General features: G+C 46.8%; 1 protein-coding gene across 5 annotated transcripts; it reads left to right on the forward strand.

The window, feature by feature from the left end:
* The first annotated feature begins 26530 nt into the window (after positions 1–26530).
* TP63 (tumor protein p63) lies at positions 26531–113752 on the forward strand. Of its 5 annotated transcripts, none has more exons than XM_056358839.1 (12): positions 26531–26657; positions 60756–61010; positions 90542–90728; positions 92474–92589; positions 92916–93025; positions 93307–93443; positions 94482–94564; positions 95537–95673; positions 107216–107373; positions 108303–108447; positions 109341–109434; positions 110685–113752. In XM_056358839.1, exons 1-12 carry the CDS (start codon positions 26610–26612, stop codon positions 110979–110981), a joined length of 1767 nt encoding a protein of 588 aa, XP_056214814.1. In that variant the 5' UTR covers positions 26531–26609; the 3' UTR covers positions 110982–113752. The 5 variants fall into 5 exon arrangements, with proteins under 5 accessions (XP_056214814.1, XP_056214818.1, XP_056214815.1 ...); XM_056358840.1 differs by having other exon boundaries at positions 26532–26657; positions 93307–93431; XM_056358841.1 differs by lacking the exon at positions 26531–26657 and adding an exon at positions 30083–30389.
* The last annotated feature ends 12287 nt before the right edge of the window (positions 113753–126039 follow it).

Genomic DNA, 126039 nt, shown 5'->3' on the forward strand with positions numbered 1-126039 from the left:
CCCTTCATGCCCCTACCAGCAACACTGGGTTCCTCGCGCAGGGCAGTGCCAGCATGGAGGGGCTGGGGTATGAGTACCCATTTTTACTGGTTTATGCTTGCACTAGGCACAAAAGGTGCTGGGGGAACAGGGAAGATTGTATGTTGAATTGTAGTATTTTTATTATTAATTTATTTATTGAAGTTTGCTGTTTTCCCTGTCCCTTGTCTCACAGTAATGAGGGTGGGGGAAAAGGGTTGTGTGAGCCACAAGCCAGAAATCTGACACTTCGGGAGCAGTGGGATGAAGAGGTGGGCTGGAGGCAAAATGTGAATTGTTATGGAAGCTTTTCCCATCATTGTAGTGTTCAAGTAGACCCTCCAAAGCCTGTGAGGGTTATAGTCCTGTTGCCTCTTTCCTTTCACAGGAGTTGCTGAAAAGTTATCTTTCCTCTGCTTGCTTTTGTTCATGAAACTCCTAAAACCTGAAAGTCTTTGTGACCTTTAAACATCTGCAATATTTAGTTGAAGTTGGAAAATATGCTCGCAAGGGACACTGCCATTGTGTATTTCTGTTCCCTTGGACAGCCAAGCTAAAGATGTTTTATTGTTGGTGGGGGGAATTATTTCCCTCTTCAACTTTTTCTAACAAAAAATCCCCAAATATCCCACAGACTCCTTGCTCTTAAAAGAAATTAATTTTAACTTAAAAAAAACCCAAACTAAAAACAGCCAAACAAAATAAAAAACAATAACCAAAAAAAACCCACCCACCACCAAAAACCCCAAACAAAACGACCACAACCACTCCCCTAGAAACCCCAAGCTGTGAATGAAACGTTTCATCCCCTGGCATAAAGGGTGGAGCTGATTCCAAGCAAATCCTGAAGCCAGCAGTTGCAAAGGTGGCTCAGAGCAAAGCTGGCTTCTCCCCTTCCCTACCTGAGCTCACAGCCATTCAGAGGTCCTCCGACCTAGATCAGGACTGGAGCCACAGAGATGTCAGGAAACCATCTCTCCCTTTCACCCTTGTTTAGGACGGGAGCTGCCATGCCGGCATCCTGGCACCGAGTTTGGGTGGCGGTGGAGAAACCATTGTAAATCCCCAGCAGTCTCCTCCTGAGGATATAAATGTTTTCCTCTGCTAAAACATAATCTCGTGGTCATTTCAACGGCAGCTTAAATTGAAGCTGTAGAGAGGGTACGCGGAGGGGTAATGGGAGAGTAGTCCACAGCTGTTTCTCTGGCTGTTTTTCTCTCCCAGACATGAAAGCAGCAGTGGCGGAGCGATGCCCTGCATTCTTGCCCACCTACACACATGCTTCCTCCGCATATCCCCGTGCTGTCTGCTTACCGCAAGCACTAGAGGCTCGGCTGTAAATCCGCTAGCCAGACAGATCCCTGACACCCTGGCTTCCACCCTGCTTCTGCAGGACACGTGCCTGCTGCTGTGAGATTGGCATCACCCTCACTACCAGCAACACACCCTCCTAGGAAGGGCAGTGAACACTGAGGATATCACAAGCCCCTTTTCCTTTTGAGTTGACTCCCTTTGAGGTCTGCTGCTGCAAGAAGTCCCCCTTGTCTGCACTCCCAGGCTGCCATGGTGAAGTTTGCTAGTCCTCATGTTACCCGCTCAGGCCCCTTCTGAAATCTTCAGCTCTTGAGTGTCTTGGGCTCCATCTCCCAGCTTTTCTTCAAGGCAGTGCCGATAAGGTTGCCCAAATACCATTAAGCCTTGGGAGCCCCCCAGCTATGCATGGGGTACCGGCACTTCACAGGCGCGCACACCCCGTGGCTTGTGTTTCCACTGCAGGCTGTGCTATGAGCGCCTTACACCCAGGAGGAGTTCGACACGGGTTAGCTGCAATGGTAGATATCTCTGCCTAACTCCACGGTGTATGAACCCACAGCTAAATGCTGGCTGTGAGTAGGGGAGGAGGAAGGAAGCTGAGGTCGGGAGAGAGAAATCCGGGAGACTTGCTGGCTTTTGCGGGTGTTTTCTGTGCACTGTCACCAGTGGGTTTCCATGGCTTTGTTCTCCAGCTGGAAAAAGTGAAAGATAGACCTTCAGAGTTACTTCAGCACACGTCCAGATCTCTGTGGAAGGCTGAAAATGTCCAGCTCTCTGGGAAAAGCACCACGTGCTGTGTGTGCTGCCAAAACGAGCCAAAATGTGAGTGATTTGCATTTGCCCAGCTCCAGGCATGAGGGATGGTAAGGACCTTGGGCAGTTGGTGGCCCCTTTTGAAGTTTTTATGGAAATGTCCTTGCTAGACACCCATCAGTGCCTTGTGAGTGAGAAGAGAGCCCTGTTCCAAGCAAGTACTTCACATTACAATTATGTGGTGGTGCTTCTTTTTTAAATTAATATGTTTTTTCAGAAGTTATTCTTTTGGTGTGAACTGCAAACTAGAGACTGTCTCCCTCTTCTTGACTGTAATGCTGCTAGATGTGTTCAGCACTAAAAGCAAGAATCACAGGACTGGTAGTTTGGGCCGTAACAGACTTGTATTTCATGTGCCTGAGGTACCACGGGGTACTCGGCTGTGCAGAGTTAAGGTTAAGTAGCCAGAGGTCAGGTTCACCCTTAGAAGCAGAGACCAGCCCGACAGCATCAGTTCCAAGAGCTGCCTGTAGTACTTCACCAAAGCCCTTGGGATGTGTGATCTGGCCACGCAGCAGTATCTGGGTGCGTGCCAGGTGAGGAGACTGGCCAAAACCAGGAGAGCAGGTCTGAGTCTCCGGGTGAGAATTGTTCAGCCTTCCCTTGTTCCCAATGCGTTGGCCCTGGCACCTAGGCTGTGCTGGGAAAGACTCTTCTCCGGCTCCTAGGGAGCAGCAAGATTTCACAGGAACAGCCATTTTCACAAGGTCTTTCTTTTGCATGAGGTTCATGCCTTTTAGGTTGAAATCTATCAGGAAAGACAAACTCTTCCAGGCTGTTGGGAGAGCACACAATGCATGACCACTCTTCTGTGAAGCCAGACCTGCAGAGGGAACAGCTAGTCCCACCCCGCGGGCTGGGCAGGAGAAATCCAACAAGCTTCTGGAGTGTCTCGAGGAGCAAGCACAAGGTCTCAGCAGCGTAGCCGCAGCTCCGCCTGGTGCCTGCGACACCTCCCCAGCCAGGCTGGTTATCCGTACGCACGCCTACAGGTGCAGGCTGAAGAGCATGAACCTAAGCTCTTGCTCGAACGGTTTCTGCAGGGAGAGGACTTGCCTGCCATGTCTTTGGTTAAAGGTGGATGTTCAGAGCCTGGCCAGCAGTGTGGGCCGCAAGTTTGAGCTGGCTGCTGGACCCCGTTGCCCATTCCCTGGAGGTATCTGCCGCATCAGGAGAGGAGGCTACACAGGGGTAAGCACAGCCCTGATCTCAGCAGCAGAAAGGGATGCAACCGCTCTGCAGCCATGGCTGCATCATGGGTACACATGCCCTGGTGCGATTTTCCCCTCTTCCCTCCCCAGCAAAGCCTGGTTTGGATATTTCCATGCTTCTTTCCCAATGATGCAGGCAAAACCACAAGTTTTGGTGTTTCTCCATGGCTTACACTAAGAGAAGAAAGTTGTTCTGTATTCCTACTCCTCCACAGGCCAGGCAGGGGAAGCAGTGTCCAGCAGTGAGGGAGCCCTTAAGTGCAGTTAATAAATACATCCTTTGCTTCCAGCCTCTCTTCCTTGGCAAATGCCACTTATCGTAGCGAAAGCTGCTTGAACTTGGCCAGGGATCAGCCCTGCGAGTTTACAGGATTCACAATTCACAGATGTTAGGAACTATCAGGCTGAGTGTGGGTGGAGAATGTCAAGTCTGAAATAGCTCCCCTGCCACCCTGGCACAGGCAGCAAAGAAAATGTTTCCACATGACATTCTTAGAACCAAAATTTCCTACAAGGAAAACACAGAGGGGAAAAATAAGAGGCAATCACTGCCATCTCAGAGGGCTCCTGGCTTTTGCTGGGGAGGTAGGTGTTGTGCTGACATCAGCACAAAAGATGCACTGTAGGTGAGCTATAGGGCAGCCCCTTCCCCTCTCTTCCTACACACAAACATATACATCTACTTGAAGATGCAATCCCACTGGTGCATAGATACATGGATGCTATTTTTTCCTGCTGGAATCCATTTTAATTTAGCTCCTGATTCATATTTCATTCATTCTCTAAAACCACAAAACCAGGATAGGTTTACAGCCTGTACTATTTGGATGAGCCATGGAGGGGGAAAAACAGGGGACCAAACAGGTTGCTTTCCTGAATGATTGTCTGTATGTCAAACAAAAAAAAAATTAAAAAAATTTAAAAAAAAAGGAAAGAAAAAAAAAAGGAAAAAAAACCCCAAGGGGGGTGGGAATTGAATCCTTTGTTCCTGGCTTTTATTTTCCTTCAGGAAAATTCAATCTGCTTTTCATCTTTGGTAGTTTGTTTTGGTGAACTTTACTTTGCTTTTGTTCCTTTAGGCTATAGTGGCCTAAAAAAGATATCATTTCTGTTTTCTTCTTTTCTTACCCTTCATTTCTCCTCAAGATGTCTGGAAATATTGTTGTTTTTCATGTGGAAAAGGTATATTATTTACAGAACACCAAAACAGTGAAAGATTTCTATATCATCTCAATTCCTTTTGAAAAAAAGGTCAAAAGATATAGAGGGAAACTTTAACAATTGCGTATGATATTTTTCTTGGGGGGAGGAGGGCAGGAAGGGGAAGAAAAGGAGCAAAAGTTCAGAGTTAATTTTAATTGAGGAATTTCCCCATGTTTTGTCATTCAGCTTTTGAAACTGTGACCACAACAGACTGTTTGAACTGTGGCATGAGAAAGACTGAAAATTTCCCCAGGCAGCTTTACACAGGTACTAGCCACAGAGCTGACAAGGAAAGCTTTTAAAGTACGATGAAATTCAGCACGGGAGCTGCACCCAGCAGAGGAAACTCCGGCCATCTGGAGACGAAGATGACCAGCAGCCACAGCAGTTTGCAAAATTGCAAGAGCTGCCAAAATTAAACTGTGAAGTCAGGCAGGAAGGCAACCAATGACAGGCGAGATCAGAAGTTCAGAGATGCCCCAGATGAGCTCCCAACAACAAGTGTGGCCGGTGTACACCAACGTTTATTAAGGATGTTGAGAGGAGGGGAAAATATCCATGCAGAAGATGCCCAGCTGGCGAGGAGGGACTGGTGGTGATGCTCAGGTCACTTGATGAATCCCATTGGCCAAGCCCCTGGGAGATCCCACCCATTTGCAAGTGTAAAATAAATCTCTAAAGTTGTACCTCATGTAACACTTGACCTTATTGCTTTTAGCCTGCTGGCTTTATATCTATTTATTTATTTGATTTTGGTTGGCGCCCAAAGAGGGGCTCGAAGGAAATGAATTTTGAACCAGCACCTTTCACCACCTTGCAGTACTACCCTGATCCCTGCATCCAGCGGTGAGTCTTGGCGTGTGACGTAACTCTCTCCTATCGCAGGTTTGATCTGAGCGACTTGTGTAATTGTTAACTTTTCTGTTATCGTCCAGTGGCAGCTGGGCTGCACGTGGAAAAAATGTGCCGCTCTCTTCATGCTCGGTGGAGCTTATTATTGTTTTTGGCTTTCTAACAGGTACTGTTTAATTATAGGCATCCGTTTAAGATATCTCCCTTTTCCTCTTTGGCATTAGAGGGGAAAAAAAATGTGATAAATAACATGAAAGCTGATAGTATCTTTTCCCTGTGTTTTGGAGCAGAAGGTTACTCTGTGCTTTGGGTAGTGCAGCTTTCTATAGTGTGTTTATTTGTTCCTTTAAATGAAAAAGCTCCTGGAAAAAAATATGAGCTTAACTATTAAGTTCTGAGATTTTAGAATTTAAAGGATAGCATTTAATCATTGAAAAGATTCAGAGAAGAAAAACCTGCCTTCTGAGAGACAGTACTTCTTCAAGAATATTTTTTCGCTCTGTCTAACAGCCAGCCTCAGAGCCTGACAACCACTCTTATTTTAGCTTTGTTGTTACGCTGAGTTTTGTAACTTCCCAGCAGATAAAAGAGCATGTCCGCATGAGGTATCACAGTATCACATTGTCAGTTTGTTTGTTTCTCCCAATAGAAGATACTATATTTAAGCATGTAAATGAATGTAGGTGGTATTTTTCCAGTCATAAAGTTCGGAGAGGTGAAATCCTCTGAGCATAGTCGCTTGTCGAGCTACTTTAAGGCTTGTTTCTGGCTGGGGTTTGAAAAAGCTCTGGCTGGTGTCTCCCAAAGGCATTGGATCCCTAGAAGGGTTAACTATTAACTGCATCCTCTGCAGGGTGCTGGGGAAGGCTGCTTGTGTGGCATAGCTCTCTGTTGAAGAAAGGGCTTGGCCACTGTCACCCAGCCCACAGCATTACAGGCAGTCTTGTGATCTCTTCTTGCCCCCCAATCCTAATTTGTTGCAATGTTTTGGGGGGGGGGGTTTATCCCTCCTTAATCCGCTGGGTGCTGGGTGCCACTGCTGTATGGAGACCTGGCAGCGAGGAGGGGCTGCATTTGGGGCCAGCGGAGGGGAGGGCGAGGAGGGGAGCTGGGAAATAGCGTGCGGTCCTTGGCCGTGCTGCCGTGGCAGAGGAACATGGAATGAAGCCAGGGGTATTGGTTTCCCTGGCGAGACCCTCCACAACACGAGCCCCAGGGCTGGCCAGGCACATGCAGCCACGCTCTGATCTCCTGCAAATCCACCCAGTCCCGCTGACCCCGGCAGGGATGTGTGTGTCCAGGAGAGCAGTACGAGAGTGGTGCCCGTGCGGGAAGGCAGGGTCAGGCTGGCAGCAGGGAGGTCTTTAGTAGGTGAATCAAATTCCCAAACAGAAAATTAAAAAAAAAAAAAAAAAAAAATACAAAAATATTGGAAAGTGTAAAGATGCACTGGGAAGCGTACCTAAGCTCTGAGACAGCTTCCCAGCCCCAGTGAAATCCCACCAGTCGCATCCCACCCTGTGTCAAAGAACAGGTTCATAAAAGGCGTGCTGTGGCTCAGGCAAAAAAACCCTGATGGAGCAGGAATTGGGGGGGGGGGGGGGGGGGGGGGGAGGGGAGGATAAAAAGTCCTTGGCTATATTCTGTAAGTTTTGAAATGGGCCTTTCTCCCCTTCAAATCTGCATCCTCCAGCAAGTTACTAGCAGTGCTGCTCCTTGCCACATGCCTTAGCATCGTGATGAGTTTTTAAGTGACCATTGCGGTGTGGGAAGCTTGAGACAGAATTGTGATAGTCCTCAGTCATAAAACCTGATCGAGATGTAGCTTAGAGTAATAATGTGTCTCAGCTGTTGTGTGTGTCTGTTTACATGAGCTGAGAGTGGCATTTGGTCTAGTGGAAGGTGTCCCTGCCCATGTCAGGGTGGTTGGAACCAGATGATCTTTAAGGTCCCTTCTAACCCGAACTGTTCTATGATTCTGTGATTTGTCTGGTCATTAGTGGCTGTGTTCTGCCACAGGTCAAAATCAGCTGAAAGCTTGCCCCAGAGGTATTTTTCTAAGTCTGAGAATATAGATGGTCTCCAGCTTTAAGCTCCGTTGGTTAGATAGTCATGATGTGCTGGGTGACATTCATCTGACTGATTTAACAAAATTGAATAGTTTCAGAATTGCATTTATTTTACACAGTTTGAAACACTTTTGCTTTGATGTGGTCAGAGTACTTTATTTAGCTAATATCAGTGTGCTTCTTTGAAACTTTAAAATTACATCTAGTAGGAATCTAAATAGCAAACTAATAATGTTCAGCTGAGGCATGCTGACAAAATAACAAGAGTGAAAAGTATTTGAAAACCTGTTAAAATGGAGAGGTGGGGGGTGGGTACCACACAGATTTCCCTGTAGGTCACTGTAGAGGGGGAAAGCAGTTATAAATCCCAGTTAGCTCTAAGATTTGTAGCTTGGATTTACCCTCTGCCGGTGCTTCATCTGTTAGTCTTTTCACTTTGTGGGTGCCCAGCAGGCAGACAATGTGGGAGCCAGCTAAAACACTTCCTCTGTCAAGGTGAACACAGATCACGCTTAGGAGCATTAACTAATGTGCCGTTATAATGCTTGTGTACTCACTGCCTGTCATCTCACAGCAGTGAAACTATCTGCTGCTGCTGTGGTATATCCAAACAGTGCAGTAATTCAGCGCCACAGATGAGGAAATATAACTGGGTGACCAGACTCTTAGTGCTGTGTGTTATTGTTCACGCCACTCCAGCCTCTGTCTCAAACAGCCCAGCTCTCTTGTTTAGGCTATTTATTTCTTTGTAAATGTGGGTATCAAAGAAAAACACCCTCTGCATCATGCAAAAGTGCAGATGACTCAACTGGGGTACAGGATAGGCAGCTGCCTCCTTCACAACCCCACTTATTGCTGTGGGCACTGGAGTTCAGTGCTGGAGTTGCAGCCCAGCCGTGAGGGGCACTGGGCACGGACAGGGACATACATCCCTGTACGTAAGTGAGGGATGCAAATGTAGAATGTGAATGTCTAAGTTGAGGTTGAAAAGGTATGTCCCGAGTGTAGCTGTTTTCTCCTTCTTAAACAGAAAGATCTAAGAGATGTTAAAATTCTGCAATAACAGACTTGAGCAAAAAACAAAGTTTTTCTACTTCTGCTTCCCTTATAAAGGGATTTGCATGAAACGCTTGAAATCAGTGATAGAGCAGGCTCAATGCTCTGGCTCCCGGGCCTGGGAAGGTTGGAAGGATAGAGGCATCTGCAATGAAGTGCCAGGTCACTGACCCCCTGAGTTACTTATTTGAGTGGTACTGTGGGACCTTGTCCTGTGCTGCAGAAAACCCAAGCTAGCTCTGAGTCATAAAATGAGCTAACGTTCTGAAATGGACAGGATTTCCACCTTCCAAGAAGTGCCCACCTAGCTGCAGTTGAAAGCCACTAATGTGAGATGAAGAAGGCACTGTAATTATGATCAAAGTCCAGCTGTTGGGAGCTATGTAATTAGTCTCTCTCCCCAAAGCCCCTTTTCTTTTCTTTTCTTTTTTTTTTTTTTTTTTTTCCTTTTCCCCAGTTAATGCCTGGTTGGGGGAGTGATGTTTACAGATAAGTTACTTGTGTTCTTGGAAATAATGGTCATTAGGCTGTTTCACCCAGAAGCTCTCTTCTTCTAGGGCTGTTGGGAATGCACCTGCTGGTGCACTGGAATACAGTCCTGCCTGCTCGCCCCTCTCCCCATGCCCAGGCTAATTGGTGGCCTCAGGATTTCGCATCGTTGATGTGTTGGAGGCGTTCACTGTGGCCCACTCCTCCCTTTTGGATGAAAGGCCTCTCACACAGGCTGCTCTTTCCTCTTTCATTTCTGGCTTTGTATTCTCAGGACAACGTGATACGGCACAGCCTTCCAAATCTCACTAATAACAGAGGCTTGAGGAACAACCCTGAAATCCTCTGGTCTCTGTAGCATCTGTGCTGGAAACCTGGTTTCTGAGGGGGGTTGCTAAAAAAAAAAAAGTCATCAAACAAAAAACTCCCAACAAGTTATGTAGGAAAAATTCTGGTTTTGGAAGAGGATGAGGGGAAACTGTCAGAAATGAGTCGGGGCATGGAAGGGAGGGGAGGGCATGGGGCATGGTAGTATCTATTGGGTACTATATCTGGGTAGATTTTAGTGAGCAGCGTCTGCTTCCAGCCAGCCAGAGGTCCTGGGTTCATAGGGATCTTTTGTCAGGAGCATTGCATGTGCCCCTTCACCTTTTTTCATTGATTCCCACACATATCAAACAGGGCTGCTAAACAGATTGCGATTATCAGATAGGAGTCTCGCCAATGATGATGCTTGCAGTGCAGCACAAAGGTGAAAAACTCGCTGTACCCAGTGCTCATCATCACTAATAGGCAGTAATGAAATGGCAGGTTTCCTCCCTTTGGGTTGGAAGGGGGCACATTCAAGCAAAACGTGCTGGCTACCCCTCCTCATCACAGGCAGCAGTGTGTTGTGCCCCTTCGTGGTCATGGGTTGGTGCTGGTGTAAGCAATTCTCCTTCTGCTTGGGTATTAGCTGGGTGACATTGTGACAGAGCTTTGCTTAAGCTGTTACAGGGTAATGTCTTACAGGAGTGTTTTATCCCACGTGCAGGCTCTGCAGAATCCCTGCATTTGGGCAACTGCATGCTTTTTCTCTTTCCTCATACTACCCTTTGCTGAAGAATAACTGAACTGCTAGGACAGGGTGAACAAATCTTGTCTGCCTTCGCCTTTGAGATGGGAGCCCAAATCTGCCATGTTGGCAGAAAGACCTGAAGCCGAGTAAGGAAAGCCACATGACTTGGTATAGATCTATTTGCAGAAACAGCCAGTGATACAGCAGGTACTTTCCAAAGACTCAGAGAGGGGCCAGAAACTGTTCTGAGAAGCTTGTGGTGTGGTGCAGTTGAGAAGAGCTGGTGACTTCTGGAGGAGCAGAATTGGCTCCATGCAGCAAGGAAAGGTGGAGAGCAGCCAGAGAGGTTCGCGCTTTTTTTTTTTTTTTTTTTTCCCTCAGTGAGCTCTCCTGTAAGGTGGTGACCACCTTTATGGCTGTGCTGTCACCCCTGGTAGAAATCCCAGAGGGGAGGGTCCCCAGCTGGAGCCAGATGCACGCAAGGGGACAGCATGCAGTGTGCCAAACCCCACTGTAGCGGGGTGGCCTCATGGGCAAGAGGGCTTTGCAGAGCAGCTGTGCAGGGAGGACATACTGCTAGTGTGGGACCTCTCAGCTGCCCCCCAGCACCTTGCTAAGGCCATGCAGTGGTGGTGGTGCAGAAGGGAGAGTATTTCTCTCCTCTCTGAGGTCTGTTCTTTAGTAGCTCTCCTGTTCTTACACTGCAGTCTCATCAGAAGATGGGATTAGAAGATAGGATCTTTGCAAAATACTGCTCAAGAGCGTGTCAAATCCTCTCCAGTTCTTTCTTCCTGGTAAAGTCCTTGCAGTCTGCTCGTTCCTGCTGCCACCCTCTGTTTTGTCCCTGCTTTTTGCTCTGTGTCAAGAGAGGCATCGTTGTGCTGAGGATGTTGCAACCCCTTCACAGTCATTCCCAAAGACAGCACTTTTTCTCTCTTCAAAACTGTATAGGCCCCTCAAGTGTCACAGGAAAATATTAGTCTGCTTAGAGGTCCTTCTAGTGCTGCTTAAAGGGTTAAAGTGGAACCAAATTGACTGTTTTCTGTTTTTTTCCCAGATCTCAAAGGACTGTAAGGGGGATATGAGAAGTCTTTCATGTGGCCCTTCTTACTATGAGGAGACAATACCTAATTCTTGTTCAACTTCAAAAAATATGGAAGAAATAAAAGAAACATGTTCTCAATAGCTCATCTATTGATCATAATAGAGATGTTTAGGGTGTTTATGGTACATGTTGCAAATTATAATCCCCAGCTGATTTGTGTGGTACCTTGTGCTCCAAGCTAATTTACAGTGGCTCCTCTCAACAACCACAAGGGTTTCTAGCCTGATACAGATTAGAAGGGCTCAACTTCAATTTTTGGAAAAATAAAACCTTCAGACATCTAACAAGTAGCCAAAGGAGTACTGAACCCTTAAAAAAAAAAAAAAAAAAAAAGGGTCTATAGGTGTCTCAAAGCATGGGGGAGGAAGGAGAAGTCTTGGTTGAAGAAGAAATCAAGGAAACTTAGCTTTTAATTTGGTTCCTGGGTTTATGCTAGTTTTGCACTTATGTGAAAACCTTGATGGGAACATGGGGATTGTGGTGCAAGCCAATGGTTATACTGCTGTACAAATTTTGACTTCTATTTAAAATGTTGCAACCCATGATCAAAACTGAAATAATCAGAAGGAAAATGTTTTGCTATGATAGATTTCTGAGGTCTGTTTGACTAGGTCTGCTGGTAATAGATAGATAATATCCTTCCATCTGTTTACTTTCATGAAAACATCTGTATGTGTTCCTGGGCTCGCTTGGGAGGTTTTGGTGCCTGTGTGTAATCACTTCCTACTGTGTAGCAGAGCATTTCGCAGCAGGATTTGCTGCTGAGTCATCTCTAATCAGGTGTTTGAATACTGCAGGTGGCCTGATGTGATAAATACTGATGCACATAAGCAAGGGGAATTTGGTTAGTGTATGGAGGTATAAAGAGAACAACCACCTCCAAGAGTGAGAAGGGGGAAACCCTGCAGTAAGTGTTCAGGGGTTCGTTAGGCTCTTTACAACATAAAAATAAGTCCACTTACAAAATCTTGCCCTGGGAGGTTCCACACCCATCTAGTTCAGTAATGCTGATATACACCTAAGCCAATGCATGTGGGAAAGAAGCTTGTAGTGTGCTGGTGAGCCGGGCACTGCGAGCAGCAGCTGCTCAGCTGCGTGTTGCCAGCAGCATCTGCCTCTGCACACAGAAGTAGGAGCCAGAGCTGGTGAGGCAAAACGGTGGGATTGATGTGCTTGTTGTCAATGGGGTCTGTGAGGTGTGAAACTGTAGTTCAGCCGTCTCTGAGAGTTAAACATGAGCATTAGGTAGTCAAATATTGCAGAATGAAAAATCTTAATGTTGAACAACAAAATTCCTTTTCACTGTCTTCCAAGTTCTGTTGTTCATATTTGTGAATTTTCCTCTTAGAATATACAGGCTTGGAAACAACATTCCTGGTTTTGACAGAACAGGAGACTGATGTATTCATAGCACTCTAGGAGCTACTGCTTTAAGATAATCACAAGCAAAAATCATAAATCACATTAGATGCGGCAATGTATTGATGAAATTATAGGGGGGGCAACCCTGTAATTTCTTAGCACCAGGCATAGTTGCAAAAGCGAAGATCCTGTGAGCACTCCAGGTAACGTTCCCTTACACACCAGCAGTGCTTCTGATAAACAGTTCATTTGTTCCTGTCTTCCAGGATTAGTAACTGCCCTTAAGTCTTTGTCCTTCATCTGCCTTTTCTTCCAGCTATTTTGTGACAGAGAAAGATTTTTGCAAGTGCTCTTACTTTTGAGAGAATTCTTCTCTGCCCTTAGGCTTAGCAATAGCTGGCCTGCCACAGAGTTGTGCTGTAAAATGCTGCCAGCACAGTATTTAGCAGGAGACTTTATTTTCCTATATGAGTATCACTGGGGTGGAGAACAGAAGTTATTGCTTGTCATCCCAAAAACATCCGATTTAGCAGGTTGGCTGTAACTTTAACCAAATTCATATGACGGGAATCTGCACCTAACATCTGCTTTGCTGGCATTTCTGTTTTGCATGTTAATTATTTACTGAAACACCGGATGCTGGTGTTTACAGTTTCATGCTTCTAAAGAGTTCTGGGGACTTTCTGTATTATCATGATGATTTATTTTATATTTTTGTGAAATTCTACCTACTTGAAAGAGTTTGAGAGGGACTTTAGATCTCCTGAGCCGTTCACAGAGAAAAGAATTTGTGTAACTGAAGACTGAAGCAGCTTTCGTAAGAGTAGGTGCCTTAGGGGAGCCAAGAGTCTTACCTGGCTCAACTCAAAATGTCATGCAGTAGACAGTCTCAGACCTTTATGTCCTAAAAAAGTATCACGTATTTCATGGTCTCTGTCCCTCTCCTCTCTGGCTGTATTTATATGACTACATGCCCTGCTACGCATAATATCCCAGGGCTGAAAATCGGTGTGGGCTGCATGATTTCTCTTGCTTTGCTTCTTCCCGGTGGAGGGCCATGTTGAGACCCATGTGGCATGTCCCCTCACCAGCTTCACCTCATCACCTCCTCATGATGGCCAAATTTGGGGAACGCCTGTCCTGTATGAACAGGGACAGCCAGCAACTCTGTGCCTGCAGCTTGGTGTACAGGGGTGCCCAGCACCTTCCCTCAGGGTTGCAGCTACAGCTCACCCAGCACTTGGGCAAACAAACCTCAGGAGCTGTTGGGGTGACCCTGGCAGAGAAAGCGTCTGATTCCTCCACACACCAAAAAGGTTCAAATCTCCGCAAGTTTAAAAGAAACTATTCTTGGCAAGAGTGCGTGCCCTTAATGCTACTGATAGTGAAATGGCACAAGTGGGAAAGAGGCTGCCAGCAGGAAACCTAGGCCAGGCTTTAAACAGAGCTCACAGCATGTTGCAGGGCTGCAAACCCAGCATGAGCAACTGGGGCTGCAAGCACAGCCAGAAAAGCCCATGCTATGTGTGCTTCTACTGTGCCACAGGATCTGGGTATTCCTGTTGGCTGGGGTCAAAAAGCGCACTCGGTTCAGTGGATGCAGTTCTGGTAGAGGGAGGGAGGGAGCTGCATCCTGCATCTCATTTTGTTTGTCTTTGGAGGGTTTTGATAGCATCAGTGCTTGGGAAAGTTTTAGAGGGGACTGAAGCTTCCTTACAACACAGAAGAGAGGGAGAAGCTCCTTTCTCTCCTGCTGGCTGGAAACACCCCAGAAATGGTGTTTGGTGCAGGAGTGTGAGGACAAGCATTCAATTTACCAGACACCTGGAAATTTGAGCTGGGCTTATTGGTTTTCTGAATTCCACGGTGACATGCTGTGAAATTCTCCTCTTTTTCCACTACGCCTTGCAGCATCAGGCGGAACAAGGCACGCACATCTTGTGGTCAGGAGTGGCTGCATGCTGCGCCGACTCTTCACAGCTTTCATGGAGCCACCTTGGAAGGATTCCACATAAATGCACCATATCTAATAGTAGAGTCACTCCGTCAGTTCCCATACACTATACTTCTGTGTTTATCTGTCGCTATATAGAGAATACTGTGTTTGAAATGACCTATTATCTGCTTAGCTGGGTGCTTCCTGTATGTATGCCATGGTCTGGAAAATGTAATCAGCCTTGTGAGAGTTCCACAGATGATGCTTCATCCTTGCACTCCCTGGGAGAAGCACTGAGCCTGATTTCATCTCTGCAGGCATGTGTTGCATATGCAATGATGTTGGGTTCTGACCGTATCTTTTAAAAGAGGTACAAATTAACATGAGATGATTTTTTTCTGATTTAACCTTGTTGCTCTTTGGGAGAAATACTGCTCTTGCCTTGCTCCTTAAGACTGTAACAGTTGCTCTTTGCATCACATAATAAAAATGCAATTATGTGAATAAGCAAGCCAGTCAGGAACCCAGGGAAATCTCCCTGGCAGCTGCCCAGCACAGTACATGTCCCTTGTTTGGGGGACCACCCGTGCTCATGGCAAACCCTTGATCCGGGGGTTTCTCTTAGGTTTGCTTGGTGATGTGCTGCCATTGGCACTTGCTCTGGTGGAGCACAATCCTTAGGAAAAGATGAGCTCAGGACTTTTTGGTGATGGAGTGGACTGTAGGAAGCTCAGTCTAGACCATGCCTAACTTGTTCATGCTACATAAAATGGAAGGCTGAGCTCAACAGTGCTCACAGTCATTTCCTCTCCAGACAGCCCAGAGCTCAGGCCAGGGCCACATCTGAAAAACATGCTTGCATGTAGGCAAGGGATAACAGGCAAACCAGACCATGAACACGGGCCAGACCAGTGGTGTGGATATAACAGAGGTCTTTCCTTACTGCCGTACCCTAGCTGCAAGTGGAACTCCTCTGTTGGGTTTGGTTGGTTTTGGTTCCCCCCACCCTCATCTCTGGCCTCTTTCGGAGCCTTGTAGTACCTAATGAGAGCCAGTTCCTGACACCCCAACGGCCTTTCTGAAGCTCTGATGCGCTTGGCTGAATTATTTTACTATCTGTATGAATAAAGTAATTTCTCTGTTCTGTGTTGTGGTCTCTGTATTGGTGTGGTGGAGGTAGAAGAGTGAAACTTGAGAGATGCTGGCTGCATTCAACGCTGCAAAATTTCAGCAGACAATACTTAAAAGCACCCTGTTTCCTGTGGGAAATACTAAAATCAAGCTCCTTGTAAAAGATAATAATAATGAACTGCCGTTGATATTGTTACTGGGTAAATGCTGTGCTTACAGGAAAAATACTGATGAGCAAAGCTGGAAAGGGGGAATTTGATTCAGGAAGCCTCAGGAAGGTTGGATTTCTGGCCATCACTTTTCAGAACTTTTCAGTTTTCCTTATTATGTACCTAAAGTCACTACAGAAGAATAGTGAAGGCCTGTAATAGCTGTATTTTGTCATGGCTGTCATCTCTCAAAAATGACCTCACATGCTTTTATTCCTGGGGTTGTTGCTTTCTTTTCTTTTAATATTTCTTGATGCAGGACATGGTTAGCTGTTTTAGGCTGCTTTGGACATTTAACACCGGCTTCCCGCCTGAAGATGAATAGATGAAGGGTCTCCCCATACTGTGCAGCAGAACCCAACAGCCGATATCAGAGTCTCCTTCTCCCCTGGTAGCTCACGGATGTGCCCCCAGGCGCCTGCTGCAGACCACTACCAATGGTGGATGGGTGGGTCATGGGCTGATTTGGGGTTAGGCAGACCCCTCAGAGGCACAAAAGATGGTCTCTGTTGTCTTTAATTGTAGCTGCAGCTGGGCAGCAGAGGTTGGCATGTGTCAGCAGGGCTGGAGGCAGCACTGACCTAGCAGGAGACTTCTCAGCAGAGATCTGCGCTCACACTCTCCTGCATGAAGGGAGGAGGCATCGCTGTTTGTCCTGCTGTAAAACTATCGGGGCTGGCTGGCTGCGAGAAGTCTTGTGTAAACTTTGAAAGGCAGACCCAAATGCATGTTCTCAGCTGGGTATCTAAAACTGAGCAAACGATGTCTATTGTTTAGACCAAAGGGATTTTTTTATTTTTTTTAAATGGACTTGAAAATGTTTTGTGGCTTCTGAACGGTTTGCCTGTAAAGTTTATCTTACAATATTTATTTTTGGACTCGGCTCAAAAATACCTCAGAATTTTGAGGGCTGGGCCTGGATTTTCCGCTCCTGTTGCTTTTGAGAAGACTTTCTCACTTTCTGCAGTAAAAGCTCTCACCTCTGCCCAGCAGCTCTGACTCCTTCCTCTCCAGATGGGCACTGCTCTTAACCATCACTGCAAATAGGTTTGGGGAAGGGATTAAAAAGTGAGTTACAAAATAATACAATTGCATCTGCTTTTTAATTGGGTTTGGTGTTAACACTTTTTAAAAATGGATGGAGATTTAAATTTTCTTTTATTCTTTAAATTTGGAAAGTCTTGGGACTACATGTCTGTACTGATGGTCTCTGTATGCTTTACAAAGTCTGTGGTACTCCTGTGCCTCAGGAATGGAAGGGCACAGATGGACAGGCCACCCAGGGGCCAGGGGATGAGCTGGTTGTCCTGAGCTCCAGGCTTGCACTCTAACTCTGGGATTTCCAACAGGGTTCCTCAGGCTCCTGGAAGTTTCGAGGGCTCTGCACCCCAGAGAATTGCAGTGGGCAGGTGGAGGAGCTGCTGTGGCAGTGCTTTCACCTTGGCCAGAGCTCCGTCTCTCTCTCTAGCGTCTCACCCCCCTGCTGAGAACGGGAGTGGGTGCCAGGGCTGAGCAGGAGGGGAGGGGATGTCCGCACCTGGGTGGGGAGGTAATTTCCAAGGATGGGTGAGAAAGGGAGGGTGGAGAAGGGGGTGTCCAAGGTAGGGTGGGAGATAAGAGAGGTCTGTGAAAGTTTACAGGATGCTGAAGGAATCCTTAGAGGAAAAAAACTTACCTGCTCCAACAATTAGGGGATGGTTCCTTTAGCACTGGTGAAGTGGTTTGCTGCCTGAAACCCTGAGGACAGAGAAATGCCTCTGTAATGTAGACATGGTCACTGTTGTCAGGCTGATAACGATGACATGTAGATAGCAGATGTGACAAGATGTAGATAGGAGATGCAGTGGGTTCCCGGGCTGTAGGGGTTACTGATAGCACTTTGAACTCGTTCTGCTTCCAGAAGCCATTCCCATCAGTTTGCAGAGAGCAGGCTATGCAGTGCCCAGGCTGGGAGCCCCTCAGCACAGTAGCAATGGGAACACAGAGGGAGCCTTTTTCTCCCGAAGGAGCTCTGCTGCCAGCGTGGGCCCGAGGCTGCTGTGGTACAATGTGTTTTGATGGGCCACTGCAAACGCTGCACCTGCTGCAGGCATAGTCTTACTCAAGATGACTCTAACTGAAAGAAGATGATGAATGGGAAAAAAATCCCCCTTGTGTTTTGCGGCATGGTGTATTAGGAAGATCGTTCTGTGCAGCCGGTTTCGCTTTCTCTGATATAGGTCAGTCTTGCCCGTGCACTGAAGGCTCTAGTAAAGAGCAGCCAGAAAGCTGAACCATCCCTTCCTACCCCTTTCCATTCAGCTCACACATATATGCTTCCAAAAGAGGAATCAAAAGAGATCAGGATGTGCTGTTACAGCAGACTCCAGCAGACCACGGAGTTTTTATAAGCAGCGCAATCATCATTGCTCTGAGACAGAATTGCTTTAATTCCTCTAAAATATCATGTATCTCACAGCTGAAACAGGGCGTGCACAATACAAGTGTTGTTTGCCTAGAGAATAGGAAGAAGCTAAGTCTGTCCTCCTTAGGCTGTCCTCAGCAGATGTGGTAGGACACCAGCAGTGCCACAGAGCCCCTTGCCACTGTCACTCCTGGTTCCTTCTTGCTTTCCCCATATATTCTTGGTTGGCGGCTCCTTTTGAGATCAGGATTCACCCTTTGGGCAGTTAGCCGCTTTCATTTTCTAATGCATGTCTTCTGTGCCACTGGACCACTTTTCTCTCAGCTGCCCCTCCCCATAACCCATGCTGCTGGCCACATGTTTTTTAGTGAGATACCAGATATGGGAAATAGCTGAAAAACGTGGGATCTGGGAAAAAAGAATGGGCACTTAAACCATAGATGAAAGTTATATTCTGTCTCAAAGAAATCCTGCGTGTCGGTGTTAGTTCTTTCTTACATTCACCCTTCCAAACTCACACATCTGTCATTCTTCTTTCAGAGATATTTTCTAGGACCAACACATAGGAGCAGTGCTAAACAGAAGGAAAGTAAATGATTTAAAGAAGTTGCTGGAAGTTTAGATTTTATAAAGCTGAATCTGGAAGCTGGGCTGGAAGTCTAAAGGAGAATAAGTACTTGTGAGTGCAGTTCAGCAGGACCTGCCCCTGCTGGGATGGGACAGTCTCTTTTGGGCCAAGCCCTCAGAATACGGCATCAGGCAGAGAAAGGAAAAGGAAATTGCACAGTACAGTGTGGTTCGTAGTGGGAAGGGGGGCTGCTTGTTGGTGAAGCAGACACAGAAAGCGGCAAAGGCAGAGGGGCAATACAGGTCCCTGAAGTTCAGCAGCAGTCTCCTCTGAGGGGGCTGAGAGCCAGCCTGCCTACCGCTTGGCTTTCACTTTGCCCCCACCCTGTTATGACTACCAGAGGTCTCTAATGGGTGCTCCCAGGCTGTGCTTTGCCACGGAGGGTGGCTGTTGCGGCCGTGGGGGACAAGCGTGCTCCGTGCTTCGGGGAATTCCAGCTGACACTGCCTGCCAGGCACACGCTTGTCCCGTGCTGCCAGACCCCGCTTCCTTCTCCTCTTGCACAGCTGTGAGCTTCATTAGGTAGCGAGGTCTACAAATCACTGCAGTGTTAAAATGCGGAGTGGGGGGAATTCCAGCAGGATGAGGGCTGCCAAGTTCCTAGAGTTTTTAACAGTGCAGCCCGAAAAGGAGCCCCCTCCCCGCTCAAGAACTAAAAATACAACTAACACCAAGATTCAGGTAATTAACCATAGTGCTCGTGAACTTTAAATCATTTGTTTACCGTTGCTTTTGATGCACTTCAAGGTGTAACCAGAGAAGGCAGGGACCAGCATGTGGGCTGGAGTTGCTGGAGCTGCCAGCTTCTCTGCTCTGTGACTTACTTCTCTATCTGGCCCACATCCCGTGATAGTTGAGGGCTAATATATATTAATCTATGCATGAATTAAGGGCTGTTAAGTGGTTAACTACTGTAAGCACTCAGGAAGAAAGATTAGTTTTTAGTCTGGGCATCTGGGTTTGAATTCCACTTCCACCCTGAACTCCAAATGTGATTTAAAGCTGGTCATAGCATTTCTGTAGCCTTGATTTTCATTCCTGGGCCATCGGCATTTTGGTGCCTGAAAATAAATGAAGTTTGGGGGTTTCTTGCTCTAGGAAGTGCAGTGTACACTCTACATGGAGAAATTAAGGCCTCTTTGAATTTCTCTATCTATACACCCAAGATCACTAGTTCCTTTTTGAGCAGCACCAGACTGGGACTTAGGTGACCAAGGTTGTATTTCTGGCTGCACAACTGGCTTGCTGAGTAATGATGAGTAGTCCTATGACCTCCTGGTGCCTTAGTTTTCCCACAGGTAGAATGGGAGTAATTACACTGTCTTCCTTTGTAGAGTACTTTGAGAGCTATGAATAAAATGAGCCATATTAGATATCATTATTTAGGCATTATTAATTATTCTTTGGGTGCATTTGTATAATGTGGAAGTGCTTTCTTTAGAAGAGTAGATGTTCTTCTCTTTGCATCAAGGTTGCTTCTCTAGCAGGCCCTTTAGAGGAACATATCTTGTGGGAAAAAAAAACCAGCAAAATCTGCAGCTTACAAAGAAGGACTTCTTTGGCCCATCTGCTTGTCCACCAGCTGAGGATTACAGACCCAGCAACAGAAAATCATACACTACTGATAGACATTTAGTGGGGAAAGCAGAAAGCATCATCCTGTAACTTTGGCAGCAAACAGAAAAAAGCTCCAAATCATTTTGCTTATCCCTACTGTGAAAGATTTCTTCTCACAAGATTTTACACTGTGGCTTTACACCATTATCAAGCCACAAAGTTGAGAATCTACGGACCACACTAATAGTTTCCAGGGCTTTGCATACTATACCATACCAGAGCTCCAGCTTATGAGGGAAGCTAAGGAGAACTGAAGGTGCTTGGATCTCTTGAAACCCAACACAGCAGCTTCACTGAGATATGTTATTAATTTCTGGTTTCCCCATAAACTTCAGTATTAACCCAGGGGTATTTCAGAGTGAAGCTCTAAACCTTTTTGGATGAAAAAAACAAAGCCGTGCTGTCTCTTGGTTGAAACAGTCTGTCTTATTTTTGGGAGGAGGTTACTAGCCCTCCTTACAACATGTACCCTAGCAGTGCTTGAGCTGCACCCTGCATCAGATCCAACCCTATAGCAGTGAAAGCAGGTGGCATCTGCCTTTAAGGTTAAAGCTACAGAGGAGGGGCAGGGCATACTCCATATCAAACCTAGGTCTTGTTTTCCTCAGGAGCTTGTGCCTTCTCCCTAGCAGTAAGTCAAGCCTTGGTGTACTGGGTTTAGACCTTTCTAAGAAAGGTTGTCTGCAGTGAAAGGTGGCTTTTTGGGTGAGAAGTGTTGTCATGTGGCAACAGTTGATTTTAATAGCTGTCATTGTTTTCTCGTGTGGAAAGTGGCTTGGGTTGTTTTGGGGTTTTCTGTTGCTTTTCTTTAATGTCTTTGATGTGAAAGTAGGAAGGGGGAAATGTGGTGAAGAGTGGAAGCATGTGCTTAGAGTGAGCCGGTGGGAGCAGAAATGTCTTGTTTTCTTTCTGGTTTGCCACCAGTTTATGTCGTGCTGGGCCAAGCAGGCAGGGCTTTGTTTCTGCCAGTGTTGGGATCATTGGCTCCATGGAAAGGTAATAGCAGTGCAGATGGGCTAAAGGCTTATGAAAGGCGAATGCTGTGCTTGCCAGGGGTTCTTTTTGTTTGGTTGCTGGGTTTTGGTGGGGTGAGGTTTGTGTTTGGTTTGTTGTTTTTTGTTTTGGGTTTTGGTGTTGTTGTTTTTGGTTTTTTTTTTTTTAAGTTTAACATTCCCAGTCTTCTGGGAGACTCTGAAATTGAGTGCTGTGTGGGCACAGCTACAAGGGCACGTTGCTCTCCTTGCCATGTTTTGCAGAGATCTCACTTATCAGCATGATGGTAAACTGAATCAGCTGGGATGCAGTCCCACTCCAGTGGGCTGTAACACAGCACTTCTGGGGCAATGATCAGGAGGCAGCAAAACAACCAGTGTGCCCAGGACTTCAGCCCACTAAGTGAATATGGAAAAGTGCTTTCACCTGGGGTCTGAGCCACTCTTGCTTCAGCAAAATAAATAGGATGGAGCTGAGCTAGATATCAGTGCAAGTGCATTGCTGGCTGGAACTTGTCCTGGGATTCAGTGGTTCAGGAGCAGTGTCCTAGCACTGTACCAGGAAACCCTGTGCTCTTGGTGAGGTGCTGCTTCTTAGAGATTTAAACCTGTTATTTCTGTTGATTAATAATCCCCTGGTGGTTTTTAAAGGAGGGGCTTGTGGATGCAATGTCTTATTCAGCTTGCAGTTTGATGGGGGCTGTAAATGCCTCTGTAGTTCCAGCGTGGTGCAGTTAGTACTCTCTGCATGTGGCAAGCTGCCTGCCAACTATTTCAGCAGGTAATGCAGGGAATTAGCTTGTAGACATAAAGCAGAGGGCAAGCTAGACAAGACTTTCTACTATGCTTTGTCCTGTCATAGTCAGTAGCTTAGTGTAACAGACTGTGTTTGGTAGTGTTATATCCTAGATGCACTTTGGGATGAGTGGTTGTGGGTAAAAGGGATGTTGTTTAAATGTCTGCTAATAAAAAAAGCAGCTGGTAAGAGTAATTTGAACAATGCAAACTCCTGTTACCTTGTGATTAACTTTAGGCACTTGGGGGTTATTTTACTTAAACTAAAGTGTTTGCTGATGTGGTAAAACATAATTGACTAAAGTAGTGAAACTTATGCATAGATCTTGCTTAGGCTTTAGCTGTTCTTTTCTTGTGAAAGAGCAAATTTGGGCGCTTGCGTATGCTGTTTAGTAGATTGAGGCTGCTCCTTTATGTTGAAGGCCATTTGTTAAGGAAAATGGCTTAGATCTTGCTAAGAACACAGGGAAGGAGGCAGTTCAGCTTGCATGGAGTTTTGTGCTGAACTGAAGTTGGTTTTCTTGCTGCTTGACAGCTCTTTCCCACCTGAGAGCAGAATGCACCGAATGTAATAAAAAGCCACGCTCACTCCCTCTGTAATGCTGTAGCCTTCTCACAGGTGCCGTGCCAAGGCTGGCCACTTATTCCTGCGCCACCATTTGGAAATAGAGCTCTACAGGCAGCAAAAGTGTTACAGAGAGCGTTGAAGGAGTCTGTCAAATTTAGTTTCTGTGAAAGCATTAACAAGGGAGCTTCTTTTGCTTGGTGTAGGGATATGTGCATTTTTTAGCCACCAGGTGAAATCCGATAATGCTTTTCTTTGAAACAGTAAGCCAGGAGCTTGGTTGGGTACAAGAGGTAAAGATGAGAGCTGGAGAAATTTGGAGTTGTGTTTAGCACAGAGATGCACCAGCTGTGTCCTTAAACTGATCTGACTCTTTCCAACAGCTCTGTTAGCTTCAGAGGCGCAGAATAACAAACCTGGCTTTATCAGTCTGTGCAGCTCATGTGTCCTTCCTCTCCTGCGCTGCAGGTTGTGGACATTGTAAATAGTGCTTGCTTATGATGAGCAACTTCTACTTTCCTCCTGAATGGGACCACAAGGGCCAGAGCAGGCAGGGCTCAGCTGGGTTGCTTTGCCTCCTTGAGACCTAGGACTTTGTTCAGCTGTGAACCAGAGCTTGGGCATGTCATGGCATGTAGGAACCTCATTGCACTGAGACTTTCTGAAGGAAAGAAGGTCCCTGAGAAAGGTCTGTTTTGTAACAGCTCTTTTTGGTGAAGTTGTTCCCTGTGTCCGTAGTAAAGAGTTCATGTCAATGGTTGTTGTTGCTGCCTTGGTAATGAATTCCTAAAAAGTGGTTTTCAGTGTTCAAGTCAAGGGCAGTTGTGAGAAGCGGTAAGTAATTGTTAAAAGTGAGCACTTCAGTGGCTTTGGAGAGCATGTTGTAGGGTTTGTCTGCATGTTCCTTAGAGGTCAGGAGCGGGTGTGTGGTATCAAGCAGTGCCTGGGGTCTGCGGGTTTAGAGGCAGTGCAGGTTAGGGACCGTGCATGCCCCATTGCTCTCCTCCAAAGCTCGTGGTAGTGTTGATTTGCAGCTTATATAGCAGGCTTGAGGCCAGATCTGTTCTTCTGGGTTTCGGTATGGCACTCCTGAAAGTGCCTTACCAGACTGAAAGCTTGAAAGGAGTAATTTCTGGTACTTTGTGGGATAACTGCTGTTCTCTGAGGATTTGTGATTATTTATTCACATGTAGCGTGGGCATGTGCTCACATCTGAGGCAGAGTTATTAGCTACGACACTTCTGAATTTTATTTTTGTCTCTGGCTATTCATGAACTTTTAAAGGATGTTGGGGTTTTTTTGTTCATCACAAAAAGGATGAGCAACAGAAGTGATACTTTCACCTGTTTTGAGGCAAGCTGAGCTATGGTTCTGGGGGCTGAAACTGCTTTAATTTCTGTTAGCTTAGGAAGACTGTCCGCTCTTCTCAAAGAGTGTGCAGTTCTTTGGGCAGCAGAGGTGAGGAAAGTCCTGACTTTTGCATCCTTAAAACATAAGAGGCCATACAAATTCAGTAAAGAGAACCAGATCCCTCTCTGGCAGCAGTCAGATGCTTCAGGGAAAAGTAGAGCAGAAGAACAACTGTAGTGTGATCCTCCTTCAGAAACACTTTCTTAATTTTGACAGTTTAATAAATTGGTGTCTTCCGTACAATTTGTTTAGACCATTGTGTCAAACAGCACCAAAATGTGCCAAGCTAAATGTTAGTCCAATTCTCTTTGGAATCCGTTTATAGCCCTGGCTCCTGCCACAGCCGTTTCCCTGGCAGGGAGCACAGCCTTTCACTTGCGTCGTGCCGAAACAGCTCTTCTATATGAGAATTTTGCAGGGTGCCCTGTCCTTGTAGCAGGAAAGGCGGTCACCTGCCTCATACTCTAATTAAAGTTGAACCGAGACTTTTTGCCAACTAAATATACTTGAGAAAGTTTTTCTGCACCCCCACCCCCCGCCTTACATCCCTGCAGCCGTTGAGTATTTTGACACTGGTGTAAAAGCTGCTGCGTTTGAATTTAGAAATTGGCCAGTGGGATGAGAATGTGCAGCTGTGGAAGGCGCGAGTGCTCCAGCTTCGTCACTGCTCCTCTTGGGCCCACCTATTTCTGTGAGGCTTGTGAGAGCTTAAGGGGATAAAAATGGCCAAGGTAATTAGCAAATCTGGTGGAAATCAGCCAGTCAGGCTCAGAAATTATTGGAGTTGAGAAGGCAGTAGACAAGTAGATATAACCTGATGTGATGGAACTTACTTTTGAAGAAAATAAAGCAAAATGATTTTTTTATTATTGTTAATGTTCAATTGTATTTTTTTTCTCCAAAATGCTTATTTCAGTCTAAGACCTCAGCTGCAGTGGCTAGGTATAGGAGAAGTCACCTAAATCATCCAAGGGGATGCAATCTAGAGAGGCAACCAGCTGGGAGCAGTGGAATAGCACACTGCTGAGGTGTTTCACCTGCTGCAAAGACTACCCGCTTTATGCAGAAAGTTGGTTATTTGGGGGTAAAATGGAAGGTGGTTATCTTCTTTCTTCTGGGATTCTTATGATGCAGCATCCCAGTGGACTCTGAGAGGTATTTAACTTATTGGAAGGGTGGCCAAATTCTCTCCCGTCTAAATACAGCATCTGCAGCAGTGTGGAATGTCTGTTATACAGCTGTGAATGTTCCAGGCATTCAGTGTCGTGTCTCCTTTTTCACACAATAGCTTCTATTTCTGGGTTTTCTTCAACTCGGCCTCATGCATTCAACGTATCTCTCTGTGTTTTTCTTTTGTTTGTTTTTTTTTTTCTTGCTGTCTCTTTTTTTTTTTTTTTTTTTTTGCGTTTGTTTTTTAAGGTTTGTAGAAACTCCGAGCCACTTCTCCTGGAAGGAGAGTTACTACCGATCAGCCATGTCCCAGAGTTCACAGCCCAGGGAATTCCTCAGCCCAGAGGTGCTCCAACATATCTGGGACTTCCTGGAACAGTAAGTAGCCTTTACATGGAACCTGTGGAAGGAGGTGTTTTGGGGCAGGAGGCCTCTGTAATTAGGCTGCTCAGGGGACTGGTGCTGGGGGTATTGGAGCCTTCTGCACATCTCGATTAGAAGAGGCGAGTGTGAGTCTATGATGACTGACAGCTGTTGAGCTCTCAAGAGGTTCTGCATCCAGGCTACGGGGAACAGATACAGAGATCATCAGTGACACTGACTCTCCTCAAGATCTTTGGATGCTGAGCTGACTGATTTCCAGCATGCGGTCACTTAAGGTGGAGGACTGTCATTTTCCTCTAAGAAAGTGAGGTCATTACTCTGTGTCCAGGCTGCACGTTTTCCCCTTTTGCTGATGCCAGGGAAGGAGAGGAGGTGGAGATAGTGCAGAGTTCACCCTGTCAGGTCCACTGAAGGAAATAAGACTCTGTTCCCATTCCTGACTTGCCATGACTGATGTTGAGACAGTTACTGCTATAAATCCTCCAAGAGTTCTGTCTTTCGGTGATTTAACTCTTACCTCATTTTTCTGGTCAAGCAAGTGAAACGCCCCTCCAGGCCCTGTCCTGTTCAGGGGCTGTTAGCATAGCGGGTAATGAGGTAGTTGTTCATTAGTAATTATTGCAACTGGTTTGTGGTCATGCCTAAGTCCTGGATGACACCCTAGCTGGGGAGTGGAGGGGTGAGCAAAGAACAGATTTTGGCCAATTTTAACTGTATTACTCTGTTCTTCTCAGGCCAATATGCTCGGTTCAGCCGATCGATTTAAACTTCGTTGACAGCCCATCTGAAAATGGCCCTACAAACAAAATTGAAATTAGCATGGACTGTGTCCGGGTGCAGGACACGGAGCTGAATGACCCAATGTGGGTGAGTATAGAGAAGAATTTCCTTCACTTTTGGGGACAGATGGGTTCATTAGGTCTCTTCTCCCAGATAACTAGTGAGAGGACAAGAGGAAATGACCTCAAATTACAAGGGGAGGCTTAGACTGGGTATTAGGAAAACTTCTTCACTGAAAGGGTGGTCAAGCATTGAAACAGGCTGCCCACAGAGGTGGCAGAATCACCATCCCTGGAAGGCATTTAAGAAACACATAGATGTGGTGCTTAATGACGTGGTTTAGTGGTGGATTTGGCAGTTCTGGGTTGATGGTTGGACATGATGATCTCAAAGGTCTTTTCCAACCTAAATGATTCTATGATTTCTTTCTGCATTGCCCTGGGGCCATCTTCCCCCTCTTGGTGGAGGAGCTGTGGCAGCTGTCTGTGACTGAGGAAGTTCCTCCTCCCTTGGCCTGTTGTGCCCACCCACAGAGGCTGGCTGGGAGCATGGCTCTGCTGAGTGACCCTGGTGGTGAACAGCAGTTCTGTACGTGTGGCTAAACTGGATGGTGTGTTACCCGCAGTGAGGCATCGCTCCTCTGTGCTTCTCCGGGGCTGCAAGGGTGAGCAGGCTGGCTCCTTACCTGCTGCTTGCTCCTCTCCTGCAGCAGCAATGGCAGGAGAGGGATGAAGCATCTGAACGGACAGAAGAGCTGAGGAGTCTTTTGCACTTGCCTGGCTGCTCAGCTGTCTCTGGTCTCTCCCTGCTTAGAGCTAGTTTGTGTAGCCTTAGGGTTGAAATAGTTGGTATTCTAGGCACAGCTGCAATTTTGCTGACCAAGGGCAGGGGTTCTTCGCCAGTTTTTCTTCTCTTGAAGGTCAGATGTGAATGAAAGCTTGGTTTCAAACCGTGGTTGGGTTTTTTGCCTCTTGTGTCTCCAGACAGGCAAAGCTAGAGAGTGTTTGTAACAGGTCTTGGCCATCAGTGTCTTACCAGTATGGCTCAAGACAGGAATGCAGATGAGGCACTGGTGGTTGCTGGTTCATCGCCTTTGGCACAAACTGACCAGCTCTTAACAACAGTTCTGATGAAGAAGCCAGGTACTGCACTCTCCTGAAATCCCTCCTGCTCCAGCCTGCAAGAGTGTGAGCTGTTTGTGTCCTGTTTCTGTTCTTCCTGGGTTTTATATACCTAGGGGTAAAAATCACACGTAGTTTTAAGTCTGTGTTGGTATCTGCAAATTTTCTTGTTCCTCTGTATTTTCATCCTGAGAAACTGTGTCAATTAATTCCCTGGCTAATTAATCACCATTTTTAACGTGCCCAATGATGGTGTGTTAGCAGCCTACATCCTGGCAGTGTTTGTAACCTGAAGGATTGCATCTGCAAGGACAGAGCTTCCAGGTCACACTGATTGCAGTCCCCAGTGACAGAAGGCTTGACCTGTTACTGCTGCTCTGGTGTGACTGCTGAGGAGACTGCTGTGCTCTTCTATTTCCTTGCAAGATTGCAAAAGGTAAAAAAAGCCTCTTTGAAGTTGGGTATGCGCTTGGCTAACGTGGTGAAGTTAATCCACGCACACAAAGAGAAGTGACTGACATCAAGTCTGGTTATCTCTTTGATTCTGCATTTGGGTTGGGCACAGAGGCGTGGTGTGCAAGCCTTCAGTCAGCATCTGGATCTCGGCTTTTTCCAACACCATAGCACAGCTCCAGTCTGTGTTTAGAGGGGCTCCTAGTTTTCAAAGTGAGTGGTAATGTTCTGTTTGAACTAACTATGTCCTCTTAAAGAAAACAATCCCCAACAGTTTAAAGGTCATCAGCAGAAACTTTGTCTTTTCCATGCTCAAAACTGAACTCGCTGCACTGAGTGCTAGCAAAGCTTCCCCGTCTCCAGATCCTCCGTGAACTCTCTGCAGAGCACTGTGGTAGCTGGCAGGCTTACTTGAAACCCTTGTTCTGAGTGTCCCTCTCCTGCCTGTGGTGCAGTGAAATATGAATGGAAAATGCCCTCCTCTTGTCCTCTCTGAGCACTGCTCAGGTGAGCGCTGGGGCCAGGAGAGGAGGGCAGGCAGCTTTTGCTACGCAGTTACCTCTTGCTTATAATGGGTTTGATCCCAGCCTTGCAGGAGGCATTTCTGGAGAGGCTGAGCTGCACGGTGACTTCTTTTAAGAAGTGTTTTCCACTGACATGACAAGCCAAAGGGGGAGTGGGGAAATTCCATCCCATCCTCACCCTTACTGTAAGGCAGCGGCTCAGAGTACACTAATGTATGTACATTAATAAATGTTCCAGTTTGTCTTCAGTGGAAGACAGCACCTTCTCTCAGTTGAATGCCGGACAAAAGACTTTACAAAGCAAAATATGCATCGCAAACCTGTGCAAACAGCCCGTCTTTTTAAATGAGGAAAGCTCTTTTTACTCCCCTTACCACCACCACCACCTCCCTATAAATTTGCAAACGTCCCTGACAGGTGACAACTCCCCCTTGCAGAGGAGTCCGTGTTTGCTTTGCTGTTTCTGGGGCTCGTAGCCGCTGCAGCTTGCATTGGCGGAGAATGTGTAGCCTGGGGCAAGGTGTTTGCTGTTTGTCGGCTTTAATCTGAAATACCTTACAACCCTCTTCCCCTCCAGCTTCTTTTTTCCTCTGGATAGCTTCGGGGCAAGAGCTCCCCTTGCACCTGTCTCTTCTGTAACCTCAGCCATGTCACTTCCAGACACGAGGTGCTGCACGCAGCTGATTGCAGCAAAGAGTTGAAGAGGGCAGATAAACACAAAGGAATGCAGCAGAAACAGAGGGGCCCTGGGAGATGAACAGTGAGATGAAGGCAGAGTGCTTTTTATTATTAGATTTGTCTTAGGAAAAGAGCGAGGCCACCTTTTATCCAAAATGTACCACCACGTGAGATTTAAATAAGTGCAAAGCAATTAAGACTGGTTTATTTAAAGCAATTGTCCTTATGTGGACTTTAAGGCAATCCCAGGCAGCCTCTAAAATAAGCTCTGTACCTTCTTGCAACTTATGGCTGAAAAATGAAACTTTCAGCCTTAAAAAGATGTCTGGCCTTGATCCCAAGAGTTGTGTTGGCAAGAGCTGTGGGGTTTTTTCTTTTAATTATTATTATTATTTAATTTGGGGGGGATACAGTTGCTTGTTCACAACAGAGCTGGCAGGGGGGAAGGAGCTACAGTGGAGCAGTGGCCACAGGTGGGCTGGAAAATGAGCCTGAGTCCTGCCCTGCTGAACACCCATCAGTGGCTGCATTTCAAAGTAACGAACGCTTTTTGGGGAGAGAGCTGGAGAAGAAGGTCGGGTGACAAAGAAATCTCTATTGTCTGAGCTACAGCTGTGTCTCTTGCTGAGCCAAGACTTTTCAGTTCTTGCACTCTTGTTTTTGAGGAAGGAATGTTCTTCCTGTGTCCCATATAAGAAAGGGGCAAGAGAAACTGGTCATCACCACTACCTTGGCATTAAAAGAGCTGGAGGGGACAGGAAGAGGGTTTGTGGGTCTGGTGTAACATTAGACAGTCAGCAGCCTTTCCAGGCTGTGTGCCTTGTGACCAGCTCTTTCACAATGTCCTGGGTGGCCCATCTGTGAGGCTGCTGCTGTGCCCCTTGCTCTCCCATGGCTTTAACCACAGGCAGGCTGGGAAATCCCAGCAGAGATCTGCCTTTTTGCATAACTGGAGTGAGGGGCTGGTGGTCCCTGTGGGTGTGGAGAACATTCAGTCTCTGCCATGGCCCTGGCACAGGAAGGAGCTGCAGATGGCCAGGAAGGTAAGTTGATTGTGCGTCCCTGTGGGCTACGTACCGTTTGTTAGGCCTGCCAATGAAGGTGGTCCCCAGCCCCTCCCCTGAGCAAGGATGCGGCTACCAGCTGTGGGGTCTGTGATGGGGTGGTGGCCAGCTCTCTGCATTCAAGAGGAACACTGGTCTCAAAAGCTGTATCCTCCAGTGCTAGAAACCAGCTAAACTTATAGGAATATTTTTTATTTTTTTTTCCCCTTGGCTGACTAAATGCCCTGGAGCTACAGGCAGGAGGGGTCTGGAGACCGCTCGAAGAACTTGTGTGGCAGCGCAATAACCCCTGCGTTGCCTTGGAGCCCTCCTGGTGTGCTGTCAGCCTGCCGTACCAGGTGTAAAACTGCTTTTCTTACCATCCCTCAGAAGTCCTTTAAACTGCTCGCCAATGCTAAGAGATGCTGGTCTGGGCCCAAGCAAAGCTGGTTTGGGCTAAGGACTTCAGTGGGCAATATCCAGGTAAAATTGTTTTTTTAAGGGCTTGCAGAGTCTGAAATTTTTCTGCCACCATCCCAGCAGCATGTCCAGGGCTTCAGGGACCTCTCTGGCAGGAGCAGGAGTGCTGTCCCCAGTGATGGAGCAGCTCATCCCCCTCCCCCTGTACATACTTTCCTTTCATGCCCCTGAGCAAGCCGTCGTCCCACAGCCCCTTGCCTAACCAGTTCAGTGGAATGCCTTTTCCCCAGACAGTCGCTGTGGTCAGAGTTTTCTTAACCTGGATCTGTCCCTCCCCATAAAAGGGAGAGAGAATTCCTTGCCATTTTTTTTTTTTTTTTTGCTTTGTTTTATTTGTCCTTCCTCATCTTCTGCAAATAATGGTGGGGATTTGCTGTATGTGGCTTGTAGGCACTCTGTGGGGTGGGTTTGTGCCCTGGGGATGCTGCTGTGGGTGCTTCAGACAGGGCTGTGTCCTTTTGGGTTTGGGTCCTCAGCTTCACAGGCTGTGGGTGTCCCAAGTCTGGTGGCTACAGAAATTTTGAAGTTGCATCATGTATTTTATAGTTCTAAAAATGAAAGCTCCAGCTCTGTAACTTTGCTGTTCTGCTTTATACACAGAGGTGGAGATGAAAGTAGGTTGTAGGGGAGACTGGATGAGGCCCATACAGAGGTGTTGAGGGCCTCAGCTCTTGCACCAATGACAAATCTCAGAGTTGGTATTTGATGCTTCCCAATGGAAACAAGAAACCTCTCCCAGTCTTAACCAGCTGTAGGCTCATGGAGGTGCCACCTTATGCACCTCCATGTGCTGAAGCAGCCCAGCAAGCTGGGGAGGAGTGAGGTTGAGGCCCCTGCAGAGCTACTCTTGCCCCAGGTGGCTGCTGGCTCTCTTCTGCATGCTCTCAGCCTTAGCACAGTGTAAATCGGTTCAATAATTCATTTCTGGTGACCATACAACGAATTCCTGGGCCCCCAGGAGCCCCTCACCTGGGAACTGTGGTCAGGATCAGGTGTGCAACAATATGATGGACAGACATAAAAAAACCCAACCCACTGTCCAGAAGGATGTCCGTTGCATCCTATCCAATGACTCAATATTAAAGCACAGGCTCTGATCTTTAACTTTTAATTGCTTGCTTTAAAAGTGTCTTTCTGTGTCAGGAGAAGAGAACTTTTCTTGTTGCAAGGTAATGGCTGAGGAAGCAAATGAAAACTGGTTAAAGGGTAGTGGGACTGCAGGACAGGGAGGACATCCCTGTGTACTGACAGCGAGGCAGGGAGTTGGTGTGGCAGGTGCAGTGTGGTTGGGTAGTGCAGGGCGAGTGTCTTGGTGCAGGGACTGACTAACGCATGGTGCATGCTTCCCAGGGCTCTGGCAGGTGCTGCAGCCCTGCATTTTGTTGGGAAATGGCTTTGCACCTGGAGGATAAGGCCAATTTGATAAGGAGATGCAGCAAAGTGGGTTGTGTGGCCATCGGTTTCCATGCCTAAGTGTTCCCAGATTGATCGTGGAAAGGAAGGAAGGTCTTTGTACAGCACAGGGATGTGATCAAAGCTTTTATTACTGTCTGGTTTGTGCTTGAGAGAGTTTGAGGCTTGCCAAGTTTCTCTTCTTTGTGGGTATTTGTTCGTTCCATAGCTGTGCAAAGAAAGTTGAAATTATGCAAAAGCATTTCCATAATGAGCAAATGCATTATTCTGTTGGAAGTTCCCCTCCAGCACCTCTTGTTTGCAGTTGAACTCATAAGCTCTCCTAATTTAGGCTTGGCTTTAAACATTCAGCAGAATTACCATCTGCAGCGTAGGTCCCTCCAAACAATCTAATCATCACACTTAAAGCTGTAGGTCCGAATCCAGAACTGGTCAGTCCTTTCAGATAAAGGATGCACATAGAGAATGCATTTGTACATTCAGTTTGGCCAAAGCCTGAAGACTTCTCTCGTTCTGCCTGTAGTAAAGACATATTCATGTTTCTTTAAAATAATTTTTCACCAGCTCCTTTTCCTGCGCTTTTTCGCCCTGGTTCTGGCTGCAGACCAGGGCTGGCTGCATTTCTTTTTGTAGGAGTGCAGGCGGTTGATGAGTGTTGTTACATCAAGTGTTTTAATGCCAATTCCCTGAATTTTCAATGGTATTGAAGAAAACCAATGGGTGATCCGTCTGCTGTGCTATAAATCACTTTAGTACTGTATTTAAAATTCCTTTAACACTTTTGCCCTTTCAGTATCTTGCTTTAGATTCATCTTGGGAAGGAATAAACTAATTCTAAGCTGAAAAGAGCAAACTTGCTGGAAGAGAGCAGTCTGTGAGACAGGGCGTTTTGCATTGGTTCTGGGCTGGCCTCTGTGGAGGGCTGGCTTTAACTCCCCAGCTCCTACAAGCACCTGAGGTGGAAGTGTTGCAAGTCCTGTCATCTGCCTACATGCAAATATCTCTGAACAAAAGCAGCAGTCAATTCAGAAAACACCATCCCCAAGCAGCTAGGCCTGCCTCCAAAGGTTTCCATGGTGCTGCACATGCTGCTTGCTTAAATATGGAGCAATAATGTGTTGGAACTTCTTTTACGTCTTTAAAAGGTCTGCACAAGCTTAATCAAAACACATCTTGATCTTGGAGCAACAGATCGTAGGCACTTTTGCCTCCCAAGCAAGTTTAAGATTTATGATGTCTTGGTGTGAATTTCACTGTATGTTTCTACCTAGTTGATAGGATTTTCCACCCCACCCCCTTTTTTTTTCTTCGCTTTCTGTAAACTATAAACATAATTCTCATATTTGTTGGGAGCACTTTGGTTGGGTTAGAGCCCATACTTGGTAAAACCTTTGGGCAGCTGGAGTTTCAGCAAGCTACGGAGAGCAGCTTGAACACCAACAGGAGTGGAGCGGCCATCCCCAAAGTTCACCTTCCTCTGGACTTTGTTTGTTTTGGTTTTTTGTTGTTTGATTTTGTGTGGTTTGGTTTTTTTTTTTTTTTAAACAAATTGCTGAAAGGAGGGAAATGAGGTTTTTTTCTTCTTGTTAGCTGGAGACGGAGTGATGAATTGAGCTTTCCACATCCAGCCAAATGATAACTTTGCCAAGCTTTGTAGCACCCCCTTTGTAGGGTGAGAGCGATGGAGAGGACATCACAGTGCAGTTGCAAGCTGCAGTGCTGGCCGTGCCTGGGAGGGGTGGCCAGGCTCACAAGGTGGTCCTTTCATGCTAAGACAAACCTGGAGCGCAGCCCTGGGAGCGTCCCACTCCTCTTCCTTGTCCAACACAGCCAAAGCGTTTGTGCTGCAGTGAGCTGTGGGGTGTAGCTTTTGTTTTTAAAGTCCTCTCTTGCATTAATTGGGATTCTTGCTTTGAAGAGTCTTATGCATCCAAAGTCTCACTACATATGTTGCTTTGTGGTTCTGCAGATCCTGCCCACAGTCCTGTTAATGACTATTATTTTTTCCTCCAACATTTCACGAGGAGACTTTTGGGCTAGGTAATGCTTTATTCTGAATGTCTCTACCATCTACTTTCTACCTCACTGTCACTGATTTGATAGCATTGAAATTAATGAGGGAGTGAATTGTCAAGCAGTCACAGAAAATTAAATCTATCTCTGTGAAGCATAGATTAAGGAGTGGTTTGTGGCCTGGGTTAGTTTGTTCACTACTGAATGAACTCTGCTAATCAGCATTTGAATTTGCAGAGATTAATGAAAAATCAAAGGAGTTTTCAGTAATGAGTGTAAATGTCACTCCAAAAGCACGGGGTTTTATCTTCAGCCTGCTTAAATAGAAGGAAAAGATACCCTGAAGCACTCCTCTTTGAGGGCATGGATGGGTACAGTGGGTCTGATGGTGATGTCCATACTGGATTAAAATTAAAGTCAGGAACTAAAGCAATTAATCTTTTTGGGAAGGTCTCTGCCCAGATAACTGAACCTGTTCACCCTATGGCTGTTGCCATAGTGGTGGTGGACATGGCACGTGAGAGCGGACAGAGGGCACCCAGACAAAGACCAGCACTGCAAAATACACTTCTGCATAGGAAATGAGGAACAGCTGGGCTCCCTGGCTGCCCCTGGGTGTATGTTGTGGCCCAACCCACCAGGGCAATACAGGGTGGTGATGTGCTCACATGAGAAGCAGGAATGGCCATTGATTGCAGGGTTAGGGTTTAACCAGAGATTTGGGAGACTGTTCTTGAAGTATTGCGAAGCGATAACTTTTTTTTTAATACTGGGTTATGGTACAAGGGCTTGGGTAGGAAGGAGCTGGCAGCATAGCAGAGGGCAGCTGGAAAGAGCTGCTGTGGCTGTGTTTATGAACACTGGTGTGTTTCCCGAGAGCAATCTGTAGTTTATATAAGATAAGGGAAGAATAACACTTTCCCCTCAGCTGCTTGTGCAACAACCCTGGTCTGTCAACAGTTGCTCCTCTCTGGTAATTAAAAACAAAGACTCTAATCTGTCGCTATCTCCTGTTTTTTCCCTTTCCCTGGCCAGAGCACTCTGTCTCTGGGATGCGGGCTTGTGCCATGACCCAGTCCCACCTCCAGCTGGAGGGATGGGGCTGTTCATGCTGCTCAGGAGCAATTCTCATTAATTTTCTTGTGTCGCTTTCTCCCTCTTGCTTTTGCAAAATATTTTATAAATATGGGGGGAGGGTTGTCAATCATGCTGTGCTGAGCATCTGAAGATCTTCCTCAGGCAAAAATGCAGTTTGAATGTTGATTTTTAATATGACAAAAGGTCTGCTGATAGCGGAGGCTTGAACCCCCGAAGTCCCCTTGTCATGTCTCCATCCGTGAGTGTCCACCGACCCGTGTTTTTGCACCCATCTGTGCAAAAGTGCCTGCTCAAGTGTCTGCTGGCCAGCGGTTTTGCAGGCTTATCAGCTGCCTTGCAAAGATCTCTGTGTCCAGGTGGTTGTTTCCTTTTATCTCTAAGCATTTTTAGTGAAAGCAAATCTTTTTAAAGAAGACAGTTACCAGGGTACAAAAAGAAGTAGGAAAATGATACTAAAGGAGAACCAGGAATAAACACACCTTTTGATAAATCATCTGTATGCTTGGTGCCCTGCATTGTATACCAACTGTGGGAAGCGTGTCCCTGCTGGCACTTTGGTGGGAATGACCTGCCTTTGATGGGGTTAGAGGGATTTTTGGCTGTGCAGACGGTGGGGAAGGCGTAGGGACCTTGCATCATCTTGGCTGGAGGGCTGAATCTCTCCAAAGGAGTGTCTTGCTCTTATTAGGTGGAGCTCAGCAGCTGGAGGGCAGAGTCCCTGGGGGCTGCGTGCACCCTTCCTAAACCAATATTGCACAGCGGTTGTGAAGGGAACTGGTTTTGTTTCACAACTCCTTTCCACCTTCCCTCTCCCTGCTTCCCCCCATGTAGCGTTATCTCCTGACATGATGCCATTAACTCTCTAATTAGCCCTAGGGGTGTTCTGGGGGAGATAACGAGGCTATAGGAGCTCAAATAGCAGCGTGCAGATGTTTACCCAGGGTCGGAGGGCAGGGCTGTTGTGACAGGCAATTGCCTTGGGGAGGGCTCGCTCCTGGGGGAAGGAGAAGCCAACCTGTGCATGGGCAGAGCCAGGAGCTGGGCTTTCCTCCTGCCCACAGCCAGTCCATCTCTTTACCTTGCAGTTTTAAAAACTGGGGAGGGTGTGATGGAGGAAAGTGCAATTGGAAGTTCTTGGAAGAAAGGATTGATTCTCAGCACCAAGGACTTGCAGCCAGGGCGTATTTCTAGCTTGAAGGCTCGTACGCTTGAGTGCTTTCTAAAGGAAGTTCTGGGCATCAGACCTGTCCCTGGGTCAGTGATGGGGAAGCCAGGAGGGCATCAGATCTTCTTGTGGGTGCAGCAGAGCAGTTAAACCTACAGGAGCTGGGGGTGCTCATCCCTCTCCTGCCTATGGGTGCACCTCACATGCAGTGCTGGGAGCAGCCAGCCGGGAATGTGCACAAGGCTGTAACCAGTCAACAGCAGGCAGGATGCTGCCTTTCAGCAACATATTTTTCTTTTATTTTTATTGGGTTTATTTATTTTGTCTTCCCATAGATTACTTTTTTTTTTTAAACAAAAAAAAGGGGGAAGTCCCTGTTTCAGTATGTGCTGGGTTCTTTTTCTTCTCTTTGTGGTTTGAGCAATGAAGCTCTGCGTGAGTTTTCAAAGGCAGAGGGTGACTTTTACTTTCAAAAATGTATTTTCTTTTTGCTCTGGCTGCCTGCTATTGCAGTCTATCACATCTGTCCCTGTAAAGTCTTCACAGAAAGATTTCCAAAGCCAAGTGACAGAGCCTTGGTTTTTGAGCATTCAGCAGTTATTCAGATGTAACAAACAGCAAAAAAACCCAAATCCTACATTCTATTTTTTTCTCTCCTCCTGTTATCTCAGTCCTAATTTGTAAACACTTCTGAGCTGAGCGAATGTCACAGTCTGTGGTGATGCAGTTGATCCAGATGCTATTTTTATAAGAGTGGAGAGGACTGAGCAGGTTATTTTTTTTTCTTTGATCTGCAGGAAATTCTGCATGAACCGCCTAACATGCAGGCAGGTGTGCACACACACACCCCTTGTACAAGAAATTTCAGTCTCCAATTAACGCTACAGTTGTGGCAATGCTATTTTAGTCATTGTGATTTAGGGCACTTATGTTGCATCCAGGAAGGGTTATTAAGAACTTGTGAGTGGTACCAGTGAGAGAGGCTGAGACAAACCATATAACAGCATGGGGAAAGTGCATTCAAAGAAAGCATTTGAATCAGCAGTTTGACTTGGCTGATGCCTCATTTTGGAAACTTAGGGGTCTTGTTTGCATATTATTTTGTTCTTCGACATACCTGCAGTAGCCACAAAGCATTTCCAGAAGTTTTCTAAAACATCTGAGTCACACCTGGGAGGGACACAGCTGAAACTTTCAAATCTAACTAGCAATTACTGCTTTTAGTTTCCTATAGTATTGGAGGTAAATTGTTTTAAAAAGACTTCCTTTCCCAAGGATGAGCAGCTCTGTGGGTTTTTTTTTTGTTTTTTGTTTGTTTGTTTTTTTTAAGTTAAATCCAACTAAGCATTCAACCCCTGATGCTTTGGGTTGATTTCTTTATTTTCTAGTTTGTTATTTTTCTCTTTGGCATAGGGGGGAGCTTTTTGGACAAGAAGAATAAAGTTAAACCTTGTTCATCTGGCCTCAGTATGAAGTAATTCTTTTCAAAATGTGAAAGGAGGGCCTTTACCCAGATCTGTTTGCTTTTTCTGACTAGGCTAATCGGTATCATAAGGTATAATCGCTACCTGCAAAGATTGTCTTGCCATGGCTTTTCGACCATCACAGTTGCAAAAGGACTGATGTTGGTTTCCCTTGGAGGTCTGTCCAGAAGGCTCAGATAAATGATAACTATCGCTGTCCCATTGCTAGGAAGCGAGTGTGCAGGCTGAGGAGGTGGGAGGTGTCCCTTTGGTTTTGTGACTCAGCCGTTGGAGCACAAGCTATTTTGGGCTGTCAGGTTTCCCTCTGAGAGCCTCGAAGAGATGCTGCCTTGCTGCTTTTAGGTTGTTGGAGACTCATCTGTGGGAAATCTTTGCATTTGCAAAAGGAGGGAATCAAACGAGACCCTAGGAGCTTCCTTTACTCATAATATAAGGCAGACAGGCAAGTGATCAAGCCTTTACTCTTCCCTTGTGCCATTGGTGTTGGTATGAATAGTTAAGGCATGACAGCAGCCTGTGGGCTGGGGGAAGCATCTTATGAGGAGGGTGCATTTAGGTCTGAATCCAGTGAAATAAGGTTTGGAGCCCTGGGGTGATGAGAGCGGTGCACTTGTGCCTGGGTTGCAGCAGTGCTGGTGGCCGTAGTGTCTGGTACATGCTCTGTTACCTCCTGCTGCCCCTGTCACGGTGGTTGTGGCCTCCTTTGTGTTGCTTGTGTATGACTGATTTGCAAAAAAAACACTTGTCCAGCATCCACTTCAAGGTGACTGCACAGGCTAATGCCTCTGAAACCCTGAGCCAGGTTGGGGCTGTGTGTACAGAGGGCAGGGATTTGTGCTGACATGTCAATTTATTCATGCTATATACCCTTCTCCTCATGTTTGACATGCAGATCTCTTTGGATAAACTTCCACATATCTCTCTGTAGTGCATCTGGGTGTTGCTTCACCCACAGCCACCTCCAGCCACCTGTGGGACAGAAGATAGCAGATACCTAACACAACAGTGCTGCATTAATGACTTGGAAAAGGAGGATCTTCTGGGTTTCATAGCACAGCTAGTAAAAGAGGTTTTTTGCAATGACTCACTGAGGTTGGGAGATCTATGTATGTACCTTCTGCTCCTCTTTCCTTCCCTTCAATATCTTTTGGACTTATGGGCTGGTACCAAAACCTTGACAGCGTTCAGGGGTCAAAATGGTCCTCTGAGCAGAGCAGAACTTTTCCTTGCTATTAGACAGAAGAAAATCCACAGGTGACTTCTACCTTGATGTCCAGCTCTGTGCAAGCTTTGCAGTGGTGCTATGAAGTGACCTGTTTGGCAAATGGTGCTGTGGCTGCTCCCTGCAAACCTTGCCTGTATCTCCAGATTAGTGCTTGTGCGGCTTTTTTGGCTTGTACCCATCTCGGGTGAGATCAGGAAAGTGCACAAGCTGTAGCCCCTGGTGTCAGGCGGTGCTGGGGTGGATGGAGAGGAGGGGAAGGGGCTGTGGCAGTGGTCTGTTGAGTTATTCCTGTGATGTAGGAAACCTGCCGTGTGCTCAGCAGGCTCTTGTTGGCAGTTCAGGAGTGCTGAAGGTGCGTGCGGCCCCAGCTGAAGCTGGGATGTTGCTGGTGGTGGTAGGTAGGGACCTCCCTTGGCTGGGGAGTGCTCAGTGCTCCTCTCTGCAGCCCATTCTTGAAAGCACCTCCTTGCATAGTCCTCGGTGAAGGAGAAATTGGGAAGGTGTGCGGGACGTACTCGAAACCTTTTGCTTTTGGGCCCAGCAGTCCTCCACTGAGCTGTGCTCACAGGGTTAGAGCTAAAGGAGGTACCTACCCTGCTTCTCGTGGCAAGGAGCTTTTGCAGAGTGGGGAGGCACTGCAGTTCTCTGTGTTTGCTCTTATGTTGGTTCCTACCTGAAGATGGTTTTGGCCCGTTTTATTAGCAGCAGCAGTCTTATGAACATGCTGTCCATCTCTAGCCTGGTAAGAGGCTGGCGCGAGCTTGCAGTGACCTTTAATTTGCAGATTGGCAGGAACTGGTGGCTCCTGCTGCTGCCGTATGCTGGGGAAGGCAGAGTAGAGAGCCATTAGCACCTTGAGCAGCACAGCTGGCTTACTCGCATCTCCTGTGAATGTGGACTCCCCTCCCTGTGTGCCCAGAGAAGCTGGGGTTAAACAGTGCCTGGAGGTGAGGGAGCTGGCATGGCAGGGAGCAGCAGCTCCTAGGCAGAGGCTGCACAGAGGCGCTGGGTCCGTGGGTGGGTTCCAGCCCTGCTGGGACCCCTCTCCCCGCTGCAAAGCCCCCGTGGGCGGGTCGCTCACCACCCGCAGCGGGAGGTTTGGTGTTCGATGCAGCGCTGTTCGTGCGGGTACTCGGCAATTAGGCACCAGTCTGCTTGACAACAGGTCCTCAAATAAGAGCTCTGTCATTAGGCTGGGAGGGCAGGCCAAGCTCTGATCTGGATGTTTGGTTTCCTCTCTTTCCCCCTCCCCACTCCTTTAAAGAGGTGTTTTGTTTCCCTTTTCTTGATGGCACTTTACCCTGCTCTTCGGGAGCAGGCAAAGCGAGCCGCCTTTTGTTCTCACTGTGCACCCCGCTGGCTCGGTGGGACGGCAGCAGCGGACCCCTGGACCCCTTCCAGAGGGACAAGCCAACCCCGCTCCGGGAGGGCAGCTGGTGCTGCCCCTGGCACAGCCCAGACCTCGCACCACTGGCATGCTTGGGCATCTCCGCTCAGGACACTGGGACAGGATGGGGGACTCTGCTTGTTCAGAGTGAAATCACTGGGGCTGTTCTGATCTGCCTGTCCGCTCGCTCTGTTCTCCCAGAGGCTGTCTCAGCTAAGTGCTTTTCCCATCTTTCTTTCCAAAATCTTTAGTTTGCTGTGGGCACGGTGTCCAGGTGGTTTTTCCTGAGCAGTACTCAAACAACTTCTCCCATATATTAATTCAAAATTGCAAGTCCCTTTGGATGAGTTACCTTTTTTACTACTTTATTATTTTTTTTTTAACATTTCCTGGTTTAAGAGAGATTATTTTAAGATTTATTACTGTGGCGTGAGTTAGAAGTAATTGCAAAGGAGGGGAAAAAAATGTAGCTGGAGTGATGTCCTGCAAACACAGGACCTGTTGGCTGTGAGCATGGGCGAGAGCACACAGATGACTGAGAACGTAGCTGGATCACGGCGCATGTAACAGCGATTGCTTCTCGGAGAGCTCCCTGTGGGTTTTGTCCCAGACCTGCGTGCTGCAGCAGCCAGAGCTCGGCTGTGTTACTGCACCACCCGTCTTGAGTGCTGCATCTCAGTCTCTTCCCGAACATTTTGGGCTTTGGCAAAGGCAAAGCCTGTGCCTGAAAAAACACCCTGGAGTATTCTCAGAAAACAAATAAACACGATAAGTTTCTTGGAGCAGCTCCTTTGGAGCAACTCTGTGCCTCTCTTTTGAGTTCCCAAAATTGTAGGAAAGTGACAAGGGAAAGTTATAATTTCCTTTCTTCTTTCTTCTGCTCTCTCTCCTTTTCTTTCTCCCTCCCTCTCTCTCTTCTGGTGTGTCATTTCCCCCCCTTCCCTTCGCTTGCTTTTTAGAGATTGGTGATAAGGAATTCTAACTACTTAATGAGCTGGGAGAGGCCTCTCTCCATTGGAGTGGAGGACTCCAGGTGGCACTTTGACAGATTGGACAGGTAAGGTAGGAGAGCCCCACCTCCTCCTCCTTGCCTATAGTTAGGTATATAAGGGAAACTTCAATTATGCAGAAAGGCACACTCCGAGTCCTGTTATCTTCCAAGTAGCATCACATATTTTTAGGGTCTTCTAGGGGGTGGGAGGTGTTTGTCAAAATCCTGGAGCCAGAAGAAAGAACAGCAGCACTGATCAATTTGACGGCTAACATGTTGTACCTGGAAAACAATGCCCAGTCCCAGTATAGCGAGGTAAGGACTCTAGGTTTGAGCTATAATATCTTCAGTATATTTTTAGTGAATGCATGCGATTTCTTCACCCTTGTAGTCCTGAAATTACGTGTAGAATATACACTTCTTTTCTGAAACTTTTGCACTTTACAATGGGCAGTGGAGTTTGCTGGGCTAAATACCTGAAGGAGGGTGAACTTTGAGTCTTTGAATTTGGGACCGTGAATTTGTTTGGGGAACCTTGATCAGTCAAACATAGCTTCCTTCCATTGGAGAAGCAAGGCAAAGCAGTCGCTTACTGCAGGCAATGTGTACAGGTTGTGTTCCTGTAGCAGTCCGAACAGTATCGGTGTTGACTGCATTATAACTCATTTACTAGTCTTTTATTGCCAAAATTGCTGCTCATTGTTAGAAGAGGATAGTATCTAGGAAATAACTAGAAATGCATTATAAATGCCTTCTTAGGTTACCTTTTAAAGTAAAATAATATAAAGACAAAGCTTCTCTGCTGCAAGTGTTGCATTAGCGTCCACACCAATAACTCTTTTACTCAGTGCTGTTAATACCTTTCCTTATGACTTGCAGCAGCAAGATATTTTATACAAGGTGTTTGTCTAAACATACGAGCATGAATGTGTGTACAATGGATGCATTTTGCTTTCTACAGCCCTTTCTACCGCGTGGATGTGAGTGGAATGCAAACTTCAGATGAAGCTTTATTTTTTTTAATTATTATTATTATTTTTTAAAATGTATTTAATCACTTTTAACCAACTGGGCCAATGTTTTGTGAGGTGGTAGTGGAGAGAATTGCCACACACTGTTGAAATCTTTGAGGAAGTTACCTGGGGTTGAGGGAGATCTAGCGACGATATTGGTTTACATTCCAGCAAAGACAGCAGCTGTGTTGACACTCGTCAGAATGGCAATGCAGCAAAAGCTCCTCTGTGCGTGTGTGTGAGTGTGCGCGCGCATGTGTGTGTGTGTTCCTGGTGAAAATGCTTGAAGTGGAGGGCATGGGGTACGAGACTTGAAGCAGACGGAAGCTCAGCCACTTGGAAAAGAAAACAAAATAGGAATTGCAAGGCCGGCAGCACAGCTAGAAGATGCAATAGCTGGCGAGGAAAAACCAGTTAAAAGTAGACTTGGGGCTTGCACACCTGGGATGGCAGGTTTGCGACTCGGGGGGAGCAAGGGGTAAATTGAAACCGGTGTGCTTTCCCCATCCCCTCTCCTGCGGGGAGTGCAGACGCCCAGTGTGCATGTGGGTTTTACCTGCTGCCGCCAGGCAGAAGACCCGAATTGGTGACTCTTTTCCACCCTCCCCAGGTTAATTATAAACTCTTAAATGTGGAGAGAGCACTTCTCACAGTGTTTGCTTGGCATTATTTGTCTGCTGCTATCTGATCAACTTTCGCTGAATAGCAGCAGTGGGGCTGTGGAGTCCCTATGGTTGACTTGCTGGGCTCATCTGTCAGAAGCTATGCGCTCAGGAGCGTTCTCGCTCCGCTTAAATGCTGCTAATCACCGTTGCTGTCAGGGGAAGTTTTTTAAAAGGCTTTAGCTCTGATTTTTTTTTTTTTTTTTCTCTCCCCATCACCAACCCCTCCCACCCCTCCTCCTTTCCCCTTCTTGGATTTGAACATGGTGCACTGACTTTGTTCAGCCAGTGAAGCATTGCACGCTGGGGAAGGCAAACCTAATTAGCATTGACTTGGCTGTATTTCTGAGGAAGAGCAGCCTTTCCAATGACTCCTCTCAAAAGAGAGGGAGACTCGTTAATGCTCAATTAAAACCTATTGGTGATGATGAACCTTGCTCAGCCTAAGCTTGAAAACCAGGTGTAGGCTTTGGCATGGTTTCCTTAAAAAAGAAAAAAATGATAATAGTTCTCAGCGTAGAAATAGAAGTAATGATTTGTTGCAATTGGTGCTTGCTAGAGTTTAGATTTTAGAGCTGTTGCTGGATTGTGCAGAAGGCGGCCATACCAACTCATTAAAAACTTGCTGTAGACTATAGTTTGGGTTTAAAAACAGACAAAAGAATTCATTTGAAGGGGAGGAGTAATTTTTTTTCCCCTCCAATTTATGTCAAATTTTAAAATGGAAAGCAGGGAGTCCCCTCCTCCCCAAAGCTCGTTTCTTGGGGTGCTTGGCCCAGCTGCCCCAGGACGCTCGCTGCCTGCTTGCAGATGCCGAGCTCTGCTCTCTGTGCCAGCACACAGCCTGGGAACTGGCCCTTGCACAAGCCCCAGCGCAAGCTGCGTGGCCAGGGCGGTGAGCTTGCACCATCGCCCACAGCCCTATAGCACCCATGCCCGCAAGCGTAGTGCCGAATGCTGCGGTGGGATGAGGAATTCTTCCCAAATAGGAAAATTCTGGTTGTGAAAAGCTGAAAGAGGGGAGAAGGGTGTTGAAGTGAATCACAGCCCTGAAAGGCTGGAGATGGAACCTGCCCCAACCACTTTTGCAGCTTAACCTAACCCAGCATTTGATCTGGGTTGACTATAAGAACAATTAAGCCCTTTGTTGGCAGAGCACCGGACTTGATGACCCTGGAGATCTGTTTCTGTGTGTTTATGAGTAGGAGATGTGAAGAGGAGAGAGACGTTGGGGCGGTTATAATGGGATGATGAGGTGCTGATGTGCAGGAACCTTTTGGATCTCACTGTGTCTTCCTACCGCATCTCCGCATCTGAAATTTTAGGTGTTGTGCACAAATGTTTGCAGAGGAACGTGCCCAAAATTGGGTGTGAAGAGTGTATCTGCAAGTTTGTCCATTCTTGTCCAAGTTTCCTGAGTACTGGGAAGCGAGGATGAGAGCACTAGAGATTCCCTTTGGAGACTCTGGATTCTTCTGCCGTTTGGCTGAGACAATGATGCAGAATTTGGAGTGTTTGCTGAAATCAAATTAAGGCATTGCCAAAAGGATAAACACCTCTTGTTCAAACACTGATAAGAAATGCGTGCTGTGATTTTTATTATATCCCTCAGCCTTCCCAAGCACCTTCCTGCTCTTTGTGGGAGAGACACAAATTAAAGAATCTCTTTCCGTTAAGATTTTTATCATAGTTTTGGGAGGGGAGTGGGGAAAACTGGTTTTATGCTAAAAAGTCTTATGCTCTGCTTTATGGCTTTTTGGCAGCATTCCTTCACACTGCAGATTAAGAAAAATTGTATACAGATTGCTGTGAATACCTTTGAGGGTTAGGATAGCCTGTTCAGAAGGGTGCTTTTTTTGTTTTACTTTTCTTTTCCCTCTTAGCTTTTTAAAATAACTGTTCAGATGCATGTGCTTGACCTCTAGTGCCCGAGATGCGAGTCCTTCCTTTTTGCAGGAGCAGACATGTGGGTCTCTGGGGTGGTCTGGAAGGATGTCCTGAGGGAGATGGATCTCCTCAGTGAAAGGAACATTTCTTGCACCTGTCTTGGGATGTTGGTTCAGCTAACATTAGTTTAAGGTTAAGGGAACCGAGCTGCAATTCATTTTTGAGCATCAGCTTCATTGGTGTGCAGTAAAAGCATGACTGGGGTTTATTATCCTTGCTGTCAGCCTTGATTTGGCTGTGAACTACCAAAGAGAACAAAGCCATGGCCCCTTTGGTGCTCCTTTCTTTGGCTGGTTTCGCCACGTGGCAGAGGTCACCCTGACTGCATTTGGCAAAGGGTCTTTCCCTCCTGCTGCGTCTTCTCTGTGGCTCTCAGCCAAACCTGGGGCGAAGGAAGCGGTCTCTGAAGGACACTGCCCGGTCGCTGCCCAGGAGAGCAGCTCACCTGCTGCCTTCCTCCAGCCTGGAGAGGCGAGGGAGAAAGACCCATCTGTGCAGTACCCTCTGCACCCCACAGCTTGTCCTACTGCAAGATGAAAGCACTTGGATAGACACTATGTGAAACCTAACGAGTTTCTCAAGGAAGGTTTTGGCTAAACCTGAACCTCTGTCCTGGTCCTTCCTCCTATTAATTGTGATGATGTCTCAGAGTTCCGCTGGCTCAGAGTAGGCAGGCAACTTTCAGTCCCTGGGAGGAAATCTCTCCCTGAGCTGTGCAGGACTCAGGTACGAGGGCTTTGCCTTTCAGTGGCCTCTGTTTATTGAAATGGTATCAAGGCCCTACAGGTTCGGACACAGTCTCTCATTAAGAGCAAGAAATAGGGAGGTGCATTGGGGGTTGTAGTCCTTGATGGTGTCCAGCTGCAATTCCAGCTACGCTTTTTGTGTATTCATCCTTCATTTTTGCTGTAATTGCACTCAAGGGGCTAAAGTTTTTGTCATGTATCTTCTGTGCAGGTTTGTGAGGCATGTGTCTTATCCTTGGGCTACAAAGGTCTTCTGCGAGGATGTAGAGGCTCTCTGAGGGGTTTTTAAACCTTTACAACTGGACTGCAATTTTTCCTGAGATAGAAAAGTCTAAGGTTAGGTATGCCCAAATCTTTTGTTTGGAGAGACTGAGCGGATGCTGCTGCCCTGTTTGTGTGCGCCAATGAAGAGACTGAAGTAGTCTAGAGAGATGGGCAGCGGTAAGCTGGGACCTGCCTCTTGCCATGTGCTCCCATCTCTCTCCCACCTGAAACGAGAGGACTACTCTGGGGGAGAAATGCAGACAAGGGCAAGAGTTGAGTGTGTTTCTGATGAGGGTCCAACCAGTTGCTGGAGCAGGTTTGTCGTGCCGTGGATGGCCTTCTGTTGTTTCATAATAGCGTACTAAAAATTTTTGGTGATATCAGTCTTGATAGTAGAGGTAACGTGACCCCCAGGTTGAGCAGTGAATTGGGGATGTTACCTGGAGAAATCCTCTCCTTGCTTTAGATGGAGGGACTGGACCTCAGCAGTCTGAGGCTGTGGGTGTAGCCCAGAAATAAGTGATTGTAACCTGCATGTGGGTGGAAAGAATGAATATATCCCTTAATAGACAAAAATGAAACCTGATGATATTCCGTCCGTCTGCACTACTTTACCTTCTCTGTGTGTGTGCAATACTTCTGCAGCAATCAGGATAGTTCTTCTGTGTGTAAAGTGTCATTACTGCTCAGTAACACGTTTTGTGGTTTGCACAGTAATTTAATTACACTGGACATCAGATTGGAAATTACATCTGTTTTACAATTTTCCGTGCTCAAAACTAGTCTTAATAAGCAGTACGAAATCAGGGACGAGGATCTTCTTAGTTGTTGGCAAATTTTTAGCATGCTTCCTTTGTCAAGAAACTAATACTAGATATTTTCTACAGTGAAAAGGTTTTTACTGTGAGAGATGGAAAAGAGCTGCCATTGCAGTGCAGTGAGGGCATTTTACATGTTGAGCTGTTGGTTGTAACTGATGATCCATTTTTGTTTGCTGTAAATTAATTTCATCCTGTCTCAACTGAGGCTATCTGTATACTTTCTGTTCAGGATTATTTCTTGGGGAATACATGAACTGCTGTTTTGACTGGTTTATTCATATCAGTCTGATTATTTGAATCTTCCACAATGTCACCAACACCTGAATTCTCTGACTTTATTTTTTTTTTTTCCCCAACACAGGCTCACTTATGCTACTGCCTAGCTCCCTCAGGAGCTGTTGTTTTTTCTTTTTACTTTGTCTTTTTCTAATAATGAAGTAATGGTTTTAAATCAAGTGGAATCGTTTTTCTTCTCTCCCTGTCCCTGAGCATACAGAAACAACAGAAGGAAGCTTTGTCTGCCTTGTGTGTTTCAACCCATCTGGTGGTGACCTTTCGGGCTGCATCTGCCAAGTTCTGCCCAGTAGAAGGGTTTATTTCCAATTGCAGCTGTTCTCTGTGAGACAGAAGCTTCACTAGTTCAATGAGGAAGACATGGCATCTGCAACAGGAAAGCTGTGGATGTGGGATGTGAGAGGGTGTAAACCATGTGCTTTGCTCTTTCTTTCCTCTGGAAGACGTTGGCTATAACCGGTGGAGAAACTACTTATTCCATTATCGTGAAGGGCTGAATAAAAGCGGGTGTTGCCTGGCTCAAGGCAAATTTTAAATTCTATTTACAAAATGTTCCCACTGAGGGGAAAAAAAAAATCTGGAAATGCTTCAGAAAGGAGCTCTTGCACCCATGGATTTGTGCTAGACACTGTTAAACCCTGTTATTTTTCTGGCACTGCCTCCAACGCCTCTTGAGAATGTGCAGAGTAGGCAATAAAATGAATGCAACTCTTTTAAAGTGAGGTTGCATAAATCATCAGAAAGGAGAGGAGCTTCTCATATACCAACAGAAACACTCCACTCCATCCTCTCCAGCAGAGAAGTGAGCTCAAGCTCTTTGTGCCACTTGGCCTGGATTAGTGTCAAGTCAATTTTGGTATCAAGTGGAATTAAGAGGAAAATAATTTCTCTCCAAGGGTGTTGAGGTTCAACTTTTTTTTTTCACTTGTACACGTTTTCTAGATTCTCTGCTGTCTCGGCGCCATGCAAAGCCACTTTGCAATCCTGTGACAACTAACCAAGGCTGTGATCTTTAGAGAGATACATGAGCTCAGCCATGGTTGGGCATGCGAGTGGGTCTTTCCAAGTGAATAAAACTTCCTGGGGTTTTTTTTTTTTATTATTTCTTTAGTTATAGTATTAAATTCTTTCTGAGGAATCTTCCAATCTGTAGTCTCCCAAATGGAGCTTCTCACCAGACGTTTGATATGCTGGGAGAAGATGCTGTAACCATTGTGGGGATTTGGAGCTGCTTTTCAGTAGGGGCAAACCATGGGCTAAAGCCTTAGCAGCCAAGCCCAGGAGAAACAGGAGTCTGCATGTTGTGATTTGACTGTAAGCTACTGAGAAGGAAGAGCAGTGAAATGCAGGGGTGAACCTATTTCCTGTAAGCAGACTGGCTCCTGCGGAGAGTCCCAGCTCTCTTCTAATGAAAAGCCTGAGAGGCTTTCCAGGTTTACCTTAGTTGCTTGCCATTACCTTGAGCAAAGAACAAATAGAGCAGGATGAGATTTAAGATGACTGGGCTTTTATTTCTGTAAGATTTCTAATATAAGGTGTAAAATCAGTAAGAAATGACTGTTCAGGAAGTCTCAGAAAGAAGCGTGGAAGTTTTAGTTCCTTGGCATTGGCAAAGTAAACTTGAATCCTCTTTGGGAACTTGAATCTAAACTTGATGATTTTGTTTGAAATTACTGACTATTGTTATAAGCTCCATGCACAAGGAAGCAACAAAGACATTAAATATGTGTTCATGGTGGTGTTTTGGGGGCGGTGTTGGTGGGTTTTTTAGGGGGTGGTGAAGTGGTGTTGTTGGGGTTTTATTCGTATGTTTTTCTTTTAGTTTGTGCTATGTTTGACTGATTTGGAGTTGATCCAGGAAGACTCAATGATATCTTGTATTTTTGCAAATCCCCTGCCACTGCTGTTTCACCCGGAGTCTTAATGGTACAACTAAAGCAGCAGTGTTTTCACCAGGATGTGCCTGTTAATAACTAGAATAGATGGCTAGAGGTGTGATGTATTTCTGGGCTTGGGCTCAGCCGTCCGCTCTGGTTGGAAGTGGACCCAAGCGGCAAGGCTGAGCATGCTTGAAAATTAATGCATTGATTGGATCCCAGCAGCCTCTTGGGATTGATTCCAGAGTTTGGATCCGGATTAAACTTCCCCCCAAGGACTTTGGGAAGTGGTATACAAGGGGACCTGGTGAAATTTGAGACGAATCCAACTTCCTCAAGATGGCAAGAAGATGAATGTTTTTACCAAGGGCAAGAGAGTGGGAGGAAACGCCCAGTTTAGGGAGGGAAGGGGAAATATTTTATGGTGGGGTAGTGTCTGGGAATGAAAGGGATAGATTGTGTCTGGGCAGATATGAATCTTTCAGTTTTAATCCAGATCTAGGAAGTAAATACAAAGAAACTTGCCGACTTCTGGGAACGGGGAGAGGGGAGGAGGAGCAGTGCTGGGCTTTTTGGCTGTGCGCTGAGGCAAAGATCCCCATGCCACAGAGCCGCAGTCTAGGGGCGTACGGGGGCTGGTGTGCGGGGCTGGTGCGCGGCGTCTGGGGAGCAGGGGTGAACAGAACACTAGGAATAGGTGGATGTGCCCTCTCAGCCTGCAGCTGCAGAGGACTGAAGCATGCTGCCAGCAAAAGTGTCAAGTCAGCAAAGTGGATCTCTCTGCTGCATGGGAAATGACTTCAAGTATTTAGTCATTTTGCTTGGGTTTGGTTTTTTGCCTTTTTTAGGTAACGTTATGACATCTTTATGCATCATGAAATACTTTTTTGGGGTGTGATTGCTCAAAGAAAAGAATAAAATTCTGCCTGACTGCTCTGTAAAATCTGGATTCTTCAGATTTATGTTGTGTCTCTGAGAGACCCTCAATAGCCTCTGCGAGCCTTTACTGTGATTTATCACTGCTGCCGTTTTAGTCTGCATTTGATCTGTAGCATAAGAATTTACTCTCTCAGGAGTGCTGGTGGTGACTGACCAGCGCTAAGTAGATGAGTGAATTTCCCTCCACCCTCTTTCAGCAGCAGATAAGTGTGCAAGTTCTTAAAAAGGAAACTAGAACATACACTGGCTAGGTGTGTTCTAATATTTTGCAAACAGGGAACTACTACTTGAATACTGAGGTGGGAAAGCTGTAGAGATGAGCCTTTGTCAGTCCACTGTGCTGTGTGTCTGAAAGCAACTGTGAATGTTTCAGTTGGAGGGGTAAGGAGTTTAATGTGGTATTGGATGGAAATTGGTAGGTACATTGTTTCTCAAAAGATCTGGAAGACCCCCTCTCTGTCTTTGGCTATTGAAATCACATGCATTGGGGGGCAAGCAACTAGAAATTCCTTGCAGTTAGCTTAGCTAACTTGCTTATTGCAAGCAGCCACTAAAATTAGGAAAATCTAAGCAGAAAATGTTCCTGTCTTTCTGTTAATGTGAGCGATTCCATTCTGAATAAATCTATTAACATCTCAGTTTGGACAGTGAAAGGTCTGTCCAGGTGAGCACATCAAATGTAGATCTCTGAAGCCATGACTTGTGTAAGTGACCCTGGCACCAGGTGTCTCGGTGTTTGCCGAAGTCAGCAGGATTGGACAGAGAGGGAAGTACTGAGAAGTGGGTTTGATTGTGCTGTTAGACATCGGGGGGCACATACCAGAGAGCCCTGTGGAAATCCTGGGTGTGCAGAATATGTGTTAACATGATTTAAATCATTGGGGAAAATATTCTTCATGGTTGTAAAGCCGATAGGGTGAAGTCACTGTGGAAGAAGCACTGAGTTGGCATGCATGTTGTGTCTGCCTAAACACACACACCCCGCAAAGACCAGCTTGTGGGTCTGGTGCATGCACAGCTGGCATCTTTGGAAAACACCATGTAAAGCTCCTGCTGGTGTCTTAGGAGTAGGTTGCAGCAGTGATGTGAAGCGGTGTTCCTGACATGTACCGCAGAGGGAGGGGCGGTTAGGGTTGTCCCCCAGCTTTGTGTGTGCTGCTGTACTGAACCCCAACAGACCCAACCTTGGGTGCAGGCAATGCCAGCTTGGTGCAGGTCAGGAGCTGCTTTAATATACAAAATAAAGTGTTGGAAGGCAAAGCCCTACCTCCTTTTGTTCTCTGTAGTTGGGGCATAATCAGAATTTGGCAGCCAGTCCTTTCGACTCCCTGCTCAACCTTGAAAGCCTCTCAGTCTGCTGTTTGGTGTCTCAGGCTTTTGAGAACATCATCCAGGAGTGTTCTCATCTCATTTGGATGGATGAAATGGCCAAATACAATAGAAAATCCAGTAGATCTTCCTTTTAATCTATAGGGACTCTCGTGCTGCAGTGTAACCTTTTTCCTTTGCTTGCTCTAACTTGTTTTAATTTGCCCTTTGCCCTCCTATAACTCTTCTTGCGAATTCTTATATTCTGTAGTAGCACCACGCTTCAAAGAGTGGGTGTGGGGGATTTATGTGTGGCTGCTTTTTTTTTTTTTCTTTCTCCTTTTTTTGTGTATGTTTAACTGCTTGGCTTATTTTAACTTGCAGATGATCTGAATTTCTTGTTCTGACTAAAATGTTACCTAACTGGAGTATTTTACCTTGGTGTCTGAAATCTGGCATAGTCAGATCTTATTGAGCATAATGATGAATTTTGGAGTTAACCTCAGGCCCTGGTGCTATTCTGACCTGATTATTCATTGTCCTTGTGCCCTATGGCCATACTTTGGTGGTTACAGTGTCTGCAGCCTTTCACTGTGGATGACACACAGATATCATGTCCAGCCTAATGCTGCCCTCTCAACACAATAAAATGCTGCATGTCTGAAATGACTGATAACCATCAATGGTTACCGTCCAGTAAAAGCTCAAGAAACAAAGCAGCTTTAATCAGCTACTGGAGTTTTCCTCTTCAGCCCCTGCTTCACCTCCCCCTTTGTATTTTAATTGGTTCCTCTTATATTTAAAAATTCTTATTTTTTATCCAACTTTTCAACGTTGCTGTACAAACTCAGCACATAGGATCACAGCTCAGCCAGGTGCCCAGAAATCCTACAGTTCTTCTCAGCCACTGAAATCAGGCGAAAAAAAAGCCTTGCTGAAATCTTGCAGTCTTTCTCTGGTTTTCCTGATGTAGGTCTTTGTCTTCAGTTATGTTTACATCTCTTGGGAGTGTGAGAGGGTGCCTTTGTAAATCATCCATACTTCATGGCTCTTCAGATCCTTGTTGACATTATGTTGTCCAGCTGGTAATAGGAGAACATAAGAAACTCTTGGTCTCTGTTTTAATTCTAGGAAGCTGAGTGTTTGGGTTATTAATCAATTTGATTTAAGATTATGGAGTTCTGATGTCTCATGATTTGTTGCATGTCATGGAGGTAATATTGTATGATTTTTTTTTCACCACCTCTTTTTTTTGTTTATATATTTTCCTATTACATGTCAAATTGCTGTGCACAAGCTCAGAGTAAAGAAACGACTGTGTGCAGGGGGGGTGGATCTTGGACTTTTTCCTGGTTTAAACTGTCTGAATTTTCAAAATAACTAAGCATAGCCTAGATACTCTAATGAAAGCTTACATAAAGTGGTCTGACTTTTGGAAATGAAGTTGTTTTCTATGTAAGAAGAACTTTTTTTCAAGAGTGCAATTCAGAAACTTTTTTCCTGTTTTTTTTTTTTTCTTGATTAAAACCTAAATTACAGCTCTAGGGAAGTCAGTGATACTATTTTTATGTGCATTGGAAAATACTTAGAAATATTTACAAAATGTAGGATATCCAGACTTAATATTTGTGTGAAGTGGGATGTGCTGTCATTCTGATAATCACCAAATTAGACAAGCTCTTTTAGGTGAACCTGTGGCAGGTGGTAGGAGTCAGGAATTGCAGGCATTCCTGCTTTGGGCTGTGCTTGTTTAAAAGGCACCCTGCTTCTGGCTGAAAAATACTTCTTGCTGAGTTAAATGAATTAACCAAGGGGCAAAACTCAAAGTTTAGGTAAAAAGGAAAACAATTACAGCTGGGGGGAGTAAAACAACTCCAAAGCTTACAGCCTTTATGGGTGAGTAGAAACTTGCCCTCACATTGCTTTTTCATGGATTTATCTTATTCTCCAAGCCTGTGAATACCTGCATATGTGGACTTTAACTTGAACAAGAAGTTCTGCTGAGTTCCACAGAACTGTGTCTAGGTGGAAACAAGTAGGCTGCAGCCTTACAGGGTATGGCTCTTAAAATTGTGCTGTCTATGTAAACCTAAAGGATGTAGATGTGGCATGATATGCAGAGTGGAATAGCTAATCCCAGCAAAAATCACCCAGACTTTCCTCCCTCCCCCAGCAAACAGAACATAGCATTTTTCAAGCGTGATGGTGTGTGTTTGCAAATTATTGATGTACACCAATTTCTCCTGTTTAGTGTATGTAGGGTGTTGGCTACCAAGCTGGCTGTGGCCGAGGGGCTGATTGGTGGTTTCTGGAAGGGAAGGCATGCTGCAGTTTAGTTGGGTTTTTTGGTTTTGTTTGGTTTTGGCAGGGGGAGTTGTTGATTTTTGTTTCTTTCTTGCCCCCTGCCCCGTGAAATGAAGGACTCTGTTTTCTTTAGGTTGTGCATTACCTGTCTAGTTGGTGTTGGAAGCTACCCAGGCAACCTGCTGGGGTTATCTTCCTACTTAACATGAAATAACTGTGCAGGACGTTTGCATGGGGTGGAGAAGAGAATCAGTCTCTCTGCCTTTCTTACAGGAGGCTCGTCCCTTTTGGAAGAAGAATATTTTCTTCTTTATTGTTCTTGCATTTAGTTTCTTAAAATTAATGTGGTGGTGCTTATTGCACAGCCCTATGGATCTCAGATAGATCCCCTTCTAAATAGTGCAGGAGATAGTGTGCTTACAGGTGGGATTGAGTTGAGGAGTCGTTGGTTATGCTGTAGCAGGTCTGGTAGCCAGGACAAGAGTTACTGACTCCAGGACCTCTTCTAGTCCAATGCACTCCATCAAACTGGGAACCTGTAATGCTACTGGGATGTGAAATAGTCTCCTCTTTTCCTGGAAAAAGCAATGACCCAACAGTAAGATTACTCACACAGATTTGTTACAGCGCTAAAAGCCATGACACATGGTAATTAGGACTTAAGAGCTATAGTGCCTGGGAACCTATCTTGGTAACTGTTGATGTCTTTGGTTCAACCAAAGCTATTTGGTCCTTCGCTCTACACATTGAGTATATGGTGCACATTATCATTCTGTCTGTGGGCTTTCGAGTGTTTGATGTATTTAGCTGCACAGTAGCTCTGAGGGAAAAGCTCTTCAAACTAGATTTATGGGGTTTGTTTCCATTTTAGAAATAGAGCTGGAGGGAGTGCAGAGTCTGTGAGACCTGCCGCTAGCACCCTGGCATTCTGTGGGGATTTGGGTCTGAGCTGGTGTGGAAAAGACTGTATGCATCTTCCCCTCGTGGCTTGGAGGGGACCAGAGCAATGTCCAAACTTGAGCTTGTTCCTCCTGAAAGGATGGAACATCTTCCTGAAGGATGTATGTGACCTGAGTGGAAAGTCTGATGCATAAGTAAGTTTTTCAGTCTTTTTTTTTTTTTTTTTTTTTGATTTAATGACAAAAGAGGCTAAAGATGCAAACCAAATCATTGCGATGAGTGAGTTAGATATCTCTTTCAGTTCCAGCCCTGATCTTAGCTGAAGGGGTGGGTGGAGCCTTTTATTTCTTGGCACTTCTTTGTAATGGCACAGGCAGTGTGCCTGCATCGGGTATCAGCTGCCTTCAGAGCAACTGGCAAAGCTGTACAGTCTTGCAGTCAGCAATAACTTGATAATAATTATGGTAGGAGCACTTCTGTTGGGCTTAAGTGCTTTACTTCCACCTACCAAAATCCTTTGCTAGGAAGGTGTGAAAAACTAGGCTGATTTAAATCTTTCCTGATACATTTGAGGTGTCTGTCTGCTGATTTGGATAGGCATTGAGCACTCTGGAAAACATTTATCCTGCTGCTCTTGAGAACTGTTTTCCAACAGGAATCTGAGTCTTTACCTGGCCCAGTGCTGAAGTATTGCTGTAAGGTGCTTCCTACCAGCCCTGCAACTGTTTAGCCCTAGTGCATCAGCTGTGGTGCAGTTAAGGACAAAGTACAGAATTAGCAAAGTGCCTTGCAAAATCTTGTTGCTGGCAACCCACGGTAGTGTATTAGTTTCATAATCTCTTATCTTGGGAGAATAAGCACCGGTGGTGATGTTTTGCAAGGCCTTCTGAGTAGCTGGACAATGCTCTTGAGCTGCATAGATTCAGCAATGAAAATTAAGATTTTGTTGGTATGTGTGCATGACACATGCATATTCTTTTGGAGATACAGGGAAGGGTTTTGATGGGGGTGGAAGGCGTCTGTGTGTTCTACACCTGGAGATGGTAACTCTTCCTTCATTTTCCCAAGCGGAGAAACTCTCAGAGCTTTCTCTGAAAGGTCGATAACTGGGGAGTTAATAGCTCAATCCGTGTATTTTAGGGGATTTTTGGTGTGGAAGTCCCCTTGAGAACTTTATTTGCATTACTTCCCTCCTACTTTCATTCTGGGGGTCTCTTTGCAGATCTGTCTCATAACCTTAGCAATTAACACGATGAGCTTAGAAGCAGGCTGTGGCAGCAGAACGGGGGTGGGGGGGGTGGGGGTGGGGGGCGTTTCTTGCTGCAGGGTAGGGTGAGAAGGGCCCCTCTTTGAGTGGGTTGGGGGCTCTGCCCTAGCAATCGGCTCTGGAGCATTTGCATTGCCCCCTTGTGGCACATGCCCCGGAGCCACTGGGGTCAGGAGGATTCGGTGGGGAGATCTGTCCTCCCGGCAGCAGAACCGTGATGAAACAATTCTGCAGCTTTCAGGCAGGTTTTTAATTCAGCAGCCTCTCCAGTGAAATCATGGCTCTTCTAATCTGGAAGCGTGAGTTAGCATGAAAACCTGAAAGTGAAGCTGATGGGGTGTAGGAAGCGAAACCGATCATTCAAAATACATTATTGAAACGATGTGCCAAAATACATAGCCTAAGATTTAATTGTAGCACTCTATTTGCAGTTAAACTCATTGGAAGGTTTTTACAATGCCTCAGTGATATTAATAATTTCAGAAGCTTGGTGGAGGGAGCAAAATAGAGAACAAAGGCACTGAAAATTAGATAATCCTTTCTCCCAGCTTTGCATGCATTTCTCTTCTTGCCACCGAATAGCATTCTTCCGCCAGGAATTGGCGGTGGGACTACGTCCTGCAGTTGTTTAGAACAGCGCCGCAGCAAAACATAAGCATGTGCTGCATTCTGGGCTACCACCCTGGCAAGAGCTCATTGCCGAGTGAAACGCTGTTTTTCTCTTGGTAAGTGGTGAAAGGAGGCTCTGTGTGTGCAAGCACACACCCTGCGGACCCCTCCTGGAGGGCGATGCCTTGCAGACGTGTCCACAGCCCCTTGCTTCCTTTGTTCTCTCCATCCACAGCGTGGCTGAGGCCAAGGGGTTTTATTGCGGTGGAGGGTGAATTCCTGCGCCCGACTTCCCCGGGCCTGCTGCCCCTCTAATTGTTGTGTTGTCAGAAGGCGTGTGCCTCGGAAAGCCTTATCTGATTCCTCCAAAAGCCTTGCAAGCAATTCAGATGTTGACCCCTTGAGCACAAACAGCTCTCCGCCTGCCTTGGGGCATAGCTGCGAGACCAGCTTTAGTGCAGGGGGTGTGTGTGTGCAAACCCTGCGCTGGCTTTGTCCCTGTGGATGGAGCACCTGCCTGGGGAGGGGAGCAAGGGGCCAGGGAAGGTGAAAGGCTGGTGGGACTCAGAGGGGGAGAAGGGGAGTCCAACAGCTGCTTGTGTCAGCACGAGGGTAAGTGCAAGGAGATTAATAGTTATTTAAAGAGCAAATGGGGACATGGCATTCGGCTGTGGCATGTGAGTGTATAAATGTGGTGGAATGGCTGCTCCACTAGTAACATTTAGACAGATGGTCCCTGGACTGAAAGGAATGAAAAGGATCTTTGATTCTCTTAAGGATATCTTAAATTTTAATGGGGCACTTATTATTTTTCTTTTTTTCTTCCCCCCCCCTGCCCCCCCCCCCCCCCCCCAGTTGACTCTCAGGCAGCACCTTCAGCACTTCCAGACTGTGCTGTCTTGTTAACATCAACTGACTGCTTGGCCATCTTTCTCCGTCATCTTTAAGTAGCCCAGGATTAGAGGGAATAGTTTTTAAGTGAAAGCTGAAACACTATTGTTTTGCTGTCTGTATGTCTGAGCTGGTTTAGGAGACTGTTTTCATCACAGCCGTCTTTTCATCATTTGTTGGTTAGGGAGTGTGTCTGATGGTAATCTCCATGAGAAATTAAACAACTGAATGATACTCCTACATTTTTGAGACATCTTCAGGACTTAGTTTTGGGGCAGGAGGGCAGGGAGGTTTGTTCTTTGATTAAATACAAAAGTATTGAACAGGAAAAAGACTGTCCCTGGGTGCAGTACATCAGCATTCTGGCTCTTGCCATACAGAATGAGCCTTAAGGGAAAACATGTACCAAAAGTCCGTTAAATAGGTCTTGACTGGCTGAATAGCCCGCAGGAGATGAGACATAACTGTCATCTGTATTGCCAAAGCTGCAATCTCCTTTTGGAGAAGAAGAACCAGTCTGGATTGCTTTCTCCTGCGTCAACTATTTAGCGAGCTTTGAGTCCAATTGCAGATACTTGCTTGCCCATCTAACAGGGGTGCTGGGCATCTATAACGTTCCCTGCTGCTGTAGATGGGGAAACTGAGGCAGGGAGGGCAAATGCCTAACCTGAGGCAATGAGGAGAGTCACTGGTTCACCCAGGATTAGGACTCAATATGTAATTGCTTTTATTACTCTGCTGCCTGAAGGCCTCAGACAAAACAGCGGCCCATTAAGCAGAGTGCTTTTTACAGTGAGGGCAATCCTTGCCCTGCAGACCTTGCTGCCTGAAGTAGGCTGAGGCTGGGAGGGGGATGCGAGGTGGCTTGCCCACGGATGCAGCACCTTTCTGACAGTGCAAGGGAGGGAAACAGCTCTCCCTTCTCCCTGCAGACCATCCCAGCTCCCACAATGAAGTCCCTGTGCTGTTCTCCACCGGACCTTCTTCTTCCCAGCGCAGCTCGCAGTAGCAACCTGATCCATCTCTGGGAGGTCCCATGTGCGTCACTGAAGACCCCAGAGCACCAGCCTCACCTGGAGTTTTTAATTAAACCCCCATAAAATATCGGCCTCTTCCAGTGAAACAGAAACCTAAGGAAGAGCTCTAATTGATGGTTTAAATCTCTCTACTTCCTCCCCTCCTGGAAGGACAGCTGAGAGCATAAAGTGTTTGGGTATAGGGAGGGCACTTTATCTTTGCAAAGGGACCAGCCATTTTCCTCCATAGCTGAAATGACTGGCAAAGCTGGGTGTTAAATGGCTTGTCCAAAGTCCCTGGGAAGCTCAGCAGATAGCTTGTGCCATTCCCTTTCAGGTCCTTTGAGGAGTGACAATGTGCTGCTCCAAACTTCAGTAGGACTGGTGGGATTCCCAGTATTGGGAAAGCTTTTTGTTATGGGTCTTGCCATTGGTGCTCTGACTCAGGGAATCTTTGCTGTTTGGCCGATAACACCAAGTTGTCTCTGGAAAAGGGAGCAGCTGTTGGAAAGAAGAGGGAAGCTGGGAGCAGACTGGCTGAAATACTGAGAGATATGTGAGCTTGATGGTTCTGGGTGGGATTGAAGCTATAGGATGTGCAGGGATGTGAGGTGCTCGGACCCTTGGACAAGGAGAAGAGCCTGAGGGCATTCTGCCATAACAGTAAAACCAGGTGCACGTATTGCTGCGTGTTCATTGTTGTTCCCAGAGCTGCTGGGGGTGGGTACCACAAACCTGTTGGATGCTGCTCTGCCTAAGCTGGGCACAAACAATGCCCTTTGGACATACACAAGGATCAGGCTACGTGTGCCTGGCTGAACCCCGTGTACCGCTCACCTGCTGCCCTGTCTCTGTGGCCAGTGCTGGGTCCTTTGGAGGTTTAAAAGAGTGGGGTAGTTGTGCAATTGTCTTTCCCCAGAGTACTTTCCCAGCTTACAACTATTTGTGGTTCAGAATTTTAAAATCAGATACGCTTGCCTTGATGGATTTTTCTCCAGCAGAACTTGTCTGATGCCTTTTGGAACATATGTAAACTTTTAGTATCCGCACCATTTTGTGGCAGAAAAATCCATGATTATTTGTGGGCTTTGTGAAGAACCACTCTGTGTGTGTTAAACCAAAATTCTGCTCGAGATGTTTTGTTGTTCCCCAGCTTCTCTATTAAGAGATCATGAAAATTAATGTCCTGTTTCTTTTTTTTTTTTTTCCATGTAACTTAGGAATTTATCCACTTCTGTCATACTGAGTTCCATCTCTCTCCTCATTGTCTTTTTGTCCAGGCTGAAAAGTAGTCAGCTACTGCTGTATTACAGGAAGACACTGAAAGGGTTTGCTCGCTCTTGTCACCTTTCTCTGAACTTTGTTCCCCTCTCATCTCTTTGAGGCAGGGGACCAGGGCTACACATAGAATTCAGGACATTAGATTAGGGAGAGGTTAGCAGAAAAAACCATATGCCTAATCCTAGCCTTTCTGTGCTCCATTCCTTAGCCTTCATTTTTGATATCTTCAATTTTTTCACATTGTTTGTACCTGGAGGCTACTTTTGGGGCACAGTGACATCTGCTAATTTAAGTGCTGCACACTGTGGCAATTGCTGCTTTCTAAAGTATGTGGAGAAGCCTTCCATGCTACTTGAGGAGACCTTTAATTCCTCTCTGTTACTGCCTGTGACTGGTCACTGGGAATTGAGTGCATGGTGCAACCTGTTCAGTGCTATGAACCTTTTCTCCAGTGAATCACACACTTCAGTGCAGTTACTACTTGAGTTAGAGGTCCTAAATGGCACTGTGCATAGCAGGGTCAGATCCACAAAAAGAGGAGCAGTCTTTGTGTAGAACAGGAGACCGTCAGAGACGATGCAGCCTTGGGCAAGTTAGAGCCAGTTGCACTGTTGTGAACCTGGTGATTTTTATCGGGTTATAGCAGCCCTTCTAAAAAGGTCTAGGTCTGGGTGTTCTAGACATAGGCAGCCTGTCTCTTCGAGACAGCTTGCCACCCTGTGAATCACATCCTTGTTATGTGTAAGGTCTTCTTCCCAGCTCGGCTGTTGATCTACTATATGACTGAGAAGCTTCTTTCGGTTTCAGTCACCAATGTGAAGGGGTCTATTCTTCACAAATCTCTTTCCTTCTGGTGTGACACGTGTGCTGAGGTCATGCTGTGCATCCCCAATCATGAAGGCTATGCTGTGGCTAGCCAGCCTGTGCTAATGTTGCTTCTGTAACATTCCTGTGCATCTCTTTGCCTCTAGCCGCAGTACACGAACCTGGGGCTCCTGAACAGCATGGACCAGCAGATCCAGAATGGCTCTTCCTCCACCAGCCCCTACAACACGGAGCACGCGCAGAACAGCGTCACAGCCCCCTCGCCTTATGCCCAGCCCAGCTCAACTTTTGACGCCCTCTCGCCCTCCCCAGCCATCCCTTCCAACACAGACTACCCAGGACCTCACAGCTTTGATGTATCATTTCAGCAGTCCAGCACAGCAAAGTCAGCAACGTGGACGGTAAGGACGCAGCATCGCTTTGCTCCTCTGGCTTCTGTCCCAATGCCAGTAGTAACATTATTCATATGATACATACCCAGGCTTGTGCAAGAGCAGTGTGACCTGTGTCCTCTTCAGTGCATGACATGTCACACAAGAGGGAGAAATTTATCTTGGCTGCTCTGGGAGGGTGTGGTGGGAATTTAACCCTCAATAATATCACTAAATCCCAAATGAATAAAATGCCTTGCAAAAAACCCAGTCGCCTAAAGACCACGTGTGATAAAACAGTGGCTCTCCACTTGGGTCGAGCAGGTACACTGGTGTAAAGCATGGGGTGGGCATAAGTATGTCTTCAGCACTTCCCTGGGCTGGCTTCAGCATCCATGGGTTCATGTGAGGTTTGGCATGCAGGGCCATGCCAGCAGCACAGAGATGGTTCTGCTTGCTCCGACCCATGGAGTGCAGGGCTTTCTTCTTGTCTATGTCCTTCCCTTCTTGGAGCTGATGTGGGAACCCCAGCGTCACCAGCTCAGGTCAGCCCTGAAGTACTTGGCTTGTTTGTGTGTATATTATTTTAATTTTTTTACTTAACGTTTTTATTCTTGCTGTCAGAATAGTACCTTTCTTCTTATAAAAGGAAAAAAACAAAAACAAACAAACAAACCCAAAACACTCCAAACCCAAACAAAACCCAAACCTGATGGATGGAGCTTGAAACCAAACTTGATTTTTGGTGGAGCTGGCTTGATTGTTCAAGCTCTGGAATCTTTGTAGCCCAGGACACAGAACTGCTGGAGATGTACATCTGCTGTGGTTCAGGGCTCTGGAGCAGAGATGTTTGCCGTGGAGAATATTGCTGTCTTAAAGTTGTTCTATATTTGCCTTCCTCTCCTTCAAGCACTTGGAGTAGGTGCACTGAATAATGTCCTATTCCATGATACCTGAATAGAAGCAGGGACTCAATTTTCGTTGGGATGTTTTGGGGTTTTTTTTAAGCAAAACAGATACACTTTTTACCTAAAGCTAAGACCATTAAAATAGTGTGGGGTTTTTTTCCTTTTTAATCCTTTTTAATCTGATTAACTACTTCAATCTCAAATTTAAATACAATCTAGCTGGAATTGCAACTAACAAACTCCTGCCAGCAAAGCAGTAGAGCCAGTGTGCTCCACTCTAGAAAAAGATGCCATGTAACAATAAATCACAGTAACTTCACATACTTATATTTTAAAAGCCTTTCCCAGTAAAATTTCTCTAAAACTCATAAGAAAAACTTTGTTCAGAGTATTATGATAAAGGGAGTTAAAATGTGATATCTCTGCTCAAAACTGCACTTTTCATTTGTTTATGTATAAAAGAGTGAAGGGTTTTTAAGTGAGGTCGAAATCGCACCTTTCCTTATCTGCACTGGGAGTGATGCCCTGCTGTAGTTTACACTTGTGTTCGTGTCCAGGTTTCTCCTCTTACACTACACACACTATTTATTTTCACTTCCCTTCAGGTAAGGAAACCATTGGTTAGCTCTACTTTCTGTTTCTCAGAGCAAGCAAATTCTACCCTTGGATTTTTGCAGGCTGTTCTGGAGAGGGTCCTTTGAAGGAGCTATGAAAAGACATTCTGTTTTGTTACCTATGGTACAAAGAATCATCTAGTGCAGCTGGAGGGAAGCAAAGTGTTTGATGCTGTCCTTTCCACTACTAAAAGCGGTCTTTTGAAATGCGGTTTGAATGTGTGGAGTAGGCTGTTGGCAGAGCTGAAGACGAGCGAACTACTCACGAGCTTAAAGTTAAGCCAGCACTTGAGATGTTTCCCTGCAGTGATAGTGGCTTTCTAGGGTAGAAGTGGAAGCTGGGTTTTGAAGTGGATCTGGGTAGCAGTTAAAGGTCAGATTACATGCTGGCTTTAAAAGATAAATAAAATTACTCCTTGGTGACTACAGTCACCAAACATGTGCAGCCTGGGAGAAGGCATGTTTAGCCTCCCCTCCTTTTCTTTTGCCCTTTTGTGGACCACACTATCAACAGATGAAGGTGTGCTCCCCGTAACTGTTGCAGTCTGTCTAGGTGTAAGTCCTTATATTTTCCTAGAGGAATGGGCATCCAAACAGCTCTCTGATCAGGGAAGACTGAGTGTGGTCCAGGTGTCCCTGTGCTGAGCCAAGTGACCTAGTTTTAGCTGCTTGTGCAGGAGCTGGCAGTGTACTGTATGTTCACAGTGGATGATGACGGTCTTGCGGTGGTGGCTGGGGACCTTCAATCAATACGCCTTTTACAGTAGAGCATCTTTCCATCTTCGGAGCTCTGCCCTTCTGCTAATTAATCCACCAACTCATTTCACATGGGCTCTTGAGTGGTTGGTAATATGCGTTCGACAGCTTTATCAGTGGGGTGGGTGGGGAAGGACGTGAAGGCTCTCTTTCCCGCTGCCATCCTGAGAAATGTGGAAACATGCATGAAATGTTGATGAAAGGAGGAGTGATTGCCCCATCCTCTTAGCAAGAGCAAGTTCTTGGAGTTGCTCATCCCCCCCATGTGACTTCATGTGCTTTGATTAATGCCTGTCGTCTTTTTTTTTTTAATGATGGATTAGGAACTTACCCAACTGGAAGAGTTTCTTCCACTGCAGTGACCTATTAAAAGTTTAATTACTTGGTGGCCCCACCCTTATTAAGAGTCCAAAACTTGAAAGCCTTGTTTCTTAGTTCTTTTTTTCCCCTCTTGCTGTTCCCCAGGGTAACAGTATTAAGTAAAGAAATCCATTGTATCGCACTTTCCCCTGTTTGGGGGAGGATGAGCCAGGCTGACCCACCTTGCCCTGCTGGGAAAGCTTGGTGGTGACAGCAGGGGACCTGCTGTCCTGGCTGACAGTGCATTTCACTGGAGCTCCTCTGAGCTTCTGGGTTGAGTCATGTCAGATTAGGTCATGGGAGTGAAGGCTGTGGGCTTGGTAAGAGGACTGGGTTATTTCTTTAAAAAGCTAGAGCTGCTTTCATGGGAGGACGAGAGACCTGTGAAGATGCTCCTCCAGGTTTCTCAGCCACTTTGTGCATTTAGCTCCCAATCTGAGTGGTTTGGAGGCAATAATCTGGAACCATGTGTGAATCCAAAGGTTACTTCTGTTGGAAGTGGGGGAAAGGAGAGAGGGTACTCGCAGCGTACGTAAATGCCACGTCTCTGAAAACAGCCCTGGAATCATATTTTTTCCTAAAACTATCTCTGCTCCTCCCTTCAAGTTCTGCAGACTCTTCTATGGGGCAGGTTTATTGTCCTAGGACAGTGCCAAATCATCAGGATTTGTATAGGGTAGGCTGGGAGGGAGATGAGTCTAACATCAGGACTACTTCTTTGCTTAGGTTCACGATGGGCTCCTGATTAAAGGGGGGGTGGGGAGAGAAAAGTAAATGCCCAAAAATTTCAGAGAGAAACACTAGCTGCTGCTAGGTGAGAGGACGATTTCATATGTATGAGCAGTTCACTTTGAAAATATTACAGATTTTTCTCTCTGAAGTCTTTCATGACCTTAAGTAGGAATTCCAGTAAAACATGCTGTCTAATCAGGTTAGGTCTTCATTTGTATGCAATGTTGAACTAATTAATGATGACAAATTGAGATTGGATTGCAGAGGACTTTATAAGCATCCTTGATTATTTTTTTTAATTAATGACCTGAGAACACAAGAAAGAATATAAGCAGGTTAATCAGTCTTTTCAGAAGGAAAATCTTTAACAATGGAAATTCTACTGAAGTGTTTAAAAACAAAAGCCATAGTAGTCTAAATTGAACAAAGTTTCTCACATGCATACTCATAGTATGATAAAACCTTGAAAACCATGCTACAAAGGAACAAGCAGTTATCGTTTGTAATGCTGAGACAGAGAGTAGGTTGTTGAGGATGAGCGAGAAGCCCTATGAATTGGGTGCAGTAAGACCTTATGCACAACTGTGTCTCATTTATTGCGGGATATTTCCCCTGCAAGAATTCCCATATTCCCATGCCTGCAATATCTCCTCCTGTTTCTGCAGCAGAAGAAAACAAGGCATTTCAAAAGTGTGCCACCTCCGATTTTTTTTTTTTTTTTTTTTTTTTTTTTTTGTGGAAGTAAGTTGTGTGCCAATCTTCCCCACCCACTCTGAGCACAAATAAATAAACAAACAACTGCACTGGCTTCCCCCCCAAAAAAAGATTTGGCAATCACCTGTCACTAGCAGAACCTGTTACATGGGGAAGAACATGATTGCAGTAGGAAAGTAAAAATTAAAATTGTATGTCAAGGTAAGTAAAAGTTAACAGTACTGCCAAATGCAAGCTATCAAAAAATGAATCAGATCCACCCATCCCCATAAGCAAGATACCACCTTATAAGTCATGAGACTTTTAAAAAGACAAACAGGTTCTTCTTATTCTCCCCCAGGTTTTTGAACCTTTAGGGTGCATCTACTAAATCTTTTCCAAGCTTTTCTTGGTAGTCACGAGGGTTAAGGAAAAAGGAGGTAGAAATTGCTTTAAGTTTTTAAATGAAAACTGAAATTTATTTGCAAATTTTTGATTCTGCTGAAGACAGACACCCAGCCCTGCAAGACTTGCATAATTCAGGTGTTGGCAATACCAGAGTTTTCCAGTTTATTCTCATGCCCTGCAGTAGGCTGAAGCTAAGCTGGGTTGGTCCTTTCAGGGCTTTGTTATGAAACACAGAGCTCTGCAAAGCTGCAACCTGTGCTCCAGCCAGGCTCCTTGTTCTCAATAAACTCTACTGTACCTACAGCTATAAGAAAATGCTCAAATTTTGGACTCTTTTTGCTAGCAAAGCTGGATAACAGCCTGTGCAACATGCATGAAAGCAAGTAAAGGATTGTGCTGGCTGGGGTTAGTTTATTTGGAAAAGCTGCATTTTAAGGAAGGTGAAAGGAATGCACTTAAATTAGTCCACGCGAGCAATAACAGGTTTCTGTGGTTGAGAGTACAGATTCCTTGGCTGGGCTATCTCAGCCTTTTTATTTCAGATTGATTTATTCCATTTTATATATATATTCTGTGTCCTGAACCACCTGGTAAAATTGGGAATTTTTTTCCTAATCTCTATAAAATGAATTAGAGGACCATGCACAAGCATAGTGAAGTAGTGAGAGGGTAATTAGATGTGCGCATCGCCTTGACTCAACAGCCCTTAATTAGGTGTTCAGTGTTCTCTTAAATAATCTGTTCAAACAGTGCATTGCTTCAATAGAACTGGTAATGTCCACCATTGTCCTGGCTGTTGATTATCTTTCTGCATCATACATGAGAACTTTTTATTTGAAGGCTGGTGACTCTCCCAGTGAACACGCTTGTGGGGCTGTGCTAAGTGTTCATGTGAAATCTTTGCTTTCTTACTCCATGGTGATGTGTTGGTCAGTGCAATCAGAGCTTTCCAGTTTCACCCTTCAATGTTATGTTTAAAGCTGTCAGGAGAAAGGGAGTGGAAGTGGTCTTGTTACAGGATTTTGAATTTCCCTGCCCTCAGAGGCTCCCAGTCAGCAATGATGTAGGCTTTAGCGGTATTCACTGGGCAGCTGAGAAGGGTCCTTCTAAGAAACTCATTTGTGCAGAGGGTCTGGAGTCTTCACCGAGCACTGAAATTGGGAGCCTGCCGGCCACTCTGCTAACCTTCTCATGCCTCTAAACGTAGGCTTTCTCTTCAGCCCAGCATTGCCCAGCAAAACTGATTGTGCTGGTGATGACACCACTTGTTACAGCAGGAGTGAGGAAGGGAAAGCCAAAGGGGTAATCCAAAGGGAGAGAAGCGATCTGGAAGGAGAAGGCAGTGGAGGAGGAGATGGGGTTGCAGTCGGTGGATGTGCACACTGGGGGCTGGGGGAGCTGATGCAATGGTGTGAGCTCAGAGCCTGGCTGGTGGCTGCTGGTGGCAAAGCAGGAGGCTTCTGTATTTGGGCATTTGTCTCGGGTGAGAAGGGTTAAGGTTTGGCTTCCTCAAGCTTCCTGCAGCCTGCCTGCCTGGAGAGGCTGTTTCCATCGTGTGCTGCCTCCTGGCCCAGAGCAGCCAGGGAGGCAGGGAGGGTGTTGATTGCCACCATTGTTCTCCTGCACAGGGAGGTTGTGATCACGCTTCCCTGCTTGAACAGCTTGTGAATTGTGTTTCCCTCTCTGACATTACAAAGCCTAACGCTAAGGTTGCTGAGGCATATGTAACTTGTCCTAGGTGTCATCTACCTGGAAACAGAGGAGTCGGGCTTGTCTTTGAAGGAGGTTCCTTTCTCACGGCAGGGAGGTGTTTTCAAGCTAGCGAAGCTGGGAAGAACCAGTTCACCTGTGAGAACCAGCCAGGAGGGGCCTGCTGGCTTCTGTTTGGGTTTTTATGCTTGAGTAAAAGGAGATCTGAGTGCATTAGGTTCCCATTAGAATGTAATTGTGCTTTTTCCCCTTAATATCATTGTCATGTATATTTGTTTTTATGAGCAGTTATCTTCTTCTGTTACTCTTTACAAGCAGCCATAGAGATCTGTATAATAGTTTCCAGAAAATGTCTTACGATATGAGCTGTCTTGGTTCGTTTTTTCATTTTCCTTTTTGTATCCGGTATTGTTTTGTAAATCCTACCAAGGGAATATAGCCTCCCTACATGAACTGGGTATTTGCCATATGCTCCCTATTAGACCAGTGCCTTCCATGATGACAGAGCTGCGCTGTGGTGTAAGACCGCGCAGTGGGGGGCAGCCTGTACCCCATGCAGCTAGCGATGCCCAGGAGGGATGAGAAGGGAAGTTATTTACTTATTGTATGAATTGCTATCTGCCAGCACTGGGAATGGAAAACTTGGGTCTCCTGCCTTGCAGTGGCATGTGCTTTGCTCTTCACATAGTTGGTGTTGGGCACCCAGCAGGCTTCAGATGGTATGGATGTCCCTCTCTTTCAACTAAGATTTAGCCTCTTGGTTGCTGTTAGCAGCTGATTCTCTCCCAGTGTAACAGGAAACCAGTTAGAGCTTGCTACAGGTGCCCCAGGATCTGTAAGTGAAAAACACTGAGACATTAGGATCAGACACAGGAGGATGGAGAGGAAAGTCATTGGGAGGGGTCGTGTCCTCCACAGGGGCAGAAGATCCCTCAGCTGTTTCACACAAGCAATTTCTAGTTGTATGTGCATCACACTTCCCCCCCCCCCCCCCCCTTTAGAAAATGTGCTTTAAGGTTTTAGTTATTTTTGAAGAAAAATTCAGAGGAGAATTAAGTGCAAGAAACTTTCTTTGGTTTTTAATGAGAATTTTTTTTTTTGTCTATGTGGAGAGAAAAAAGTGTTAATTAAACATAATTTTCATCAATGCAACTTGCACAAAAAAGCCCCACCTACTTTCATGAGAAAGGAATAAAGAGAATCATAATCCTGGATTAGGTATCTTTCACTACACATATATAAAAACAACACCGTATGAAAAGGGGGAAAATATATATGTGTATATACACACACCAAACATACCAATGCGCCTCCAGCAATATTACCAAAGGAATTAACTTTACAAGAAACAGCCACAGCCTGGAAAGAAGCCATTTTTCAAATAAAAGCTGAATGAGACTTGTGGTTTCTGAGAACTATGAGAAGGAAGGGTTAAAAAAACATTTACAGATAAGAATAGCTGATGTTGGGAGATGAGTGAACATCTTGAAGTAGGGGAGGGTCACTATTTAAATTACCCTTCCCCCCCTTTCCTCTTAGTTAAAAATTGGCTTCTACTAAGAACAACATGTAGGATTAATGTAGTACTTTAAATCTTCAAAGTGCTGCACAAACATTACTTTCCTCATCGGCAAACACCTTTGCTTGCTAGGCAAATCAGGAGTGTAGTCGCCATTTTAGAGAAGGGAAACCAAAGCACCAGAAGTGCCAGAGTTTTCCAACTAGTAGGTTTTTTTTGGAGTGAGGTGTTTGCCTTTCTGAGGTTTTTTGCGTGGTGGTTGGGTTTTTGTTGGGGGGGGTTTTTTTAGATGCTTTGGGTTTTTTGTAGTGTTCAGCATGGGGACTGCCTCTAGGCTGCCTTGTGAAAGCTGCTGTGCTCTCCTGGGTTTCACAAGTGCTAAGCATACAAAGCCGCCCGGCAGAGCTTGAATGAGGCATCAGCGGAGTCACCTCCTTACCTCTCCAAGGGTCATGGCAAGCTGGGCCAGAAGGAAGGCAGCCTGCTCTGGGGCAAGGAGGGTTTCCTACAAAGGTTGCCAGTTTCCCCCATACCATTAAGCCGCGTAACTTTAAACTGTATCAACTGAGCACTGTTAAAAGATATTTCAATAGTACAAAAATTTGTGCAGAAAATATACCAATAACTGGTTTAAGTTACTTTTGGGTAAAGGTTTTCAGGTAGGCTGGTGCAAGAGATATTGCTCACCTTGCAGACAGACTGACCTTGGAGCTGATCATTCCTTTTCCCCAGGTCGGCTGAAGTACGGCAATTGTCATAAATACTCTTTCCCTGCCAAATTGATACAGAACAAGCAGCAGTTTGGCAGCGTGCTGAAGCAAGCAGAATATTGTGTGTGTTGTGTGTGTGGTGCTCTGTATGCTGAGGGTTCAGCTCCAGTGCTTGGCAGATCATACGCTGTGAAGAAATTCCTACTTTGTTTAAAAAAGTAGTGTGCTGGGTAGGGATGGCTTCTGTATAGACAGAGCATGAACTTTATTATGCAATGGAAATCTTTTCATGAGGTTTTACTATGTGCAGGTGTGTCAGATTTGATATTGTAAACACGGTAGGATAGTTACCCAAATAAGAGCTTAGATCCTCTTGCAAACATAACCGAGTATTGATACAAACTTTATCATTTCCAGTTGTTAAAGATAACACTTAAACATCGGAGCAAAACTCGGTGGAGCCACTGGAGGAGAGTGCTACTTCTCCCTGTATTTTAGAAGAGCGTTTTCTTTGAGGAGAGCAAAATATTACTTGTCTGATAAAAAGGAGTGGTTTACTATCTGCTGATATATGTTACCTGCTGAAATTAATCTAAATTCAGCTTTACAGAAAGCTGAAAAATGCAGGAAAGCAGCACTCGAGGCTGACCTGTATTTCCTGAACAAATGAGGTGGGACTTGGGTTTAAACTTTGTGGCTCTGCTGTTTTCCCCATTGGCCACGATGGCTGTACTGCCTTGGGGCTCTCCCCCCTGCCTGCTGTGTGCCCCGGGGTGCCCCACGCTCCCCTCCTGGGCAGAGAAGCCGTGCCGCCTGCAGATGCCGTGCTTAGGGAGCAGCATGGACGAGCAGCAGATTTGGCTCGAGCCCAGCCTGAGAGCTGCTCCTGCTCTGTGATTTAGATGTAATCAGGGTGATGTTGTGCAAGTCATCCCTCTGCCTCTGTTCCCTTCTCTTCCCCCTTTCCACATACCCATCCTCAACTTTGGGACTGTGTCACCATGATGCTGTGTTGTAAAGCGCTTAGACCCCTGATGCGAAATGCCCGGGGGGACAGCGGGGGACTGCTGCTTGCTGTGTGTCTGGTATCACTAGACTTAGCTTTCAAGCCTCTTATTTTGACTTGTTTACAGGACATCAGCCTTTTTACAAACTAAATTTTGAAGGAACCAAAGCATATCTCCAGGCTAAAGCTTGAAACTACCTGGGTGTTAGTTGGCTTATTGCTTCCCCTGCTTGAGATCTCCAGCTTTACCAGCATCAGGCCTGCCAGGTGTGAAAATTACTGCTGCAGAGGCCATTTGAGGGCTACAGCACGAGGGAAAGCCTCTTCCTGTTATGTAGCCAGAGCATGATGCTATAGCAGCACTGCTGTGTTAGCTGTGGTGCAGAGCCTTGGCAAACTCACCCTGCCACTTGTCAGGGCTTATTAGTTCATCCACGTGAGCCGTGGCTGGGAGCTGACTTGCTCCTGACCTTGCAATGGAACCAGAGAGAGCCCAGGTTTGCAATGAAACCTGCACCCACAGTTCCTTGGACACGGTTTAAAATGTGGGGCTGGAGGGGGTGCCCACAGGGAAGGGACAGGAGCAGTGCTGCTGGCCTCGGTGCCCAGCCTGGAGGGTGTTTGCAGGGCAGGCAGCCCACCTGCTCCGCTTGCATTTGAGTGTCAGCATCACCATGGGTGGGAGAGAAAAAGTCTTCCTGTGAGATGTTTGTCAGGTGGCTGAGCACTGAATGACACCTGTTCATTAATCAGCGAGGTGGTGGCTGGTTTTCTGATGAGTTCCTTGTCTCCTGTCTCTTTGGCTGCAGACCGCTCATATTACTCATTCTTAGTCACTTTTTTTTTTTTATTTGACCCATCCTTGGTTGTGTTCTTGTAGGCGTATGCGGAAAGGGGACTCCAACAAAAAACAGTCTGTGCATTTCTAGATATCCTACTAAAATTTCATACAGTACTGGCAGTCACAAAGCAAGAGACCCCTAGGAAAAGCTTCAGAAGAGTCCCAATTTAGTTCTGTAAGATTTAACAAAGACAAAGCATGTGGACCACTTGTTTTGCCATACAGTTTCTATACAGAATTAATGAATTTGGCCTTTATTTGGCATCCCCTTTGTGTGTGACTTCTCTGAGTCATTTTTGCCTGCCTTTGTCAAGCCTCTCCAAAAAGCTACAGAGGTTGGAGTCTTTCTGGGTTTGTTTTTTGGCAGACTGATCCATGCAAGATAAAGATGGGGAGAACTGGGTTGCACTGGTGCGGCTGGTGTTCAGAGGGAGCACCACAGCACGGTCCCTGGCCGGCGGGAAGAGCAGCTCTGTGGGCAAACCAGGTTCCAGGTTGAATTTGTAGGGACACACGTTGCAAGAAAACAGTTTCTATGCTGCACATCTGACTTCATGAGCACAAAAACGCTCTGACGCTGTTAGTCACCCTGCTGATCGCTATCTGTTTAATGGGGCTGTTTTGTTTCAGTACACTGATATTCTGATGCATGTTTTGCAGCTTATTTCAGGGAAGCTTCCTAAACGCAGAACTCGCAGGGTCTTTCTCTTAAGTGGGGTGGCTTGGTAGCATTCTAAAGGTTGATAATGCACATGGCCAAGATTGACTCTGTTGGTTATGGATTGGGAATGATCACTTCCCTCTCCACCACGCAGGTCTGAGCTGTTGCCAACTGTCCCCTTGCCTCTGAAACTTGAACTCCTGGGGTGCACCTTACCCTGGACCCCCCAGATCATGCAGAGTCCACAGTATGACCCCAGCATAACCTGCTCACTGGGGAAGTCAGCATTTCTCTACTCCAGGAGAAGCAGGGCTGAGCACGCAAGCAGGCGCTGCCTGCCAGGGAGTGGTGCAGGATGGTCAGGTATTCCCGTGTGCTGGGGGCTCTCCAACTCTCTGCAGCGTGCTGCCTTCAGCCTGCCTGGCATGGCTCAGCAAGGGTGTAACAGTTCACTCAGCTTTTTTTTGCTTTTTTTTTTTCTTTCTTCTTTTTCCACTGGCCATACCAATCTGATTACACCTTCCAGGGATCATCTACCCCTAAAGCTTAATTAAGAGGCTCTTGTCTGACTCGTCACTGACTCACCTGCCACTGTATGAGCTCATGTCTGACTTGTCCTAGGAAGATAGTGAAATATGTCAGGCTTCTCTGAAATATATCAGGTTTTTGTTTTATTGCACCCCTGACATTGCTGTTGGCTGCTGCAGAGGTGAACAGAAAGATGACTGCCCCAACTTTGTTACATTTATCTAAACTTAGTCGCTTGCCTCTTTGTGCCTTGAAAAACCAGATGGGGTTTTGCTTGCACAGCTGTAGGTATGTTAGAGTTAATAAAAAAAAAATATTAAAAATTAAATAACCTTTGAGTTTTGGCTTCAGGCAAAGTAGGTGAAATGATGTGTTTTGGAGATGAATGCTCTTGCAGGAGACAAGATGTAGCTTGCAGGAGAACATCTGCAACCAATCCATTCTGTATGAGATGGGGCCAAGACTTGTTTGTATCTCAGTACCTGTTCAAACATGTTTTAGCACAGCAAAAAGAGGTTTTGAATGCATTGAGGAAGGGTGGGTAAGAAGGGAAAGAGACATCAAGCTGAATGTTTGCTTAATAGCTTTGATTTCTTCATTAAACTTTTAAGCACTTTAATGATTTGATTAGCTGTTTTCAGAGCACTGTAGAATCCCCCCTTTTTTTCTTTCTTTCTTAAAAGAAAAGAGGAAAAAACACTACTCATCTTAGTGCTGCAAAATGAGCTTGCTTTCTGGCCTGGAGCAAATCTGGTAAGCGTTCGCTACCTTTGTGTACCCACCCTGAGGACTGTCGGTGGAAGGATGTTCTTTAATACATCGATCAAAGAGTGTGCAGAGATCCAGTTACCAGGCTGACTGCCTGGACACCAGAATACAGCTTCCCAGTCAAGTGCTCCTTGCCAGCTACTCCCATCCTCTTTGTTCTGTAAGAGCCGAATGTGGAATGAACATCTACCAACTGCAGTTTGCAGAGCTCGTTTGCCTGCCTTTAATTGTACCTTGAAATGCCTCTTTCTCTAGGCCTGTGGCAGTGTAGAACAGTTATATGACTCAGGAGCAGCTGAAGTGGTGAGGCTGGTAATAGAGGTTCTCATATCATCACACTGATGGGTTCTCATTATCATACTGAGATTTGCAGTTTTATTTATTATTTTTTAAGCTGACCCCCGAGATGCACGTGCAGCTATATTTCTGGTTTGCACATAAAATTAATGTGAGTTTTGAATGTGCAAACTGTGTGACTAGAATCTATTACCGGTGGAGTATAGCTACTGTTGCTCAGATCTTTTTTTTCCTTGTCTTGTGGGCTAGATTCCTTTCTGGAAAGCTGGGGGTAACTAATTTGGGCTGAATAAGGTGAAGAATGTGAACACACTGCCTCTAAAATCCTACCAGAGGAAAGGGGCGTGCATTCAAAGTGCTTTGTTCTACATAGATGGAGTTGTAATACTACTTGGGTAGTATTTTGCCAGTGCTTAAGATCAGCAGGCTATAATTTTTTTTTTCTTGGGTTTGTTTTTTTCTTTTTTTCTCCCTTTGCCACGCACCAGATTCTGCTGTGACTTTACCAAAAGTGCTTGCCGAAGTGAGGCAGCCCTGGTCATGTGCTAACATTCTTCAAGGCCCCAACACACAAGTGAATTATGGAAGTGCAAGATGCAGAAATGCCTGTCCTCTGCCTTTGATGTAGACAGGGCTCTTCCATTGCGCACTTGCTCATCAGAGTGAGGTTACTCTTCTTACTCTTGTGTTTTTATGCATTTGTCAAGTCCCTAGTGACTGTGTTCCCTGGCCAGCTACCAGGAAGGCCTCCTACAGCTTGTCCGTTCTCAGCAGGTAGACACCCATGCTAGGGATAGCCTTAGGCTCCATGCCATGCTGCATGGACTCGTCATGCTGTGCCTAGAAAGAGAGCTGCTGTGTCTGTGTGGTGCTGCAGAAATGGGTCAGGTTCATTACCTCTGGCACGTTGCAACTTGGGTGTGACATTCTGGGGGCTCTGCCGAGATGACTTGGCCATGGCTGAACTCCTCCTGCCTGTCACACACTGAGTTAGCATGTGGCAAGCCAGCAGTCCCCGCAGCTGCACTATGGGCATGCCTTTAGCAGGCATTGAGCAAGAACACTGGTTGCTTTTGTCTTGCCCTGCAGGAGGCATCCTGACCTAGAGAGGTAGTCAGAGCTGTGTTCAGGTGCAGGTTGTACCTCACTCCCTCTGCTTAGGGCTTTCAGTCAAGAGGGCTTTAGGTGGCTCTCTCATCCTTCCTTGAGTTTGCTCTGCTGGACTGCATGAAAAGCCTGATGCGTAATTCAAGCTACCCGAATGGATGTCTGTCCCGATGCGCTGGTGACTCATGCAGTCTTTCTTTTCTGCCTTCAGAGCTGGGTTGCTGTGAAGTTCTTGAGCAATAGCAGAGCTCATCTCTGGAGAAATCTTTTTTTTTGGAGAGAGCTTCCAGAATGGTTGGCTATTCAGGGGTTTGTTTCCTTGTTTTAGAGCTCCCACCCCAAAATCATTGAGGAAGGTGGCCAGAGCCACATGGTGGGAATGACACTCTCTTCCTCAAGTGCTGGCTTAACTTTCAGGTTTTATGTCTCTCCTGTACAAACTTTGCCTTGTCCCCAGATCCCTCCAGCCACTCTGGTACCACACATCAAAACCTCTTCTCACTCTTTCTCTGAATTTTGTGATGTAATTAAGCCTCTCAGCCCACTACTGCAATGTGAAAATGGGTCCCTCTTGCAAGGACTTTTCAGGACCTTGCTCTTTGGAGAGGCAGCACATGGAGAAGCATACATCAGCCTGTGTGGGAATGGGGGGGGGGGGGGGGGGGGGAGGGCGGCAGTGTTTTGTTTTGTTTTTTCCCCTTGGCTATATGAGCAGCTAAAACCTGTAACCTACAGGAGTTGGAAGCTCCATGCAGAAAATTAGCTTAGGCTGGTGGAAGAGTTGAGATCACATTTTTCTTGGCTAATTAAAGGATTAAAGGTGCAGAGATTTAGAGTGAACTGTCAGTGTGCTACAGAAGAGAGCCTTTGATGGTTGAATCCAACTTGAGATTAAACAAATTGCATTTAAATAAGAAATATGTGGCAACAGTTACAGTCTAGCTAGGCCTCTATCGTTTGCTGTCCTCCAGGACCAGGTAGCTGGTGTGTTGTGACGAGGGTTTCTTCTCCCTCACCAGTTTGCTTCTTCCAAAGTGCCTCCCTCTGGGTTGTGTCAATCTGTTGCCTCCATGCTTTGTAAAACCCAGTTTATTTCTTCTCACCTGGTGTTTTGTGCAAAGGAGCCTTGCGAGCCACCTTAAATAATAATGATCTTGCTGTCCATCATAGCAGTAGCATAGTTGTATCCTTGTAGTGTGTTTTGTCATATCTCTGATCCTATTTAGAGGGGGGGTTGCATCCTGGCACTTTGCTGTCTGCAACTGGAGAGATGAATACTTGTTTTCCTATGGGGCCTTTTCTGTTATTCAGTTGTGATGCTGGTCAATGGAAAGAGGTTTTTGGGGTTATACTGATAGTTTAATGGTGTCTTTCTCTGCATAGTGGTGGCTGATAAAATTCTGGAGGGGTAGTTAGCTTCTGCAGTTTTGAAGTCCTTGCTTTCTTTGGTGCCAGCTGATTGTCTTCAATAGGCTACGCTTGCAAATGGCTTGCCAGCGTTAGTCCCAGCCCTCTCTCTGTCTTCTCATTTTGGATAGCGTTTGATTCAGAGCTGCTAAGGGGCTGGTTTTAAGTCTTAAGTCGTGGTAGCTGTCTCGGGATGAAGCTTGCTTGTTGCAAGGGCAGGAATTCACCTGCAGAGCATCGCACAGGGTAACAGCACATTCTGTCCATAGAGGTTTTGCGCCTTTCTCTGATGCATCGTGTATGAGCTGTAAGGAAAACGGGAGTGCCGGACAGTGTGAGCCAATAACTTCTGATGTTGCAACGCTGTCTTGTTTTGATCCTTTTTGTTTTATTTCTTTTTAGGGAGAAAGGAGCTTGCCTTTAATTACCTCCTATCTATATGAGGGGGTGGGTGGGTGTTGTCTTTGCCTTTTTTGTTGGGAAGATGGAGGAAATCGCAAACTTGCAACTAGTGAAAAATCTGCAGGGATTCCATAATTGCTCAGAAACATGGCATTACTTACTAATTGGGTGTGGTTAGTTAGGAAATCTGACTTTAAAATTATGTTTCCCAGGGAACTATTCCTGTTCTCATTGTTATTCAGTAACAAAGACTGCTTTTTGTTTGGGAAAGCAGTCTTGCTTTGAATGGGGTAGGTCTTCTCACAAAGCATCCATGGCTTGGGGTCTTCAGAAGTTGCAGTTTGCAAATGGAGCAGTACAGAGGTAGGAGGTCTGCAGGGACAAAGAGCTGTTTGGTGTTTTTCTTGGAAAGCCATCTTCAAATTGTGGTCATGAGGATTTGCATCTAAATCCACATTCGTTCCTGTTAAGTTTCCAGTTAGGTCATGCAGATGACATTATTACCTTTCATTTACACAGTGAAATAAATTGCTGGGTATTGAGAGATTTGCTGTAATCTGTTTCCAATAATTTATAGATCTGTAACTATGTCATAGAGCATTTGGACAATTATTCCTGATGAGTTTACCTAGCAGGCTTCTAGATTTGCGTGTAAAGTGCATCCAGGTCTATGCAAGCTTGCTTTATGCACTTGCACATTCTTGCTGAGATTATCAAGCAACGAGATATTGGCTAAATCAGGTGTGAACTATGCTGTGTTCAAGCCTTCCATTTCTCATGTGACGTATTACTGCACATCTTCCTTTGGCCTGCATACCAACTGGGATGTGGTTTTTCATTCTTCTCTTGGAGGGCAGGAGATGCAAAACTGAAGATTTTGATTTCTTTAAGAGGGATAGGAAGGACTGCTGCTAACATTCCCCATTGCAAGCCCTTTCTAAATCCTGCCCTGCAGAATGGCTGTCTTCCCTTAGCTGCTGCAGTTGCATAGCTTCGGGGCTGCTGGAGAGCATAACGAAAAGCTGGAGGAATACCCCTAGCCTGGGATGGGCTTGTTGCACTTCCTAGCAAAGAAGATGCCACAGGATTGACTTCGCTATCTGCCTGGGGGTGAGGTGCTGCGTTCTGGACTTGGGGATGTCTCAATGGCCTGATGGCTGCAGCAGCAATGCTGCTGCATTCCTCAGTGTAGTTCTTGACAAGCTGTTTCCCACGGTATGTAGGAAAATCAAGGTCTCTGTTCAGTAAGGCGCTTGAGTGAGTGCATAACCTCTAGCACGTGAATATTCCCTGTGAAATCTATTGGTTCTGTTGGAGTCAGCAAGGCTGCTCCCATCCTTAAAGGTAGGCATCTGCTTAAACACCTTGCTGAATCATGTCTTGACTTTGAAAGTAGGCTCAGGAGAAACCACATGAGTTGACTCAAGGACTGTGCTTAGCTAAGTCATTGAGGATGGAAGGAGAGCGCTGAGAAAGGGGAAGATCTGGGTAAAATACAGACCCAAGAACCTTGCAAATGCTGGTAATAGCTAGTGATGATGTTCTTGTCTGACTTTCTTGCTATTCATCCCCAAAGCTTAATTGTATGAATAAAAGGTTTAAAGGTTTGACTTAGTCACCATTCATCCTAAGTATGCTGGAGCTGCTGTCATGCTTTATTGATCTAGCTTAGCGCTGAGTTACTACATCTTTATGTCCTCAGTAAAACTACTACTTGCTCAGTTAGGTGTGATTTTTGTCTTTCCTAATCCTTACGTTCTCTCTGTGACTCAGAACTAGAGAATGGCCTCGTTGGGTCAGTAAATCCAGAAGACAGAGGGACTTTTATAGAAATGGTTTGGTCCTTTAGGAGTAGGAGAGGGCCTTTATCAGGTGGTCTTCATACAGAGGAAGAATATTTGCCCGTGGGTTAGTTTGTTGCCTCACTTGGCATCCTGGCCAGAAGAGCTTTGCTGGCTTTTCACTTTAATTATCAATGAAATGCTCTGCAAGCAGGGGAACAATATTTGCATAGATGTAATTCTGGAAATTGAGCGTAATGTGATCAGGAAATGGGACAGGCCCTGGCTGTTATCATGGAAGAGACTTGCTGGTACCTGCACTTTGTTTCAAATGTAATAAGATCTGACTCAGGAAAGTTTCCTGGATGTTAATAGAGAAAACTCAGTGCCCTTTTGGCAAGGGACTGGTGCTCACCTTCTGCACAGGAACAAAAGAGATTTTTTGCAGATTCAGAAATCTGTTCTGAAAGGGCTGCTCACAGTATGCTGAAGATTTAGAGGGAAATGGTCTCCCTCAGAGCAGAAAGGCAGGGGCGTGTGTGTGTGTGTGTTCAGGACTTTCTTTTTCTGAGATAGAAGCCAAGGAACAAGGCACTTGTGTGCACTGCCAGTGAAATCTCAGCGGGAAGACATGATGCTACTTGCAAGGTATGCACAAGACAAGACCAGAGGCGCCGCAATGCTTGATTACTGTCAAGGGCTCAGTTGGAACTTGCCTTTGCTCTTTGGCCTGCAGCATTTATGTAGAAATTGGGGACGCTGCTGCTTGCTTCCAAAGCTTTGCCTTGATGGGTCCTGCCCACATCTTAGGTGGAGAGGAAGGAGGGGGGGGGGCTTAGAGCCTATGAAGTAAACAGGAAAATTACTCACCTTAATGATGCATTTCACTGGCACTGCCGCTTTGAGAGCCTGTCAGATTTAATACTTTCTGTCTTTCCTTCCATCGCCTCCCATAGGTGCGATTATTACTTTATTAGAAGGATGAAGTGGAGAGGTATCTGTACTTCCCCTCAGGTGGAACAAACGGAGAGGGGGGGAAGGAAGGCAAGTAGGAGAGAAAGGGGGTTGCCTTTCTCCATTGGAGCCATTCAGTCTTTGTTGAGAGCACACATATGGAAGAGTGCTCACTGACTGACTTGGCTGGTGGCCCCTGGTTCTGTTGCAGCACTCTGGTTCAGAGCTGAGATCCTTGGACTCCCAGTTAGCTACCAGCCCTGCTCCGTGGGGTCCAGTGGCTGGTTCTCTGCTCGGGAGACAGCCAGGGACCATTCCTGCACTTAGTCACAGCATGGCATTGAAGTAGGCTTGCCCAGCCAAGAAAACACCCACAGAGTCATCAACCTGCTCAAGCTGCTTAGTCGGCTGTAGAGGCAGAGGTGTCCTGCCCTCTGCTCAGGAAAGACCTAATGTGTTTTGCCTGTGGATTTCAGTATAGGTAATCACCCCCTGTGAAACATGGGGTTTGTCTCAAAGGTTTTTGTGTTTTCTGTGCTTGTCTGGGCTGTGGTGTCACAGAGCTCTTGCACTGGCTGTGTCTGACCTGTCTCTTTGGATGGAAGCTTTGGATGAAGAGCTACGGAGGGCTGCTGTGGGAGAGCCCTGAGCTGTCACATGCAGAAATGCAGGATCTTGGAGGTGTGTTGCACTATCTGAGGAGGCAGGAGTGTTCATCCAGACCTGCCAGCTTTCCCTCTGGAAGAGTGTTGCTGAAAACTGCCCCCTCTGAAATAAATCTGGCATCCCTCGCTTGCACTGAACTACACTATGTGGAGATGTCCTGCAGCTTGTGTCAGTAACGCACTTGCCAGCAGGAGGGCTGTTGTGGGGCCATCTGGAATGGGTAGGGAAGCTGATCCTCCATGTGGGTTGTGGGAGGAATGGAAGAGGAATCTCTTAGGGTCATTTGCACGAGGCTTAGCAGGTAACAGAAGTCCAACTATGTCTTCAGTAACACTTTAGGAAGGCAAGGAAAAAGTACAAATCATCCCTACGTGAATTTCATCAGGGGTTATTTGTCCTCTAAGTAGAGTCCATTGATTCTAAACCCTAAGTCAAGAAAGAGTGAACAGGGAAGAAAATGTGTCTGGGCAAAGGAATTACGTATGAGAGGTCAGAAGATGTTGCAGCACAAACAAACCAGCAGGCTGCAACAAGGCTTTACTGTTGGTCAGATTCTACTGTCTGTGCTGTATCTCCTTCCTCCAGAGGTCAGACCACACTGCTCCTCCTCCATCCAACCCCCTCTCCCACCATCCTCGGGGCTATTTAACCACTTAGTGGGAACGAGCTACAGCTGCACATCGTCCATGTCAATCAACCCACTGCCTCTGAGGCAAGGCCACAGCTGCACGTTATCAATGCTAATCAACCCACTGCCTTCATTCCTCTACAATAAGACATTAAACTTGGTTTTAGCTTTGAATTGCTGGAGTTTTCTCTCCTTTAGCCACCTATCAGTATAAGAGTGTGTAAAGGCAACCAGCTTGCATCTCCTCTGAACCTGTCAGTGACCCAGCTAGGAAGATGTGCCCATATTTGACACTCAAACTCTTACCCTTGCAATATACTGACCCTGTAGCATTTTACAAGTAGGTCAGCCCTTTGACATGAGCCAGAATTGTAGTGGAACCATGTCACCATCTAGCAAAGTGTCCTGCTTTCTAGGGTGTTGAATAGCTGGTGCAGTCTGTAGCAGAGTGCCCGATACCTCTGGGCATGATTCTGCCCCTAAATCACAGTCTTGGGATGTTGCTGATTGAAAAGACTATGTTGCCAGAACAACTTCATTGTATGGTGGCTTGGTTTTTTTCATTTTGTTTTGGGTTGGGTTTTTTGTTTCATTTTTTTGTGCGTGTTTTTTGTTTGTTTGTTTCTGTTTTTAAATGTGTTCTCTTGTCCACCATGGCTTCCCCTCTGCTGTAGCAGATACTATACTAATGACTCATTTACTTCCCTCTGAGATATTTATGAAAACCCCTGATTTGCAGATGAGGGAACTAAAAAGAGTTTTGGAGTTAGGTCTTACACTTGGCATTACCTTGTACCGTGCTTCATCCTGTTGATCTTCAGCTGGTGTGGAGCTATCTGAACCTGTGACTATATCCTGCATTGCTGAGGATCCAAAGCCTATGTCTACTCTGTAGGGGGCTGCAAGGCTTGACCTGCTTGTCTGGGACTCTTACAAATGACTCATGTTGATGAAACCAGGTTAGATTCGGTGGGAGCAGGCTTATTTTGGAGAGCTTTAGGATTTTGTTTTGCTTTTGGCTGTTTGCTTTTTATAATTGAGCATGCACAGGAACAATCAGTAGTGACAACCTTTATGTGCTGCTTTGGTTCTTCCCTCCTTATGGCCGAGTTAATCACCCTTTGACTTCCAGCAGGGGACAAAAGTGACTGGAACATGCATTAAAAGCTGGCATCTGATTATTCCAGGCAATGTTTCCTCTGGCTGGTTAGAGTTCTTGGAGTTTGACTGGTAGGATGAAGCATGCTGGAACATGCGGACTTGAAACAAGTGAGATCTGGGAGGCTAATAGGAAACAAACAACAGCCTTCCTCTTTGGCTGAACCCAAGACAGATGATTGCAAGAAGGTTTAATCCCCCACGCCAAGCTAGGAGGAGGTTTGAAATGGCCAGCCTGGGCTTTCCTTAAAGCAGTGCATGAACAGAACAGGTTCTGGTGCTCAGTATCTGAGGCTGAGGCACATGAGTCAGAATCAGTATGGTGGTGGGGTGGGTTTGCTCTCAGGAGCCTGAATATGTTCTTTCCAGTTCATTTTTGGAGTCCTTTACAAGAAAATCTTCACTTGCTTTAAAATACAAATTGAATCAGACCACCTTAGGTCTAGGTTTGGCTTCATAAATGCCCTTATGCAGAGGCATACCGACTTAGGCAGGAGGTGGTTAAAGCACTGCCAGAAGTTAAGCATGTACTGAAGTTTTCTTGCTAAATCAAGGCTTTTTACCTGCAGCTTTGGGGTATACATTCTGGTGTAATGAGTACAATTGCTTGGAAGGACTATTGCTGGTTATGTCACTGTCACAGTTTCTAGCTGGTGTGACACTTGGTGTCATACTAATCAACTTAGTTTCATGTAAGCAAACACATGGTCATATATATACTGTACACTCGCTTGGATTACCTGCAAGCAGGTGTGTGTATCTTGTATAGGTGCAAATACTTGTAACTTCAGTGTAGCACTTTGTTTGCAGTGGGTTCCCATCCTGCTAGGAGGGTGTGAAGCAGCCAGGTGTCTCAGGATAGTGGAGCTCTGAGAGGAGGGAAGAAATGCAATGGAGTCATTCATGGACCACCTTCTGCATTCACTGTAATGATAAGAAATCTTGCTGTCAAGTTTTATTGGTTTACCAATTAACATTCAGTAATTGAAGGGCATGTTTTTCAAATCCAATTTTAACTAATTTTTTAACCTAACTTTTTTTGCTCCTCACTATTCTGCCAAATTTTAACACTTCATAGCCTTTAAGTGAGATTGGGTAATGTGAGAGTGGGCTTCTTGCAGTGTATGTTTCTTAGTGTTGCATCTTCTTTGGTAATTAAACAGGTTGCTTATGTTGTGCATTTGTAATACAGGAGTCACTGGGAGAATTAGGTATCAGTTTGAGAGGCTAAGAGTTGAACAGTATAAACAGAGCCTGTGCCCAGCCCTTACAGACAAAAATCAAACCAAAACCAGCACACAAAAAAACCCCCACCAAAACAAAAAAAACCCCTACCACCCAGACCCCAGTGCTTTAAGCGTAACAATGCAGCGTGTGGCCCCATGCATGGGAAGATTTATTTGTGAAATTATCCTAAAGAAAAGTCCTTTGAGGAAGAAAATACCACACAGTGTTTTACTGGTGACCTGTAAATTGGCAATGCAGAGCCTATGAAAATAGCATCACAGGGACATGCGGGAGACACTGATCCGATCAGTGAAATCAGCACAGCATCTGGAGCCCGGTACAGTTTCAAAGTCCGTGTGCTTTGGCCAGTTCTGTTGCATCAGAGGGAACCGTGCTGCAGGCAGGATAATTCTCAGGTGTTTTGTGCATTTGTGTAAAATTGTGTTTGCAAGAAGGTATCTGAGAGTGTACCTCAGGCTTTGGGGAATAACATAAAATAAAATGCTTCCTGTGGAAGCTACTCCATTCACTGAAAATGTCCATGTTTTGTAACGTGGGATCTCGCCATCAGTGCGCGCTTACTGCGACCCACGGGGGAAGGTGTTGTTAAGCATTGGCTCAGCTTTGGCTTTTCAGCACATTTTCTATTATTTCATACCTCCACCTCACTTGCAAAATTTCTAGTGCAAAGTAGTCTGTCAGAAATGCAAATTACTAGACATTTTTAGCATCCGAAGCTTATTTGGTACTGCTGAAGTTTCACTTTAGAAACTGGATATGATACACAAGTAGAGTGTGAGCTGGGTATGCAAGGTAAGGTCATTTGACTGCAGGAGACTTACTATTTTAGTTTTAAAAGAAGTTATTTCAAAAAGATTTTTAAAAAAATAGAACAGCAAAGGAAGAGAACTAGCAAAATAAAATAGTGAAGCCTTGCTTCACAGCCGTCAGTTTGTATCAGAAAACATATGTAAAATATTTCCCAGCTTGCCTCTGAAGTTTTCCATCAGTTTTGGGTTGGTTGGGGTTTTTTTCCTCTTGAAACAGGATACTTTTCAATTAATTTTTTATTTGTTGTTCGTTTAAAGTGTTTTCAAGCCAAACCTCGAGGTCTTCATTTGTTGATGAAATAGTTCTGTAGATATGAAACTGCAATGTAAAAGCCCTTGAATGTAAAGTTTTCTAATTTACAACTGTTTCACAGTGCAAAGGTAATATGCGAAAACATCAGTGTTATTTCTGTTATCATTATGACTTTGCTGGCAGTGTTAGGTAGGAGTATTCCTAAAGCAGATAGTACATCCTGATCAAGGTAATTTTGAATTAAAATCTCTGGGGAGCCTCAAGGGAGGTGCTGAAGTATTGTCACATGAATGAATGATCTCATTTTCCTAAAGATGGGAGAACCCAGCAGATGCTCCAGATGCAATGATTTGGGGATTTTCAGGGGGGTGTCCTACAGCATGACCACTTGTGCCGGTCCCTGTGCAGACTTTTTGGCCTGCTTCAGCGCCGCCCTCCGAGATGGGGTGCGTGGCTGGGTGTTTGCAGGGCGGTGGTAGGGGGCTGGCCGGGGGTGCAGCGTGGAGGAAATCGCAGGGGGTTCTACGTGGAGGGGGGGAGCACGGAGCCGGCGCTCTGTGCCGCGGTGAGTAGGTGGCTGAGCACGCAGCTCCGCATCTGCCCGGGGGGGGGGGGGGGGGGGGGGGGGGGGGAAGCGGCTTCTGTCCGCGCATCATGCGACAGCGCGGCCGAGCGCAAGCATCCCTTGCCACCGGCTTGTGGGCAGCGCTGCTTTCCCCGGGTCCCTGCCCCTGGGCTGAGCCGGGGGGCGGCGGGCAGGGGGCAGCCCACCCCACGGCCCGCACGGAGGGGACCGGGCGCGCCAGGCACCGTCCCGCTGAATCCTTGCCCGCGGGCTACGTTTCTCCCTTCCCCTCCCTGCCACCCCTCCTCTTCCCCGTTTACCTAAGCAGCTCAACGCACGTATAGGTATTCGTTTATTAATTTTTTTCCCCCACTACGGTTTCCGAGGCCGGCACCAGCGGCGGGCGGGGGGGGTGCCGCCTGCCCCGGGGCTGCGCCCACACGCTCCGACACGCTTCTCCCCTCGCTCCTGCGGTTGCGGCGGCGCTGCCCGTCCCCACGCCCCTGCGCCGTCCCCTGCGCGCTGCCGGCCGGGGGACGCGGGGCCCACCTGCCTGATGTCAACATCTCGGAGGGTGAGGCCGGGGAGGAATGTGCCGCTCCCAGCCCGGCACAGGTAATTAATCCCTGCGACTGACAGGTGGCAACAGGCGGCCTTTGGCTGCGGCTCCCGGGGAGAAGCGCTGGGAGGAAGGGTTTTAATGGCTCATCGGCACCCTGCGTGCGGGGCGCGGGGAGGGGCAGAGGGGCTCAAGGGGAACGTGAACTTTAAGTCCCTGCAAAGGCAGACGCCCTTGCATGAATCGCTGCCCATCCTCAGGAGGAAAAACAGGGCGATGTGGTTTTTCCTTTGCCCCGGGGTGGAGAAGTTTGGTAGATGTCTGCAAAGCACTGGTGAGGGCTGTGTCAGCATCCCCTCTGCTCCCATCCTCTCTGGCCGTAGCACAGTGGTTTCTCCTGCAGATGGGTGATGCTCGCAGGTGTGTCTCACTGGTGCAGTGGGCTGCGAGTCTGGGGGCTGTCGTCGCCTGTGGTGGATCTGTAGGGCCTGATCTATCGCTGACCTGTCAGTTGTGCCCACGGGTTGAACGTCAGCTACGTCTGCTAGCAGCAAGATTTCTGCTTTTCTCTGGAGCCTGGTGAGACAGAGAACCTCAAACTGGAGCTGCAACATGTCAGCTAGTGAGCAGTGGGGTTAAGGTTACGCTGATTAAAGTTAAATCTAGCAGGAGACATCCATGTCTGCAGCGCTCTGGGAAGAGCTCTTCTTGCACTTCCCTGCTGTGAGCATCCTCTGGGTACACACTAGTTCCAAAAGTGTGTGTGTGTGTGTGCGTATATGCACACACACTCTTATCTGGTGTGTGTCCCCCATGCCCCCAGCAGTTGTGGGATTTTTCTTGAATGAAAATTTAAATCACTGTTCATCAAAGCAGAGACATTTAAGGTACATGCATAAATCTTGATTTTTATTTTTAGTAGGTACCTTCCTTTCCTTCCACTAGCTGCTTTTTTTTTTTTTTTTTCCCTCTTAAATGAATAAAGCTTATGCAGGTGATTTTTCTATTTCTTTGTGAGTCTGCTTGTTCTCATCTGTGAATACTTTGGTGCAAGTAAATGTTGCTTTCCTGCTCTGCTAAGCTGTTCTTTTTTTCCCCTTCTTGGAGTTACTTAAGTAGGGGAGAAAGCATAGCAGGCCAACAGCTTTTGAAAATGAATGTAATGTAACTGAGTTGACTAAAACATGACTACTTGAAAGAAATTTGCGAAAGATTTGAAAGACCTGTTGATCTGAGCAGAAGGGGCTCAGGGAGCTGTCATGCTATAAGCCAACCTCTGGGATCACCTTCAAATTGACATCCATCAGCATTCGTAGAGCTCACCAAACCCCGCTCCTTTTAAAGACTTTGGGACCATAATCCCTCAGCTAGATCAGATGGTAAAACAGATATTAGAGGTAGATTTCCAACGTAGTGTTTGGGGGATTTTGCTGTATCGGTATTTTGCAGGGGAATTGAATTCTCAGTGAAAAACCATTGCAGCTTGTATTGCACGGAACACTTATTTCCAGGAGACTTCTGTCCTTTCTAACAAAAATTCTCCATTTGAGAGGTTAAAAAGTGTTTTGTTTTGTCCTTTAAACCCTTTGTTGACACACCTTCCGGAGAAGAGGCTTGCTAAGAAATCAGACAGGTGTTGCCTGATGGTAGCTGGCGTGTGTGTATTGTGATACTGAATTACCAGCCAGGGTGCCAAGAGTGGGTAATACGGTATGTCTGCACAGGCAGGTGGGGAGGGCAGAGCTGCAGGCACTGGAATGTTTTCTTCTTTCCTTTTAAAACGTATTATTAAGCAAAAAGCTAAATTCACTGTTGTACTTAATCTCTTGAAGTCTACTTATGAAGTGCTACATGCAGCACTTGAACCCCGAAGAAAAGTCAGAGCTAAAGCTCTTTCCTCACCCTCTTGAATGGGTAACACGTTGCCAGCTCTACTGTCTTGTTTTAAATAACTTTCTGGTCCATACATCTGGTAGAAGCAGTGTTTGTGCTTCTCGGGCTGTTGGCACAACTTCTGTGCCTGCTGCTAGGTGATTCGTAGTCTTGCTAAGTGATAGGCTTGTTGACTGGGCCAAGCTCGTTTTTGGTTTTTTTTGCTCTTAATTTAGTTTTCTTCCTCAAGCAGGTAACAGAAGCACACTGATTAACAGTCATGCTCTGCATTTCTGGGAATTGCTCACCCTGTGGTCTGACCCCTCATACAGTGGGCGTCTGTCAGTTCCCATAGCAGAATGGTGGGCAGGGGGACTGTGACCCCTGCAAGGTGGGGTCATTTGGGGACCGCTGGGGAGAGGCACCTTGCTTGCAGGCACTCTCTGAACACAGACAGCTCCTTCCTCAGAACTTTTTCCTGAGGCTTATTTGCTTTGAAATCTATATACAATATCCTGTCTTGCTCTGTGGATATAGCTATTATCACTGATCCAGTACCCAGTCACCATGACCTAGTTGTTTGCATCTATTTATGCCAATAGATGGCCGGGCGTCAGGTTACCCATGGTTGCAGCAAAGTTGGCAGGGTGGGAAACTCAAGCCCCTTACTGTCTGACAGCAGGTACCCCGTGGACAGATTTACACCGGTGTTAAATGACCAGCCGCTCAGTGATTACACGCTCACGGGCGGCTGTGCCTGGGGTAGATGTGAAATCGTGGCTGCGTGCCATGTCCCTGAGCCCTGTGTATTGCCTGTGAGGACTGAACTCCTCTTGCAACTTGACAACAAAAAGGCAGCAGAGCCCTTTTGCCGTCTCGTCTGCCTCTGTGCTGAGTGCTGCTGCTTGCCTGCCTGTGCCCTGACCGTGTCCTGAAGCAGAGGTGGGCTCCTGATCACCCTCCTTCTCCAACAAGCCAGGTTCAAGGTGTTGGCTAGTCTCTGGAGCTCTTGAGTCTGCCCTGTGTTTTGGGGACGTTATATTTGTATTTCTTTGTTGGACAGGCTTGTTCATCATAACCCGTTAGCCCGTGGCTGTTTGCTTTCTATGAACTTCAGCTGCAGGTCCAGTGCCTGCCTTGCTGGTTGTAGTCAAAGGCTTCTGGCAGTTGGGGTGCTGAAGGGTGGGTGAGGAGCCGATCCCTTCCTTTGCTGGCAGGAGGGCCATGCTGGTTGACCTGGAGCCTTGGTATTCGTGCTGGTGTCAGGCACCTCTCCTGTTCTTCTGAAAGCAGTGATTTTTCTAATGTTTTCAATATTTTTTTCCTTCTTGTAACCCCATCTTTCTGTCTTTGAAGCTATTACACATAAAATTACAGTCAACACCAACACTTCTGATCCGTGACCACGGGGCGTATATCTCCTTCCATTTGTTCAATTCTCTGAATGCCTGCAGACACCGGACACGTTGGCTTCTGGCGTGTGCTGTGCCCTCTCTGCGCCATTGCGCTTCCATATTTATGCTTTCATTTCAGCCCATCGTCTTTGGGTGCCCAATTTCTTTATGCTTCAATGATGTTAAGGCATCCAAGCAATTAGTTGGCTTTTTGAGATATTTAAGGTTTTCTGTCCTTGAAACCTTCACAATGCTATTAGCAAACCGTTGTGTTGAAGGAAACAATGCTTTCTAAATTTTCTTCCTCTTCACATAGAAGTGATTCTTTTCCTGCCTCTTGAGATGAAAAGACAACATAGTGAGCTCACTCTTACCTTCACTAAGGAATTGCTTTTTAATTAAAAAACAATAAGGAATTTCAGGTTAAAGAGATGTATGATATAAATCACCATCTAGATCTTTCGCAACTTTTTTTTTTTGTAATTGTTTGGCATGTTCCCCGTTTCCGCGGGCTGGGTAAATCCTTTGTGGGTTTAATCTCTAGCCTGCAGGCACATAAAATACATTGCACAACTTGGCCTTTGCATTTTAAAGATGATTTTTCCCCCCCACCTTAGCTTAAATACCTGTAGCATTTTCTCTGCCATGTGGCAGGGTGGCGTTGAGTGAGGAGGGAAGGGACTGGCTTGGCTTATTTTTAATCCCTCTCTCCTCCCAAGTGTCTCTCCCAACTTTGGTTTTTCCTGTGTTAGCAATGTGTATGCTTCAAAATGCAAATAATCCCCAAATATCACTGGCTAATCCTTATGCTGCCACGTCACCCTCCACCCACCCATGCATGTGCCAGCTCTTCCCATCCCAGCGGGGTGGATGGCCATGTTGTGCTCTCGACCAGTATGGACCTGTCTCTGTGCCTTGTTTGAACACTTGGGACTGGGGCGGTATCAGCCACGGCTGCTGGAGACTTTTTTTTTTTGAGGAAAACAACCACCTTGAGGCTTTCACTTTTCTTTCTCTGCAAGAACCAAAGAGATGGAAGTGGGGAAATGCCAGTAATTCCTGTGGGTTGCGTGGTTAGAGTTACTGGGAGAGCTCTGCGCTTGTGAATGTCTGAGCACCAGGAGAAAACTGGATGCCTCCGGAGCGGGGTGCTGACAAAAACTGCTGTATTTTAGAACAACCTTGTGCAGCAGAGGAGGCTGGAGAGTCTCCTTCATGGGGGACATCCAGAAAAATAGATTCAGGTTATACTGCACTGAACTACGTAAGAGTTTCCTTGCACCACTCCTGCTAAGCACATGTCCTTATTTTAGTGAGGATTTTTAAACAGAAACCAACACCTTGGTGTTTTGCTGAGGAAAGGTTTCCAGATGGGAACGTTCTTCAGGAAAATGCTTCACCAGTGTTACTGTTTTAGTAGGGAACATCTTAAAAGAGGAGATCTAATATGCTCCAAATTAGCACAGTGAATAAGAGCATCTTGTTCTGCTCCAGGTGTTCATTGCACAGTCACACTCTCCCTTTTTAGAATCAGCTGCTGGGTTGTGCTCTAGGTGTCATCATGGACCTGCTTTTTGGGCTGTTCGGCGCTTCTGACCTTTGATTATTTTTTTTATATATATACTATTTTTTACCTCTATCATGGATGTAACCCTTTGCATTTAGAAGTGTGGAGATTGCTGCAGAGGTGGTCAGCAGAGGTGTGAGATGCTTTTAAAAGATAACTGAAGTGTCAGATTTGGTACAACTCCCAAACAGGTTAGGGTCTTGCTTTCAATTACTGCTCAATTCCAAAGCTCATGCTTTTATTTCATCCCTCTGCAAAGGTAGGAGGGCTTCTTACAAAACAGGATGAAACACTTTACGTGTGTAGCTTCCAGGATTATAGAGTGCTTTGAAAAGAATAGTGTCTGTTTTGTTAGGTGGGTAATATGCACCCCTTGGAAGAGGGGGTGTGTGCCCAGGAGAAATAAAGGCTGTATTTGTTCTTGTAAAAGCAGTACTCTTTATCTAAAGATTTTTGCCTTTGGGAAAGCTAAAATGTAGATTTATACTCTGCTATTTTAAAACAGTAAAGGTCTAGGGGTTTTGCTGCTTGTGTGGAAGTGTGGCTGCTGCGTCAACAAATGCAATGCGCATGCTGGAGCTGGTGCATTCAGTTACATGTGCAAACCCATCTCTATCCTCCTCATGCCTCCATTTCTAGCTGAACATCCTGACTCTCTCTTGCTCTTTTTCCCCATCCAGTATTCCACTGAACTGAAAAAGCTGTACTGCCAGATCGCCAAGACATGTCCCATCCAGATTAAAGTGATGACCCCACCACCTCAGGGAGCTGTCATCAGGGCTATGCCAGTCTACAAGAAAGCTGAACATGTCACCGAAGTGGTCAAGCGCTGCCCGAACCACGAGCTGAGCCGGGAGTTCAACGAGGGTAAGGAGGGCAGTGGTTTGCTGGCAGTCCCTCTCTGAAGCTGCCAGGCAGATGGGTGGCCAGTGCAGGGATTTGGTGGCAGCTTCACAGCAAACCTGCTAGAAGCAGACCTCCCTGCAGCATCTTGTGCAGCTTTTTATTTCCCATGCTTAGCAGGAAGCTTCATACTATACTTTAACTGTCCCTGTGCAAGCACGTCCTTGGGAAGACAGTACTGAAATAAACTTCACGCCTGCCCAGGCTGGATGGATATGTGTCCCCATGGCAGGCAGTGCCCTGCTGGCAGCATTTCCCCACTCTACTTTTGCTCCTGTGATGCGAAGCAGCTGTTCTTGTGCTCAGGAATGAGCTTCCACGTCGCTGGGACAGGGATCTAGTAACAGGATGCAATATCATCTCCAGTCCTTAATCCGTGCCTCAAAGACGGAGAGGCTGTTTATCTCTAGCAGGATAACACTAAGTGCCAGCATCAGCTGTAGGCAGCCTTCCTGTACATTTAATGCTATCAGTTCAGTATTAATGTTTTAATCTTTTACTTGCTTCTCCTCATGTTAGTGAAGTGGCAGCTGTTTTAGAAATGTCCTGGAGTTTTCTGCAAACTCATGGGCTGGGCTCCATTTTGCCTTGGCCACTTAAGTTCACATAAGTTCACATGAGCATCTGTTTTATTCTACGTGCATTATTTATCTCCTACTGTAAAAAAACCCGATTGGTGTCAGTTATCAGGATGTCTTAGGAGCTGGATCCCTTTGCTGCTTGCAGTGTACCCGGCTAGACAAGCCCAAAAATAAGGAAGGACTCGGAGTGAAGTGAGACAGTTCTTCAGAATAGTTTTTTGTATCAGAAGGTGCTTTTCTGACAGAACTGGATTTTTTTTAGGGTTGTTACCTGGTTCAATAGTGGCATTTTAAGTAACAAAAACCTAAAAGTGTAAGTTCTAGAAAAATAATTATTTCAGAATAAGAAGTACACAATACTTTGAGTGTATTCATAAGAATATGAATATCATATTCATAAGAAATTAACAGTTCAAACACAAAACAAACTCTTGAGATGAATCCATTACAGGCTGCTTTTCTCAGAACTTAGTTGTATGTTCTAGAAACGCTGAAGAAAATTTGCAGGAAGGAAACTATTATTTTTTTTATGAATTATTGGGAAGGGTCCTAGAAACAAAGAAGATATGTTCCGTTCTGCTGCTGCGGCAAGCAAGCATGATTTTTCAAGTTGACCATTAATTAAATGCATATTTCTTTTGCTGCTTGAATCTTTTTTAGCTCTGTAGGATCAAGATTGATGGGAGGGAACAGAAGAGGACTAGCAACTGATAGGGAAGAGTAGCAATTGAGACCTCAAGGAATTCACTTTGTGTATGCATTAGGGGGAGGAAAAGAAAGGCTTTCAGCTGCTGTGAAAATCCGCGTGGGGTTACCTGCTGGAAGAGTTACTGTGAACTGCGATTAAGCTCACATTTGGGCTCATTTAGTCTGGGATCTTGGGAAGCCCGTGTTCAAGTTTACTCACAGGTGTCCAGCATGAGCTTAAGGAAGTCTGTGTTGCCTTTGGTGTCTGGCAGCAGGGACCTTGGAAAGGGGATGCTTTGAGGGCTGGGAGGCACATGTGTGCTCTGATAGACCTCTGGGGCTACGTGCAGGGGTTTTCCTTGGTGGAAGATCTTGCTGCCCTGTGTGTGACCTTGCTTCACTGAATGGTGTCTCTTGCTTTTTGCCTCTTTTTCCTCGCAGGGCAGATTGCGCCTCCCAGCCATCTGATCAGGGTGGAAGGGAACAGCCATGCTCAGTATGTAGAAGACCCCATCACTGGGAGGCAGAGTGTGCTGGTCCCCTACGAGCCACCCCAGGTACGTTGTGAACTCAGGGTGGTGGCATCCCAGCACACAAAGGGATTGGGATTGTGTAACCCTAGTCAAAGGAGTCAGGGTCTTGTGCTTTCCCCATCCTCATCACAATGAATCCTTTCTTCCTCTTTGTCAGAAATGAGCTTTTAAACACCCTCTTTATCCCATGAGAGCAGGAGTTCTTCATGTCTTTTAAGGAAGCCTTGTGCTGGGGCCTATGTCGTGCTAGACTGATTGCAGCACAGCTGTAGAAGTACAAGAAGGGAGCCTGGAAAAAGCAGAGCTTTCCATCCACCATCTCCTCTGTTCATCCCCTTTGTCTCATCCAGGTTGGTACGGAGTTCACAACAGTCTTGTACAACTTCATGTGTAACAGTAGCTGCGTGGGAGGGATGAACCGTCGCCCAATCCTCATCATTGTGACACTGGAAACCAGAGAGTAAGTAGCGCATCATGAGTGTAGCCGTTTGCTTGAGAGGTGGCCTTCTGGCCCCTCTTCTGCTCAGGGCAGCATTGCATATCCTTAGGGACAGTTTGATCTAAGGGGCCACAGAATGTTTTTCAAATCGTTGCAGTTGGGAGTTTCCCAACATCTGGGACATCTTGACTGGGAAATGGGAGGTTTGAGTCTGTCTGTGCATGGTCTGGTGTGAAGCTGAGGGATGCTGCTGACCCACATCTGAGCTGCCAGCTGACACTTCCTCTCACCTCTCTTCCCAGTGGGCAAGTCTTGGGCCGCCGATGTTTTGAAGCCCGCATTTGTGCTTGCCCAGGCAGAGATCGCAAAGCAGATGAGGACAGCATCCGCAAGCAGCAAGTGTCTGACAGCACAAAGAATGGTGATGGTACGAAGCGCCGTAAGTAGCTGGCAGAGCTGGGCAGATTGCAAATTGTGCTGTCACAGGGCGCAGGTGTGACCCCACCGCTTGTGCCATGGGGACCGAGCAGTGCTGTGCATGGGCTTGGAGGCAGAAGGGCCTTAGACGTTTGTTCTCCCAGGGTGAATGAGCCTCAAAAATGAGCTGGTGTTCACAAGCTGGGTTTGTGGGCTCCCTTGCAGTGCTGCCTGCGTTGATTAGCCTTGCCTGGCTGGAGGGGGTGTTTACTTGCCATCCTCAAGGTACATGTCTGGGACTCTGTAACCACTTTTTGAACTTTTACTGCTTGGTTAGGACTGCGCTGTCATTCTCTGCTCCTTATAGCCAGTGTCTTGGGCTGTGGCATATGTCTTCCAGCTACGGGGAATCTAGATTAAGAGTGCACATAGATCCTGCTGTGCATCGGAGGTACTCTGACAGGTAGCCTCTCTCTGTGCTCTAAAGAGCGCAGTGTACTCATCAGATATGCAAGATGTGGAAACCCAGCATTCGTTTCCCCCGTACGCTCAGTGATGGCACAAGGCTGAGCAGCAGGGAAGCAGGTTTCAACAGGAGGCAGATTGTAACGGAGCTTCATTTTTGCAGTGAATTCTGCACGCTCCCTGCCTCTTGCCTTGCCTTCCTGGATCACTGATCCACCAACAGCTCGTGAGCACTGTTAAACTAAAGCTCTCAATCTTCCCTGCAAAAAGCCGGTGCTGATTCTAGGTACAGAATTTGTTGGGGTTGTGCCGTATATCCAGCACTCCTCGGCTGATGTGTTTCCCCAAGCAGTATGGCCACACAACATCTGCAGAGTCATGTCTGCCTTGTGGAGCCAGGAGCTGCAAGCACAGTTCTGGAGGGGCTCAGGCACAGACCCTTTCAGAGCGCTGCAGATATGAGCTGAGCTGGCCATGCACTTCATGTCTCTGTGTGTATCTCTTTTTTTCTTATTTTTCTTTCTTCCACTCGCACACACACCACCCCCCCACCTTTTTATTTTTTAATGGGATGCTTTTGGGATTTCTCTTCTAGCTTTTCGACAAGGAACGCATGGCATACAGATGACATCTATCAAAAAAAGACGTTCCCCAGATGATGAGCTCTTATACTTGCCGGTGAGTTTTCTCCATCTTTGCATTTACCTTATGTTTAGTATCTTCTTCCATGACTTGAGGCAAGTCAGCTGCTCACCTAGACCTCAGAGAGACCTGGGGATGGGATGTGGGATTTCTTATTTTTTTATTTTTTTAATCCCCAGAGCTACCTATTTTAAATACAAATTGCAGAGGGAAAATATGAAATATCCCATTAGCTGCTGACTGAGAGTGGCTTGTGCAAGGCACATGAGAATATCCCAAGGGATCTGTCTGTCCTGGTGGAAATGTTGTCCTGGAGACTGAGTTTCCCTCGTCTGTCATTTCTGGGCCTGTGGCACTTTAGCTTTCTCTGGAGATAATGGGTGTTGCCTTACTGACAAAGGTGGATGCTCCTGTGGCTTTTAGATGTATTACCAGTGTAATGTAGTGATAGAAGTGATATACACTGTATTAAGTGTTTGGATTAGAAAGGGCAAGAAGTATCCATAACTGGCCATTTAGCTGCTTCCCCATGAGCCACACTTAGTTGAATAAATCACAAACCATGGTGTGCTCTAGAGGAGAAGGGAGATCCAAACCTAACACCCAAATTTAAGTACTCTTTTTAGTCCTTGCCCCTCCCGCCACCCTCCACCCAAGGCATGTAAGATTCAGCACCAGATCTGCTTATATCAGAGGCAGATAATGCCATTGCCTGTCTAACAGATTGGATCAGAATATTGCTTTTGGCTGGCAGAGATTTACATCGAGCCAGATGACAACCTCAAGATGTTCACTAGCCTGCAGTGTCAGATTATTGCTCTTTAACATTATCTGCTGTACCTCTAGCACAAGGCTTAGCGGTTTTATTGCATATGCAGTGTATAAACAGAGCATTTACATGCTGCTCAGGTCATTTACTTTATCTAAAAGTTGCTAAGGTGGCCGTCACTAAGGACCATAGAAGCAGTTCTTTAAGGCTTTTCTTTTCCCCCTCTTCCCATGATCCAGGTGAGGGGACGGGAGACGTATGAAATGCTACTAAAGATCAAAGAGTCCCTGGAACTGATGCAGTACCTTCCCCAGCACACAATTGAGACCTACCGGCAGCAGCAGCAGCAGCAGCACCAGCACTTGCTCCAGAAGCAGTGAGTATGAGTATGCTTGCAGCGACCTGTGCAGTGAGGATGATGGGGAAGGGGAGAGAGGAGAGAGACACAGAAGGCTTCTGCACAGTTGTTCATAGGGATATGGTGCTCAACCAAGAGCCAAGCACTTGTAGAGTACTGCATTGGCAAAATCCTTTCCAACAGCGCACCTGTTTGACCCCATGGTCAAAGCTGGCAGAAATCGATGTCAGGAGTTTGGCCACAGCCAAGTTTCTGTACAGAACTTGAAAGACTCTTGAGTTTGAGATCCACATTTCATGACCTGTGCAATGGGACAAAGCAGTCCTTCGCCAAGCACACGTCCTGACTGCTTGCAAGGTCCCCCTCATCTCACACAGTTCACCTTTTGGCCTCAGAGGATGAATGAGGACAGGCTCGGTCCCTTGTTTCTGACTTCCAGCCGGAGCCCAGGGCGTAGCGCAGCCAGGCAGTGCCATTGCACAGCCTGCAGGCAGAAACCTGCTGCATGTGCGTGCCCGACCTGGGGGCCACAGGGTGGGTGCGCTCTGCTCCCCTCTGCTCTGTGGGAAGGGCAGCAAGCGTGGAGCCATCTCCATGCCTTCTGCCTTCTCCAGGGTATCCATCTGAGCATCTTGTCAAGAACTTGTGGAGCTGGGGCTGTCAGCACCAGCTCAACCAAGTGCTTAGACTCTACTACTGCGCATCTCTGGTGCTGTTGGAAGGCTGGTGTTTCAGTGGGATATAAATACCATAGGTTCCACAGCTTTAAAACGTGAAGATGAAAGTCATGAGTGAAGATGAAACAAGTAAGAATTCCTTTGTGACCAGTGGGTGCTTCAAAGACAGACTCTATGCCTGCCCTTTTAAAGTGTTTTTAAAATCTGTACTTTGTCACTGACTCTCCACATTGCACACAAGAAACTTTCCATCTGGGCAGGCATAGTCCCTATCTGAACTCAGCTGGCAGGGCTGTGCCAGGATTGCTTTGGGTGGTGTAAGTGCCAGGAGGACGAGGAGAAGAAGGGCCAAATAAGTGTCTGGTTTCCATTTTCCCCTCTGTTCCCAAAGCTTTGCAGTAACAGGGACTGAGTCAGAGCTTGACTTCCCAGACGGAGTGTAAGCGGTGTCATTCATGGGCATGCATTGCTTCACCTGCTGTATCGGGTGACAGAAAATAGCCCCCCGGGCTGTAGGTAGCCACCAGCGGTAGTGCTTAGGATCTCACGCGTTCCTGCTGGTAAGCTCACGCATCAAGAGGCTGCTGGTATAACTCATTCCTCTGCAGAGGTTAGCACGAGGCCAAGGCACCACATAAGTCCCACTTGAGCCTGTAGGGATTTATTTCGGTGCCTTGGCCTTGTCTCAGGACTTCTGCAATACCGTGGCTTTTTGCCAGATCTCTGCATGTGTTCACATTTCAACTTGTGTGTTTTTAGTGTCAGCTGGAGTCTTGTGGAGGTGTGAAAGAAGCCTTGTGCCAAAATGGCTGGAGCATCCAGGGGCTCCGGACTCTTTTGGAGGGCACTTAAAATTCTCATTATTATTACTATTTATTTTTATCAGTCATCTACACTGTTTGTATATACTATAGCTTGTATTTACTAGCTCCTAGGCTTTGCGGTCTTTGTGCATTCAGCTGCATGTCTTCAAAGCTCCACCTGAACTACAGCCATTTCAGTTGAGAAATGGTTTTGTAAGCAGAAATGGACGGCAGCAGATGACAGCTTTCACTTGGTGCTGACAGTTGCTTTGCCATAATTACTGTTTTCATTCTTCCTATATCAATAGGATGGGTTCCTGGCAACTGAGGTTGGTATTTGTGTTACCTTTAAGACCAGCATGTATAAGTCCGGCCATTTAATTTAATGAAACTTCTTTTGGCATGTCTCATGGCGCTTTTCCAGTTATAAACTCATTTTTCTCAGCTGCTGAGTGTGCTCAGATACTGAGGAGAAAGATTAGGAACTTTCAAGGATACCAGGAGCAGGGAGAAAAATAACTTACAGTGTTTGTCCAGAGCTGCTGCAGTTGTCTCTGCCGACAGCCTGCCATCCACAGGGTGTCCTCTGTGCTGAAACGTGTGGTCAGGCAATAGTTTCTTAGGTGCAGTTGGGTTCTGGTGCTTTTTCCTCAGTAATCCAGGGTATGACTTAATTCCTGAAGGAATGTGTTCAGGGCAAAGGGGCATTTAGGCTGAAAAGACCATAGATGCAATTGCACCCCAAAAAATTGTAAAGGAGCTCAATGGTCTTGAGCTTCAGGTCTCAATGTGAGAATTTGTAGGAGCTGGTTTGGGTAAAAGCAGCCTTGCCAGGTGGGTAGGTTGCTGGGGGATGTCCTGCCACTGCTCCCTTGTCAGGCTGTCCAAACTCAGCAGCACTGTGACTCCTTTGCGAGTCTGTTCTGGCTTTAAAAGAAAATGCCTTTAACTTTGTAAGGTAGGGATGTACTTTCAAAACTCTGTCTCTGCTTTTGTTCAAAGTATATGTTAAAACCGGGAGCTAGGAAAGTGCATATGCAGTGACCAAGTTTGAATGTGCAGGAAGCTGTAGGGTCCCAGCAGGGCTCTGTGGAGCTGGAGTGTTGGTGAGTTGCCTTTGGCTCTCTCTTCTCAAAGTAGAGCTGCATCATCCATATGTGCTCCACAGTCAAGCCTTGGTAGAGGAATTGCTTGATTTTACAGTTTACTTGCCTGAGCAATGGCTAACATAGAAAAGCTATCTAGGTGTGTGGGAAGAAGTTTTCCTTTCATTCCTCCAACATGGAAAGCTTCAGCTTTTTTTTGAAGAGTAGGAAAAGCAAGGATGAGATTAGCATGGTGAAAGGTGGTTTTAAAAATATAAATCTGTCATTTTGGAAAAAAACTGTATAGTTACTCTTTGTGCACATACAGACCAGCATTGCATTTGGTAGGCCAGCAGAGGTAACTGCCTTACTGTTCTGGAATAAAAAGGACAAATCTGGTGACAATCAGAAAGCTTTGTGTCCCACAAGATGACTAAAATACTGCAATGCTTCACGTTGTGCCAGACCACAATCTTTCTCTGTCTCATCTCCTCTCTGTTTGCTCCTTTGTGCATGGTTTTCTCTTATTTACTGTTATGCCAAATACCTTCATGATCACAGGTGGGAAGTGGGGGGGGTGGGGTGGGGGTGCTGCATTTTCTATTCTTCCTTTTTCACTGCTAGATCCTGGGGTCTATATTTGACCAGCAGAACACAAATTTATTAAGAATACTTCCTTTTTGTGGTCTGTCACAATTTAGAACATGGATTTGCCAGAAGACCCCTGCTGCCAGGGATACCAGAGGTAGCCTGTGCTTTGTTTAGGAGGGAAGGTTTCTTTGATACTCTGCTGTGCAATACTTTTACCATCAACATTCCCAGGGAGTATCTGCACGGTCTTTAAGGGTTTCACTAGAAAACAGGTTTTCAAGTTCAGCAAAATTTCCTGTGGTGGGTTTCACCCTGCTGAGCACTGTTTTCAGAACAGTCTTTTTTCAATTGGACGTAGCATAGAATCACAGAATATCTCAGGTTGGAAAGGACCCATAAGAATCATAGAGTCCAACTCCCATGACTGAAGGATTTTCACAAAGTCTTTCAATGGCTAGCAAGAAGAGGACTTTTGTGTTCGAGCAGTATCTTATCTCAACAAATGTTCCTCTCACATCAGCAGGGCTGCAGCCTACCAGCCCACTGGCTGCCTTTCTCAAACTAGTGAGCAGCACAGCTCTTTATCCAAATGAGAAGGAATTAACCCCGTAAGTGATGTATGACAGAGCCAAACTATCCAGTGCCTGGAGTGCTCCAGCTGAGATGGGAATTGCAAGGATCCCTATGCTTGCTGTCGTGGGTAGGGGGCTGGGGGGGAAGGTATTCTTCATACATCCACCTAGTTTTTCTCATTTTTGGTGTGGAAGCTAGACTATTGCATGGCTTGGTTTGGCTCTGTAGCGCTTGCTTGCATGTGTTGTGAGCTCCAGGCACTTGGATAGAGTTCTCACCAGAGAATGACCGACGTGAAAGTAAGTGAGAAAACAAGTGGGATTAGGTATGTGAAGATGTGCTGCATTGGCTTCGCTGGCTGCAAGGGTGCAGTGCCTTTGCATCAGCTGGCAGCCCCAGGGACCCCTCTGCTTTAGTGGAGAGGGTCCCCCGGCTATGAAAAGGGGAGTAGTTGAGATGTAACTATTATGGCCCTTTCACAGTAGGCACCATCCCTTCTCCCTAACACCAGCTTCTGGGTTTTAAATAACTGAAGTTTGAAGCGGGGTCAGTGGAAGCTGCTTCTCTCCTTTTCCCCTTTTAACTGGGTGCTTTATTTTATTTCCTCTTGTATTTGCCACTGGAAACAGTATTGGGGCACCATTTGCAGTATGAGACTGGAACATAGAAATCAGATTTTATTCCCACCTAGTTGTTTTCTCTTCCTTGCCGAGCACTTGCTTGTTCCTCAAGCTTTCCAGCTTTCTAAATCTCCTGTCACATAACCTCACTGTAGGTGCTAAGACATCTGCTTTTCCCCTCTTTCAAAGCCCATACTGTGATCATGAAGGTGGAAAGTGACTGTTTCTCTCTCGGTGGTTGGCACAGGGTCCTGTACATTCATCTTTTTCTTTTCTCTGGTTCCTTCTCTACAGTCTCCTTTCGGCCTGCTTCAGGAGTGAACTCACGGACTCAAGGAGAGACCCTCCCAAACAGACCGATGCCATCCTAAAACATTCCAGCCCCCCAAACCCATCAGTATATCCATAAACAGAGCTGGTGGGGTCACTTTGTCCAGCTGGCGGGACTAGGAACAGTGGGGCAAATATACAGCCTGATAGCGACAGAGTAAATAGTGAGAGTAATCTTCCGAAGGGACTCAAACTTTGCAAAAACAACAGACACTTCAACAGACCTCTTAACCATAGCCCGTAGCATTGGGAGGTTGGGAACCATGATGTCGTCCGTTTTGGTGTAACATTTTCTTCCTGTTTTTGTAACATGTTGATACTCTTTCCTCTTCTGTATGTGTGAAAATCAGCAGGGTTTCTCTGAGCAGGTCTCAATTTTAAAATGCTTCTTGTCTTGTTTAAATTAAAACGTGTTCATGGGCTGGGAGGGATGAAAGGGGGTGTTTAAAGAGTATGTGATAGTAAATTTGGCCTGTTGAATGCTGGTCATGCAGCAATAGTGCAAGTAGCTGAAGTATTTGTACTGCTGGACAGAGGGAGGTAATAATTATATCAATTGGCACTGGTAAGAAGTCGATTTTATTTTTTTCTGTAGAAGTGCCCACTAATTTGGCTTCATGAATTGTTTCCCCTCATTTTTAAGATTAAAGGGTCTGATCTAAAAATACATCTAAAATTGTAGGAAAGACAGGGTGACTCTGACTTTGCACCAGCACCGCTGGCATTAATCCAGTTTTGCTGAACTTACGAAGGTCCTTCCTGACTGTGGGCTTGATCTAAATGGTGGGCTGAGCTGCACAAGTTGAATGTGAGGTTGAAGTCTTTCTGTATAATGACATCCGTGTGTGCTCAGTATCCCTATCCCTTTGCAGCTGAGCTTGTAAAGGCCAGAGTGTACAAAACTGCTCATTGCCCAGCCTGTGGAAAGGGGTCAGAGCTTGCTCCTTTCCTTGCAGATGTTTAGCAGTTATTAGATGTTGCCTTAGAGTTTTCATCAGCCCTACTACGTTTTAGCCCATCACTCCAAACCTCATAGTTCAAAGGACAGCAGTGCCAGCATATGTTGCAGTTGACTTGGCCAAGTGGCCTCAGGCCATGCCCACCTTGTCCATTAATCCTGCGACCAGTGGCTTTTGCTTATTGTGTCCATGAAGCGCATCCTGGCTTAGCAATTCCTGCACAGAAGATTTTCTTAGCAAGGACTTGTAAATCCTTACACTACTTCTATCAAACGCTACCTCTGAAAGCCATTTGTATGGGGCTTGACAAGGAGGATTTGAATCGTTTGGAAAGTTCATCTCTAAGTGTCAAGCCCAGACCAGCACAGAGGAGGAACAGGCAAGTAACATGCTGTGGAATTAACCTGGCATTGCTGAGCATGGCACTGGGTGTGGATACTGGTAATGAGGGAGGAGCCAGTTGAGGGTGGGCATGATGCCTGCTGTGGCTCTTCCCACTGAGAGGTGCCCAAACATCCTTACATGAAGAACAGCCCCTAATACTGGTAGAGAAGTGTCTTGCAACCTATGCCCTCAGGCAGTGTCATCTCTCCCGAGGAACCCTCTGATGTCGATGGCTGCAAGAAACAGAAATGTGAAGGAATTACTGAAGGTCCGTCAGGAATGCTGCTCCCTGAGGGCTGGTGTCTGCCCATATCAGCCATGGTTGGGGAGCAGAGCTCGATGGCAAATGCCAGTGATCAGCAGCCCCCAAGAGACACAGGGGGTTGGATCAGTACTGATGGGGACCGGTGTGCCTGCAGTGCAGTCCATGCTGGATTTATCTGGGGCAGGTACATACCCAGCTCTGACACACTTGTGGTTAGGCACAGCCTGAAGAGACGCTGCCTCCCAAATGCAGAGCGGGCCTCCTGGCCACCCACCAAGGATAAAAGCCTGATGCAGTGGGAGAAGACTCTTATCTCTGAACATCACACCATCCGCTTCCAGGCAGCAGAGCTGCGATCCGAGCAGGTGATGACTTGTACTAACATCTCCTTTAAGAGCCGTATCCCATCGCTGGATATCTCCTTCATTGTCTTAGCAAGACTTGTTCTACCATAGCAGTATGGGGGAGGACTGATGGAAAAGAGCCCCCAAAATTGTGATTAAGTATAAATAATAGCTAATTAAATGCTAGCAGTAACTATTTCATACAGTTGCAGCTCTACCATCATTCCTTGTGTAAAGCTAACCAAATCAAGTGCCTCTTTACTTTGCCTGGAAATTTCAGGAAGCACTTGGAGATCACAAAGCAGACAACTATTGCTCTGTGCCACTTATTTGGGAGAAGAAAGGCAATGCTATTTCTTTCCCTCTGAGAGGTGGGCATCTGAAACTGCAAAGGCAGCCCAGGCACAGGATTATACTTTGCGCTGTCAGTCTGTCCTTCCAGTGAAGGTTTATTCCTGGATCTTGGTCTTGTCTCCTTGTGGATGGCAATACTGGGACACACTAATCTGTGTCTAGAGCTCTGCTTCAGGGCCTATTCACGAGCAAGTTTGAGGAGGCAGCCCACCAGATAATACAAGACATCGGCAGCCTGCACTGGGAGATTCCAGCCCATGCTACAGTTGGTCAACTGGTCCAACCTCTAAGAAATCTCTTGTACTGTGATGGGCAATGCAGCACCTGGGACTTCCACCAAACAAGAATATAAATTATTTGGATCCAACTGTCCTTTGGAAAGGCTTTCCTGTTTGTCCTCCTTACCTGTAAGAGGATGATGATTGTGAAACTGGTCTTTAATGGTCACTTGGTTTGCTCTTCAGCTATAAGGTGCATATTCTTATTTTTTTATCAAATAACTTAGAGCTGGAAGCAATTGGAGCTGCTTCATAGCCTATCCTCTGCAGATAAAAGAAGAAAACCTTTTTCCAGCTGTCTTTTGATTGCTTCTTTGTCATCTCTGGGGCTTCAAAGTAAGCCTTTTCCTTTCAAGGAATACCGGGTGGACTAATTGAGCCTTATCAGTCAGGTCATATCAATCTATGTCAACTAGTTCATGTATATCCACTTGCCATATTATAGCTCCATTCCCTGGAGAGCAGATTGCATCCACTGCGTGCCTTGGGAAATTCCCATACCTGAAATCTAAGGGGAGTTGTTATTGCCATCCTTATCCCCGTGCTGTAGTTGCTGTCTGCCTCATGCCTGTCAGAGCTTCCCCTTTCCCTGCTCCCAGTTAGTTACCAAGCCTACATACCATTTCTGTGGTTGAGAAGATGCACTATTGCTTGCTATAGAATAGCAGCTCTTTGAGATATGGAGAGCAAGGGTATCTCTCTGCTATTTAGTGTCCCACTTCATGGGCCTTCAAAGTGGATGAGTGCAACTGAGCATCATCTATGTCATTTGTGTGCCATTACTAGACTACATCAGTGACATCTCAGTGTTATGCAGCCCAGTGGGCAACCTTAACTGAAAAAACATTGCCAATGGGCACGCTGACCATGTGTGAACTTGGGATGTATCCTTGCTGCTCTTGCTGTGGCTACAGTAAGGAAAGGCAGCCCGGAACTGGATGGCTTTGATTCCACCGGGTCTCTGCATTGTGACTAGCTCTAGGGAGTATTCAGGGATAGCAAAATGTCGGTGCAAAGGGCTTGGGTGCAATCTAAAACTCTCTGAGCCTGAGCTGCCCTATTCTTGCACTTAATGAACCTTTGATGTCATTTGCATTAAGGCTGCTTACATGACGGTGTGCTCATCTAATGTGAATGAGGACTCTGGGACTTGTCTACTGAATCAGGTAATTGGTCTATCCAAGCAGTTTCCTACCTCTGGTGAAGGGCTGATACCCAGCGAGCTGGGAAAGCACGGAATTTATACAAGGTAACCTGTGACCTGAACTGTGCTTCATATGTGGGAGAGGAAGGAAGTTCCTTCCTGACCTCCTCAGATGATCAGTATATGCCTTGAAGCATGAGAGGTGATTGCCCTCATCTGAGCTTGCATAACTACAGATGTTATTGGCTAAATAATTACATAGTCTCTTGAAGAGAGAAAAATCAGTTGCAGAATGTGACTCAGTGCCTTTCATATCAGACTGTTCCAAGAAGTATAATAGTTTCTTAATTGAAGTCCTTATACCTTGATATTAAAATGCATTTCATTGGCATTGATATCAAAGAAATGTTAATGCTCCTACTTCTAATCTTTCTTGAGACATAGTAAATATAATTTTAATGAAAACCACTGTGCATGACACTCTTATACCTGTTTTTTAAAAAAAATGAGAAAAAAAGCAATATATTTTAAATGAATCCTCAAAAACCATGTAGTCTGTGTGTTTAATACCAAAACCATTTTCTTGTGTTTCTGAGGCTGTGGCTATGTTGATGTGTGACATTAATTTTCAATAAAATTTTGCATCTTCGTTTATCTTGGGACTTTTCTTTGGCTAGATGACTTTCTCTAGACCTTTTATAAATCCACTCATGTGATGGAATAGTTTAGTTGAAAGAGCTATGGGTATGAAGAAAAATACTTTTGTTTCCTGTTTTATTCACTTGAGCTTGATTGTCTTAGTCTTGATTCTTGTATGAATGAGATAAGAATGGAGTCCTTAAGCTATATGTTAAAGTTTGCATTTGTTTTCTATAATGTAGGTTGCTTTGGGTTGGCTTGTGTTTGCTTGCTGCTTTTTTTTTCTTTAATCCCTGAAGTATTTTGTATTCTCCTAACTACCTTTGCTGAGATCACTGTTGGTGGTGGAGAGGGCAAAGTTAGGCCCACTACTGACCTCCTCGGAGACCCTTGTTTCATAGCAACGGTCATCCTTTTAAAAATAAGTTGAAAGTCATGAGTTTTTAACAAAATCTGTCGTGGGCTTAAACAATGCAACTAAATCTTCTTGGGGAAGTCTTTGCTGATTTCATTTGGAATTTCATTGTGTATGTGGTGGCCTACTCACTTGCAAATTGTGCAGATTTTGCCCTAAAAGACTACTCAGTCTTAATAACGTGTATTAATTTCAGCTGAGGCTTAGTTAAGATAGGTGCCCAAACCTGTAAAGTAGAAACATTAATTTTGGTCCTAAACCCAGAAGCCTCTTTAAGTTAAGGGTGGTGTCAACCTGACTTGAATTTCATGGCTGACCTCAACTTTCATAATTGGTGAATTGAAACCTCAGGTCTGAATCATTCCCTTCACCCTGCAAAGTTGGGTCTGAGCTTCATGGCTCGGTTTCACTTCCCCTTGGGAGTTGCTGCCATCGTTAATATTAATTTGTGAAGCTTCTTGTGCTTTCCACTTCCTTGAGTCTATGAAGTTTGCTGGATCTTGTCCTGCACCTTCACTGCCAAAGGACAGTTCACACCCTTCTGTACCTCCTGTAATTGTGTAATTAGGTAACATTTCTTCGGGGCCTTAGATACTCTAGCCTGTTAGCATAGATGTTTTCTCCACCCAGCACTGCAAGTCTTAAAAGTGCAGGAAGCTGGAGACAATGTAATTGTATGAAACTTGACCTTGAGTGCTGAAGGTTTTAATAAATTATCTAGGAATAAGCCTTTTCTTTCCTTTTACACTTTGCTTATTTGAAGTAATAACTATTCTCTTTGCATAGAAGGAAAGCCAGTTCCCGGGAATTGGTGTGACCAGTTATACCCAGACTAACAAGTTTCCCAATGGGAAATAAGGTGGGAATGTGCCCTTACACATTCACTGTGGGGTCACCATGATATGGCCAAACGAGTGCCAGGCTCCATGGCAAGCCAGGCAACCTCTGCTCACTCTGCTGGCCGAGCATGGCTTGCGAGGGTACGTTGTGTCCGGGAAGCATGCCCGCTTCCCCAGCGCCTTTGCCCAGTCTTGCAAATCCTCCTGGTGTCAGAGAGAGAAAAACCTGCTGTCTCATGGCATGGCGGTGCTCTGCCAATTGTGCTGTTGGACCCACTTTAATGATCATTTTCTGCATATCCCAAATAAGACCCCACTCCAGATGGGATGCCACAGCCGTAACTCGATCTGAGAACTGGGCTGCTGTTCAGAAGCGGTCTGGTCTTCGCACACTGGATCGCTTACGAGGCAGGGTTGCAGCTGGGACCCTTGGGGCTGGGCAGGGGGGAGCTCACCAGCAAGCTTCTCTGGCCCAGTTCATGGATATGTTGGATGGAGTTTGGGGCTGTCTGGACTTGAGGGAGGCTAGTGTTGTTGTCAAGTGGTAGTAGGAATCTGATACTCTTTGCAAGTGGCCTGCGGGGTTTGGATACCAGGTTCTTCTTAACACCAGCAAGAGCTGCATGTCGGCGTCGCAGGCAGCTCTGTCCATCTCAGTAGTACTGGTCCCTAAGGTGTACGGAGTCTGTCTGGAGCAAAGAGCCTCTGGCTATTATATATACACCTGATGATAACCTGATTATATGAGTAACCAGGAATTTTTGAGAAACCAAGGTCGTAAGTATGACCTGATCTGGAAATTGTTTCTGCAGTCAGGTTTTAGAAGTAGTTAAGATGGTTTGAGAGAGCTTCCTCAGTTCTTGTTCTTATGAAAAAAGTCTTTGACCACAAGGAGAGCTTAACTTAAAAATACTCCTTTTGAGTTTTGGCAGCTGTTTGCTGGCTTTGTGTATGTTCTTTTCAACTGAAAAACGTACATAGAAACTTTTCCGTAAATAAAGCATTTGAACCAAAAGTGAAGCTTCCTCTTACTGGTATTTCACCATTTGTTTTTTTTAAATGCCCAGAATATCTGGGAAACGTCTTACTTCCTGTTGACTCTCTCTCCAGTGAACTTTTATCTGTGATGCTCCCATGGCATCAGTGATTTCACTAGCAGTAGCTCACCACTACCACAAGCAGAAAACATAGTTCCTTGGATGCTTAACTCTTAATAACCAATTGCTATGATTACTGTCCTAACATCTCTTTGGTTTGCAGGACCTCCATGCAGTCACAGTCATCCTACGGCTCCAACTCTCCACCTCTCAGCAAAATGAACAGCATGAACAAGCTGCCCTCGGTCAGCCAGCTAATTAACCCTCAGCAGCGCAATGCCCTGACCCCAACCACCATCCCTGACGGCATGGGAACTAACAGTAAGAAACCCTTGCTCCTTCTTCTCCTCTTCCATGTGTGCTCCCCGCTAGTCTAGGCAAGGAGACTTGGCATCACCAAGTGGCTAGTGTTAGGCTGAGGAGCCCGGAGTCATTTGCTGGCTGCAGAACTGAATATTGCTCACTGCTGTGCCATGGGGCAAGGCTTCAGCATCCTGCTCTGAGCTCAGAGGGGTGAACAGAGCTACTTCTTGCTGCTGGTCTGGCTGGCTGCACTGTCATCTGTCTTTCAAGATTTGTTTCTTCTTCCTTTCCCAGCAGAGGAGATGCAAATGTTGGCAAAGTTTTTTTTCCCTCCGTTCAATTAAGACACTTCTTAGTTTCAAAGGAAATATCTGCGCCTCACAGCTCTGTAACCTGCTTCCTGAAGAGTGCCCAGCAGCCCTGTAAATCCAGGATGACAGACATGGTTCTGGGGCTGAGTTTTGTTGGTTTTCTTTTTTTGGTTGTTTTTTTTTTTTTTTTTTTATTTCAAAAGCACTGGACTTTTGCCCACACCTGTTGCTGATCCCCTTCGGGTGTTCTCGGTGTCTCTGAAAACAAAGCTGTTTGGCTTCTGTATTGGGTTACTCTGCTGGCTCTGTCCTCCTGCTCTCCCGTGGCAGGGAAAGCAGAGACGAGGCTTGCTTAGGTTTCTACCGAGCCTGTCTGTAAAGGAAGGTGACGCGGTGGCGCTGCCGACAGTTGCTCCAGTAAGGGGAGAGCGCCTGGAGGACTGTCTGTCATCTGGTCCTTGTGCAGTCATTGCAGCCCTGCCTGAAACTCCCCGTGAGCTTGCTCCATGCAGGGCTTTGCAGGGGGTTGAAGGCCGCTTCAGCTGCGGGTGCTGTCCTTCGGTGCCATGCTGGGGGCGAAGCGGGGGTCTGGGGATGCCTGGGTAACAATGTACTCCTCCTTCTTCTCTCCTCCAGTTCCCATGATGGGCACCCACATGGCCATGACGGGTGACATGAATGGCCTCAGCCCCACGCAGGCGCTGCCTCCTCCCCTCTCCATGCCTTCAACGTCCCACTGCACCCCCCCTCCTCCGTACCCCACAGACTGCAGCATCGTCAGGTGAGCTGGAGCAGGCTGCCTGGCGCACGTTTCCCACCCACAGGGAGTGGAGACCTCATGCTGGGAGCCTGAAGGGTCCTGCCAGGTCCCTTGCCCCGTTCTCCTGGAGCACTGGATCCCAGTGGGTCTTGGCAGTCCTAGGGCTGGCACCCTCTGGGCACTGAGCCTCAACCCCCCACCTCTGAGCAGCTGAGAGAAATAGGGACATTAGGACTGCAAGAAAGCCAGGGGATGCAGCATCTGTTGGACTGGTGGAGCTGAGGGTGCCAGGCACTCTTGCAAACATTTCTTGTCTCTTTTTTTCTGGTTGGTTGTTTTTTTTTTTCTTTGGTTTGTTGTGGTTTTTTCCCCTTTGGTCACTCAACAACCCATGGCTGGGGTCAGAAGTCCTTCTGCCCTCCGTGAGGTCAAATAGGTTGAAAGATGCTGCCCATAAAAGAAGAATCCTTTACGTTTAGGGAGGAATGTGCTGATTTGAAGTATTTTGTGTGCATATTTCTGAGCCCCAGACCCACTGCCTTGCTGACGCCCTCTGTCCATGCAGCAGGCTGCCATGAGCTCAGCCACCTTCTGGGTGAAGTGACCTGGCAGGAGGGTCCATGTGAGCCTTTCTGCCCCAAGATCCAGGCTGTGTAGCACCAGCTTTTGACTAAAGCAAGGTGCTGCCACAAGGGTTGTCTGCTAGGTGCTGAGCTAAAGGACTCCCTCACTTGTTTGATGTGGCAGTGATGTGGCTTGCTGGCCTGGAATGTCTTGGAGAAGGTCAAGCCAAGGGTGAAAGCTTTGTTTCCTGTTGCTGTAGGTTGGCTGAGTGTTTGGTTTTTCTGTGGTTTGGGCTGTTGCAGCCAGGGTGATCCTTTTTTCTCTCTCCTTCCTTCCTTCCTCCTCTGCAGCTTCTTAGCGAGGTTGGGCTGCTCATCCTGTGTGGATTATTTCACGACCCAGGGGCTGACCACCATCTATCAGATTGAGCATTACTCCATGGATGTAAGTAACTCCTCACCATTTCCTTTGTTTGCACTCCTGGCCCTGCTTTAGGAATGGGTCAGAAATCCCAGACTCAATATATTTTTATTTTTGTATTATTAGTTTGATTTAAGGCTGTTGCACACAAAGAAGACTCGTTGTGAGGTGAAGAGAGGCTAGATGCAGGGCCAGCATCGTAACTGCCTTGCCTGGTACAGAGCAAGACTGTCTTCCCCTCACCACCACGGTGTTTTAACCCCCAAAGTGGCACGCCTGCTAATTCCGCAGGCTTAGTTTCAGTTTACACTGCTCTGAAACACCTTACTCGCCTGCAGGCAAGTAGGCTGTCCAGAAGTGGTCTGCATTTCCCGGCCCCCCCCCCCCTCCCCCCCTGCTTCTGTTTTCTGGCCTTACCTTAATGATCTTCCCTTGCCATTGGTATCTCAGCCCTATTTGGGGTGGTTTTTTTTCTTTTGCATGGCTTTTGCTGCAGGGTTGCTGCTTCCTCTCCTGCACCATTGCTCTCCTCTGAGCTGGCTGTCCCATTTTTTTTGCCCCGAGACTTTGCAAGGCTGTGGTGCCTTTGCTTCCTAGCGTGGGCTGCCTTCCTTCTGCTGCTGCTCTGATTAGAAAAGCTGACCCAAATTAACCAAAGCTGGTTGCTGATTTTTTCAGAAGCTGATATTGCATTTCCCAGAATTTAGGTAATGCTACCCTCAGATTCTGTTCCAGAGATGATGGGGCCTCAAAGTCCAAGTTTTCTAAGGTTATGTGTCTGTTCTTAAATTTTGGTTGTGTTCAAGTAATTAAGGCAGTTCCTACAGAGTCAAACCCAGACCTTTGAATACTGGAGCTCAGACTTGGATACTAAAATCCTTTTGCAGGCTTTGAAATAAACACAGGAATTTTCAAAGCTGTTGAACTTCTGCCACCCAGCATCCCCCACCACAGACAATCAGATCTCCCTGAGGTTGTCTTGGAGGTCTTGCAGTCCAGTTAAACATCTAGCTTTAGGTCACCATATCTTACGCATGGATGTGTGTTTTGTGTAACTTCAAAACACCCCTTGTGTCATTAGTCCTTGCTGCCTCATGGCTGCACATGCTTGTTCAGCATTAGTAGCTTGTCTTCTACAGTGCGTCATGGCCACCTGGATTTTGGCAGCTTTGTTGGTTAATAGGCATTGGCAGGGTGACCCAGAAGCTGCTTCTACTCCTAGAGCCCAGCTTGCCCAGGGGCTTGCCTGTTAAGCCCTCTACCTTGCCTTGCAGGATCTGGTGAGCCTCAAGATCCCGGAGCAGTTCCGCCATGCCATCTGGAAGGGCATCCTGGACCACCGGCAGCTCCATGACTTCTCCTCCCCTCCCCACCTCCTGCGCACCCCCAGCGGCGCTTCCACCGTCAGCGTGGGCTCCAGTGAAACCCGGGGGGAGCGGGTCATCGACGCGGTCCGCTTCACACTCCGGCAGACCATTTCCTTCCCTCCCCGTGACGAGTGGAACGACTTCAACTTCGACATGGATGCCCGGCGCAACAAACAGCAACGCATCAAGGAGGAAGGGGAGTGAGCCCTGCGGACCCTGCTCCACCCCGCCTCGGCCACAAACTGCTCAGCCCCTCATTTGCCTGCCTTCTGCTTGGTACTGCACCCCTGGACGAAGGGCAGAGGGAACCTTCTTGCTCACCCATGCTAGGTTTTGCCCTTGATGCTGTCTAGGTCATACTCCTGGACCACACGACCTCCACCCCAGCTCTTGCAAGGGGAAGAGCTGAGCAAAGGGGGAAAGCGGGTGGTATTTCCTTGAAAGCCGTTGACCTTCTCAAGAAGGCGTTCTTGTTTCGTATTTTCCTTTGGGGAGAGGGCTTCTTTTCTTGACTTTTGAATCCTCACACACCTTGTGGGTGTCCTGACCTGTAAATTTGTTTCTCTCATCTAGCGATTCTGCTTTGAAAAGCAGGAAGGTTAAAATAAATGTTTAAAAAGAAAAAAAAAAAAACCAAACAGCCAAAAAAACCCCTAACTCCAAAACCATATGCAAAAAACCCCAAAGCTACCAAACCCTGAACTGGCAATTCATCTGAAAAATAAATGGGAATCGGTCTGCTGAACGTTGCACTTAAAACAGCCTCTTCCCACGGAGCTGAGTGCTCTGTTCATGTGTAATACTCTCCAGCGGAGACAGCACATGCACTTTGCTGGGCAGGCCAGCGCTTAGGGTCACCTGCAACCCACTTTTTTCCTTCTCCCTCACCTTCTCTGGGAAAAACCAAGCCTGCTGTCTCTTCTTGTTCTGAATTTACATTCATGTGTATGTCCTGGTTTGCTTGTTTCATTATATAAACATAAATACAGCCACTGGTCACTCCTGAATTCTGCCCCCCACCCAACCTTTAGCCGTTCTGTTCTACTACTGACATTTAAGCTAGAGAATTAGGCTTTGCCACATATGCAGCCTGGTTAGTTTAGCACAAGGATTTGCCTGCCTAGCCTCCAGTTGAACAGAGGACCGACTGAGAGATGCACACTGATTTGTAGGGATTCAGTTATCCTAAACCCAGACAATCTTTTATTTAGACCATGCTAGACTGGTTTCTAGAACTGTCTTTAGATATACCTGTAATAGGCTGGAGCCTGTAGGAGTTTCTTGCTGGTGACTACAGACTAAGTGATGAGCAACTAGAAGTGGGGAGTAAAAAAAAGAAAGAAATTTCCAATTGCCTTGGAACAAGGACCAGTTCCTGGTAATAAGTCATGTTTACATGAGAAATTGATTTTTCTCTGTTTTTTCTTTATTGGTTCTACAGCAGCTGTGCTCTGAGGCATTTCCTCTGACTGCCAGTGATCCTGTGGACAAGTAACTGAACAGAGTGTGTGTTTTCACATTTATCTTGGCCAGGGTAGTGAGACTTCAACGTATACAAAACAAACCTAAACTGAGGAGCTCGGCTCAGCACAGCTGCTTTCAAGTTGGCTTGCTCATTTTAACAGTAAGCCTGACTTTTTTTTTTTTTTTTCCTTGGCTGGAGAAAAATGAAAAAAAGCAGCTTAAATGACTTGTCGTTCTACCTTGCTACAACCAAATAATCTTGTTTCAATGCAGCGGCTGTTTTCTGGGCCCTGCTGTGTGCCACGTATTTCATTTAGGGTCCTATATTGTTAGCATCTTCCTCCATCTGTCTGTTGCGCCAGGTCTATGTTGCATTCAAAGACTGCCTTCCGTTAACTGTGCAAGCCTCTTCTGGATAGCTCTAAATGGTACTGCAAGATGGTTACCCTGTAAAGTGTATGTATATACATATTTTTTTGTATGTGTAATTTTTGTTTCCTACAGCATAACATGCCAATTTTTATTTCTTCTTGGGCTACCGGGTCTGACAGAACCACAATAAAATGTTGTTTGTTTTTCTGGTTTTTTTTAATTATTATTTTTATGCAGAATGCTTACAGTATACCTTGTAACAAATGAGTCACCACTGGACAAATATATTTGTATTTTTCATACTGAGATCCTGGTGTTACTTTGCAGTTGAGGGGGGAGGGGGCTGGTACTGAAAGCCTGTTTTATCATTTTATTTTGTAACACTTCAAAGAGCAGTGTCCTAGATTTCAAAGTATTTAACATGCTCAGTGTGAAAACTTACATGTCTTTTTTTTTTTTTTCTTCTTCTTTTTTTTTTCCTATATGCTACAAAAGAAGCGAGTCATCCTGCTCTTGACTCGATGCAAGAATTAATTCAGCGGGGCAGCGTTAGTGCGGGGAAAGTGTTAGTGCAGGTACTTTGCAAATTCCTGGAGGTGAATTAGGCTGTTCCCTTCTCACCTCCAAGGTTTTGCATCTCCATTGTGTAATCCTTCTGAGCTGCTTCAGTATTGTACAAATATTGATGCAAAAAATACCGTCATTTTAGGAACTAGAAAGCTTCTGACTATAAAGGTTAATGCAGTTAATGCTGTGCCCAGAGTCTGGGTGCAAGAGCTTCAGTATCTGCTTTTCAGTTCAGCAGTGAGATGGAGCTTTTCTGCTGTATCACTAATGATTTAAAATATATGCTGTGAAAACCTTCTTTCTACTGTATACCACTGTGGAGCCCACTTCTGTATAACTGGAATCTTCAAGTGAGTTTGAACTGCTGTAGCTTTTACCCTCCCCTGTAGAGCTGTGATTTTTTGTTTTGTTTTGTTTTGTCTTGTTTTGATACATCAAAGCATGTGGGTTAATTGAGCTGAGAATCTGCCAATGCTTGTAGCAATGACAGTGTTGCCTGCACCAAGACCTGTGTGTGTTTTGGAACACCTTGTTGTTGAAGTCAATGAAAATAAAAGCCAAACTGAAAATGACACTGAATTCCCAAACAAATTTTCTTGCCTGTGCGCCTTCTTGGAAATGAGCAGGAGTCTTTTCTACTGCTTCCTCCTCTGAGCAGATGGGGCTTAGTGTCGCCTTTGCCCACATGTGCAGTTTTCTCATCCCCACGCCATCCATGTGTTATAAGGTGCCATCATGCACCCATCTGCCTTCTTTCTGCCAGATCAAATGGGTTAGCTCCTGTAAGCCTCTTGCTGAACTGCGAGATCTTCTGGGTTTTGCATCATTTGCATGGCTCTTTTTTTGGCCTTTCATCGGGCTTCTTTATTCTGTCTCTGAGCAGGACACTGGGACATGCCCCGTGTTCAGTGTCCTGCTCAAACACAACGGGGCTGTGACTGCTATATGCACTAGCTGGGGGGAGGGAATCTGCCTGCTCAAAGTGCATGGTCAGTGCTGCCCTCTCCTACCTCCACACTTGTGAAATAGCCTTGCATGGCCACCTCCGCCATTCACCTCAGAGCTTGGGGGGGTTGTCCTTCTTATTTAACTCGCACCAAAATTTTTCTGCATCACCTCATACACCCTCTCTCCTACCAAAACCTTTTTTCTTTTCTTTTGCATCTCAGTTCTTCCAAGGATTTGAAAGAAGAGCAGCTCAGAGCCAGTGGGGTAGCTGTTCCGAAAGTGGCGGAGTGGCTTCCATCAGCTGGGGGCTTCAGTCTATCCATGGACCACCACATTAATAGCCCAACTTCATCAGTTGCTTCTATGTGGGGTCCCTGTCTCCTACAGGTTTCCTGGGTTATGCTTGGGGGAGGATGCTCAGGAAGAGCGAGTGTCCAAAAAAACCCCACAAAGATCTCGTAAGAAGAAAAGGCCATGACTTTCTGTAGAAGTGAACTTTCACATTTGCCATTAGGGCAGGGAATGCCTGCCTGATTTCTTTGATTCTGGTCGCTGTTTCTCTTCCCTTTTGCTGAAGGATTAGAGAAGCAGTTGTCTCTGGATATCAATATCCAGAGGCATCAGTCCCCTGGTTGCACTCTGGCAGTCAGGGATTGCTTGAATGTGGTGTTAAAAACTAGCATGTTGCCCTCAAAGAGAGACATGCTACTACAATGGCTGCAAGAATTTGCTGTTTTCAGCTTATGGACTCTTTGCCTCTAGACGAGCAAATTGGATCATGTAAAATAGAATTTCAGTTTCCATTAAGTAGGTAGGCTTGAAATAAGTTTGCTGATGGTTGCAGTTGCTATCTGCTGTGATCCACTGCAGGCACAGGGAACTTCTTCATTGCTTATGTTACAGCAAGGGTTTCAGTCCTGAGGAATCCCAAACTGGCACGCTCCCTTTTGCCCTCCGCCCGTACCCATTGGAATTTTGTCTTTGGATATTGGGATGCTTCATATGCAGGCATGAAGTTTTCAGGGCAGGGATCCATCACAAGCTTCCAGGCTTTGCAAGCCTGGGTGGACCTCTGAAGACGTGCATGCCCTTCCATGCTGTTGGTTTTAAGTGTGCTGAACCTAGCAGTTCCCTGGAATGAAACTTATGCGGACACAACAAAACTTGGCAAACATCCGAGTGGAGCCTGTGAAGGGTGTTCTGCTCATCACGTTCTTCCTGTCCTTTATGGCTTAGCAGAAACCCCTTCCTCCCTGATGGCAAAGTGGCTGCCTGCACTGTGGTGGGAGGACTGCAGGACCCGGCCTCCCCGTCTGCCTCTTTGCAAGTTGTTTCTCAGTGGGAAAACCATGCGGGCAGCCCAGCCCTAGCACCAAGTGGACCTAGGGCTGTTTGACCCTGATGTACTGAGCTATAAAATGTGTAGCTTACATCAGCCGCTGTGTGAAGGTTAGCGAGGAGCTACGCCAGGCCATGCAGAGCTCCCTGCGTGGTCTGCTCTGTGGGGCACCAGTGCACAGCCACTACCCACACGTGGAGCGTGGGCTTCACCAGGTAGGTCTGGCAAACAGCCTCACCTGGCTGCCAGGCTCAGCCTGGTGGTTTCTGGGTCCCGAGATGTTCTGGCTCTCTGCAACCCATGACAGCAGTGAATTGTCTTCCTGGGCGTATAGCAAAGGGTGGAGGCTGGAGTTTTGGAGCCTTATTGTTGATTCTTGGATACACTGGCCATGGAGGTCAAATAAACTTGGAGGAAGCTAATCTTTATGCTCTGTTGGCAAGGACTGGCTGTAACTTTCTGCCAGCTTGCTTCCCTAAGATGAAGGAGCCAAAATTTTACTCAGAGGTATATGGCAGCTGCCCTTTGCTACAGCTTTGCTCTCCTGATCTGGGCCCCACAGACTGATCCCTTTTCTATATATGCCCAGCCTCTCCCAGCTGTATATACCAACCCTTCAGCACAAGGTCTTAACACCAGTGCTGTGGAACCAGGTGTTTGTAGTTTTGTATGTGTATTACTATTGGTAGGTGCCTTTCAGTCAGGGAGGAGTCAGAGCCCCTCTGCAGCCCACTCCATCTGCCTGTCTGTTGCAGGGCTACTCATTGCAGCCATGCCCTGCTGCTGGGTGAGTGTGACCGTGTGCTCCCTTGGCTTAAACTGGTCAAAGTCCTTTTTTGGTGAGGTGGGAGGATCAGATGGTTTTGTTAAATGCTTTGGCTTCCTTGTAAACACTCCTACAATGTCATATGTTTTGTTCTTAGGAATCATCAGCCCTACCTTCATGAAGCAAGCCAGATGCCTGGGACCACCGGTGAGTAAAGGCAAGGCTATGTGGGATTGGGGGAGCAGGAGACACAGGATTTGGGGTGGGACAAGGAGGCTGCAGCCCCAGAGCACGGGCAAGCACCAAGGGGCATCTTTGGGGACAGCATGCAGTGACTATGCCTTGAGCATTGAAGCCAAGGGCTGAAAGGTCCCAACTGCACCTGAGGATGTTGCTTATACCCAGCATGTTTCTGCCTTGGTGGCTGCAGTCATAGCAGTACCACACCTTGCTCTGCTCCCCCAGCAACATCAGACACAGGCCTGTGGGCAACTGGATTTCAGCTCGATAGCTTTGAGATTGGGTGTTTAGTGAGGGTCTCCATGCACCATTCAGCTGCTTTTCTCACAGCCATTGCAGTGCACTGCCTTTGCATGCAGTGATAATGTGAGCATGGCAGCCGGTGGCTTTTTTGGCTGTGCCACTTCTCTAGACGATGGGGATACGTGCTCCAACAGGAGGTGGGTGCCTTCTGGCATGCTCAGCAATTACTCACAGGCAGCTGGGCTGATACCAACCATTACAGCATGCAAGGGAGATGCTTACATTGTCTCTCCCAACTGCCTAGGGTAGGAGATTAGGCTCTCTGCATCATCAGTGGCAAGAAAGTCCCTGGGGAGCCATTCAAAGCATATTAGCTTCCCACTCTGAATCATGCCCTGGAAGATGTGGTCTCATTATTGCCTTCATCAAGGCCAAGGGAAGACTAAGCTTGTTTGTTACTATTAAGCAGGACAGCCCTGTCCATGCGATCAGCTTTGATGAGTTCCTAAGGCTTGTGGCCACACTGTGAAAGACAGTCTCATGGCACAGCCATGTGAATCCAGCTGCAGAGCTCTGCGTGCAGCAAAGAAACTCATGCAGGGTCTGCAGAGTAAAAGGGGAAAATGGAAACAAAAATTCGGCAGATCTGGGGAAGAGCTGGTGCTTTTCCTTTTCTGTTTTAATGGCCATTACTCTCAAAATGAGTGTCTAGCAGCAGCATAAAAAGAAGAAAGGAAAGGGAGGAAGAAAGAACGTACAAATGCAAGCTGGCATTAAAAAAAAAAATAGAAGTTGAGGCAACGGGAGGTCTGGCTGCACTAAAGCCAAGGCGCTTCCGAGTTTATCTTCCCCACGCGCGATGGTTCCTCTGTCAAGGGGATTTGTATTGCTGTCGCGGTAAAACAGAAAGAAGAGCAAACCCCGCGGTGCAGCGGCGCCCCCGGCCCAGCGCCCCCGGCCCAGCGCAGCGGAGCGGCGCGGCCGGAGCCGTGCGGCGCTGCCCGGGCAGCCGCTGCCCTCTAGCGGGGCCTGGCGCGGGGGGTCCGGGCTCGCTGCAGACCGGGGGGCTGCGGGTGAAGGCTCACGGTGCCGGCCAGCCCTCCGCCTGCACAGGTGGGCGCCACCTGGATTGCTGAGCCTGCGTCCCCCTCAGCCCCGCAAACGGCTCCCGTGCCCGCAGCGTGCGCGTGAGTTTTATAAAACTGCCTTTTTCAACGCCGTTCCCCTCGCATCCCGCATGCAAGAGCTGCGGCAAGCGGCTCTTGTTTGTTTTGCATGAGGTGAATAAGCAAGTGACCTATTGGTGTTTTAGAGCAACTTGTGCTGTAGCTGCCTCTTGGGAAAGCTGCTGCTCTCTGTGCACCCAGGGAATCCTGTGCCATGCCCATGACAACCAACACCAGTGCAAATGAGGAATTCAGAAGAAGAACAAAACCCGTCACCTGCCAAACCAGGAAAGACAACTGCTCTCACCCCAAGCAGCTCTTGGGTGCAAAAAGCCTGAAGCCGTGCCTTCACTTGGTGAACTTTTGCCCAGAGATGTCCCCAGAGCCAGAACCTCCCTGCCCCAGGAGGCTGGTTGGAGGTGCATTGGAGGCAAGGAGCCCTGCACGGTTACCCTGTGCAGCAACACCCTGCAGCCACAGCCGGCGTGCAGCAGCACCGCGGGCTGCCAGCACCGTGCGTGCCCTGCCCAAGGGCATGAGAGGTGCTCCACCTTCCCTCCACACACACACAGAGCCTTGGCTGTGAAAGCCCTCGCTGCCAAAGCGATACGCATCTCTTCTTCCAGCTGAGAAAATACCACCAGGTATTTTGCAGGGAGCACACACCGCAGCCAGGAACTCCCACAGCAGCACCTGGCTGGAGCACCGGCGGCCGGCTCCGGGCTCCCACGCCGTGAGGGCAGCCAGCTCAGCCAGTCTGGGTGGGGAGCCCGGCACCCTGCCAGGACCGACCCGCCTGCAGCACCCAGCACCCTGCTGTGCACCTGCGCAGCTCTGCTGGGCGCTGCATTCGGCGGGGGGGGTCTCCCCTGGGGCTCCCCGTGGGCTGTTGGCTCCAATGCCATGAGCTGGCTCCAGCTCAGTTTGCTGGTGCATGCTTTTAAAAGCTCGCCCTGCTCGTTTGGCCCACATGTGGTTCTGCCCCAGGGGAGGCCAAACATGAGAGCAGCCCCCAGCACCAGGCAGGTACCCACTGCAGTTCAGGGCTGTGCCACGGAGGCAGTTTGCGGCTCCCAAGCAGAAGCTGGAGAGGATGGCACCCACCTTGGCTGGCAGGTGGGGAGGGGTGGGCCACGCTGGCAGCCATGGGCAGTGCTCGCGTGAGATTTGGGCTCCAGGGCTGTGCTCTGCCCACACGGGCTGCTTGACAGCGAGGTGCCCTGGTTGCTCACCCCTGCCCTGGCCTCCAGGTCCCAGCCCAGCTTTCCTGGCCGTGGTCACCATGGTCTCCAGGGAGCCCAGAGGGGAGAGTGCCCAAAGCACTCTTAGCACACAGAGGTGTTCACTGGGTGCTCGGCTCTCAGGTGTGGACAAGCGTTTGTCAGGCATTTCTTTTCAGGTATTTAGCATTCAGCTGAAGCGTTTCCAAGCGCTCCCCTACCTGGCCATCTACGGTCTTTGCTTGCACTTTGCTTTCCCCCATCAGTAGCTGCAACATGAAGCTGGGCAAGAGCAGTTTTGGAGGGAAAGATGTGGGGATGACCCCTTGGTCCCTAGGAAGGGAATTTCAGCTCTGTTCTAGAGCAGTGAATTCTGGCAAGAGGTTTCCTAGTTTTCTAGAAGAGCCTCTGATTTTCCTCCGTTTTTTCCTGAGCTTCGTAAATGGCACCCCGGTGAACATGCTGACTTCTTGCTGTTTTCTTCCTGAGATTGTTTTTGTTTGTTGGCTGGTTCTTTTTTAGTTTAGTTTTGTTTTCCAAAATCCCTCTGTGAGTGTCTGATTGATTCAGCTTCTGATTCCTTGGAAATCGCCTCTGGAGACAATGCTCAAGATTTCTACACATGCAATCCATCTTTTTCTTGGCTGTGTAGCCCTTGGTGCTGGAATTGGGTAAGAAATATTACAACAGATCCTAATACTCTGTAGCAGGGGTGTTAGGAAACAAAATATTGCACAGTGCTGTGTGAAAAACTCTGATTAATTAAAGGTGTGGGTGGCTACACAATTGCATCAAATTCTCCACGCGCCATGGTGAAATGTGAGATGAATGCATCAATTTCTTATTCCAAGGACATGGTCAAGTAGCCCACATTCAACCTGGAGAGAGTTACCAACCTGAAGGTGAACACAAGTATTTTCACGGAGGTGGAGGCAACAGGTCACCTCCAGCACGATGTGCCTAGAAGGGGCTGCAATGCCTCTGTGTACAAAGCTGGGCCCCAGAGCCGTGTCCAGCACCCTTCCCCCAGGCCAGTATTTGGCCCTCTGAAGGCTAATGCAGAGCTCCTGCACGCTGAGCAAATACCCAAAATACCCAGCCCTGAGCATCAGCCCGTGTGAGCTCGTCCCTTCCCTTCTGGCATTTAGGCTCTGGACTGAGCCTCAAACCAGCAAAATCCTTTGAAAGTCCTGAGCAGGGCTCCTGTTTTCTAGAGGAGCAGCCTGTGACGGTGCGTGCCTGCCGCTGAAAGTGATAGGTGGAGGATGCAGATCTCGGTTTGCCCTCCCTATAAAAAAAGTTTTCTTCCAGCTTGAAGTGTGATGGGTAGCAAGACAGTTACTTCTATTATAGTTTATATTCTAGCCTTTATTGCTGCTTAATTAGTGACTTCAACAGAAGGATGTCAGTGTTTAGGAGGTATCAGCAGGCGGGTTTGTTCTGTGCATTGAAGGTTAAGGGCTCACGGTAAAAATACATGCACCAAAACCACACACAAGGTCGATTTGCACAACGCTAACAGCAGTGACTCAGCTTCTCCAAGAAGAGATGGCTGAACGTGTTCCACCTGGCCCTGAACCTTATCATTTCACCCAAGGGTAAAATATTAGCAAGTAACCATTAAGGCAAGTACGTTACAGTCAGTCCATGGGCAGCAGCTGTCTTGGATTATTTCAGCCTTGCCTTGGAGGTGAGGAAATTGGACGTGACTGGAAGCCCTGCCAGGGATGCCAGCAGCTAGATGAAGATGGGCAGGTGAGGAGGTGAAGGCGAAGGCACTCTGTGTCTCACGCAGGCTGTGGCTGGCTGCTGCCTGGAGGTCTCAGGAGCAGAGGCAACTCACTGAAATGTGATTCTTGGGGTTTTTTTCTGTTGTTTTTGTAGTGGTGCTCCCACCACCAGGAAGCAGCACGGAGTTCCTGCATCGCTGCATGAAAGGTGAAGCCCAGCAAGACAGTCTGGCTGGGAAGACATGGAACACAAAATTCAGCGCGTGACTGTTTTTCGCATCTTCAAGAGGAATGAGAAGAGCCTTCCTTCTGCTCTATTTGAAGTGATGCTGAGCCCAAGGAGCATGCTGGTTAACCCTTGCATGCCTGGTTAGGCCAGGGCATCTGGAATATATGAGTCAGCCAAATCAAACCCAGTGAGGCTGCAGAAAAGGGTGCCCAAGATGGACATCTATACGAATACAGACAAATTTCCTAAGTCTGATTTTTCTTCCCATTTGTGCTGCTTTAGCTGGTTGTGAGCATCCCCATTGCAAGTGAGAGAAGAGCAATGCTGACCGGTGGCCAGGCATAACAGGGAGGGAGAAGGTCTGGGTGATGCTCCCAGAGCTGTCCTGTGTTTCCAGGCAGCACTCTGGCCTCTTACACCTCCTAAGTTAGAACAAGAGGATCCCTCCGGTGAAATTTATCCCTGTTTATGCTCAGTGTGTCTGCAAGGCAGAGTTGCCTTCTGACTACCATGGCCTGGCAGCATGGCAACTAATGACTTCCAGAGCTGCCGAGGGAGGGGAAAGCAGAGGCCTGTTGGGTTTCTTGAAAACTCAGAGGTATTTAGGAGGAATTATCAGCAGCTGTTTATCCTTTGGGAAGAGTGGAAGTGCTGAAAGTGCAGTTTGAAGGCAGCAGGGGCTAACCCAAGGCAGTGCCTGAGGCGTGCAGTCCTTGGGTGTCCCCTGTGTGCCAGTACTACACAGTGTTCACAGCTGGGGCAAATTGGTGCTGAGGGGTGGCAGCTCTTCTGCACAGCCTGGAGCATGGGCTGCCCAGCAGGAGCTTCTGACCTGGAAATTTTCTTTTGCTGCTAGGCCCATCATGAGAGCGGGAGTGATATTTGTTATCTTTTGTCTGGTGGCGCCAGCAGTTAAGCAAGAAGAGCGGGCGGGCAGCTGCCGGCATCTGTATTCCTGCCATCCGGAGCTCCCACTTAATCCTGATGGGTGGAGGACTCGCAGGCTTGGTAACATTCCTGGTATGGTGTATCTCACCTTTTGTTTCAGTGTAATTAGTCTGAAAGGGGAGAAAGGATGTAGCCTCTTCCACCTCAAGGGGAACTGCTAAAGATTCGTTATGCTCCCAGAGCAAATGCAATTTGTAGATTTGGCCTGATTCCCTCAAAGCAGCAGTGCTAGCAATCCGGATCCAGCCAGCACGACTGGTCCCAGCAGCCAAGGGGTGGGCAGGCGTGCCGGCAGCTCTCGGCCAAGCAGACCCCATGGTCAGGCTGCTTTCAGGACACCGGCAAGGTGCCGGTCATAGTTGCTGGGTCAGTGCCACAGCTCCCACGAAGATGCTCAAGCAAACAGGGAGGAGCATGCGTGGTGCCAGCTGCACGGGGCAGGGTGTATGCTCATCTGTCAGGCTTTCCACTACCTGCGGTGCCTGGGTTTGGTGCAGGTATGTTTACTTTCCCCACAACCTCTCGGGTGGTTCCAGAGAGGTGGGCAAGCCCAAGTTGCCAGGAAAGCCTGGTGGCAGCACCTGGCAGTTTGCTGGCTGCAGGAAGCATGGCAATCGGTTGCTCATGGCTAAGCTTTTGAAAGGTGCATGTGAACACCCTCTTCACAGGCGTGAGTAAGAGGGGAAAAACCCTCCTGGGCTGCAGAGGTGCTGTGAGGGCCGGGTGAGTCACCTGGGAAAGCACAGGGCACAGCCAGGCTCAGGAGAAAGTCCATAGATACTTTGTCCCATCCCTAAGAGTCGCTGTCAGGGCCACGCTTTGATGTGGGGATGGTTATTCTGGAAGTGTTTGCTCAGAGCATGTCAGTGTCAACCGCACATGGCTCAGGGCTTTCCCTGAGGACCTTCAGTGACAAACCCCTTCCCCATAGCTGTGCGAAATAAGGCCAGGCTACAAGATGGGAATTTTCAGCAATCACCCCACTGCTGCTGAGGAGCTCACAGCCTGCCCCATTGATTTAAGGTGCCACAGGCTGCCCTTAAAGGCTTCATTTTCCCTTTGACCTGCTGGACAGAGCAAGGAAGGATGGGCTTACAGTTGAGCTTTTTCTAGTGTGCTTGAGGAGGTGGAGGGGGGATAAAAAACTGCTGTGTGAGGTGACTGAGGGCTCTCCCCACCCGGCCAGCAAGCCGGTCCTCCCACACCCAGCTCCTCTGCTTGGAGGAGCCAGGCTGTGGCCCAGTCCCTGTAGGCAGGAACTGTCACAGAGAAGATAGACATGAAACTACTTAGCTCCTTCTGCCTCACCCAGGGCCAGAAGGGTTTTTTGAAAAGAAAAATAAAGGGGAAAATTCAGCCTCCACCCATCCACCCCAATTTGGTCGGCAAATCAAATAAAACAATCTTGGAGCTGGCACCGCAGGAGCAGTGAATGCCAGCTCCCAGCCTCTCACACAAGGTGTTGAAATGAAAGGCAGTGAACAAACAACCCCCAGGCGCCTGGGGGCAGCAAACTGGTTTTAAGATGCTGGTGGGTTGGTTTTTTCCTGTGTTGGTGGGAGCAGCCCCCCTCAGTGCTCCTGGCACTTGGCTACTCCTGGGCCATGGGCACATGTTGATGGGGCTCCATGAGTCAGGCTTCATGCACATCACCACAGATGGTTTTCGTGGGCATCGTGGTGTGGGGTGATGTGGCCAGTGACTAACAACGTGGTGAAGGGGATGTCAGGCTTGGGCATCACCTTGGCTGTGCCCAGCTGCTGCAGAGAGCCCTGCGGGCATGAACCTGGTGCCACGGTGCCCTGCAGCAGCTGGGGCCCCTGCCCTGGATGGGCAGACTTGGCCAGTGCCTGTTTGGTTGCTGTGACTAACGTGAGGCTTTTAAAATACAGGGGTTTTGTTTCAGTGGTTTTCCAGCCAAACCTCCCCTACTAGAGCTACGAACACTCCGAAGTGGCACAGGTATGACAGAGTTCTTTGCAAAATTTGCCAGGGGGTCCACATTCTCCTCTCCATGAGCGGGATCATAAAAGAGTTTCTTCTCCACCTTTGCTCTGGTCTGGTTAAAGTACCATGAGCAGCTGGGAGGTGCCTTGCAGGGCATTCACACTTCTTCCCAGCTTCTGCCTCGTTGCAGTCAAATCAGTCTGTTTCATTTCTTGCACTGGAACTGCCCAAAGGACATTAGTGGCAAGCGGTGGCCTCATTTCTCACTGACAAAGCTGGGGCCAGCCTTTAGCCCGGTGCTTTCAGCCGACATCGGGTGCAGCAGCACTGCAAGCAGGGGATGGTGATGCTGGGCTGTGCTGGGGGGTCAGCCGCACTGCCGGCACTGCCAGGAGCCCCTGGGCCAGTCCAATGAAACGTGTTTCCCTCGACCTTGGGAGCAAAGCCACCCTAAGGCCATTGCAGAAAAGCCATGTATGATAAAAGGGGTGGTTTTTTCAGTGTTTTTCCCCGTGTGCCGGAGCCATTGGGCTCCCATGGGAGGCAGCACGGGAGCTGCTTATCGGCTCTCCCCATCGCGGCAGCAGACTGATGGTGCCGCTACCATCTCTGCTGTTAATCTCATTACAAATAAAGGAGGGGTAGAAGCTAAACTGAGCTCATATTAATTCCCCTTGCCCTGCCCTGCTCAACCTCAGGAAATACCTACTAGAACTGCCATTCTCGTTATCCAAACCACCCCTGGAAATGATCATTAGCTGCCTTGCTCCTTTGCCAAGCGTGTCCACTCGCCAGCCTGGCTCCAGTTGCCTACGGGGCCCTTCCATTGCCCGCTCCTGCCGTGGCACGCACTGCGGTTGCTTGCACCCGCGCTCTTCTGCTGCAGCCTCACACGCTGCCCGCTGCTGCCCAGCTGGACCAAAGCTGAACCCCACTCCCCTGAAGCTCACCGGTGCTCTATCTGGCCCCAGAAACAAGGTAAGGGTGGCCAGGCAGCTTTTCAAGTTGCTTGTTTTGCTTTTTCAAGTTCTTGTAGTGTGTTGGACTTATTTCTGGCAGGGTTGGATGGTGGCCGGGATTGGGACATATTATTTACAATTACTATTTTTTTCATAACGAAGTTTTGCTAAATGAGAAGGAAACAAACTTGCTGCCAGCTTTCATCATGTGTTTAAAACAAGATACAAGTAATGCTGTGCTGGCTATGGCATCTACTAGACAGTGTGCTCTGGGGACAGATGGGTGACCCATGCACACCACACCGTGCTCCAGGAGGATGAGGGGGGTGGGGGAACTTGTTCTCAGTGGCATCTATTACACCTGTCCATGTGGGCCCCCCAGGCCCTAAGAGAAGGCAGGGCTGTGCCTGGGGTGAACAACAGTGCAGGATCTGGCCTCACGTACAGCTGCACTCTGTTGGTTCTAGGGTGCCAGTGCTGTGTTGGTCCTAGTCCTGGGTACCAGCTGTGGAAATGGAGTGGTGAGAGGAGAAGCGCACACATGCATGTGCCCATCCACACCTGGGGAAGAGCACAATGTCATGGGACCTGGCCAGGGTCATACCCTGAGGTACAGACAAGCAGCAACATTTCCCGCAGGAAAAGGTGAGTCTTCTGGTGGGGTGTGGGTGTAGGAGCAGTTGCAGAAACAAAAGACACGCATGCTTCTTTCCTTTTTTAATATAGTTCTTCCCCAAAGCAGGACTAGCCCATTTTTATCTCACTGCCAGCTGTTTTGTTCTTTTTTCCCCCAGGCTGGGCAAGGGTGTGGACAGGAGGAAACAACCTTTTTTTTTAATGACAGTTTTTCATGGGAAGATGTTTGGCTGCCTGTGAGTGCTTAGGTTGGCTTTGCCTAGGTTTAACCGAGCGGGATAAGCAGTGTTCAATGCAAGTTCCATCTTCTTCCTCCACTCGCATTTTTCCCCTGACCAAGTTGCTGCAGCTCGCAGGCAGCCAGCAGCTGTAGTGCAAAACCAACAGACCAGCCCAGGCTCTGCTTCCACCCACAACCGCAGTGCCTCCAGGGTGGGAGACCCTTTCACAGGGACCAGCCAACCTTATGTGCAGCCATTGATGGGGAT

The sequence above is a fragment of the Falco biarmicus genome, chromosome 13 (genome assembly GCF_023638135.1).
Source record: "Falco biarmicus isolate bFalBia1 chromosome 13, bFalBia1.pri, whole genome shotgun sequence".
In the NCBI taxonomy this organism is placed as follows: domain Eukaryota; kingdom Metazoa; phylum Chordata; class Aves; order Falconiformes; family Falconidae; genus Falco; species Falco biarmicus.

Bases quoted from the DNA above. Each gene is read 5' to 3' on its own strand.
- TP63 (XM_056358839.1), top strand. From the start codon at position 26,610: ATGGACTGTGTCCGGGTGCAGGACACGGAGCTGAATGACCCAATGTGG. The intron at 90,729-92,473 runs GTAAGGAGGGCA...TTTTCCTCGCAG, and splicing joins GAGCCGGGAGTTCAACGAGG to GGCAGATTGCGCCTCCCAGC. The intron at 93,444-94,481 runs GTAAGTAGCTGG...TTTCTCTTCTAG, and splicing joins TGGTGATGGTACGAAGCGCC to CTTTTCGACAAGGAACGCAT.